At 42.2% G+C, this 143,111-nt stretch overlaps 1 protein-coding gene and 1 pseudogene across 1 annotated transcript; one reads left to right on the top strand and one right to left on the bottom strand.

Moving 5' to 3' along the window:
• Positions 1-17,127: 17,127 nt before the first annotated feature.
• On the bottom strand, positions 17,128-18,615 carry LOC105872632 (dnaJ homolog subfamily A member 1 pseudogene; annotated as a pseudogene).
• A 16,800-nt stretch (positions 18,616-35,415) lies between these two features.
• Positions 35,416-124,675, top strand: SERINC5 (serine incorporator 5). Its single transcript, XM_012766794.3, has 12 exons — positions 35,416-35,582; positions 78,418-78,585; positions 96,944-97,122; positions 97,592-97,674; positions 99,059-99,152; positions 104,598-104,809; positions 106,624-106,719; positions 109,568-109,694; positions 116,923-116,989; positions 121,032-121,071; positions 121,781-121,925; positions 124,207-124,675. The coding sequence occupies exons 1-12, from the start codon at positions 35,556-35,558 to the stop codon at positions 124,352-124,354; spliced, it is 1,386 nt and encodes a 461-aa protein (XP_012622248.1). The 5' UTR covers positions 35,416-35,555; the 3' UTR covers positions 124,355-124,675.
• The last annotated feature ends 18,436 nt before the right edge of the window (positions 124,676-143,111 follow it).

Genomic DNA, 143,111 nt, shown 5'->3' with positions numbered 1-143,111 from the left:
ACAATTGTAATATTGTACATTGTACTATTGTACATAGTACAATTATCAAAACTAACACTGGCACAATACTTCTAACTAAACTACAGATTACTGGGATTTTACCACTTTTCCCACTAATGTCCTTTTTCTGTTTCAGGATCCCACTCTGCATTTAGTTGTCATGTCTATTTTCTTCTGTGACAGAGCTCAATCTTTCCCTGTTTTTTGTGACATTTTTGAAGAGCATTCCTCAGTTATTTTGAAGAATTTCAATTTTTAGGCTATTTCCCCTCTAGATTGACTACCTACAAGTGCACTGCTGTTAATATAGCTAAAAGCCTCATACAGGTATTGATGCTTAAAATCTCACCCGGCATAGAATCTCTTGTGAATATGAAGATTCTAACCCTTGAATAGTCATCACCAATTAGCTGCTATTCTTTGGTTTAAAAAAATCTATTAAACCAGGCATAGTGGCCCATGCTTGTAATCCCAGCTACTCGGAAGGTGGAGCCAGGAGGATAGCTTGAGCCCAGGAGTTCTGGGCTATAGTGTGCCATGCATTAGGTGTCTTCACTAAGTTTGGCATCAATATGGTGACCTCCTGGGAATGGAGGACCACCAGATTACCTGAGGAGGGGTGAACCTGCCCAGGTCAGAAATGGAGTCAAAACCCTCATGCTGATCAGTAGTGGGACCGTGCCTGTGAATAGGCACTGCACTCCGGCCTGGGCAGCATAGCGAGACACTGCCTCTTAAACAAAACAAGAAACAAACAGAAAAACTATTAAACTTTATTTTATTGCATAAAATAACAATATTTTTATTATGTCAAAAACTTTCCATCATATTAAAATTATTCATACATATTTGAGCAAGAAATTAATTATTGTAACCTAGAGAATAAATTATCTATGAATCCATACTTATATAAACACACAGTTGAATGAATAAATAAACAAAGGAAAAGAGACTGTATTCTTTTTGTTCTTTTTTTTTTTTTTTGAGACAGAGTCTCATTCTGTTGCTTTAGCTAGAGTGCTGTGGTATCAGTCTAGCTCACAGCAACCTCAAGCTCCTGGGCTCAAGCAACCCTTCTGCCTCAGCCTCCCGAGTAGCTGGGACTACAGGCATGCACCATCATGCCCGGCTAATTTTTTTTTTTTTTTTTTTTGAGACAGAGTCTTGCTTTGTTGCTCAGGCTAGAGTGAGTGCCTGGCGTCAGCCTAGCTCACAGCAACCTCAAACTCCTGGGCTCAACCAATCCTGCTGCCTCAGCCTCCTGAGTAGCTGGGACTACAGGCATGCGCCACCATGCCTGGCTAATTTTTTCTATATATTTTTAGTTGGCCAATTAATTTCTTTCTATTTATAGTAGAGACGGGGTCTCACTCTTGCTCAGGCTGGGTTCAAACTCCTGACCTCGAGCAATCTGCCCGCCTCGGCTTCCCACTGGCTAATTTTTTCTATATATATTTTTAGTTGTCCAGCTAATTTCTTTCTATTTATAGTAGAGACGGGGTCTTGCTCTTGGTCAGGTTGGTCTCAAACTCCTGACTTTGAGCAGTTCTCTCACCTCAGCCTCCCAGGGTGCTAGATTTACAGGCATGAGCCATCATGCCTGGCCAAGAGACTGTATTCTTTGCCAAATAATTCCAATTAATAAATGTAAAAGGAATAAGGGAAATAGAAAACTACCACTAGAACACCATGTATAATAATAATTGTTGGAGGCAAGATCTACCCATGGGTACTAAAATTAGTAGACAAAAATGTAAGGAGAAACAGGATATTTGCATAGTCTCAAAGTATCTCTCCAAGATATTTGTTAATTACAAAGGGAAAGATAGTAACTTTATAATGGATAAATCCAGCAGATAACCTCTTAAAGGAGTGATCAAGGTTAATATTACCAGAAATAAGACATGCTGACATGTGCTGACATGTGTTGACATGATATGATATGCTAAGAAGGACATATCACTTCTGTAGCATCTTGCCAGAAATGGATAACCTAAATCTAATAATGATTAGAAATTAGATAAACACAAACTAAGACAAATAGTTGTTATTCTGTTTTAGGCACAATGTAGTAAGCATCTATTGGTTTTGCCTGACAGACGCTCATTCTCCATGTGAATAATTTTAATATGATGTAAACTTTTGGTATAATAAAACACATTTTTATTTTATGTAATTATTTAATAGTTTTTTTAAACCAAAGAATAATAGCTAATTGACTACCCAAAGGTTAGAGTCTTCATATTCACAAGGAATTCTATACAGCATGTGACTTTAAACATCATTATCTGTCTGATACTTTTATTAACAGATGTAGTGGTGCACTTATAGGCAGCCAGTCTAGAGGGGAAATTGTCTAAAGATTGTAATTTTTATTCTAAGAACCTAAATACAGAACCCCTTTTTCTCGGATGTCCTTTTCTCCTTGACCACCAGGTGGTGGTATGGGCTTTAAAAATCACCATACAAGCACTACATTTGTGTGTGTGTGTGTGTGTGTGTGTGTGTGTTCACGCGCGCGCAATACTATCTGAACTCTAGATTGAGTGGCACCTTAGAGATATTCTCATCCACAGTCTTACTTTTTCAGAGTTTGGGAGTGTAGATTCTAAGAGACATGCCCAAGATTACATCTATTTATATAATGAGAGCTGGGATTAGAGTCCAAGTCTCCTGCCTTGTTAAAGTTGCAGGAGAGGCAGGTTCTGCAGATCACGAGGCTGTGGAAGAATTTTTAAAACCCATACCTGCTAAGTGTTATACAGGAAAAGGACTAAGTGGAAGAGCAGGTTTTCAATGCTGATGAAATTGGCTTATTTTACAAGCACATTGGCAAACAAGCTTATACAACACAAATGGCATTTCATCTTACAAAAATGTTGAGACCAGAGTCTCACAAGAACCTAGCCCAAGGCCGGGCGCGGTGGCTCACGCCTGTAATCCTAGCTCTCTGGGAGGCCGAGGCGGGCGGATTGCTCGAGGTCAGGAGTTCGAAACCAGCCTGAGCAAGAGTGAGACCCCGTCTCTACTATAAATAGAAAGAAATTAATTGGCCAACTAATATATATACAAAAAATTAGCCGGGCATGGTGGCACATGCCTGTAGTCCCAGCTACTTGGGAGGCTGAGGCAGGAGGATTGCTTGAGCCCAGGAGTTTGAGGTTGCTGTGAGCTAGGCTGACGCCACGGCACTCACTCTAGCCTGGGCAACAAAGTGAGACTCTGTCTCAAAAAAAAAAAAAAAAAAAAGAACCTAGCCCAGTATTGCCCCTAGAAACAATAGCTCAGTATTCACTAATTGGATTTTCAAGGCAACTTTACAGAATATATCTACTGCAAATGATGAAAATCAACTATATGTAGGAATAAGATAAACAAAAGAAGTGCAAAACTTACACTCTGAAAACCACAAAACATTGTTGTAAGAAATTAAAATTTTAAATAAATGGGGAAAAGTCTCATGTTCATGGATTTGAAGACTTAATAATATTGCGAGGGTGGTGATATTCCCACTGATTTATAGATTTAATACAGTCCCTGTCAAACTACCAGCTGCCTCATGCAGAAATTGATAAGCTAATCATAAAATTCATATGAAAATTCAAGGAATCCAGAATAATCAAAACAATCTTGAAAAAGAAGAATAAAGTAGTAAGTCCCACATTACCTGATTTCAAGACTTATTTAGTACAAAGCCACAGTGTGGTATTAATGAAAAGATAGATACATAAATTAATGGAACAAAATAGATAGCTCAGAAATAGACCACACAGTCAACTGATTTTTATCAAAGAAACAAAAGCAAGTCAATGGAAAAAGATAGTCTTTTCGACAAATAGTGCTGAACAAATTAAATATTCACATGGAAAAACTATAAACTTTGACACATATCTCATACCTTAGACAAAAATTAACTCTAAATGAATCATAGACTTAAATGTAAAATACAAAACTATAAAACTTCTAGAAGCGGCCAGGCTTGGTAGATCATGTTTGTAATTTCAGAACTTTGAAAGGCTGAGATGAGAGGATTGCTTGAGGTCAGGAGTTTGAGACCAACCTGGGCAACATAGTGAGATCCTGTATCTATTTTATTTTATTTTATTTTATTTTATGAGACAGTGTCTCCTTCTGTCATCCTAGGGAGAGTGCAGTGTGTCAGCCTACCTCACAGCAACCTCAAACTCCTGGGCTCAAGCAATCCTCTTGACTCAGCCTCCCAAGTAGCAGGGGCTACAGGAATGTGCCACCATTCCTGGCTAATTTTTCTATTTTTAGTAGAGACAGGTCTCACTCTTGCTTAGGCTGGTCTCAAACTCCTGATCTCAAGCAATCCTCCCGCTTCAGCCTCACAAAGTGCTAGGATTACAGGTGAGAGCCACTGTGCCCAGCCTTGCTCCTAGGTATTAACTCCACTGTTTTAAAAACTTTGAAAACTTATGTCCACAAAAAACCTGTATGTGAATGTTTATAGCAACTTTATTCACAATTATCAAAAATTGGAGCCAGGCACAGTGGCATGTGCCTGTCTGTAATCCCAGCTGCTCAGGAGGCTGAGATAGGATGATCACATTTGTGAATAGCCACTGCATTCTAGCCTGGGCAACATAGTGAGATCAGGCTCTAAAAAAAAAAAATTAATTGGAAGCAACAAAATGTCCTTCGATAAGTGAATGGATAAACAAACTGTGGTACATATGATGGAAAAGTATTCAGCAAGAAAACCAGAAAATGCTATTCATTCACACAATAGCATGGATGAATCTTAAATGTATTTTGCTAAGTGAAAAAAATCAGACTGGAAATGCTATATATCGGATAATTCCATTCACAAGACATTTTAGAAATGGTAAAACTATAGGGATGGAAGACAGATCACTGGTTTCCAGGGATCCGGGAATTAGGAAGGACAGAAGTTAACTAGGAAAAGCATGGGCTATTCTAAACTAACCCATATAGTACTGGAGTGACGGATATATGACTCTATGTGTTTAACAAAACCCATGATACTTACAGCACAAAGAGTGAACCTTAAAGTATGAAAATTAGGAAAATAAATCAACCAGGAGGCCAAGGATACAAGGGATGGAATGCTGATACTGAGAAAGCTTAATGATTTATTTCCAAAGAGTAGGCTACAGAAAGGGGGAATCAAAGTAACTTTACAGTGGAGAACCGGGCAGTCACCACCTTAACCAAGTGATCCAAGTTAACATCACCAGTAAAGGGACAAACAAATTTTTCTGTGCCTCCTGCATGATGTACCAAGGATACATCACTGCTATAGCATTCATGGCCAAAATGCTTAATATGAATGTAAGCATGAGAAAACAACAGAAAAAAACAAAATTGAAGGACATCTATAAAATAACGGACTATACTCTTCAAAAAGTCAAGATCATGAAATCAAAGGAAGACTGGGGAACTGTTTAAAGGAGACTAAAGAGCCATGACAACTAGATGAAATATGTGATCCTGGACTGGATCCTGAAAAAAAAGTGATCTATATGTTTTGGACACAAATTAAAATTTGAATACAGTCTGTAGATTGAAGCTCAGGTATCAGTACTTTTTAAAGCTCCCAGGAGATTTCCACATGCAGCCAAGTTTGAGAACCAGTAGAGTTCCTCCCCTGGTTTTCACTTAGACCTCACTGTTGGCCCAATCCGACCAGGCAGTTCCTAACTCTTGCGATAGAGAGCCTCAGGATCTCTAGGAAGCTCTGAAGACAGCGAGATTGTAAAGATGACATGCCATAAGCCTAATATTGGCATGCTTTCATGGTAATTAATGAGACTAATGATAATGTAACTGCATTAAAAGAATTACAGAGGACTTGAATGATGTAACTAATCTTCTTCCCTATCACAATGTTTCTTGGTCATCAATTCTGCCTTGTTTCTTAATTTCTAGAGACAAGCTTCGATTGCTAAAGTAAAAAGGGCACAGGATGAAATCAATGCAAGAATAAGGTTAACCACCAAAGTAGCTTGCCTCCAGGTATCAGATTTCAGTTCTCTTGACTGTCAGGACTAGGAACCCTTCCATCCTTTCTTTATCTCCTCTGGGCCCAGAATGTGGACATTTTCACCTACTCAAAGACTTGTTACTATTTATAAGAGCTGAAATCTATAAGAAATAAAAAAAACACAGCTGGGTGCGGTGGCCCGTGCTTGCAATCCCAGGTACGTGGGAGGCTGAGGCGGGAGGATATCTTGAGCCCAGGGGTTTGGGGCTGCAGGAAGCTATGATCACACCCCTGCACAATAGCGCCGCCGCCTGTCTCACCTCCCAACTATGGCCCCACCTCGCTTTGCTTTCCAGGCAAACTGCTGGACACTATTCCCATTTCCTCACTTCTGCTTACTCTTCAAACGACTAGAATCTGCCTTCTTGCCCAGAACTTTACAAAATTCCTTAAAGATGTTCTTGCTGATAAAGCCAAAGGGCAACTTTCCATCCTTTATTGACTGTCCTCAGCAGCGTTTGACACTCCCAGCCATCCCCAACGTGCACACCCAGAACAAGGTTTTTTTGGTTTTTTTTTTTGATTTCAGGATATTATAGGGGTACAAACATTTCGGTTACATGTTATGACTTTGCCACACCCAAACCATGATTTGAGGCCTGCCCTTTTACCCCTACAACGCTCACCACATCCATTAGTTGTGAGTTTACCCACCCCCAACCCCTAAAGATTATTACTACCGTGTGAGCACCTTAGTGTTGATCCGTTAGTGCCAATTTGCTGGCGAGTACGTGTGGTGCTTATTCTTCCATTCTTGAGATACCTCACTTCGGAGGATGGGTTCAAGGCTATCCAGAACAAGTTTTGAAGTCAGCAGCCTGAGTTCATCCTGGCTTGGTTTCTTACTAGCCCAGCAAATACAGCCAGTTACAATAAAATTTATTTTTAAAAAATCAAACCAAACCAAAAACCCCATCATTGAATTATATAGGAATCAAGTTTCTTTTTTAATATATATAGAAGTGGATTTGCTTGTATTTCATTTAGGACTTTGATACTATGTTTATGAGCAATGTTTTTGGTTTTGCTTTTTAAGCACAAAAGAGAGTTTATTGTCTTATTTAACTGAGGAATCCACTCACATTTATGTTTCTGAATAAGAGAGATTTTAATTTTTTGTGTGTTTGCTGAACCTGTCTGATCTGAGTGTCAGGGTTAAACAAGTCTTGCAAAATGACTTATGCAATTTTCCTTCTTTTCTATTCTCTGAAATAGTTAATGTAGGATGAAGATTAGCTGTCCTTTGACATTTTATTAAACAAACCTCTGAAAATGTCGGGGTGAACTTCTACTTGAGCAGGATGATGTCGAGATACCATGGACAATCTTCCCAGTAAAACTAGTAGGCATGCTGGAGTGAATGTTTTTAAAATTATGTAACTGTATTGTTGAGCTAGCCAAAAATAAAAAATAAAAAAATAATAATAATCAAAACACAAGAAAAAGCAGGAATTTGGAGGAGGCAAGAAACTAGATTCTTCTTTCCCTCAGGGTGTCTCCAAATTCTGGTAAACTTAAATTTTAGTTTTGATGGCTGAGTTGAATACAGGAGGGTAGATGACAAAATCCATCTCAGAGTCTAATTGAAGATTCCCCTGCAAAGCTGGGTCTGCAAAAGGCTAAGCCCTTTGCCTAACGGTAAACTAGAAATAAGTGCACACCAGGGAAGAGGAGAATAAGGAAATTTGCTTATCTCGACCTTGTTGCTGAGTGGAGAGAGGGTGAAATGACTTCCTTGAAAATTTAAAGCCAGTTTTTATTTGGTCACAAGGCTGCCTAAAGTAAATTTTCCAGTTGTCTTTGTGACTAAATATAGTCATGACTACATGTTCTGGCCAATGGGATGTAAGGGGAAGTGATTCGTGATTCTTGTATTCCATTTAGGATTTTTCCATGTATGTTCATAAATAAGATTTTTAATGTTCTTTCCTTGTGATGGTCTTTTCTGGTCTGAGAGTTCTTAGAAAGGGAGAAAGGTATTAGGGTAGATAGCTAGCCGTCTCTGCCACAGGGCTGCAAGAGCCGAACGAAACACAGAAAGGGGTGTCAAAAGAATGTCACAGAAATAGAATTTTTACATGAGCGAGATGGATTCTAATTCTCCCCTCTCCCCCCGCCACCCCCTGCTTTTTTTAGAGAGATGGGGTCTTGCTCTGTCCCCCAGACTACTGGAGAGCAGTTGCTAATCATAGCTCACTGTAGCCTTGAACTCCTGGGCTCAAGTGGGCTCAAGTGATCCTCCCACGTCAGACTCCTGAGTAGGTAGGACTATAGCCATGTGCCACCACGCCCAGCTGTTTTCTTTTTTTTTTTTTTTTTGTAAAGATTGGGAGGGGGGTCTTGCTACGTTGCCCAGGCTGGTCTGAAACTCCTGGGCTCAAGCGATCCTCCTGCCTTGACCTCTCAAAGTCCTGGGATTACAAGGAGGAGCCAACACGCTTGGCCTGATTCTAATTTTTTTTTTTTTTTTTTTGAGACAGAGTCTCACTGTATTGCCTGGGCTATAGTGCCGTGGCGTCAGCCTAGCTCACAGCAACCTCAAACTCCTGGGCTCAAGCGATCCTCCTGCCTCAGCCTCACAAGTAGCTGGGACTACAGGCATGCGCCACCATGCCCGGCTAATTTTTTCTATATATTTTTAGTTGGTCAATTAATTTCTTTCTATTTCTTTAATTTCTTTCTAGTAGAGACGGGGTCTCGCTCTTGCTCAGGCTGGTTTCGAACTCCTGACCTTGAGCAATCCTCCCCCTCAGCCTCCCAGAGTGCTAGGAATACAGGCATGAGCCACCGCGCCCGGCCTTCTAATTTTTTAAAGAAGATCCCAGCCCTAAATGTGAGCCAAGATAGCTGCCTCGCAAAAGAAGCCATAATTAGTGATGGACTGTGGAGGAAGATGAAGTGAATTATTGCTTTTCTTCTTATGCCATTTTTGTGGGGTTCCCACAGAAAGGAGATGGGAATAGGAGTTTTATTTTTTTATAACAGCAATATCACTCAATTCTTTTAACATCTTCCAAGTTATATGCTGAAAAATCAGATAGTGATCTAGCATGAGAAACTATTTTTAAAAAATAATTTGAGGGGCCGGGCGCTGTGGCTCACGCCTGTAATCCTAGCTCTTGGGAGGCCGAGGCGGGCGGATTGCTCAAGGTCAGGAGTTCAAAACCAGCCTGAGCAAGAGCGAGACCCCGTCTCTACTATAAATAGAAAGAAATTAATTGGCCAACTGATATATATATAAAAAAAATTAGCCGGGCATGGTGGCGCATGCCTGTAGTCCCAGCTACTCAGGAGGCTGAGGCAGGAGGATCGCTTGAGCCCCGGAGTTTGAGGTTGCTGTGAGCTAGGCTGACGCCACGGCACTCACTCTAGCCTGGGCAACAAAGTGAGACTCTGTCTCAAAAAAATAAAAAAAATAAAAAAAAAAATAATTTGAGGCCAGGCGCAGTGACTCACGCCTGTAATCCTAGCACTCTGAGAGGCTGAGGCAGGTGGATCCCTCGAGGTCAGGAGTTCTAAACCAGCCTGAGCAAGAGCGAGACCCCATCTATACTAAAAATAGAAAGAAATTAATTGGCCAACTAAAAATATAGAAAAAATTAGCTGGGCATGGTTGCACGTGCCTTTAGTCCCAGCTACTTGGGAGGCTGAGGCAGAAGGATCACTTGAGCTCAGGAGTTTGAGGTTGCTGTGAGCTAGGCTGATGCTATGGCTCTCTAGCCCAGGCAACAGAGTGAGACTCTGTCACAAAAAATAATAATAATAATAATAATTTGAGTGCAAACATGTAGATTAGCTCATCTTCAATTTTGTTGATTGTAAAAAATTAGAAACCACTTGAAACTTGACTTGCAAAAGACTTTGCCATCTATTCATAAAGATTACTCACATTTTCTATTTTTAATAACTTTGCCAAAAAGATTTTAGAAAAAAATTAGCAATTGACTTTATTTTTGTGTGTAGGGGAACCAGTATTTAGAGGTACTTTGTTTATTCCAATATACTCAGAGAGGACTTGGAATAAAAGCAAAATATTAAGGTTGGTGTAAAAGTAATTTCAGTTTTAGCATTGTTGACATTTGCCATTTGATATTGGAATGCATTCTTTATTTTTTTTTTAATTTTAAAGAGATTTATTCTGAGCCAAATTTGAGAACCATGAACCACTGCCAAGAGGCCTTGGGCAAGTGGACTCAATGTGGCTGGGTTACAGTTTGGTTTTTATACATTTTAGAGACAAGGGTTATGGGTAAAGCCATCAATCAATGTGTGGGAGGCATACATTGGTTTGGCCCAAAAAGGAGGGCCATCTCGAAGGGGGGGGGCTTACAGGTTATAGGTGGGTTTAAAGATTCTTTAGATTGTAATTGGCTAAAGACATGAAGCTTTGTCTAAAGACCTGGAATGTTTTAACATAAACTGTTTACCAGAGATAAGCCACCATTTGTTGCATATTGAGGGCCTGCAGGTTTGTCCTGAATACCCTTAGGCCTGTTAATGGGTTACAAAGGAAGTTTCCAAGAAGGGAGGGGGGCATGATAAGGCATGTCTGACCTCCCTCCTCCTGGCAGGCAACTTTGCCCTAGAATATTCCTTTGGCCACGAGGGGGTGGAATGCATTCTTAAATGTGGTTATGTTATACATCATTTTAATGTGCATTTCTCGCTGTATGTATTTTTGCTAATGACTTGTTACTTGCTGTTTACTTTGTATTTATTTTAGACTATGGCAATGATGTTAGACAAAAAGCAAATTCGGCCTGGCAGGGTGGCTCACGCCTATAATCCTAGCTCTCTGGGAGGCCGAGGCGGGCAGATTGCTCGAGGTCAGGAGTTTGAAACCAGCCTGAGCAAGAGTGAGACCCTGACTCTACTATAAATAGAAAGAAATTAATTGGCCAACTAATACATATAGAAAAAATTAGCTGGACATGGTGGCACATGCCTGTAGTCCCAGCTACTCGGGAGGCTGAGGCAGCAGGATGGCTTGAGCCCAGGAGTTTGAGGTTGCTGTGAGCTAGGCTGACACCATGGCTCTCACTCTAGCCTGGGCAACAAAGCGAGACTCTGTCTCAAAAAAAAAAAAAAAAAAGCAAATTCGAGTGATTTTCTTATTTGAGTTTAAAATGAGTCATAAAGCAGGGGAGACAACTTGCAACATCAACAACACATTTGGCCCAGGAACTGCTAATGAACGTACAGGGGTTCAAAAAGCTTAGCAAAGGAGACGAGACCCTGAAGATGGGGAGCGCAGTGGCCAGCCGTCGGAAGTTTAACACGGCCAATTGAGAGCAGTCATCAAAGCTGATCCTCTTACAACTACATGAGAAGCTGCCGAAGAACTCAATGTGTTGACCATTCTACGGTCTGTCATTCGGCATTTGAAGCAAATTGGAAAGGTGAAAACGCTAGATGAGCGGGTGCCTCCTGAGCTGACCGAAAATCAAAAAAATCATTGTTTTGGAAGGTTGTCTTCTTCTTGTACACAACAACAAACCATTTCTCGATCCGATTGTGACGTGCGAGGAAAAGTGGATTATATAGGACAACTGGTGACGACTAGCTCAGTGGTTGAACTTTGGAGAGGAAGCTCCAAAGCACTTCCCAAAGCCAAACTTGAGCCAAAAAAGGTCATGGTCACTGTTTGGTGGTCTGCTGCCGGTCCCATCCACTATGGCTTTCTGAATCGCAGTGAAACCATTACATCCGATAAGTATGCTCAGCAAATCGATGAGATGCACCAAAAACAGCAACGCCTGCAGATGGCATTAGTAAACAGAAAGGACCCAGTTCTTTTCCACAACAATGCCTGACCGCATGTTGCACAACCAACGCTCCCAAAGTTGAATGAATTGAGCTATGAAGTTTGGCCTTGTCTACCATATTCACCTGACCTCTCGCCAACCGACTACCACTTCTTCAAGCATCTCCACAACTTTTTGCAGGGAAAATGCTTCCACAACCAGCAGGATGCAAAAAATGCTTTCCAAGAGTTTGTGGAATCTCAAGTACAGATTTTTATGCTACAGGAATAAACAAACTTATTTCTTGTTGGCAAACACGTGTCGATTGTGATGGTTCCTATTTGATTAATAAAGACATGTTTGAGCCTAGTTACAATGATTTAAAATTCACGGTCTGAAATCGCAAATACTTTGTGTCAACCTAATACTAAATTTTAATTATTTTTTTGAGACAGAGTCTTGCTCTGTTGCCCAGGCTAGAGTGTTGTGGAATCAGCCTAGCTCACAGCAACCTCAAACTCCTGGGCTCAAGCGATCTTCCTGCCTCAGCCTCTGTAGCTGGGACAACAGGCGGGTGCTACCATGCACAGCTAATCTTTTCTATTTTTAGTAGGTCTTGCTTTGCTCAAACTCCTGACCTCAATGATCCTCCTGCCTTGGCCTCCCAGAGTGCCAGGATTACAGGCGTGAGCTATGGTGCCTGGCCTAAATTTTAAAATTTTAATATACTTTGCTAATGCAACATACTTTGATAAAATGCTTTTATGTTCTCTCATACTATTTGTTAAAATCATAAAACTACACATTTACTCATTTAATTTATATAAAATGTCCACCGTATAAGATAGTCCTCCTTGTTAAAGATTAAGCCAGGCTGGGCATAGTGGCTTACACCTGTAAGCCTAGTACTTTGGGAGGCTGAGGTGGGAGGATCACTTGATACCAGGAGTTAGAGACCAGCCTGGGCACCATAGTAAGACCCCATCTCTACATAAAAAAAAAAAAATTAGCCAGGTGTGGTGGTGCAAGCCTATAGTCCCAGTTATGATACTTGGAGGCTGAGGCAGGAGGACCACTTGAGCCCAGGCACTTGAGGTTGCAGGGAGCTCTGATGACACCACTGCCCTTTAGTCCAGGCTTCAGAGAGAGATCCTGTCTCAAGAAAACAAAACAAAACAAAGCAACTCAAAATGCATTTGTAAAGATAGTTTACTAAAAGCAGTCAGAATAATACTATAATAACACAGTACTCATAATTAATCTATTTTTATATAAAACTACAGGAACAACAATAAATCTATATGCCATTTCTTATTATTTTATTTGCAATAATATAGTGTAATACACAGCTAAAATTATCAGTTATTTATGAAAGGACAAAATGATTTTTAAAAGACACAGTATTTGTTCAGTAAATGAGTATGTGCATTGAATTCTGGTGTTAGCTTTTGGAAATAATTAAATAAAAGACATAAAATTTTCAGAAATAGCACCATTAATTCCATTAGCCATTATGATCTGACGCCACGGCACTCTAGCCCAGACAACAGAGCAAGACTCTGTCTCAAAAAAAAAAAAACAGGCCGGGCGCGGTGGCTCACGCCTGTAATCCTAGCACTCTGGGAGGCTGAGGCGGGCGGATTGCTCAAGGTCAGGAGTTCGAAACCAGCCTGAGCGAGACCCCGTCTCTACTAAAAAAATAGAAAGAAATTAATTGACCAACTAAAAGTATATATACAAAAAATTAGCCGGGCATGGTGGTGCATGCCTGTAGTCCCAGCTACTCGGGAGGCTGAGGCAGGAGGATCGCTTGAGCCCAGGAGTTTGAGGTTGCTGTGAGCTAGGCTGACGCCATGGCACTCACTCTAGCCTGGGCAACAAAAAGTGAGACTCTGTCTCAAAAGAAAAAAAAAAAAAAACAAACAAAAAAAACCCATTGTGATCAAAGTTTTTCATATATTTTTAAGGAAAAAAATGACAATAATATATGTATGTGTGTGTAAAATAACTAATAGTTCCCCCAGCTAGCATATAATTTTAATTTGTATTAATAGGAGATAGAAAAATATTAAACATTTTTAGGAAGAAATAAGATGAGGATTGACTATAATTGGAACTAGTGTTTTATGAGATACTTTGATAAAGGGTGTTTTAATTGTTTTATTAAATAATGTCTCCAAATCCAAAAGAAGTCACTTTTGGAAAATTTAGCTGTGGGTTTTATTACATCTATTGAGACTCTAGTAGTCCTGGCAAATATGGCAGCTCCATTGGAAGAAGCAGTGTCACTATGTTGTGCAGATGCAGAGCTCAGGGTGCTTTGCTCTCCCATAAACACAATGTCTTGTGTTTATGTATGTAGGGGGGAAAACCATTCGGCATCCAATATTTTTACCAATGCTTTTTGCTTTCCTCTCACTCAAATCTCCCTGGAGGGTAACCCATGGCTCTCAAGAGTCAGGGGACAGAAAGTAGAAAACTGTCATCGCTCCCAATATCCAAACCACAGCGTATCTGATCCACTACATCCTCCCCCAAAAGCTAAAGACTCCCAATTTTGATGCAACACTTCACTTGTAGAAACACATGTCTGGGAATGACAGAAAGCTTTTATAGGTTTATATACCTGGATTAATCACTAACAGAGACTTCCCTGGAGGCGTTTACAACCCAGGACAGGGCGCTGAACCATAAAGATGCTGAGTGGCTGAGGGGAATGTCTTTCTTGTATAAAGTACAAGAGGCACTACTGTAGTTAATGGAATCCAACCCCGTTAATTACAGATGTACCATCATTTTATGGGCCCATAAGGAAGAAAAACACTGCTAATTAGACTTATGATAATGCTCTCTTATCACTTAGCAATGTTATACTTATTGAAAGATCTTTGTTTATTTATTTTTATTTTTTATTTATTATTTTTTTAGTGTCCTTAGGATTTTTTATTGTGGTAAAAACATGTAACAAAATTTCCTGTTTTAACAATGTGTACACTTTAGTGACATTATTTATAATGTTGTGCAACCATCATGACTATTTCCTAAACTTCATCACCCCAACAGAAACTTTTTTGAAACAGTCTCACTCTGTTGCCCTGGCTAGAGTGCCATGGCATCAGCCTAGCTCACAGCAACCTCAAACTCCTGGGCTCAAGCAATCCTTCTGCCTCAGCCTCCCAAGTAGCTGGGACTATAGGCATGTGCCACCACGCCTAGCTAATTTAGTAGAAACGGGAGTCTCGCTCTTGCTTGGGCTGGTCTCGAACTCCTGACCTTGAGCAATTCTCCCACCTCGGCCTCCCAGAGTGCTAGGATTACAGGCGTGAGACACTGCACCTGGCCCCCAAACAGAAACCTTATAAACATGAATTAACTTCCCTTTCCACCTCCCCCCTGGCTCCACTGCTTTGATATCCTCTACACTTTCTGCCTCAATGAATTTTCCTAGATCCTATATCCATGGTTGGTTCCAGGACCTTCCTTGGATACCAAAATCTGAGGATGCTCAAGCCCTTCATATAGGGGTTATCTGTAAAAATTTTTGAATGTCCTTTAAAAAACATTCTTAGGGGAGGGGGGCGGGTATATACATACATAGTGAGTGAGATGTGCACCATCTGGGGGATGGTCATGATGGAGACAGACTTTTGGGGGGAGGGGGGGAAATGGGCATTTATTGAAACCTTAAAATCTGTACCCCCATAATATACCAAAATAAAAAAAAAAAAGAAAAGAAAAAAAAATAGTCAAAAACTAAAAAAAAAATAAATAAATAAAAAACATTCTTAAATGCATTATAATGTACGTACATTGTAGAAATTTTTAGAATTAGTAAATAAACCCAGTGAAAATTAAAATCTGTCACAAGCATTATCTTGAACACTTTTGATCAATTATACTTTTTGGAACATCTGCTTCACATTCACAAAACATTGGGGTAGCTGTCTGGCACAAACTAAAACAGTCCAGTGATAACAGGAGAGGAAGAAATTGTCAACTATGAATGTCACTGTGACAAGAAATACAAGGCTTGGGAACAATTTCTTACACCAATTTTAGTTTCTCGTTTTTTAAACTCAAGTGTTCTCTCTCTGAGGCAAACTTAAGATACAGCCCACTTGCAAGCTTGGAAATGTTTAAGCTTCTTGACTGCAGCAGAACCAGACAGACTATATAGGTAAAAAGTCCTCTTGTATTATTACTGCAATGTTTGCAAAGTTTTCTAAGCCCCCTTTCCTTGGCTCATTACCCAGTCTTCCACCTTTACTCCTCACCCTGGTTAATATTAAACATTTAACTATAGTTCAATAGTACTTCTTTGTATTACTTGTTTTAACTAGTTAAAATGAGACCCCCATAATACGCTGAAATAAAAAAAAAAACCCAAAAACCAAAACTAGTTAAAATGAGAAGTTATGTATCTTAATTAGGTGAAAGGGCCAATTCTTTGATTGTCTGAGGGGGGTGGGGTGGGGTGAAAAAAAAGCCTGTAGTGACACACATTGGAAATGGTTTGTAACCAGTATATTAAAGAGACATTCATACATTTCAAGAACTGTTTATATTCTGATACCCAGATTTAAGCATGTGAACACATCAATGAGACTTTTAAACATACAATTAAAGCTATTCATTGTTTGCTATACTACCAACATTGAATTACAGTTACTTTGGAGCATAAGTCAAATGGTTTAAAGTAAGCCTGTAACATACCTAAAGAAGACCTTCCTATATTATGCATGCAAATTACCTCTCCATGTAAAGGTCTCTTCTTCAACTTCTAAATTATCCACTTTTGGAAGTTACTACTCAGGGGGGCTTATCATGGTCCAAAGAGAAGAGGGAAAAAATAACCAAGACTGGTCAAGTTACATATATATGGATATATTATATATGGATGGCACAGAGGGAATGCAACTCTAGAAGTGCAAGCCCTCAAGAAGCAGCATATTATGATAAACCCCTTCTTTTGAAAGGCATCTTTTCTATCACTGATACCATGGGCTAGATTATGTAGTATGCCATCTTCAAGTAACAGCTGAGGCAAAATAAATTCAGAGGCATCACAATGAATCCCACCTAATACAAATTAACTATACAGACCAACACGTGTCTACAAATTTAAGTTTTCTTTTTCTGATTGCCAGTTAAATACAGAGTTTTAATTTCATAGCTTAACAATGAAGGGTCACAATGAAGCCAGTACATACACCTAGCATTTCAGTCTAAGCTTGTCCACATACATAGCTGAAATCAATTACAAGGTTTAGCCTAATAAATGCTAGGGGAACTTTTTCTTAAAGTAATTTTTACAGGTATTAAATTTCACCTTGCACACTGAAGTCATCATACATACAGGGCAAAGTCAGCTTTTATATTTGCGTTTATTTGTTTAACTTTTAAAACACTACTATAGTTGAATATTATAAGAAAAACAATAGTAAGTAGTGAGCGTATTATGATTATAGTCCTTCACTCATTTCACTACTGCATATAAAATGTCAGCAGTGAGTCTCATTCACTGGCCTCATTAAGAGGTTTGACACTGAACACCACCTCTGGGATGATGTTCATCATCCTCATATGCTTCTCCATTGTAATGGCGCCGTCTCTCTTGATTTGGATCAAAGTCCACTAGTTCTACTTGATCCATTTCATCAGTCTCTTCTACTTCCTTCCTCTCAGGTAGGAGTTTTTCCAGCAAAGACAGTTTATCAGGAGAAAGAAAGCCATTTTCAGGAAAATTTACCTTAAATTCGATGATTAGGCGACCCTTTTCATATGGTCTACGATAAATTGGCATGCCTTCATTTAGCACACACTTGATATCTCCATGCTTGACAATCTGACCTGGATGAGAGGTGATGACTATGGTTCGGTTGTCAAGAGTAGATATTGGCTTCTGGAAGCCACATAATGCTTCAACCAGCTGTATGTCCATACACATGAAAAGGTCTTCTCCTCGTCGAGTAAAAACAGCATGGTCCTTCTGATCTAACACAATGATAATATCTCCTGGCTCTAGTCCTGGTTCTTGGTCTCCTTCACCATGGAATGTTATCTTCTGGCCATCTTTCATGCCTTTGTCAATATGAACTTCTAGAATCTTATTTTCTCGAACTATCTTCCTTCCATTGCAGCTTTTACATCTGTCTTTAGGACTGATCCGTTCCCCATGGCCCTGGCACTCCATGCACACTAATTGAATTTGCTGGACCATTCCAGGTCCTATCTGATGAATTCTTATTTGCATTCCAGTACCTCAGCAATTGGGACAGCACTCTACTGCTCCTTTCTTACCACCTCGGCCTTCACATTTGTCACAAATCACATTCTTTTGCAGAGCCAGTTTTCTTGTTGCACCATTATATAAATCTTCTAAGGTTACTGAGAGCTGATGTACAACATTTTTACCTCTCCTTTCTCTTTGCATCCTTCCTCCTCCTCCAAAAAACATATCAAAGATGTCCATGGGGGAGCCAAAACCGCCACCTGCTCCACCCTCTTTAATTGCCTGTTCTCCTCCTTTGTCATATAGTTCTCTTTTCTTTGCATCAGAGAGAACTTCGTAAGCTTGAGAAATCTGTTTAAACTTCTCTCCTTCATTTGGCCTCTTATCAGGGTGGTACTTCAAGGCCAGTTTCCTATAAGCCTTTTTCAACTCTTCATGAGTGGCATTGGGTTTGACCCCCAAAACATCATAGTAAGTGGTTTCTTTCACCATTTTCTACAGCCGGTGAGCGGGCTGAGGCCGACGTGGAGGAGCGGGAAGGAGCGCGTAGCCGTGCGCAGCTTGGGCAGCTGCTGCTCCTCCACCTCTCACCGAGCGTTCTGGAAAGTTCTGCCTATTTTTTTTTTTTTTTTTTTTTTTTTGAGACAGAGTCTCGCTTTGTTGCCCAGGCTAGAGTGAGTGCCGTGGCGTCAGCCTAGCTCACAGCAACCTCAATCTCCTGGGTTCAAGCGATCCTGCTGCCTCAGCCTCCCGAGTAGCTGGGACTACAGGCATGTGCCACCATGTCCGGCTAATTTTTTTCTATATATATATTAGTTGGCCAATTAATTTCTTTCTATTTTTATAGTAGAGACGGGGGTCTTGCTCTTGCTCAGGCTGGCTTCGAACTCTGGACCTTGAGCAATCTGCCTGCCTCAGCCTCCCAGAGTGCTAGGATTACAGGCGTGAGCCACCGGGCCCGGCCTTGAAAGATCTTTAAAACACTCAGACACATTTTTTAACCTTGTAAATAAATAGGTTAAAGTATGTTTAAGCTGTCTTTGCAGCCAGAGTGGCTCACACCTCACCTCAGAGTCGATAACCTTTTGTCCCTTACAGCATTGTTTTAGGGGCATCAAGAGCACTGGTGAAGCAGCACTTCCCCAAACACTGCTCCACTCTCCTCTCAGGGGTTTTCTTCTAAGTCACTGACACCAGCTATTTTTCAAGTTTTGATGCTGGAACTTTCTTGCTGTTACCAGAAGGTGTCAGTCAAATACAGCTATGGCAAGACTGCTACTTGGCCAATACAGATGGAAACCTGCATCCGGATTTCAGAAGGATTAGCATGTAGGAAGGGCGTGGTTTATCTCAGAATCAATTAATATAGTAGTGTGAAGGGGGAGGTAAGAAAGGAGACCCCTAGGAAGCTACCACAGGCTGAGTACGGTGGTTCAATCCTGTTATGGTAGCACTCTGGGAGGCTGAGGTGGGCGGATCATTTGAGCTCGGGGGTTCGAGACCAGCCTGAGCAAGAGGGAGAGGCCCTCTCTACTAAAAATAGAAAAATTAACCACATGTGGTAGTGCGAGCCTGAGGCAGGAGGATCGCTTGAGTCCAGGAGTTCGAGGTTGCTGTGAGCTAGCTAGGCTGATACCACAGCATTCTAGTCCAGGCAACAGTGAGACTCTGTCTCAAAAAAAATAAAGAAAGAAAATAAAAGAAAATGATATCTATCAAGCCTTATTCAAAAGTATTCAAAAGCTATAGAATTTAAAATAGTGTATATAGGTGCAGGGATAGACAATATATATGAATAGAATGTAATAAAGGGCCCACTAAATAGGCCTATGCATATATGGAAACTTGATTCATGACCCAGAGAGTATTGCAGATGAATGAGGAAAGAACAGACTGTTTATCACAGAGAAAATGGGCTGGCTATACTGGGGGAAAATTAGATCCCTACCAGGAAGTATACATGGAAATACATTACAGAGGATAGATTAAACACTGCAAGTAACATTATAAAACTTAAAAAATATATGCAAGGAGAATATCTTTATTCTCAGACAGAATATCTTTACAATCTCAAGTAAGGAAAGATTTTTTAAGAGAAAAGGATTGATAGATTCAAATATGTCAAAGTGAAGAACTTTTGTAAATCAAAAAACACTATGGGGGTGGTGGGGAGTTGGTCTGGAGTGCAAGAAAAGACCACCTTAGAGACCAAATTGGGCCAAATTGTAGGTCTTTATTAGCTGGCTAGTGACTACTCCTGTCCCGCAGAGTGGCAGGCATAGAAAGTAGCGATGAGCTAGGAAAAACAGCCCCTTTATAAAGGCAAAAACTATACTCTAAAAATTTAATTAGCAAGCACTTTTATAAAAGCGAGAGAAAGCATTAATCTTATATTTTTATCTTGTTTTAGCACAATGGGGGGGGCATTGGAGCCTTGAGATGGGTTTTGTAGGAGTCACCCACCGGCTGCAGCTAAGATTCAGCTGAGAGGGAGCCTTTGAAGCAGCCTAATTATGGACAATATTAATCTTAGTTGAAACACGTTTTGCATTCTGTGATCTAAGCCAGAGCGCATTTCACTAGGTACATGAAGCAGGTCAGGCGCCTAAGGGGCCCAGGGTGTTTTGACCCTGGCCTAGCGGCTATATCTCGTGGGCCATGTGTGCCATGCACCACCGCCCTTCTCCTTATTTTTTAATCTTAATCAAACTAACAGAGGCGAGATGGCAGGTCGGGAGTCAGATAAGGGTCAACTGAAAATTTTTCACTCTCCTAAGCAAGCAAGCAAGCATAATACAGAAGCTAATGTCGGGTTACTGGCTGCCTATGGTCCCTAGGCCCTAACACGGGTGGGTAAACTCACAACTAATAGGTGTGGAGTGCACTGTATGGGGGAATGTGACACTTGCAGCTCTGGCTTGGGTGAGGCAAAGGCATTGTATGTAACCAAAATGTTTGTACCCCCATAATATTCTGAAACTTAAAAAAATGTGTGATACATTAAAGAAAGTATGTATATTTTATAATGCTATTTTGGAACATACATATATATATGTACATCTGTGTGCATATGTTAATACCAGGATAAACTCTGGATGAATGTTCACTAAAATATTCAGTGATGCTTTCTGCGTGATACAATTGGAGATAATTTTCAATTTTGGGGGGTCATCTTTATACATTTCATATTTTAAAATAATGAATGTGATGCTTTCATAGTCAGAAAAAACAATGGTGTTATTTTTGGCATTTTTATTAATAAAAGATTATTATGTTACAAAAAAAAAAAAAAGAAAACACTGTAAAGACAATGGCCACATACCAGGAAAGATACATATAACTGACAAAAGATTAGCAGTAGTAACAGTGGCAATAATGTAATAATGGCAACAATAATAGCAAATGCTTATGTAAAACTTACTGTACATGAGGAACTATTTCCTAACACTTTCAACACTGATTATTGTATTTTTATTTTATTATTTTATTTTGTTTAGAGACAGAGTCTTGTTCTGTTACCCAGGCTGGAGCGCAGTGGAGGATCATTGTCAGGGTGGAATGCTTAGATTTCTCATACAGAGATTAGGAGAGAAAGAAGAGGCTTATTTACTTTTCCCTGGGGTGGGGGAAAGGACCAGCACAGAGGTGGAAAGGGAAGAATGTGCTGGCCCTGAAAACCAGCTACTGGGGCTTTTTAAAGGAGGCTTGTAAAAATGGCAGGTACAGTCGAGAAACTGCTGCATCCGCTCCTTTCTTTCTTCTTGGCAGGAGGTAGACAAGTAGACAACAAAAACTTTGAAGGTGTCAAAGTCCAAGAGTTGGCTCTCCTGCCTTCCCCTGGAGAAGGGATTATCTCAGGAGATGTGACTCTATCCTGGAGATAGGGCTGTGGCCTGCAGTTCACACCCTGCTGTTCACTCAGGAACTCTTTAGACTGTAAAAAAGCAGATTCTCAAAAAAAACAATTTTGAAAGAGAGACATTTACATCTCTTTTCTGTCTGTTCAGTTCTTTTCAGAAGTTGTGCAGAACAGAACTCCCGTAGAGTGCCCATTATTAGGAGAACTCATAGGGTTGATCTTTAACAGTTACTGGGGAATTATGGGATTAGGTATTTTCCTGTTATTTTTGCAAAGCCGCCCCTTTCAATCATAAGTCACTGTAACCTCCAACTCCTGGGCTCCAGCCATCCTCCTGCCTCAGCCTCCCCAGTAGCTGGGACTACAGGCACGTGCCATCAAGCTGGCTAATTTTTTAAAAAAATTTTTGTAGAGAAAGGGGGGTTTCTTTTACTCTTTTGCCCAGCTGGTTTCAAACTCCTAGGCTCAAGTGATCCTCCTGCCTTGGCTTCCCAAAGTGCTAGGATTATAAGTGTGAGCCACGTCGCCTGGCCTGTTACTGTACTTTTTATTTTTATAATCTAGTGGTTATAAAATGACATATCATTGTGACTTGAATTTATCTAGCTCAGCAATACAGTTAAATAACTTAAAAAATAAGAATTTTTAAAACATTTATTCCATATTATTTACTTGATGTCTCTCATCTACTCCCATTTGACTTAATGTGGGGAACTTGTTCCTTTTATTCCTTTGCCACCATTTTATTTTATTTATTTATTTTTTTGAGACAGAGTCTCACTCTGTTGCCCTGGCTACAGTGGGGTGGTGTCAGCCTCGCTCACAGCAACCTCAAATTCCGGGGCTCAAGCAATCCTACTGCCTCAGCCTCCTGAGTAGCTGGGACTACAGGCATGTGCTACCATGCCCAGCTAATTTTTTCTATATATTTTTAGTTGGCCAATTACTTTCTTTCTATTTTTAGTAGAGATGGGGTCTCACTCTTGCTCAGGCTGGTTTTGAACTCCTGACCTTGAGTGATCCTCTCGCCTCGGCCTCCCAGAGTACTAGGATTACAGGTGTGAGCCACCACACCCGGCCTCCTTTACCACCATTTTATTTTTTTTATTTTTATTTTTTTTTCTTTTTCCTTTTTCAGTAAACCCAAAGCCAGCAGATACCACCATTTTAAAGGAATAAATGTATTATAGGTATTGAAAAAGAGGAGAAATAAATGTTGTCATTCAGCCTGCCATTTTGAGCCCCAAACCTCTCCTCCTTTATCTTAAAATTATTTTACCAGAACAAAAATATATAAGGCAAGACTTACCATGCAAGCTGTCCTTGTCCTCAGGTGCCCTTGAGAACCTGCATTGGTCTAACACCCTTAAAGTTACTCTAACACCAAAAAAATAAAAGAAAGAAAAAATAAGTATAAATAAAATTTTAAAAAGAAAAAAGAAAAAGAGAACCTGCATTGGACATAGAGCAGAGATAAGGCTCCAGATGTTTCCACACATACATGCTGGGAAATCAGTGGGACAAGATGGGATTCCCTGGCCGCAGACTCCTGTCTCACAGGAGGTGGTAGTTCTTGCCTCAGGCTCATCTCTGAAATCTGAGGCCCCCAATATCAACCATGGTACACAGGGGTCACAAGAGTGCATGTCCTAAAATTTCCATCCCATCTGAACTAACAAATGTTCAAAGACCTGTTTGCGCCCAAGCCCTTCCCATTGACTGATTCCCAGAGTTAGAGCACTCCTCAGTGTGGGTTAAAGCCTTATCTCCTCCTGAGAGTCGTGCTTACAGGGAAGTGGAGGCGCACACACCTGTGGGACCACAGACCCAGCCCGGCTGGCCACCCTCATCTGGCTGCAGCGGGCTGATAGCTCAGTAGAGGCTGCAAGCATGTGACACTCTCCAAGACATAAATGCATGGAAGGCTTGACATCTACAGGTATTTCTTCCTCCCAAGAACTGAACCCTACACTTATTCTTAGGGTAGAAACTAAAACATTCTACTCTGTCTGCTATTTTTTCAAAAGCCTTTGTGTGTCCAATTTAAAAATAATAGTACCAGGAAATCCTGTACTTCTAAATGAGAAACCTCCCAAAGTTAACCTCCTCCTCCATGAGGGTATGAAGTTGTCACCAGTAGCCTCTCAGGAGCTGGAGGCAAATCTGGAGGTTGGCAACAGCTCAGGCTTTGCACAAATTGTTTTCTAAAGTTTCCCTGAGGAGAGACTCCAGCTGAGCCTTTTCTCTGTGCTTTCCACTAATCCATCCCATGTCCCAGCAAAAAAACGTCATGCCAGTTCCCTACCTGGGTTCACTGGTTCTAGTCACACATGCCTATTTTGAATTTCATGCTTTGAGTGTTGGATCAGAAACTTATGCACCAAAGGCTCCATTTACTTCCTCAGAATATGTAGTCCTGCGGTGGAGTAGAAGTCTGCTGCTTTCAAATGAAGCAAAGGAATAAGAATGTTTATTCCTGCTTTTAACTTGTATAATTGGCATGGGAAAATGCGACACAAAAAGAAAATATCCAAAATTATTGATTGATTAATGTCAGCTCAATATATGCATATTTTTTCTTTTTTTTTTTTTAAAGCAGTTGTTGCAGCTCAGCATGGTGGCTGATGCTTATAATCCCAACACTTTGGAAGGCCAAGGTGGGAGGATCACTTGAGGCCAGTAGTTTCAGAATAGCCTGGGCAACAGAGGAAGACTTTATCTCAAAACAAAACAAAACAAAACAAAACAAAACAACAAAAAAAAACACAGCTGTTTCTAAACTTCTTATTTGGCTTTCAGAGTCACTAATTTTCTTCACTGGGCGTTTTCCTATCCTTTTGAATTAAAGAGGGAAACAATGAAATGGTCTTTGAACAGTTTCTTATCTTTTCTCAGCCTTTTAAAATTATCCTACTGTTGATTCTAAAACATTCTTCTGTAACCTAAATCCCATTATGAATAAATAGGCTGGATTGTCTTCCTGTGAAACCTCAGGAAGCTCCTTCCGCCTTTCCATCCTTCATAACAATGTAAACATCCCCAAGTGAAACCCTCAATGAAAACCTTTTATTGGTTTTCATCAAACTATATGGTCGCACAGACAGTTAGCTGGTTGTGTGGTTCTTTTAACACCAAGCACTTCCAAAGAGAGCTTGCTTCAAAGTATGCATCATATGAAGTGAATTTAAAAGAAACCGACAGGAGTAGTTTCTTTAATACCTATTAAAAAGGTAAGACAACACAGAATGCTATTATTTGAAGAAATGGACTCACCTCTTGTACTTCCCCCCAGGAAATGAATTAGAATGGATTAACCAGGAAAACTGAAAAGAAAGACTGCTCTTGGCCTTGTCCTTTCCCACCCCCGCCCCAACCTCAAACATATCTGAATATGTTTACTTGAAATCAGGACATGGAAAGTTTTCTGGATTGAGTTTTAAAACCAAAGAAGCCAGAATAATTTTCCGCGGTATGCAGAAGAACAGAAATGAGCTGTCTTCAGAAATGTTTTTTACATTTTATAATAATGTTGAATAGTGACTGTAATGATTATTTGCCTGATTTACCCAAACATTTATTTCCAAGTGAAGAAAATGAAGACTTCCAAAAATCTACCCAAAGATTGTTACATATTTTAATTAAGTGAAAGAGGCAAAGCTTCTCCAATCTTTTGACACAAAGGATTAACTCAAAATCTGAGTGTACCTGAAACAACTTAGAGAAAAAATGTCTATTTTTCTCTCTTTATGGATATGAAGAGTAGGTCCCTAAGTGAACAGGACTTAAAAATTAGTTTGTTCCCAGAAGGGTTGAGCAGGGCTGAAAAACCTGTTGAGCAACTCTCTACTGTCTTCATTAATTTGGAATTTGGGTTCCCTGGGGTGTGTAAAGGAGGATTTTCCTTTGTACTATCAAAGGATTTGTCACGCAAATTAAAAATGTGAAAGCCATTAAAGGGAGAATCTATAAAACACTGAGGCAAAACCTTTCAAGCACCATTCCAGGGCTGAAGAATCATCAGCTTCCCATGATTACAAAATAACTGATGGTGAGTTCAGAAAGGTTTCTCCGATCCTCTTAAGTATCCCCCCTAAAAATCACGACCAGGCAACACCTCATTAGCCTACTTGCAGTCGTTGTGTGATCTTGGAAAATAAAAGTACATTTCTTTAAAGATTCCTCTCAATAGGAATTAGTAGAGTTACATCCAATTTTCTTTCTGCCTTTGGATAAAGGGTTACATAGAAAACCATTTTACACTCTGGGAGGCCAAGGAGGGTGGATCACTCAAGGTCAGGAGTTGGAAATCAGCCAGAGCAAGAATGAGACCCCGTTTCTACTAAAAATAGAAAGAAATTAATTGACCAACTAAAAATACATAGAAAAAAATTAGCAGGGCATGGTGGCACATGCCTGTAATCCCAGCTACTCAGGAGGCTGAGGCAGAAGGATTGCTTGAGCCCAGGAGTTTGAGGTTGCTGTGAGCTAGGCTGACGCCATGGCACTCACTCTAGCCAGGGCAACAGAGTGAGACTCTGTCTCAAAAAAAAAAAAAAAAAAAAGAAAGAAAGAAAGAAAACCATTTTAAGGAGGAGTTATTCCTCCTGTCAAAAGCAAGGGGAGGCTGCAGGGGTCTTCAGTGGCCCTGGGTGGCCTGGAGGAGAAGAGCCAGACCAAAGAGGGTTCCTGATCACTGAGCACTGCCCTTTGTTTTATAGAAGTTTTAGGACAAAGAAAGGGGAAAGGGTGGTAGTTGAGGCAAAGAGAGGTTTTCATTTGTTGTTTAATTTAGGCAAAATGTGGCAGGGCGTTCTGCCTATAATTCTAGCACTCTGGGAGGCCAAGGTCTAAGGATTCCTTGAATCCAGGAGTTTGGGGTTGCAGTGAGCTATGATGATGTCACTATACTTTACCTGGGGTGGCTGAGTGAAACTCTGTCTCAAAAAAAAAAAAAATTTAGGAGAAATTTGACCTTGTTTGTAATTTGAGAATGATTTGATAGAAAAGAAGGAATAAAAATGATTGGAAGGTCTGGCATAGTTGCTCATGCCTGTAGTCTTAGCACTCTGGGAGGCTGAGGCAATGTTATGGTCAGGAGTGCGAGAAAAGACCACCTTAGAAACCGAATTGGGTCAAATTGTGAGTCTTATTAGCTGGCCAGGACTACTACTTTTTACAAAAGCGAGAGAAAGCATTAATCTTACATTTCTATCTTGTTTTAGTACAATGGGGTGGGCGGGGGTTGGAGCCTTGAGATGGGTTTTGTAGGAGTCACAGACTGCAGCTAAGATTCAGCTGAGAGGAAGCCTTTGAAGTATCCTAATTACAGACAACATTAATCTTAGTTGAAATACAGCCTGCATTCTGTGATCTAAGCCTGAGCGCATTTTACTAGGTACGCGAAGCATGTCAGGCACCTTAGGGGTCCAGGGCGTTTTGACCCTGGCCTAGCGGCTATATCTTGTGGGCGGTTGTGCCATGCACCACCACCCTTCTCATTAGTTTCTAAACTTAATCACACTAGCAGAGGAGAGACGGCAGGTGCAGAGACAGGTAAGGGCCAACTGAAAATTTTCCTCTCTCCTAAGCCAGCAACCATAATACAAAAGCTAATGGCGGGTTATTTGCTACCTATGGTCCATAGGCCCTAACAGCAGGAGGATCACTTGAGCCCAGGAGTTTGCGGTTGCAGTGAGCTATGATGACGACACGGCACTCTACTCAGGGCGACAGAACAATAAATAAATAAAAATAAAAAAGTAAAAATGCTTGCAAGAGAGAAAATCGAAAGACAGGAGGTAATGAAATTAAAGATAGACTAAGGGCAAAATGAAGTGATTGGTGTTAAGCAGGAAGATGGACAATATTTATTTTAAATTGGGCAACTCAAGGAAGGTCAATACAGGGTTATAAGCAGGGGTTCTGGAGTCCAGAGGCTGCTGATGTGCTCCCCCAAACAAGGGAGTAAAGCAAGAAAGAGGATGTGAACAAGATACAGTGGCTTGAGTCTGTAGTCCCAGCTACTTGGAGGCTGAGGCAGGAGGATCACTTGAGCTTAGGAGTTTGAGGCTGCTGTGAGCTATGATTGTGCCACGCCACTGTATTCCAGCTTGGGCGACAGAGCAAGGCCCTGTCTCTTAAGAAACTTTTTTTTTTCAATTAAACAAAAAAAGAGGACATGGACTCCAGAAAGCCAAAGCAACAGAAGGGAGTGACAAAGCAGAGTCCCAGGATGGAAGTGCAGTAGCAGCTGGTGTTGCCAACCTCATAGTTCCTAGTTCCCCAGTCAATAGAAACTGGCATGAGACCGAAAAAGAAATGTAAACAGGCAAGGCTTTATTAGGACTTTCACTTGAACAAAAGGGAGACAGTGCTGGTGAAGAAGCAATGAGATTGGCTCTCCAAACAAAGGGCTGGGGAACTTTTAAAGGGTAGAGAGAGGGAAAATTCAGCGCCAGTATTGAAATGATGGCATGTAGAAGCAGAGTTGTGTTGGCAGCTGCCCATCTGGTAATCATGCTTCTTCATGCATCTTATGTTAAATATCTACCCTTGGGTGTGAATTTTAGCATTAAAATGAGGGAAACAGTTAACGTTAGGCTTTTTGTTGTTGTTGTTGTTGTTGAGACAGAGTGCAGCAGCGTCATCATAGCTCACTGCAACCTCCAACTCGCGGCCTCAAACCATCCTCCTACCTCGGCCTCCCAAGTAGCTGGGACTATAGGCGTGCTACCGCTCTGTGGTAGTCACAGTCAACTGCTATGTTGATGTGGTCAGTGGGCTCCTGCTCCAATGGTTGCTATGTTCTGTTAGAGAAAGCAGAACTACTTTCTACCGAAGCTGGATGTTAATCATTTTCAAGGCTTTTATTCAGTATTATAAGCAAACTTAAGCTTTGGCTCAAGGCTCTGGCAGGTGCCAAAGTCTATCTCTTATACTGTCTCACCTGGGAAGATCCAGACTGCAATAATGTGGGGAGCTCTGGGACAAAGAGAGGGCCCTTGGGAAAATGGACCTGAGAGATTATCTGGTTGATTGTATGGGAAAAAAGCATTATGACCGATCAGATGAACAAATGGAGAAGAATCAAGGATAGGTACATAAAAAACCAGGCAAGTAACATATCGCCCAAGTACTTAATGCATGCTAGGTGTTGTTAAGTGCTTTAATCTGTATACATCTGTTAATCTTCCTCATTTTATACGGGGAGGAAACTGAGGTGCAGAGAAATTAAGTCACTTTCTCGAGATCACAGATCTAACAAGTGGCAAAGAAAAGATCTGATCCCAGGGTCCTGCTTCAGGGTTCCTAACCCTAACCACTAGAATATATACTGTGGGGTGGGATTGGAACATAAAAAGTTGACAAGAAAGAAATGCTAGTATTATACTCTATGTGGCTATGCCGTAAATAATCATAATAGATGTTGGCTGATAAATTTTACGAAAACTGTGATATAATTAGATTTGCAAGATGGCAGGTGGAGGTACTCAGTGGGTTAAGAGTTCAGCCCATGTGAAACATAACAGACACTGCACAATAAATACAGTCCACAGATCAGGAAATTACAGCAGGAGAATGTTATTTGAAAATACGGAGGTGAGGGCAGAGGACTGAAAGGCAGGGTGTGGAGAAGGGAGATGCTATTTTTCATTTTATTTTTTGTAATATTACTGACATTTACAAAATTGTGCATAAATCTTCCTGGATAGAGCTGGAACCCACTCTACTAAGTGAAGTATCTCAAGAAGGGAAAAACAAGCACCACATGTACTCACCAGCAAATTGGTATTAACCGATCAATACCTAAGTGAACATATAGGAATAACATTTATCGGTTGTCAGGCAGGTGGGAAGGGGGAGTAGGGGATGGGTATATACAAACATAATGAGTGAGACGTGCAACATTTGGGGGATGGTCACGCTTGAAGCTCTGACTCGGGGAGAGAGGGGCAATATATGTAACCTTAACATTTGTACCCCCATAATATGCTGAAATAAAAAAAAAAGAAAAAACACTGTGCATATATCAATTAATTTCTTTCTTTCTTTTTTTTTTTTTGAGACAGAGTCTCACTCTGTTGGCCTGCCTAGAGTGCCGTGGCATCAGCCTAGCTCACAGCAACCTCAAACTCCTGGGCTCAAGCAATCCTTCTGCCTCAGCCTCCTGAGTAGCTGGGACTACAGGCACGTACCACCATGCCGGGCTAATTTTTTCTATTTTTGGTAGAGATGGGGTCTCGCTCTGGGTCAGGCTGGTCTCAAACTCCTAAGTTCAAAGGATCCACTTGCCTCGGCCTCCCAGAATGCTAGGATTACAGGTGTAAGCCACCACGCCCGGCCAATTTTTTTATTTTTTCATAGAGATAGAGTCTCTCTATGTTGCCCAGGCTGGTCTTGAACTCTTGGCTTCAAGGGATTCTCTCACCATTGGCTTCCCAAAGTGCTATGATTATAGGTGTGGGTCACCTGGCCAACCTGTTGCTTACTTTTTTCTTCTTCTTCTTTTTTAAGCTGCTCATTCTTCTTGCATTTTTTGTTTTTTCTAGCTGCTCACTGTTGTTTACTTTTAATTGAAATTTATTACACTTCAACCACTAGATTGAGGTCCCTAGAGACCTTATAAGTGAAGATTAATTTCTCCTTTTAGATTTAAAAACCAACAGGATTCTTCACTAGGTTTTTCCAGTTGTTAAAGTTTTAGAGAATTAGAATAATTACCTTTATTTGCTTTTAAGTCATTCTTGAACTAGACATTAAATTTTTAATGAAGTTTTCTGAATTCATGAAAGGAAAAAAAGTGTGACTATGGTATTTTTCCTTAATAATATATGTATACCACTGTTTTCAGTTCAGTGTGTAGTGTTTTTAAAACTCAACATTGACCTCTACCAAAAAAATCTTCAAATTCAGGAGGCAAAAAATAAATTAAGCTCGTTTTTTTTATAATATGCTATATATACATATATAATTATATTGTATAAAAGGAGCTAATTCAGTTAATTTAAGAAAATTTTTGTGAGGGAATTATTTCACATGGTCTGCCAAGAGCTACAGTCTTATTAAAACAGGTCTGTTGCTGAAAAATCCACATCAGAAGAGTTTGACTGTAAAACCACCTACATGTTATGAACACCATGTCTTCCTTGGAAAAGTCTGCAGAGTACTTAAAATAAAAATTAAGGTACCACTGTTTGATGTTATTTCTGCTAACATTACCTCTACTCTTCTTAACCAACCGCAGATGCAGAGGCTGCCACTACCCAGATCTTAAATAGTAACTGCGAAGTCCTCAGAGCCAGGGAGGCAGGTAAACCTCCAGACCTGGCCACGTTCCTTGGAGACCTTTGAGTGGGGCTGCATAAATTATGTTTCTTTTTTTGGACTGACAAATTCTGTCTCGGGTCTATTTGTACAAATAGCAAAGAAGGATACCAGCCCCATGCAGACGGCAGCCCTTCCGTCTGCACATTGGTACACAGACACTTCTACTCAAGAGCCGTGTGGGTGCCTGGGCACCTTTGGGAGTTTAGGCTGGAGCCGAAACTGGAACCAGAGCTGGAGCCCCAGCAGCAACCTGTGCCGTGGCCTGTGCCTTGGTTATGGCCTTGGCCTTGGCCTTTGGTCCGCAAAGCCAGCCTTTACCAGGTGGGCATGGGCATGCTTCCTGAGCTTGGAGTAAGTATAGGCAAGTTGATTGAGCTTTCAGCTGATGGCATTTTGGGTTTGGCTGTGCAGGGGCAAAGGGCAAACTTCCCTTTTGCCCTCTAAAAGTTTGCTGAAAATCAACTGATAAGAGGCAGATTATGAGGAGGAAAGGCATATAAATGTTTTTGATCATAGTTTATCTGACATGGGAGCCTTCAGAATGAAGACCCAAAGATACAGGGAAAATTGTTCATTTTTATGCGTAGGTTCAGCACAGTATGGACAGCCTTGCAGACATATAATGGGACAAAAGTGTATGATCTAATGCTAATAGACTGAATGGGGAAACCCAGCAAGGCACATCTGTCTAGATTCTTCTTTGTCTCTCTGTGCAGCATTCCTTCTGGGTATGGGGCAGGACCCTCTCTGGAATGGGGGTCTTTTGACTTATAATAAAACAAGGTAGGTCAAATAATTTTCTGTATGGCCAGTTTTTACACAGAAAGGCCACAGGGATGTTCCAGGTAATATTTTTAGGTTTTAAGTTGGCTTTGGGGGAAAAGTATTTCATTTCTGTGACCCATGTTGGAGAAGAGGGATTCTAGTTTCTTATTTTATTTTATTTTGAGACAGAGTCTCACTTTGTTGCCCAGGCTAGAGTGCCGTGGCGTTAGCCTGGCTCACAGCAACTTTAAACTCCTGGGCTCAAGCAATCCTTCTGCCTCAGCCTCCCAAGTAGCTGGGACTACAGGCATGAACCACCATGCCTGGCTAATTTTTTCTATATATTTTTAGTTGGCCAAGTAACTTCTTTCTATTTTTAGTAGAGATGCAGTCTTGCTGTTGCTCAGGCTGGTTTTGAAGTCCTGACCTTCAGCGATCCACCCGCCTCAGACTCCCAGAGTGCTAGGATTACAGGCGTGAGCCACAGCGCCTGGCCGATTCTAGTTTCTATGGTTAGTCTCTGGGGTGAATGAGGAGCTGAAGCCAGGAAGGCAAGAGAAAGTCAGAGAGAGGCTTTTGCATCTGAGGTCTTCATTTTGGGGGATCATTTTCTGAGCCCTACTAGCCTCCATGAACTTTATGGGATCCCTGATGGCCACAGCAAGCACATCGAAGGCTTAGGCGTCGTTGGTCTACTTCTTCTTCAGGCTCTTCTTTTTGTGCTTCTTGGCAAAGTGCATTTTCTTCAGGAACTTGCGGTCCATCCCCTTAGAGATTCATATCATTGTAAGATATGATATGATATCATTGTAAGATTCATATCATTGTAAGATTCATATCATTGTAAGATTCATATCATTGTAAGATTCATATCATTGAAGAGATTCATATCATTGTAATCAGGTTTTCTTGATGCCATGTCTGTACGAGCCATTTTCTGGTTTTGTGTGGTGTGGTTATTGGACTTGGCCATGTCTGCACCATAGCTTGCAGCTCCCAAAATACCTGGGACCAGAAATGAAAGTCAGAGATAGTTTCTTAGTATCATTTTAACAAGCTTATTAATACCAGTCAGGGCTACCAGTCTGTGCCTTACAAGGAGGCCTGGTCTTGCAGTGAGGGGTCTGTAGGGGTGGTTTTTCTAATCCTTGGAGAATGTACTCTCAGTCTGATTTTGCAGATGAAAAAAACTAAGGCTTCGAGGTCACTGAGCCAGTTCTTGGGAGAGTTAGAATTTGCAACTTTCTGGCTCATTATCCTTTTCTGGTACCTTGAGGTATATTCTGCAAGTCCCCAGGTTATTAACACTTGTGGTTTCTCTCCTGGAGGCTAACACCTACATACTCACAGATTCCTCCCACATTGGCATTGTTTAGCTATGTAGGGGAGGGGAAAATGGCTTCCTTCTACCCTTCTAGGTTCTTGGGCTGGGCTACAAATTAAATTGATATAAGACAGATTAACAGGAGGAAAGCCATTTTAATTGTATGCATATGCACAGGAGCCCCACAAAACTGGAGACTTGAAGAAGGGCCAGATGATTGAATCTTATATAGCATCTTGAGCTACAGAAAGAAGTAAGAGCCTGGGGCTTGAGAGGGAGGAGGGTAACACAGTTTATGGGAGGGGGAGGGGGAATATATGGGTGAGTAAAGTTTGTCCCGCTATACAGATAAAGTCTCTGGCAATGAGAGTTGTCTCTGAGCAGCCCTCTTCCTGATACAAATACTTTTACCGTGTAGACTTCCTTTATAGATGTAAATTTCTTTTACAAAAAGACAGCTTTGCAGAGCTCCTCCTGTGTCTGCAGTTTCTCAGAATAACCCGCTTGAAATATGCCAATGAAGTATATTTTGGGGCAGCGTATTCTGGTCTCCTACAGTTATATTTTGGGGTAGTGTACCCTGAGCCTCCACAGCAAAAAAGAGCACAGGATTCAGGGTTAGGAGGCCTGAATCATAATCCAGCTCTGCCCCTAACCCAGTGGCCTCTGGTCAGAGTCCCCCGCCTTCCTGAAAGGTGCGGAGGCCTCACAGTACCAGCCAAGTCCCAGCCGGCTTAAACATTTGTAGATTTAGGGCCTTCCCTTTCTGTCTCCCACCCTCACCTCTGTCCCCCCAATCAAGCTGCTAGGATCTTCCCAGAGGGGCAGAAGCGTTCTAGGGGCCCAACCGGTTTTCCCAGGCCAGGTGCAACGCCCCAAAGAGAAGTGCAGTGACTGCCTCAATAAACAATGAAGCTCACTAGAAAGTCCCGGTGAGATCCTCAGTTTCTGATGAGTCACAGGCCGCCACAGAGCAGGTTGCCTGATTCGGTTTACATTATTTTTGTTTTGAATTAGAGCCAACTCTCATTACTTCCAGTGGCTCTGAGTAGGGCCTGCTCGATGATTTCTCTTCCTTCAAACGCCTGCATCTGAGATGCTGGAAGACGGGGCGCAGTTTATAACCCAACGACTAGTTTCCACGCAACTGTCCTCTTAAGTCTCCAACTCCTAACCTGCCCCACAAGACGTTCCTTTGCTAAAAAGTCTCCGTCTGGAGATGAGTCTGACTAACAAGTGGATTTCAGCCCTAGTTTTGCTCCAACTTTACAGTGAGGCTTTGGGAAAGTTACTCAACTAGTCTGGACTTCCGTCGCCTCGTTTCTAAAACGGGTACGGTAATGTTTATTTGAAAGAGTGAAGGACATGGCACAAAATTGGCACTAACAGAAATGCCTTCACTGTTCCTGGGGAGGTGGCTGTGAGAGCAGATCTGGGTGGGAGAAAGCCTACGGGCACCCTCCCCGACTTCTGCACGACACAAGCAATTATTTGGCACCCTCTTTTTAGTGAGGTCCGCTGATGCAGAGATGTAAACTGAGTCCCTGGGCCGGAAGCGCTCTCAGGCTGGGGGTGGGGGAGGGGGAGGAGGGCAGGCTGGAAAATGTACTCATATCTAGGGGAGCACGGAAAGGGATCTCAACGGATCCCCTAGAATGCGGTGGGAACATCAGCGCAGGGATTCGAGGAAGCTTGGGCAGGGGGAAAAGCGCAAAAGTTGAACGTTTTCTTGGCAGATGAAGGAGGTAAAGGGATTTCAGGAACTGGGATCTCGCGGGTGGGACGTCCTGGGTGGCGCGAGGCAGAGCGCAGACCTGCACCGGGCGGTCCCCGCCGTGCGGGACCAGTGCGGGACGCTGGGGAATCGCTCACGCAAGGCTCTGAGCTGTGCTCGAGCCAGCACACAGCAGCTCCTCGCGATCCAAAGGCGGAGGGGCGCTGCGCCCTGCTTGCGCCCGCAGACCGGCTTCGGAGCCCGGCGCCCCACCGGGAAGTGGCCGCGGCAGCCCGGCCGGCTGACGCCAGCGGAAGTGCGAGCCCGGGACGAGCCTGCTCCGCAGCCCGGCGCCCGGGAAGGGGCGGGCGCGGGGCGGCGCTGGGGCGGGGCCTGCCGCGGCGGGCGGGGCGGGGGGCGGTTGTTTTCACCCGGGCGGCGGTGCCCAGGCTGTCGGCTGCGGCTGCTCGGCGTGGGGGCGTGAGCCGCGGCGGAGAGGGGCGCCCGGGAGCCGGGGGCCGCAGCGGAGCCAGCGGGCGCACCGTGGGCGTCGGCCGCCGCGATGTCTGCTCGGTGCTGCGCGGGCCAGGTGAGCGAGGCCGGCCGCCGCGCGGGGACTGCGGGATCGCGGGACCGGGCCGGAGTCCTGGCGCTGCCGGCTTGCCCGGGTGCGCTTCCAGCTGCGCGGCCGAAGCCGGGGTCGGGGTGGGTCGCCTGGGCTGACCCCGCGCCGCTTGGGGGAGCGCCTCGGGCCGGGAAATCCTGTGCTCCGGACGCGCGGGAAGCGCAGGGGGAAGCCGGAGAGGCTGCCTGCCCCGAGATCTCCCAGTCCGGCCTCGGGGACTCCGCGTGGGGCGGGGCGTGCAGCGCTCGGGCGGTGCATCCCGACCGCCCCAGGGGTGTGTCGCCTCCCGCCCAGGGCACTGGTGCGTGGCTGTCGCGGCTCTGCCTGTCGGATAAACGCAGGAAAAAAATGTGGATTTGGGCAACGTCTCCTTTCCCATACCCTGAACAAAACTCGGGTCAGACAGCCCAGGCAGGTGGTGCTTGACACGTTCAAGTCCAGCGCGTGGGCGCTGTACCTTTGAGAATGTCTCGAAGCCTGATTTCCAGACTACCGGGCGCAGGTCTGGGCGAAGGGAAAACTCATCCCTGCTTCCTGAGTTTGCCGACCCAACCCTGGCCCGGCACTGGCGCGACTGCCTGGGTAGGGCGCGAGCCTTCCTGTCTCTCTTTGGAACTAAACTTGCTCAAACCTGTTTTGTAACTTTTGCTTGTTAAATCCATTAAAACATATATATCCACTTGGGGTAGGCGCCTCCTACCAGCGAGTGCAGAATTAGTAGGTTTCAGCCCTTTTATGCTACTTCACTCCCTCCTGCGGAGTTTGATAAAAACGAAGTAGGTAAAGTCTTCTGGACGTCAGGCTCCCTCCCCGTCCATGGTGATTATCAGCGTTTCTGTACAGAGCTCTAATGGTGTGTTTTCCCAAATGAATCTGGCTCTGGGGAGCGTTCAGGTTCAGGGGTGTTGTTGATTTCACTCTGCCTTAGGGCGGTCGAGGGGGGCGGTAAGTGGCGCTGGGGTTAAGCTGATGGTTTCTGTAACCAGCGACTGTGCTGGCAGATAATCCATCCTGTTTGGAGTGGCCATGTGGAGATATCTTGATTTTTGAGGTCTAATAGTGTGCTTGGCATGCTTTCAAGCTGGCCTTTTCAGAGATGAGAACATTGAGGCTTTTGACTTGAGGTGAAATGATTTTTCCCTGCGTCAGGTAGAGAGAGAATGGTCACCACTATACCAGCGATTTGAGACCAAGGTGGACCAGAAAAGGCTGTTTTTAGAAAGTTCTGCAAATCTTTTATTCTCCTTGTTTTAAGAATATTGCTGTCCAATATAATGCAACACTTTTCGTTATGTAGTAATTACATGACAGATATTTAGGGGCTTCTGTCCCTCTTGGTCTCTGGAAAGCCTCTTGAGGCTCTTTCTGTGACTCTAATTTAGGGCTTTGTAAATTATCAGCAGTATCCGAGTGGGTTTTGTAAAAGAATTATGTTGATACTGATATTTTGACAGCATTTAATGACTTGTTTCTAAAATCTTCCCTCCCGTGACTTTGGAAAGAACCAAATCCTGGCCATTCATTTACTGAAAAGTTAACTTCTGCTTTCTCAGGACTGCCTGAGGTGGCATCAGTGGTGGGGGGTTTCAACCGCAGTGTGATGGCGATCACACTGTGACTTCACATGGATGGAGCTGTTAAGAAGTTAAAAAATAAACACCACAAAACCAACAACCTTATAGCACCATCAGAAGCTGTGTCTACCACTTCTTTTGTTTGAGCACCCATGTGCCAGGAGCTGGCTATATGGTCTTAAGCCAGACTAACATCTCTACCCTCAGTGGTCTATCTTGGGGAGCAAGAGAGAGGGTGGTTATTCATAAGCATGTAAACAATGAAACAATAAATACTGGTACTGTAACAAGACTGTGTGGTAAGCAGCCTTGACCCAGGCGAGCAGATGAGGTCAGAGAAGTGGGCAGGACTAGGTATGGCCAGAGCCCCATCATCTGCTGATGGCGTTTGGGTTTTATCCTGGTCACAGTGAAACACTGTGATCGTGAGCAGGGTGAGCTTTGCTTTGATTTGCACTTTTCCTTCCGGTCACTTGGGGGTGCTGGACTGTACCAGGGGCTAGAGTGGAGGTGGGCAGAACAGGCAGAGCTGGTCATTCAGCGAATATTTATGAACTGCCTCTTGCGTTCAAGCAGTGGTCTAGGCTTCAGCAGTGAACAAGAATCCCTTCCTGATGGAGCTTAAATCTTGGCAGTCTGCTGTTGCTACTGCAGTCCAGGGAGGAAAGAATGTGGTACCTTAATTTAGGCTGCGGCTGTAGGAGTAGGTACAGTGGGACATTGTTGGCTTCTGGATATATTTCAGAGGTAGAAATGGATTTGAGCATGGATTAGAAGTGGGGTGTGAGAATGAGAGAGATTCTTTTTTTGGCCTGAGCCACTGGGCAAAATGATAATCCCATTTACTGAGGTGAAGAAGGAGGCTGATAGGAAGAGGATATTTGTTGAGGAAAACCCATAGTTTTCTTTTGGCTTTTTTACATTAGAGATATTAGTAACTATTATAAACGAAGTGGAGTTGGGAAGTCACTAGGTGGATATTCAAGTCAGGGGAGAAGTTTGAGGGTGGAGATAGAAATTTTGAGGGCATTCTTTAACTGAGGACCATCAGGAACCAGCACAACCCAGAAAAAGAGCCTGAGCTTTGGTCTCAGTCTCCAGTTTGAATTGAGAAATCTGGACAACAAGGGCTGGTACAACTGTGGACAAGTTATTACCCTCTATTACCTCAGTTTTTCCTCAGCTGTGGAATGGGTGTGATAATACTTCTTAGGGTTATTATGAAGATTACATGTGATAATAACCATAAAGTCTCTAATACAGGATTTGGAGTAAGGAACGTAACCCCGCAGCAGTACAGTCTGCAGGTCATCTTGTTTTATTTTTGTATCTACTCTGTTATTCACTTAGATTTTGTTTAGGTAATTGGCTAATGGATGCTAAGAGGGAAGAGATTACAGGGAGGTGGTCACTCAACAGTACCTTCTGGGAAGTGTGGGGGAAGTTACAGAAAATGACAGTGTATACTGTCAGAGGTGAAGTGAGATGTGTACTTGAAAAATACAGACAACCTTTCTAAGGCAATTTGAGAGTAAGGCTTAGAAGGGTTTACTGCAGGCAAGTATGAGCATCAATGATCATAATAATAATGTGAGGTTTCAGTCTGAAACTTTTGGTTCTTGGTGTGCTCATGGCCGAAGAATGACCATACATGCCAAAGTTAGGTAAGCAGGAAAATGAGGTTTATTGAAGAGAGGAAGATAGGATTATAGGGCAAGAGCAAGATATAAGTTTTTTTTTTTGTTTGTTTGTTTCTTGAGACAGAGTCTCGCTTTTTTGTGCAGGCTAGAGTGAGTGCCGTGGTCACAGCAACCTCAAACTCCTGGGCTCGAGCAATCCTTCTGCCTCAGCCTCCCAAGTAGCTGGGACTACAGGCATGCGCCACGATGCCTGGCTAATTTTTTTTCTATATATATTAGTTGGCCAATTAATTTCTTTCTATTTATAGTAGAGATGGGGTCTTGCTCTTGCTCAGGCTGCTTTTGAACTCTGACCTTGAGCAATCCACCCGCCTCAGCCTCCCAGAGTGCTAGGATTACAGGCGTGAGCAAGATATAAGTTTTCAGAGCATGGTACGTACGCCATGGATGATGACTGGACACATTGTCACAGCAGGGCAAGCAAAAGGAAGGGCAAAGAGAGAGGTTGACTACTGGTCTGCATCATATTTTATAGCACCTGGGTAGGGATAGGGACCTCCGTTGTGGTTCAGAGGTAACCATGGAACCACTTTGGACAGATGGGAGTCATATGACCTTAAGCCTTACCTATGCCTGTGGGTTCTAGGTCACTTTCCGGATTTTATGCTACCCATGTACGTGGCTTGGCCATGAGCTAGAGAATCCTCTGCATTCTTTTGCAGCTGGTGCACCAAGTTCTGATTGGTAGATTCTTGGGTATTCCCTCCTCCCCCAGGTATGGAGAATTAGGGTTGGGCAGGACCAAGATGGGGGCAACATCACCCACTTTCATCCGTAGGCGGCCTGGAATATCCCTCACTATCTTCTTAACAATAATAGCTGAAGTTTGTTTCAGCCCACAATATGCTCTGTTTTTATGTGCATTATATAATTTATTCAACACAAAACTCTGTGAGGTGGTTGATGTTCTCCTTGGCCTCCTTTTACAGGTGATTCAACTAAAGTACAGAGAAATAAATTAAATGATTGATGTTACATGATGGTGGAGCCAGGCCTTGAGTACTAGTCCATCCAACTCAAGTTAGGTGACCTTTGTCTCAGACTTATATTTCTTATTATCCTTATTATTAGAATATGAATAAGTAATAATAACTGTTACAAATGTACCTAAGGCAGTTTTGAATACACAGCCATTAGGCTATTTTGGTGTAGATCCTGTTGGTTGCCAGTAGTTATGGTTGGGTAAGGTTTAACTTCTTCCTCATACCTAGTTCAAGTTATAAAGACCAAATTCTCAGACCACATTTTGCCCCACATACAGACATGTAGTGGCAGGCATGCGCAGAACAGCCAGGCAGCCTTTTCCGAGCTCTTTGCCCTTTTTGCTGCTCTGACATGCTTCTTGCCTGAAAAATTCACCTGAGGCAAGTGGGACAGTATTCTAGTAGACAAGACATGCTAGCTTTTTGGTTGATCCGGTAACTAAGACAACCGCACCAGCTGGACCACTTGGGAGGGTGAAGCCCATGGTTGCAGTTCTCAGAGTAAAGACTATCCTTACAAGCCAGTTCATGTTTCTTGATCACGCAGATTTTACCCTAATGAAAACCCATTTCTAATGCTTGTTATGTTAATAACAAAGCCATGAATGCCACCAGGGACTATCCATTGTCAAAGATCAACAGAGCCGGACATTAGTTAAAGCAGTAAAAACAGATTTGATCCCTTAACTATTGACTATGGGGGAAAGAGCTGAGTGCCATTCTGTTTTGCGCAGAGGTGACTTGGCCCTTTAAAGGGAGACTAAGGGAGTTAGGAGGAGGGTGAGCGGAGCCTCAAGCTGAGTCTGGCAAGTCAGGTTACAAAGGGCTGGTCAGTGTAAATGCAGTGAGGCCCGCTGCCTGCTGGCTGGCTCTGATCAAAGCTAGGATTCTGTTCTCCCTTTACTTCCTGATGATTACATTTTAAAAGAATGGCTTTTAGGTCTTCGAGAAAGACCCTTTTGAGTCTGTGGAGGCACAACATATACATCTCAAAGGGACTCGGGAAGGATTCACCATTGTAAACCTTTATTAGTAAATGCTCTCAGGAAGGGGGCTCTGGGGCCTATCTTCAGGTGTTGGCCAGAACAAACAGTAAATTCTTTTGACAACCCAGAGCTTTTCCAGACTGGAATGCAAAAGGGGGGCCCAATCAGGCTCGGCCTTACACTGCTAGAAACCACGTTAAAGTTTGGTCAGGTCTCTTAGTGCAGGGGATTAGACGGGGTCAGTATGGACCTAGAGAGTTGAGAGTTCTTGGAGTTCTCAAGATTTCTCACCATTATGCTGGTTAACAAACCCTCTGGTGTCATTCGTGTTAGAGGGTAACCAGTGTCCATGCGGGAAACCCCTTTAGAGTTTGGCCTCTGATTAAATGTTGGTTGGAATGCGTCTTCCCTTCAGGGCAACTGACTGCCTAGAGTGTAGCTTGAAACACAACCCACAGCAGAGTCCATGAAGACTTACTTAAAAAGTTGATTACATACCACGTGATAATAATGATTCCCTTGGAAATGTCCTTCCTTCTTTGTAAAGCCCAAGTCTGTACTTTGAAGGCCCAGGTCAAGAAATAGTTCCTCAGTAATGATCTTTCTTTTGTTTTGAGAGTCCCTGCAGAACTTTGTACTTAGACACGTCCAAACCACTTAGTGTTAGAATTGTGTCCTGGTTGCTGTGAGGATGTGTTTCCGCTTTCCTCCTAGGCAGACCACAGGCCACGACCTAGCAGAACCCCCTGTTGAGTGCTTTTGGTTACAAAACTCTTGTTCCCTACTGTTCTTTGTTTACAGTGATTGGAAATGTTAGGTCCTCATTATATTACATGTTGGTTCCACCGTTGGAAGGGATCCAGGCACAAATTCATTCTTTCCATGACTGATGCTTTTTTTTTTTTTTTTTTTTTTTTTTTTTTTAAGAACATGTTCTGTAATAGACTGATGCTTTTTTGAACAATGCAGAGGGTATTTGTGGAACACCCGTATCATTATCCAGAGAGAACCATATTTTGATGTTCTATATTCAATCACTTATATTTAATATTGAGGACTTTACTTTGCAAAATTGGGATTATGTTGGAAGTGCTGCATTTGATCCCACTCTTTTTGCTCAATTGTGGTGACCAAGGAAGTTTTTAACATGTACCAGCCACTAAATTGTAGCCATTAATGGTTTTGGAGCTTACATTCATATGTAGGTGGGCAGTCTTCTACCTTCAAACATGAAGGTTTCTTTCTTTTCCCTCTCTTTCTTTCTTTGTTCCTTTCTTCCTTTCACTAGTCAAGTGAAACAGTAGAGAAGGAACAAAGAAAACTGTAACTGGTTGTGATCAATTAGTTGTAAACACCACTGCACTCAGACCAGCCCATGATATTTCTGTAGAGATGTTAAAATTGAATGTGTGAAAGTCACTTAATACATTTATGTGTTAATAATTTTTTGTGTTAATAGTTTTAGTTTTCACTTATATTCACCTTCCACAGTCTGTGGCTTCAGTTATCTGCTGTCTACTGGAGCATGAAAATATTAAATGGAAAATTCCAGAAATAAACAATTCATAAGTTTTAAATTGCACACTGTTGTGAGTAGTGTGACAAAACCTGACTCCATCTTGCCTGGGACATGAATCATCCACTGTGTAGCACGTCCACTCTGTCACTTAGGAGCCATCTCAGTTGTCAGATTGACTGTTGCGGTATTGCAGTGCTTGTGTTCTTCTAGAAGCTATGTCACCCTTATTTGACTTACTGGCCCCAAAGTGCACTAGTAGTGATGCTGGCATATTATTATAATTGTTCTATTTTATTATTAGTTATTGTAGTTAATCTCTTTATTGTGCCTAATTTATAACTTAAATGTTGTTTGTTAATTTCTTACTGTGCCTTGTTTAGAAATTAAACTTGATCACAGCTATGTATGTATAGGAAAAAACAGTGAATATAGGGTTTGGTACTATCCAAGGTTTCAGGCATCCACTGGGGGTCTTGGAACGTATCCCCGGGGGAAACGACTGTGTGGCTCACTGGTGAGCTGATATAGAAAGGGTGGTTTGGGGATGTCTTTGCATAATGTAGCCAGGTTCAGATAAGTCTCTGTCCCTTACCTTGAACAGTAAGGAGAGTGAAGGGTAGAGTTGGAGAGTTTAGCATGAAGGTTGCTCATTCAGATTTGTTTTCTTGGGCTGCTTTACAGCTGACCTGGCGAGCTGACAAATAGCTCTGGGCTGCAGCAAGACCGAGTGGGTTGATTTTGCTGGGAGGGCTGAGAGGCCAGTCTGTAGGGAGTGGAAGGCAGCCTGTGACTCATCTCTCTGCTCATGAGATAAAAGGTAACACCCCCTTTCCCATAGCTTGCTTCCCACCCCCGTTTTCTGTATAAATATTGCCTGTAGATTTCCCACAGATATTGAGTATCTTGGAGTGAGTCAACTGTGAGATTTGGAAGCTTTACTTTTCAGTTTTCCAGGTGCCATAATGTAATCACCATTTAGAAGCCTCAGAGAGGGTAGAGCAGTAATTATGGCATTGTCTGCTTTTATTTCAGAGCGGTACATGGCCAGATTATCTCTGATAAATTGTTAAAAAGGAAGTACTCATATAAACTGGTATGTCTGCAGAACTAGATATTATGTGCAATTCCTTTTTATTCCTTGATCCAGCTGTTTTCAGATTTTAAAAAGATGGTAATTCCTGCCTAATTATGAAGATCCTGTGTTCTCATAGTGTCCTGAGTCAGGCCGTATTGTTAGTGAATTTTCACTACATATTGCTGTTATCAGTTGAGTTAGGTGTATGATTGGATGCTGAGAGCAGTACAGTCAAGTTACTACTGATTTGTCCCTGAATATTAGGCTTTCCAAGTAGTCCATGGTAAACTTTTGCAGTCCTATTTAAAATGCATTTTAAAACATTAAGTGGGGATGTTTTAGTGGGGATATCCCCATATCTTCTAGCTTGTGTATTAATGATATTTTAAAAGATTGTAGAACCTAATCCAGGAGTCAGTGTAGGTTATATAGGAAATTCAAATAGTGGATCGATTTGATTACATATAAAACATCTGTTTGACTTTTAAAGGAAACAGGATTTTACTTTTGGCTTTTCTTCTAGAGTTTGTCTTGTGAAATTAAAGTTGCTGATGTTTAAGGAAAGCAGCTGTTATGGAAAAACTTAGAGTGGGTTTTTATCACAGAATAAATTTTGAAACAATCTGTGGGTTTGAAGTAAGGTTACAGCATATAATGATTAGACAGCATTTTTTCCCCCCTCATGAAAACCGTCTAGTCAAAACAAAAGTAGGAAAAACACATACACAACCCCTTAAATCTTATTTATGAAAAGATAACTAGGGGAAATGGAAAATCAGACTTCTGTTTAAGTATCATTTTTTTATAAACTGGCTAACCAACTGCATTTTGAAACAAAGCTCATGAGGTCTTTGTGGAATTCATTTTCCATTTTTTTGTTCTCCCATTATATCTCAGTAATTTAGTGGAGGGCTGATTCTCCTAATGCTTTGATCCTTGGCTAGTGTGGTTTGCCAAAACTGGGGAGGAATTCAGTCTTTTGTTCTTAATCCCATGCTGGTGGATCTCCCCCCAGTGGAAACAATTGCAGTTATTTTGTTTCCATAGTAATCAAACTGCTCTCTGTAATAGGATTCTATAGCAATAAATTTTCTTCAGTTTTGCTAGCATTATCCCTAAAGGATTCTAGGACATTGTTGACTTATTTCATTTGCTGCTGCTATTGTTGTTGTTTTTAAAAGAGCTAACAAATTCCCCAAAGCAATATGTCAGCAGCTAGAGCCATTTTTGTGCTTGGGAGCAACTTGGGAGTGGAGGCTGGATGTCCTAGCAGTGTAAGGTTGTCCCTGGGGCAATACTTCTTGGGACTGAAGGCTTGTGGACCTCAGCTGTGGACCTTTCATCTTTGGGAAGGAAGGGGTGGGGAGGGGATGGTGAGTGGGGAATACTTACTTCCTCCTGGGAGTAGAGGAGCCCCCCAGGGGAGCACATGGAGAGTGGGTCCCCATGAATGAGCACTAGAGGTTCCATACAACCCTGCAGATGCACACACATGGATTCCTTTTTCCATAGAAAAACACAGCTGTAGAAGGAGCAGGAAAGACCAACCCTGGAACCTTGACAGACATCTCCTTTTCCTTTCCTTTCCTTTCCTTTCCTTTCCTTTCCTTTCCTTTCCTTTCCTTTCCTTTCCTTTCCTTTCCTTTCCTTTCCTTTCCTTTCCTGTCCTGTCCTGTCCTGTCCTGTCCTGTCCTGTCCTGTCCTTTCCTGTCCTTTCCTTGTGTTGCTTTGTTGCCCAGGCTAGAGTGCCCTGGCATCAGCCTAGCACACAGCAACCTCAAACTCCTGGGCTCAAGCAATCCTACTGCCTCAGCCTCCCGAGTAGCTGGGACTACAGGCATGTGCCACCATGCCCAGCTAATTTTTTCTATATATATTAGTTGGCCAATTAATTTCTTTCTATTTATAGTAGAGACGGGGTCTTGCTCTTGCTTAGGCTGGTTTCGAACTCCTGACCTTGAGCGATCCTCGGCCTCCCAGAGTGCTAGGATTACTATTGTGAGCCATCACTGTGGGGCCTGAGAGACATCTCCATTTAAAAGGCAGACATTCTCTTTATCCAAAAGGGAAAGAAAGACAACCACAACGTGAACTTTAATGAGCCTGGCTGGAGAGGAAGGAGCCAGGAGCCAGAGCCCTAGCCAGAGAGCTGTTGGCCTGGTCAGATGATACCCTGGTCAGATGATACCCAGAATCCAGTGAGAGGGAGATCAGTGCCTGGGGGCTTTAAGAGTGCTTGGGGATTTTGGCATCCTCAGCTTCTAGGCAGCAGAAGGTAGAGTGACCTGGGTTATGGAGTACTGGGAGCTGAGCAACTGAAGCCAGGGAGGGGAGGTTATTATCTTTTAGGATAAAAGGAGAAGCCTGATGTGGTGGATCATGCCTATAATCCTAGCACTTTGGGAGGCCAAGGCAGGAGGATGGGAGGATTGCTTGAGGCTAGGAGTTTGACACCAGCCTGGGCCACATAGTGAGACCCATCTCTTTAAAAAAAAAGAAAGAAAGAAAGATAAAATGAGGAGCAGGCTGAGCCTGAGGAAGTTTAGGCTGGCCTTTAATTTAAAGGATGGTAGGCTTGGATACTTCTGCCCCATAATTGCAGGATGCTGAAGTTTAATTACTTTTTAAGTTCTCCTGTAACCTGTACTGTATCAAAATTTAGTCCAGAGGTGGCCTCATCCCCTAGATTTCTCTTTGTTTTGAAAAAAATCCCCTACCTTTAACATCCCCTGGCCCCCACTTTTTTCTAAAAATTTGTTGAGTCTTGTCAACTGAGATCCTATTCTTCTTTGGAAAATTCCAGAGAGGCAACTCTACTTCTGGAGAGATCCAGGTTTTGCTGCTTGCTTGGTGATTTTTGAAGGAGATCATGGCATCAGAAACTCTTGGAAGAGACCTTAAAAGGAATCCCTTTTTAATTTCCCACCTGAAGCTTAGATGTCCTTTTCAATGCTCCTCAGTGTGCATCTGTGTCTGAACCTCTCCAGCGCTGGGGAGCTTACTATTTTTTTTTTTTTTTTGAGACAGAGTCTCGCTCTGTTGCCCAGGCTAGAGTGAGTGCCGTGGTGTCAGCCTAGCTCACAGCAACCTCAAACTCCTGGGCTCAAGCGATCCTCCTGCCTCAGCCTCCCGAGTAGCTGGGATTACAGGCATACGTCACCATGCCTGGCTAATTTTTTCTATATATATTAGTTGGCCAATTAATTTCTTTCTATTTTTAGTAGAGATGAGGTCTTGCTCTTGCTCAGGCTGGTTTTGAACTCCTGACTTCAAGCAATCCTCCTGCCTCGGCCTCCCAGAGTGCTAGGATTACAGGCGTGAGCCCCCGTGCCCAGCCCTGGGGAACTTACTATATTGTTCCCAATTCTTAAGTTTTCTGTGCTTTCGTTTCCTTTTTGTCAATGGAGGAAATTCCTGTCTCGCCTGCCTCATGATTGTTGTAGGGATAAAAATCAGATATATATGTGGGAGTCCTTTGTTATCTGTAAAGTGACCATGCGGCTGTGTCAGGGTTCACTGCAGGAAGCCAAGACCACTTGAGATATTTTAAACAGAAGAGAATTTAATGGAGGGAAATAGGTGTGTTTAAAAAATAATTGGAATAACCAAAGGAGCACTCTTGAACTTAAGAACATAGTGATCCGGAGGTTGGGAGCCAAAGCTGCTGCCACCACCATGACTGTGTCCTGCCAGCTGCCAGCTGGTGGCTTAACATAGGAGCCATTGCTCGGTAGCAGATACCACAGCAGGAGGGTGGCTTCTGCCTTGTTTTTACTTTCCAAATATTGTGAGTGCAGCTGATTGTCAGGACCCTAACAGCAAAGGAGTGTGGGAAATGTGGTTTAACGTTGCAGGTTATGCGATACTGGAGGACATGTAGAAGCAGGCGGGAATGGAGGCAGAGTGAGACAATTGACCATACTGAGCGAGGGCTATGAGTAATTGGTATGATGAACTCTACCCTAATTAGCACTGTCTTCCTGCTCACCTGCGCGTGGAGGCCGTTAGGATTGGAGTCAGGACGTTGGGGTGTATATAAATACATTCTCACTTGGACTAAGGGAGAGGCTCTTTACTGGTTTTCTTCCTCTACATCTTTTATTGCATGATTATTTTTCCCACACTGTCAGCAAATTGATCTTTCTTTCTTTTTTTTCTTTTTGGTACAGAGTCTCACTCTGTTGCCCTGAGTACAGTGCCATGGCGTCAGCCTAGATCACAGCAACCTCAAACTCCTGGGCTTAAGCCATCCTTCTGCCTCAGCCTCCCAAGTAGCTGGATCTACATACAGGCATGCACCACCATGCCCGGCTAATTTTTTCTATATATATTTTTAGCTGTCCAGCTAGTTTCTTTCTATTTTTTTTTAGTAGGGACAGGGTCTCCCTCTTGCCCAGGCTGGTCTCGAACTCCTGAGCTCAAACGATCTGCCTGCCTCAGCCTCCCGGAGTGCTAGGATCACAGGCGTGAGCCACTGTGCCCTGGCCTGCTCTTTCTACTAAAGCAAATGTCCTCATCCTACCTCAAACTACGGCCCACGGGCCACATGCGGCCCTCGGAGGACATTTATCTGGCCCACAGGGTATTTTTGCCGGCTCTGCCTGTCCTGCTTAGCAGCCGACTGGTCCCGGGCCCACAGTGCACACGTGTGGAATGTGCCCCACACTCTCCAGGCCCTCCAATGGTCTGAGGGACAGTGAACTGGCCCCCCGTTTAAAAAGTTTAAGGATCCCTGTACTAAAGTATAGATTTTTCTGATACTGTCATCCCTCTGCCTGATTTTTCCACTGTAATGGGGGTTAATTAATGGATTTTCTAAATGCTAGTCCTTGGTAAAAATCTGTTAAGAGTTAGAGAGAGTCCCTTCCTCTCTCCCTCTCTTTCTTTTATCTTTTCTTCCTCCTTACTTGATGACCCTAGCTAGGGGCTTTATTAGCCCCCCCACCCCAGGGTCTCACCATGTCACCAAGGCTATAGAGTGCAGTGTTGTGATGTAGCTTACTGCAGCCGCGAACTCCTGAGATCTTTTTTTTTTTGAGACAGAGTCTCACTCTGTCACTCAGGCTAGAGTGCTGTGGCATCAGCCTAGCTCACAGCAACCCCAAACTCCTGGGCTCAAGTGATCTTCCTGCCTCAGCCTCCCTAGTAGCTGGGACTACAGGCATGCGCCACCACGCCCGGCTAATTTTTTCTATATATGTTTTTAGTTGTCCAGCTAATTTCTTTCTATTTTTTAGCAGAGATGGGGGGCTCATTCTTGCTCAGGCTGGTCTCAAACTCCTGAGCTCAAACGATTCTCCCGCCTCAGACTCCCAGAGTGTTGCCATTATAGGCATGAGCCACCGCTCCCGGCCCTGAGATCTTTTTTCTAAAGCATTTAAAACCATAAATTTACATCCCATACATTTTGATATATTGTATTTTCATTATTATTCAGTTCAAAGTATTTTCTAAATTCTCTGTGATTTCTTCTTTGAGCTATGGGTTATTTAGAAGTATGTTGTTGATTTCCAAATATTTGGGGATTTTCCAGGAGTGTTTTTGCTATTGATTTGTAGTTTAATTTCATGGAAGTCAGAGAATATATTCTGTCTGTATATATTCGTTCCTGTTTTTTTCTTTGAAAGTAGCTAAATAACTTGTCTGAGATATATTCGTTCCTTTAAAATCTATTGTTCTATGGCCTAGAATATGACATACCTTGGTGACTGTTTCATGTGCCTTGAATTGTATTCTACAATTATTGAGTAGTGTTCAAGTTGATTCATAGTGTTGCAAAATCTCCATTTTGACAGATTTTTTTTTTTTTGGTCTAATTCTATCAATTACTGGAAGGAAGGATGTTAAATTTTTCAAGTGTGATTGTGTTTTTGTCTCTTTCTCCCATTAATTCTGTTAGTTTTTGCTTAATGTATTTTGAATCTCTATTAGATGTACACATTTAGGATTATGTCTCCTTAATGAATCAATCCTTTTATTTTTATAAAATGATCTTTTTAATCTCTGGTAATCTATCTTTAAGTACTTATCAGATATTAAAATGCTTGTAACCACCTTTTTGACTTTCAGCTCATCTGTATCTTTATATTTAAAAGTATGTCTCTTACAAACATGACATAGGTCTTGCTTCTTGATCCAATCTAACAGTCTTTGCCTTTTAGTTGAATGCTTAGATCCCTTACATTTAATGTAATTATTCATATGTTTGAGTCCAAGGCTATAAATTGATCAGTTTCCATTTCATTTTCCCTTCTATTCTTTGTCGTTTCTTATCTTTTTTTGAGGAGAAGATTAATCGAATATTTTCCACTATCTTTTATTTTTTTTCTTAGAGATAGGGTCTCCTGTTGCCCAGTCTGGAGTGCAATGGTACAATCACTGCAAGTCTTGAACTCCTGGGCTCAGGAGTAATCCTCCTGCCTCAGCCTCCCGAGTAGCTGAGACTACAGGCACATGCCACCACGCCTGGCTAATTTAAAAAAATCTTTTGTAGAGGTGGAGGTCTCACTATGTTGCCCAGGCTGGTCTCGAACTCCTGGCCTCAAGTGATCCTCCCATGTTGGCCTCCAAAAGTGCTGGGATTACAGGCATGAGCCACCACACCTAGCCTCCACTATCTTATCTTTTCTTTTCTTTTCTTTTCTTTTCTTTTCTTTTCTTTTCTTTTCTTTTCTTTTCTTTTCTTTTCTTTTCTTTTCTTTTCTTTCTATCTTATCTTTTCCAGCATATTGTGGGGGTACAAATGTTAAGGTTACGTGTATTGCCCGTATCCCCCCTCCCCCTTCAAGTCAGAACCTCAAATGTGTCCATCCCCCAGTTGGTGCACATTGCATTCATTATGTATATGCCCATCCCCCCCACCTGCCCGACACCCGATAAATGTTATTCCTATATGTCCACTTAGGTGGCCTTTTTATTTCTTAAGATGTTCCAAAGATTACAGTATGTAGCACCTTGAAAAAGAGGTAAGAGTCAGAGTTTTCACGCTAGTAAGGGAAACCCATCACCAGGCAGGCAGATCAATTTACCTGATACTGATTGAATCTTGAAACGTGAATTAAGTGACATTACATGACAACTAATTGTAAAACGGTATTTTGTGCTTTATAAGAATAATGTATAATTTTCATAAAAAATTTGGGAAATAAAAGTTTAAATAAGAAAATAAATATCACTTGTGACAACACAAAATAAGTGACTGTTGCAAGAATCTCAATCAGTGGAGGTTTCTTAAGCCAAAGTTTGAGGATGTGCCTGGGAAAAATAAGGAACAGATGCGTGACTTTTGAGAGACAGATTTTGGAACTTCAGTGTTTAAGGGGATAAGCATACAGAAAGAAAAAATTAGGAGTGGGCAGTGTGGCAAGTGGATATATTACATTCTTGTGGGGCCCAGGAAATCTGCATTTTACCTAATATAAAGTGAATGTTAGAAGAGAAAAAAGGAGTGAAGGAAAAACCAGTTAAGTAAAAAACTGTATGTACTGTTTTATATCCTAACTTAATTTCACATTACATTGTGGATATTTTCACATATTGTAAGAATTCATCTCATGCTTGTAATCCTAGCACTTTGGGAGGCTAAGGTGGGAGGATGGCTTGAGATTAGGAGTTCAAGACTAGCCTTAGCAAGAGGGAGACCCCAAGTCTACTAAAAATTTTTTAAAAAATTAGCTGAATGTGGTGGTGTGCACCTGTAGTCTCAGTTACTCGGGAGGCTGAGGCAGGAGGATCACTTTAGCCCAGGAGTTCGAGGTTGCAGTGAGATATGATGACCCCGTTGCACTCTAGCCTGGGTTACAGAGTGAGACCCTATCTCAAAAAAAAAAAAAAAATCTTAAAAGCAAACATTTTAATGGCTATATCAAATTTACTTTGTTATTTTCCTTTTAGATATTTAGTAGAATTTTAAAAAATTACTGTAAGTAGTGCCTCATATTCTAAGCTAGAGCTCTGGAAATAGTTCTGCTATAACACAACATGACATATGCGTTCTAAAAATTACTGCACTATGCAAAATTTCACAATAAAAGCCATAGATCTTATGGGAAAAATTTGTTTAGGGGCATGGCATTCTAAAACTTTGTCAGTGACACATTAAAAAAGAACCTAATGAAAACAATATTACAGTTTTATAAATGTTAAATGGTTAAGAGAGACATAAATGCTACAATAAATTTGGCACTTTGTTTGAAAAAGACTTGAAATTTGCTTGTGAAAATCAGTGTTGGAAGAGTTATAGCTTTCAAGTTGTGAATTGGTAAGGGGAGGGTTATCTGAAATTGGATGGAAAGTTGAAACACCAGATGTATTTTGGTGTGACTCAAAACGCACTCCTTGAACTGCATTTGTGTGTGTTTTGTGTATTACTATGCAGCTCAGTTCAGCTGGGTGCAGTTTTCTGCCTCTACCTAATGTTTCTCAACAGACAGAATTGCACATCCTGTTATGCTCGGATTGTTCCCTAACATATCATTCCTGTTGGAACAAATCTGTGTTTTCAAGGCAAGTATAGGATGAATAGCTCAGAAGCCCTGGATTTGCAGACCTTCTTCAGGAAGGCTGACCAGTCATAGTCCTGTTAGCTGTGTGAGGGAGGGAGGTGGCCCCTGGCTCCCGTTGGACCAACTCTCAGCAAGTCGTTGCTGGACTGGTCTTCTGCTCTTCTGACCCAGTTGTGCTCCATTTCTTGTACTGTAATAAGGAAACAACTCCAGAGGTAGGCACTTCTTACCTTCCAGAGGCAGCTCTACTTCATTTCTCAGAGAGCGTGGATTTAATTCTTCTTCCTGCTGGCCTCCCAAGGCTGAATTAATTGACTTGCCTGTATTCTGGGGAGGGTTATAGTAGTTTTTGTATAGTAGAGTTAAAAGTGGCACAGTGGAAGGTGGGCATGGTCTATGGCTCTTGGGTCATAGAGGACTATAATTGGGTTGATGGTACTGGTCCTGGTTATAAGAATCCCCTGTGTCCACCCAACCCACAAACTGGAAATTGGGACATGCTGATACAGGGGAATTGTGCCACTGGATGTGAGTAATTTCACCCGGATGCCAATGTATTAGAACTCTTAGGACACTCAAATAGTTTTTAAGGATAATCGTCACGCAGTTTGAAATTAGAACCATCTTGGGGAAGTCTTTGGTTGGAAGCAAGACAGAGAAAGTCTCACTCTGCTGATGAGGTTTCTGCTGGGAGTGATGCTCATCATGCCAGGTTCTGGGTGCCACTCTCAGATGGCTTACGGGCCGTCCATGGGATATTGAGAATCTGGGATGTTGCAACCTTCTGCAGCTAGAAGGGTCCTTAAGGGAGTGGAGGAAATGGGTCTCAGCACTTCTTCCAAGGCCACACAGTTAATCAGTTCACAGCTGGGACTGCCACCCTGCTCTCCTGGCCTTTGCCATTCCCCAGTGGTAAATGATGAGAGAGTGAATGGGTGGATGTTGGGCTTTTCCCCCGGAGACATCTGCTGTCTTTGCAGAGCAATTCAACAGAGAGAGCTCATGGCTACAGATTTTAAACAGAAATCTTGTGGTTTAAATCTCAGATTGGTTTTTTATACTGTATTTTGTTGTAAGAAAATCAGTTTAAAGTTTTTGTCTCCTCCTTTCTCTTAAACTCCCAAGCAGTCTGTCTGTGGATCGCAGGATTGAACAGAAAGCAGTTTTTAAGACCGAGCTATCTCACCCAGGGATGTAGTTTGTGAAAGTTGCAGGTTGCTGAGTAAGGGGTATTAGGCTATTTATTCAGAGCTGGTTAACCAATGAGGTGCGTTATGCAAATCGTTTTGCCCAGCAGCGGCTTATGGCTGGAGGCTTTGAAAAGCATGAAGCAGTAAATTATTTCCTTATGATGGGGGGCAGGGCGGGATGAGGATTGCCACGGATTGCATTTTCTTGGAATCAAGAGGTTCAGCAGGGCTGATTCTCTGATTTTTTTTCCCCCTGCAGTGGTGTGGCAGAAAGAGCAGTGCTCAGTGCTTGAGTAGGACACCAGTGCTCATTCCATTTGCCCTGGTTATTGATGGTTTGAGGGTATTCCCAGATTATTGCAGAGAACTCTTTCCTTTCTCCTTTCCTGATTTTTGTAAGACTTTGGGAGTAATGAAAATTAGCTACTGTAAACCAAGTCCAGAGCTCCTGATCAAAAAAAAAAAAGTATCTATTAGGTAATTATTAATACTAGAAGGGAGTCACCAGGGAGGTGTCAGCTAGTGTTCCCTGTGGGCATGCTGTTGGTGTTGTGGTTGGTGCAGTTCTTTCTGTATTAGGGAGCCCTGTGCATAGCTGATATTTAACATCTTGGCTTACCCCCAGATGCCAGTAGCACTCACCAGTGTTTGTGAAAACGGGAACTGCCCATCTTTATAAAGCACAAGGCCCCTGGGGGATGCCCATGTAAGAACCACTGACTGGCTTAGTGATTTTCATAATATAGCTTAGAACTCCTGCAAAACGGACTGAATCCTGTTTTCAGTAGTATACAGTCATAGAGATACATTAACAAGGACAAAAATAGACCAGGAGGATGATCCCATGTTAACATACATATGTATCTTTTTTTTCCTGAGACAGAGTCTCTGTTGCTCAGGCTGGAGTGCATTGGTGTCATCATAGCTCACTGCAACCTCAAACTCTTGGGCTCAAGTGATCCTCCTGCCTCATCCTCCTGAGTAGCTGGGACTATAAGCTGGTGCCACCACACCCAACTAATTTTTTATTTTTTGTAAAGACAGGGCTTCATTTATTGCCCAGGCTGGTCTCAAACTGGCCTCAAGTGATCCTCCTGCCTTGGCCTCCCACAATGCTAGGATTACAGGTGTGAGACACCATGCCCAGCCAGCCTGCATATGTATCTTGACATAGAGATGTCAGGTTGTACTTTAGAGGTAGTTTACTTTAAACATTGCCCAGAAGTATCATATTAAGAGTTAGTGCTTTTGCAATGAAATTGGTCCCAGAAGAAAGAAAGAAAGAAAAAAAAAAGATTTAGTGCTTAAGCTAAATTCGTTAAAGTTATGTGTTTGATAGGAATAGGAAAAGCAAGCTTTATAGCAAGATAATTAAACAGATTTCTAGTGTTTTTTTCAGCTTTGTTTTGTTCAGATAGTCCAGAGGCAGTTTAGATGAGTAGTTAGCCAATTTTGGTGACAGGTGGCCTGAATTTGTATGTATTCTCTGCCACTTACTAGTGGTGTGCCCTTGATCGTTTACTTAATCTCTTTGTCTTTTAGTTTCCGCATCTGTAGAATGGGATAATTCCTGGGATCTTCTTTTTTATTTTGAGACAGAGTCTTGCTGTGTCTCTCAGGCTAGAGTGCTGTGGCGTCAACCTAGCTCATGGCAACCTCAAACTCTTGAGCTCAAGCAATCCTTCTGCCTCAGCCTTCCAAGTAGCTGGGACTACAGGCAATCACCACCATGCCTAGCTAATTTTTCCTATATATATTTTTAGTTGTTCAGCTAATTTCTTTCTATTTTCAGTAGAGACGGGATCTCACTCTTCCTCAGGCTGGTTTCGAACTCCTGAGCTCAAGCGATCCTCCTGCCTCAGCCTCCCAGAGTGCTAGGATTACAGACAGGAGCCATCGCCTGGCCTGTGTGTTTTTGGATCTAGCAATTTCACTTCTATTTCCTGTCTTAGATGTAAACTTAGGATATCTTAATTGATCATCAGTAGTGAAGACTAATTTTAAAATAAAAAGTTACTAGCCTTCCATACAATGAAATGCCATCTTGCTATTAAAAAGAATAAAGTTATAATGGAATATTATAATGCCTTAATAAAGAAGGAAAATCTATCACATGATATAACATGGATGAACCTTGAGGACATTATGCTAAGTGAAATAAGCCAGTGACAAAAGGACAAATAATATATGATTCCACTCGTAAGAAGTATCCAAAGTAGTCAAAATCATAGAAGCAAAAAGTATAAAAATTCCAAGATCTAGGGGAAGGTGACCTGGAGGAAGAACTAACTCGTGTTTGGTGGGTATAAAATTTCAGTGTTGCATGATGACAAAGTTGTAGAGATCTGCTGAACAACAGTGTGCATATATTAACACTACTATACTGTACACTTAAAAATGGTTAAGATTGTACTTTTATGTGTTTTACTACAGTAAAAAAAAAATAAAAGAATGAGGTAAATTTGTGCAGAGAGAAAGAGGTGGCCAAAATACAATGTTAAGTATGGGTTTTAAAAAAAGGAAGTTAAAGAACAGTATGTGTATAATGAAGTCACATATATGGTTTTCAAAAAGGAAAGGCACGTAGATATTTATGTATGTAGATATTTGTATATGCATTAAGATTTCTGAGAGTTTTTGAGATGCATTAGAAACTGGCACTAGTGGTTACTGCAGTAGAGCAAAATCTAGAGGTTGCTGGGTAAGGAAGTAGTGTTGGGGGCATTTGATTTTCATTTGACACCTTGCTGGGCTGTTTGAATTTATCCATAAGTATGTGTAGGTTACTTCTTTAAATTTTTAAAGCTTATTTTAGCAAATGTTTAATGGATGAGATTCAACATGCTGTATAATTGCATTTTCTAGCAGTGTTTTCCTTTTGCTATCACCCTGGCCCCTAGAACAGGAGAAGGAAGAAAGGGAAGGAGGAGGGAACGGGGGAGGAGGGTGTGATGTTTTTAGGGAGTGGATTTGGCAGTAACAGAATTAACCCTTTTGCATTAGAAGGGAAACATTATCAATGTGGTTGTACAACTGGTATGAACTTATGGTTTAATTTATTTTTATCTGCATGGTTCACAATTTACATAAATGTAGATTTTTCTTAACTACAGTGTATTGAGGTGAATAGAACTAGAAGAAAAAGGATATGCCACCCCTAAAAAGTGGTGCTAAGGTTATAGTTAAGCTGTCAAATCAGTCTTTGTCGAGAGTGCTCCAGCTGGCTGTGGATTATTAGGAAGTATTATTCAAAGGGCTGCTTAGATACAAGACAGGAAAATTGTTAGAGAAATGAGAGCTCTGGTGCTAAGATTCAGCCATTTCAAGTGTGCAGTCTCTTAAGGAAAGTAAAAGTGGAAAAATCCATAAAATATTTTATGTAAACTTTACAAAGCATTTTACACTAGACTAATAATTTAAGAAACACATGAAGCAATTTCAGCTCCTAAAGTGCTGGGAATTTCCATCTAGGGACACTTTATTCCTGTTTAGATTAACAGGTAGGTATTTTTAAAAAGTCGTAGTTTTATTTTATTCTTAAAGTGGAATTGGAGAGATTCCCAAGCTTTTACTTCTCCATTGAGCAGAAATGTTCAAACAAATAATTTTGGAATTACTGAGTTTTTTTTAAGCACTTGCTATTTAACCTAGAAGGGCTATATTAGGTTATTTTTTAATAAGGAAATTCTTTAGAAGATTTTTTTTTTTTTTTTTTTTTTTTTTTTTTTTTTTTTTGAGACAGAGTCTCACTTTGTTGCCCGGGCTAGAGTGAGTGCCATGGCGTCAGCCTAGCTCACAGCAACCTCAAACTCCTGGGCTCCAGTGATCCTTCTGCCTCAGCCTCCCGGGTAGCTGGGACTACAGGCATGCGCCACCATGCCCGGCTAATTTTTTTATATATATATCAGTTGGCCAATTAATTTCTTTCTATTTATAGTAGAGACGGGGTCTCGCTCAGGCTGGTTTTGAACTCCTGACCTTGAGCAATCCGCCCGCCTCGGCCTCCCAAGAGCTAGGATTACAGGCGTGAGCCACAGCGCCCGGCTCTTTAGAAGATTTTAAAAAATAGTTTCATGAGATATAGTTCACATACCATACAGACCACCTATTTAAAACATGCAGTTCAATGGTTTTTAGTATATTTACAGAGTTGTGGAACCATCCTGATAATTTAATTTTTATCACCTTCATGCCCACCTGCAGTCACTCCCAATTTCCTCCCAAAGTCCCTCAGAGCCCTGGCAATTATTAATCTACTTTCTGTCTCTAAAGATTTGCCTATTCTGGACATTTCATGTGAATGGAATTGTACAATATGAGGTTTTTTAAAGACTGGCTTCTTTGACTTAGCATGTTTTAAAAGTTCATCCATGTTGTATGTGTCAGTATGTCATTCCTTTTTATGGAATATATCATATTGACTTATCAATTTATCAGTTGACTATTTGGGTTGTTACTGAATTTTGACTATTTTAAATAATGCTGCTATCGCCATTTATGTACAAGTTTTTGTGTGAATGTATGTTTTCATTTCTCTTGGGTATATAAATACCTAGGAGTAGGATTGCTGAGTCATTTGTTAACTATATTTAACCTTTTGAGGAACTGCCAAACTGTTTCTCAAAGAGGCATTTTACATTCCCACCAGCAGTGTATGACGGTTCTGATTTCTTTAAATCTTTGCCAACAGTTATTGTCTTTTTTATTGTAGCCATCTTAGTGGGTGTGAGTAGTTATCTCATTTTGGTTTTGATTTGCATATTTCTAATGATGCATACTGTTGAGCATCTTTATGTGTTCATTGACCATTTGTACATCATCTTTGGAGAAATATCTATTAATGTATTTTGCCCGTTTCTAAATTGGGTTATTTGTCTTTTTGTTACTGAGTTTTAAGGGTTCTTTATATTTTCTGTATTTCAAATCCTTATAAGATTGTGTGATTTGCAAATATTTTCTCTCATTCTGAGTTTTTTTTTTGCTTTCCTCGTGGTATCATTTGTAGCACAAAATTTTTAAATTTTGGTGAAGTCTAATTTATTTTTTCTTTTGTTGCTTGTGCTTTTGGTCATAGCTAAGAAACTTTTTGCCTATCAACTAAAGAAAAAAAATCAGGCTTTTAAAGAATTAAAATTAATTTTATTCAGAAGTCTTACTGAGGATTGCAAGCTGGGAGAGTCTTCCAGAGAGTTTCTGTTAGACTGCTCCCAAGCAGTGTCCCAGCCCTCAGTTTATATACAGGTGGTGGTTCTGCATGTGCTCCGAAGGTACATCACATGTGCTCAGAAGTTAGATTAGAGCAAAATCTCATCAATGTTGGGTGCCAGGGTACATCTGGTTCTAAATTACAGAGGCGTAATTATTAATCTTGTCAGATGTTATTTTAGGTACAGGAAGAATAAGGGCTAGGATCTTTGAATTTATCTTTTCTGAAAATGCAGTGAATTCAGGCAAGAGACTTGGGAACCTGTGCTCTGTCCTGCTTATCGGCTACGGAGCATTCTTCTGGAGGGCTGCGCTCCTTCACTGAGTCAGGGGCTTTGTGAAATTATGCTGATAAGCAGAATGAGCAAATATAACTTCTTACGTGTGCTACTTTGTCTCCCATAACCAAAGGTCATGAAGATTAAGTCCTATTTTCTTCTAAGAACTCCATAGTTTTAGCTTTTACAATTAGGCCTTTGATCCATTTTGAGTTAATTTTTGTATGCTGTATAAGGAAAAGGTCCAACTTCATTCTTTTGCATTTGAATGTCCAGTTCCATTACCATTTGTTGAAAAGACTATTCTTTCCCCTGTTGAATTATCTTGGCAAAATTAAATGACTGTAAATGTTAAGATTTATTTCTGGGTTCTCAATTCCATTGAGTTTTTTTTTTAAATTGACTATACATTGGAGGACTTATTCATCTGGAATTTATTCATTAGTCCGGATGTTGTGTTTTGGGGACTGGTGACCAGTCATTCTTAGATGGTTGACTCATCTTTTTCTGTGATCATAAGATTCAGTATTTACAGAGATTTAATTATAAGTTCCAAAGGGCTACAAGATGCTGTTAGAGGCGATTTTGTTTATGTAAATTACAAAATATAAACACCATGGCAGTAGTCACTGGAGACATCCATACGTCACAACAGTGCTCCTGAGTAATGGAGTTGTCAGGACTCAAGTTCACTTCCTTGCCATGTGGAGAGTAGTAGTTGGTTCTAAAAGGTACTATTCTCTTTTCTCTTTTTCGCATTCAGTTAAGAATACTGGCTTTGAAATTTATACCTGGGTTCGGGCCCTGTCTTCAGCCCTGAGGATCTGTGACCTTGGGCAGTTTATCTCCTAGAGTTTGATGTTCCCATTGTTATAGTGGAGACAGTAATAATGTTAACCACCTCACAGGTTGGGAGAAATTGTCCCTGTGTCCTGGAGTCTGTGACAGCATTTGGAAGTGAGTGTTGCATAAATGAGAGTGGTTACCATTGTTGTCATTATTGTTTGTTTTAAATGGTTACAAAATTCCCCCCAAGTCCCCTTTGGGAAAGATAAACTAGTAACTGGTGAACAGGAACACAGAGGAATAGATTTGTGGGTGAGGTTTGGTTGATGGGGCTGAGGATGCTGAAGCTGCAAGTTCCTGGAGCAGGTCGAGCTGCCAAGAGGTGGCGTTGGGTTGTTCCTTGTCCCCTGGGCATTTCCTTGAGCACCAGGTAAATCTCCCTGACTGAGCATCAGCTACAGGTTGAGTTTGTGGACACGTGATGCTAGTGTTTGGAGCAACTAGGTTCAGATCCCAGCCCTGCAAACTTCTGAGCTTCCTCTTTGAGGGAACTAAGAATAATATTGACAGCTAACTTTGTTGTTCTAAGCTGTTGTTCTGAGCACCTTGAAAACATTCTCAATCCTAATAATCCCACTGTTAGAGTAGGAGCCTAGGAGACAGAGCTGATACCTGATGGAAGGGCTTGTGGAGTGGGTACAGCTGTCAGACAACCCTCGGGCAGAAGCTAACTAGGCTGTGAGGCTAGGAGCAGCAGGGTGCAGGGGCTTGCAGAGTGGGTGCAGGTTTGAAGGTCTAAATAAGGGGGGCTTGATAACCACAGACAAGGACTGGCTTCCACCAGCTCATCAACAATTTATTAGTAGGCCACCTTACGTAAACTCTGGCTAATTACAGTATCATTTACATTGTAGTTTAACATTTTCTCCACCCTTAAAATCACATGACAGTTCTGAAACAACCATATAAAGTTTGAATATGGGAGAAAACCCAATTCTAGAAATTACTATCTAAAACCAGATCCCTTAGCTTTGAATATTCCTCCCCTCAATTACTAAGACTTCCTAAGACCAAAACCCCCCTTCCTTTTGGGGCAGCTGCTCTTTTCCAGCCTGCTTGATCTCTCTCTTAAGAGCATAGTCTTGCTGTCTGTCTTTCAATGTAAAGCTGTTTCCTTTTCTTAGGTGGTGTGTCCTGAAATCCTTTTTTCCTACAATCACCAAAAACCTGAAAAGGCCTCCACTCCAGGTGAAGGCTGGTAACACTATGACGTAGGAACTGCTATTGCTGTCGTCTCTGTTTTGTACAAGAGGTGGCAGAGGCCCGGAGGCAATGAAGTGACCTTGTATTGAATGAAGTGACAGTGTAATAAAAGCTAATGTAGAACACTTATTATGTGCCTGGCACATGTGCTAAGCAATTTTCGTGGCTGATTTCATGTAATCCTCACAGATGTTCATCTATAACTTGGTACAGGTGAGCAATTCTGTTTTTGTATTGCTTCACTGGCCAAGAGATTCCTTCCTATGTTAGAGAGCAAGTTTCTGTTATTTGTTTACTTTTACTTTCATATTGTTGACTTAAACAATGAATGTTTAATGTAGGTGAGTTCAAATTCTTCTTTATGTTGGTCATTTTTAGTTGTTTGATAACTTTAAGGGTTGGTTCCAAAACTATTTTGTTTTATGCAGTCTTTGAAAAGAGAGGATCCCGAGATGTTAAATTAGGAGAATATTCCCTTGTAAGTATTCAAAGTATTGGTGATAGTTGGAGGAAAAGGAAATTTTCTGAATTTGTCACTAAATTTGCTTTAAGCCTATATATAAGTTTTATTTTCTGTCTTTTTGTTCTTGTATCTTGTTATAGTTCATGTGGAAGGGTTTGGAATCATCTTTTTATGAGTGGGATGTATTCTAATACTGTCAATGGGAAAAAGGTGAATTGTGTGGGACATTTTAGAAATAGACATTTTGTGCACATCAGTGAATGAGAGTGTAGGCAACTTTAATTTTTTTTCTTATAATAGTTGAAAGAGGAACACAATGATAAAAGATTTGGATTGTGATTCAAATTTTATGCATGCTACAAGTGCCAAACTCAGTTTTGATTCTGTTTTATGCTGAATGTCCATATTTTTAACTAAAGTTCAACATAATTGCTAGAAACTTTTAAACATCATTACCCTATGTAGAACATAATTTAATCATGAGTGTATATTAGTGACTTTTGGTGGCTGCTTCATTCTAGAGATGGTACATAGCGGTAAGGGAAAGAATTTTAGAACCTGGCTGCCTGAGTTCGTATCTCAGGACCTTAGGATAGACCTTAGTTTTCTCATTTGTGAAAAAAATGGAGTTCTTTTTTCATTTTTCTCTTTTCTTTTTGTATCTTTACTTCATATTTTGTCTTTTCCTAATTTTTTCAAAGTCAGTATAGCTTATAAAATTTTTTCAAAGTCAGTATAGCTTATAAAATTTTTTCTTATTATAAAAAGTAGTACATATTCATGCCAAAAAATTTACATAATACTTTCTTATTTGTCAAAAAATGGCAATAAGCATATTTACTTCGTGAGGTTGTTGTGAGGATGAAATGAATCCATGCCAGGAATTGAGGACCCTACCTGGCACCTAGAAAATACACAATGCAAATTTCTGTTAAGAAATTATTAGTGCCACTGCCACAAGTTATAAGAATGAAGAATGCCTTTTGGAATAATAATGGGATGCCTAAGGCTGTGGCTGTGTTCTTCTAGAAGGCATCTGGACAGGCGCATCTCAGGAGTCAGCACTGGTGCTCAGCAAGGGCAGGCGAGGGAGGTGAGGTGCTCTTCTGACTGCGCTGTACGCACATATGTCTACTTTAGGGTCTCTTTTGATTTTATGTTTCTGCATGGAAGTAGGTGGAAAAGGGTCAAAACAGTATACTTCAGATATCCTGGAGACCTGGTGAAGTAAAACTGTTTTGGTATCCTGGTGAGCTTTGGACTCAGAGATACAGATTTTGGGTTTTCCCAAAGTGGCTTCTGAAAAGTCACTTAATCCTCTCTGAGACTCAGGTTTCCTTATCTGTAAAATGGGGATTATGATGCACCATAGAGTTCTGTTGAAGATTAAGTGAAAGAAGGTCTTAAAAGCAATTTAGTGGCTCACGCCTGTAATCCTAGCTCTCTGGGAGGCCGAGGCGGGCGGATTGCTCGAGGTCAGGAGTTCGAAACCAGCCTGAGCAAGAGCGAGACCCCGTCTCTACTATAAATAGAAAGAAATTAATTGGCCAACTAATATATATAGAAAAAATTAGCCGGGCATGGTGGCGAATGCCTGTAGTCCCAGCTACTTGGGAGGCTGAGGCAGGAGGATTGCTTGAGCCCAGGAGTTTGAGGTTGCTGTGAGCTAGGCTGACCCCATGGCACTCACTCTAGCCTGGGCAACAAAGTGAGACTCTGTCTCAAAAAAAAAAAAAAAAAAAAAAAAAGCAATTTAGGGTAGTGCTTTGATACAGAGGAAGTATTTATGAAATGATAGGTAACTGGTTTTTTTTTTTGAGACAAAGTCTTATTCTGTTGCTGGAGCTAGAGTGCAGCGGTATCATCATAACTCACTGCAACCTCCCAACTCCTGGTCTCAAGTGATCTTCCCCCGTTGGCCTCCCAAAGTGCTGGGACTACAGGTGTGAGCTACTGCACTCGGCCAGTAACTATTACTTATAAAGAGTGCTGGGAGGAAGGATCTTCCTGATTGCCTAAGACACTCTCATCTTTAATTTTGGTGTTTTGATGGAAGCACAGCATATAATTCTCTGCCTTCTTAAATTGTTGATTTTACTGCAAAGCTTGACACTGTGAATTAGGGCTGGGGCTCTGGGGCTTTGATCTGTCTTTAGGGCTTTGTTCACTGCCCTTGGTGCACACACACGTGTACAGAGTAGTCCTGTGATTTCAAGGCAGCGTGGAGGTAGCAAAGCTGCGTTCTGTCCTTTCTAGCGTCGCTGGTCTCCTCCGTCAGCTCCATCAAGGTTTGCTTCTCACTGTGTGCATCCAGCAGGGTGTTACTTTGGAAAGGAGAATGAGTTCCCAAAATAGGTAGCTTTTCCAGACCTCACGCTCATCTATGCAATGGAAATGATATTACTGTCTCTCCTATCATGTGGAGTGGTTTTAAGGATAGAATGAGAGGGAGTTTGTGGAGGTGTGATCGAAATCTAATACCAATTATTCAACTTTATAAAGTAGTAGGAAAAAAATGGATTTAGGGAGTCACCTGACTGAGGCAGACATTCCAGTTCTTCCACTTGTTAGGTGTGTCTTTGTTTTTTGATCAGCCTTTTCATCTATAGTGGAGATTGATGATAACAACATAGGGCTGTGATAAACATTAAATTCTAAGCATCTGGTAAATTCTATGTTGTACATAATAGGTACTCAAAAAATTGTGTTTGTACATACTTGTCAATAGTTGTTGTTTCTGTGACTATTGTTTCTGCTGCCTATTTTATCTTGTTTTCTCTGCTTGTCCCCAAATTCTCCCTTGCTTCTTTGGAAAGACTGGACATTGGCTAAAATGCTTGCCCATCAAGCACTTCTGACTTGCTAGTTGTTGGTGAGTAGGGAATTATATCATCAAAGATCATCTTTGTGTTTTCTTCTAGTGGTGGCCATGGTGACAGCTTCTTTCCCACTCCCTGCCCAGTTTAGGAATGCTTCCTTTCAAGTCATTCTGGTTGCCTAAGGGTAACAGGAAAATTTACTCTGTATAATTGCATTTTATTTTAATTTAATGAGAACTTTGACTCTTGAACTTGTTCCCAGGGTGGGATACTCTTTGCAAAGCATGAGTACCCCATCCTTACTGTATATATGAGAAAGTTAGGATATGAACCAGATACAATTTTATAACAGAATATGATTATAAACACAGCCATCCCTCTGTATCCATGGCTTCTACACCCTTGGATTCAGCCAACCAAGGATTGAAAATATTTTTCAAATATTTTTCAAATATTTGGAAAAAAAAATCAAAACCATAAAAATTATTAACAATACAACCATGAAAGATAATACAAATATTATACAGTATAAACACTATACTATATACAGTATAACCACTATTTACATAGCATTTACATTGTATTTGGTAGAATGAGTAATCTAAGAGATGATTTGAAGTACACAGGAGGATGTGTGTAGATTAAATTTTATACAGCCTATTTTTTTTATATCAGTGACTTGAACATCCTACCCCACCTCGAATACCAAGGGACAGCTAGCTGTATGTCCTATAAAATCCCAAGGATATTTGTTCATGAAAAAGCAAGCTAAATATCATCTTCGAATTTTCCATTAATATTTGCGACATATTCTTTCTGTTTGCCATATGCTCATATATAATTGGGAGCAGGTGGTGAGGGCTTAAGGAAAATTTGTGGGATTAAAATATGAAAATTGAGAAAATAAAGCCATTTTTTTGTGTGTGTGTGTTTTAAAATGTAGATTTTATTATTATTCAGGTATAGTGAGGCCAACAAATCAGGAGACAACTGCATTGGAAAGATATTCATTAAATTACCAAGAGGAAGGGCCACACTGCACCACACAGGGCCACCTGGGGAAGCGCCAGCGTAAACTGGAGGTAGAAGGAACCGGGAAAAGCACAGGCATGTACCCTTAGCGTGGTTTCCCTGGGAAAGCCAAGCAAGGCAGGGTAAGCAGACTATGGCTGACTAGTTTGAATAGTTTCTGTGGACTCTGGGGTGCAGGGGCTGTCTCTAGTTGTCAGGTACCTGGCCCTGGGATGATTAGGGCAGAGGAATATTGCCTTCTGGACTGTTAAGAGCCAGTAGAGGAGGTAGTTGGCAGGTATGGGCTCTGACTTGGTTGATTTGCATATGAAAGCTGTGCTCATAGGGCAGTAGATGCTATCTCTAGGAATTAACTGTCCCTGGGAGGATCAGTCCTTCCTGGGACAGCAAGGCCCCAGATTCCAGAGCATGAAGAATAAAGATAATAAGAAAATAGCAAATTACATTTTGTTCCTTTAAAATTAGGAGAAAACTCCCATGATTTGATTTCAGTGGTGGACTGCTTGGTCCAGCGTGTGACATGTGAGTGATACAGGGTGCAGGGTGTAAGAAGCTGGTGGAGCTGGTGAGGCCACAGTTTTGGATTTGGTCTCCATGTGGTCCAGCTTTGTTCTTACAAAGGAACAAAAATTTCTTCTCTCTCTGTTTAGGGGCCACCATATCACAAATTCTTAAGTCTCCTTGTAGACACTGAACTTGTCTGTGATGATGGGAGGTAATCACTGGAGACAGTGGGTAAGCAAAACTTTGTCCCGCCACTGAGAAATCACCTCGAAACAGTGGCCCATCCACAGTTGCATGATGGGGTGATTCTTCTTCAGGGAGGACAGTGTAGTAGATGTTCCTCCATGTCAAAGCAATGCCTTAAAGTAGCTTACCCCAGAGACTCAGGTTGGGATCCTTTCTATTAGAGCTATTGAAACTCATTTTATAGCATATCTTTTCTTCTGATATTTGTTGATTTTTTTTTTCTTTTTTTGGAGACAGGGTCTTGCTCTCTTGCCTGGGCTAGAGTACAGTGGTGTCATCATAGCTCACAGGAACCTCAAACTCCCGGGCTCAAGCAATCCTTCCACCTCAGCCTCTCGAAGTGCTAGGATTAGAGGCATGAGCCACCATACCCGGCCCTGATATTTGTTGATTTTTGTCAAAGTTGTCTTACTCTTTGATGTAGATGAATAGAATACATTTTATAAATAGACAGCAAATCATAGCCTATGTGGAGGATAGCAAATTAAATAGGCTTTTTACTTTGCTCTGGACCAGAAGATTTCTACTCTGTGGTTCTCCGTCTATTATAATTTTGCGCAATTTTCTCTTAATTTAAAAAACTTGATGAAATTCATGCTTAATGTTGAAAGCCTGAGAAACCACGACAGGATAAAAGAAAACCTGGTTAATATTTTAGTGTATTTACTCTGTCTTTCCCAAGGATGTGTCCATTAGCATCTATTCCATGTCAAATTACAGACATCTTTTTCAGGGACTGCATGCTAGTCTGTCATAATTCCCTTATCTTGTTATATTGAAGTAGTATTTAATCTTACTGGAAACTTGGTTTCATTATTTCCCATCACTGAAGGGCTGTTCTGAAGGAGGGGTGAGGGAAACTTGCTGTTAGGTGTGTGGCATGTCATCATTTAAACACAGGAGTATTCAAGAGCACGGTTTGAACACAGACTTGCACCTGCTCTTGGGCTGGTCTCAGGCCATCCCCTGGGGAGCTTGTTACAATGCAGATTCTAGTTCTGTTTCAGTAGGGCTAGGCTGGAAGCTGACAGGCTCCCAGCGATGCTCAAACTGCTGGCCCATGGGCCACATTTGGAGTGCCATTAAGCTAAGATACTTCAGCAGTTGCCTGGTGATCCCTGCTTTTGCTGTGAGGTAGTCTGTGCTTCTGTTCTGCTCTGGCCTGTCCTGTTTGGGGGCTTTCCTCCACTCCCGGACTCTATCCCCTCATCCCGGCTGCTCCAGACTCCACTTCTTCCCTGCTGTCCCAGGCACACATCCATGAGACCACCAGACCTCTATTCCTCTCCCTCCAGCAAGCTCCTCAGCCTCCCCAGGATGCCCCCTCCTACCACCATGACATCAGGGTCCTGATTTTTTTAGTTACTTACTTCCTTGTTGCCCTCCTCCCCACTTCACCCCCTGTTTCCTGCCTGGGAGCTATCTGATCCCTTTCTTTCCCGGGAGGTCTGTGGTGCTCGCCTCAGAGGTGCCATCTGTCAGCCTCATCCTGGCCCGACCTGGCTCCCCCTTCCTTGGTGGGGAGAAAGGAGGGTGAGACAGATCTAGAATCTTCAAAGGAGCCCTCTGCCCAGGCCGGCATCCACTCCACCCAGCTGCCTGGAGAAATGCTAGTTTTGACTGAACAAATAACTGTAATTAAGGTCTATTTCCTGCACTGCCCACCCCTCGGGCCTGTTTACTTTGCAGCCCAATAACAGTTCTTTTCAGTCAGCCTAGCTTTGAGGTCTGTTGTATTTGGTTTTGATGCTGGGGTGCTGGTCTTCACAAGCTAGGGCTGATAGAAGACTTCTAACTTTGTAATTTTAAAAAGTAGAGGGAACATGGCTCCCAACATGAGCAAGTGACTTGTTTCATTAAAAATTACCCCAGAGGAAACCTATCTTTAGACTCCCACCCACACTTGCATGTGTAGCCAATGACCCGATGAAGGTGAACGTTGGGAGTGAGGGACACATGTAAGGATATTTTCATTTCTGTTGATTTTTTTTTTGAGACAGAGTCTCGCTCTGTTGCCCAGGCTAGAGTGAGTGCTGTGGCGTCAGCCTAGCTCACAGCAACCTCAAACTCCTGGGCTCAAGCAATCCTACTGCTTCAGCCTCCCGAGTAGCTGGGACTACAGGCATGTGCCACCATGCCTGGCTAATTTTTTCTATATATTTTTAGTTGTCCAGCTAATTTCTTTCTATTTTTTTTAGTAGAGATGGGGTCTCGCTCTTGCTCAGGCTGGTCCCGAACTCCTGACCTTGAGTGATCTACCCACCTTGGCCTCCCAGAGTGCTAGGATTACAGGCATGAGCCACCGTGTCTGTTGATGTTTTGATAGAAGAAATTGTTAGGGTGTGAATTCATATGCAGGTGGAGAAAGATTTCTCAACAAAAAGATTAGAGTAGTTTTAAAGAAAGAAAGTTTATTTTACTTCAAAGGGTGAGAAGGGCACACAACACGAAGATAAAGAAGGAAAAGTGTTGGGGCTGAGCAGAAGCAGATCAGGATTTCTATGTGGACAAAAAGAAAAAAAATATTTATGGCTACCAGCTGATAACAAGAACGGCTGTGTTTACTTTTCCATTTTTTTTTTTTTTTTTTTTGCTTTTCTCTGTGAGGCTGGCGTTATCAGAGAGCTGGTACCCCTCCTGCCTGATTAGGGTTCTTCAAGGCTGTGAAAATGAACTCTTAGAGATAATGAGTTAATCTTAGAGAAGAGCTGAGTCCCAGGTGTTTAATCAAACAAAACAAAGGGCAGTTGTGTCATGAGTTTTCAAAGGGGCAAGTATGTTGCTGTGAATTTATTTCTCTCATTTTCTGTTAATCTCTTCTCTGTTAGCTTATTTATTAATACGGCTGTCCTTTCAGAAATATGATTTATGAGCTCCTGCATTTTACCCTGGCTCCTTTTGCAAATGTATCTTAAGAACATTCACAGGAAGCTTCTCGAGCTGAGAGGTGCAGGGGGTAATTACGTGATATTCTCTGCCGGTTGGTACCATTGAGGCCTGAATGCAAGCATCTCGGGTTTTGTGCCAGCTTGCCTTGGAATGAGGACCTGGTTCAGAAATGGACAGAGGGGTGCTGATCAAATCCCCCGGATGTCTGGGCAGCACTTAAGTTGAACAGGCAGTGAGCTGGGGATATTTGCTTGGGCAGAGGTACACACATATTCATTCGCTTCCACTTCAAGCTAGAAGTGGGAGAAGGAGATGAATTTCAGAGATGAAAGGAGAGCTGGAAAGAAGGCTTCCTGAAGTTTGAGGGACTGATGAAAGGTAAAGTTAACTGGGGGAAAGTGTTTTCTCAGCTGTAGTAAAACAGTGCAGCTGTTACTCCAGCTCCAATAAAAAGCTGTTAAACGGGAACCTTTCATGTGGCCGCAGGCTTTCACCCAGAACAAGGGGTGAGCTAGAGGGGCGAGGGTGTCTCTGTAGGAGGCACTGGAGACCTGAGAAGCTGGAGTGACCTTTCCCTCCCTGTCCCCTTCCCTGTTCCCACCTCTGAGCGCGGCTACCATCTGGGTACAGCCGTGGTTTTTCCAAGCCAAAGACCTATTATTGTCTGACATTTATCTTCCAGTTTGTGTGTTTATTTATGTGAAAAATATCAGAAAGGTTTGAAATGTCATCTTTTATTGGGCATTTTGTGAATCCTAAAGATTAGAAGTATGTGGACAATCTAAGGTAGACGAGGTGTGTGCAAGCTTTTCCTCACACAGAGCCGTTGTTTGTAGACTGACCTCCTTGAAAGGGAAACATCTAGTCACTGGGCGGTGGGTCAGAGGTGCTCCTTTGAGGAGTGACCCCTTTCTGTGGCGTGTGGGGGAGGGGCCAGTAGCTGACCCTGCTTGTGGGTCGGGGGTGGGGGATGGGGAGACCCTCTGCTGTCTGCTCTCAGAGGGGAGGGGAGGTACATGGGGTGGGCACTCACCACAGCCCGGCCTGTGGCTGTTCAGGAGCGCTCAGTTTTGTGGCCACCCTGAGGTTAACTTAACCAACTGCCAGCTTTTCATTTGAACTGTATTGTGATGGAAACCTTTCAAAATGATTAGACACTTGCTGCCGTTTCCTAGAGTCAGCAGAGCATCGTTTAAACCTGCTCGCGATGACTTCATTTAGTTACTGTGTCTTTCAGCGTGTGGCACTGAAGCTGCAGAAGCGTGGGACCCAGAGGCTGAGTTAGGTCATCCCCCCTTCCGGACTGCCTGAGTTGTTGGCACCAGTGTGTTTTTTGCTGGTCCGCTGATGCCTCCTCACTGGATTTGTCCTCGAGCCAAGTCACCTAACCTTTTCAGCGCCTCAGTTTTCATATTTGGAACATGAGAGGACTGGGCTAGATCACGGGCTTTCAACACAGGTTCCGGGACGAAGTCCAGTTCAGGTTGAATTTTGTAGATGCTGGGTTTGATAAAAATTCAGCAGAAAGTGAGCTTCCTGAGAGCAGGGACTGTACCACTGGCTCCCAGAACGCTGCCTGGTCACTAGTAAGCATTTGGTAAATATTGTTGTGTGAGTGTCTAACTCCATTTGTAGTACTATAGTGCATCCACGTGTGTCATGCACTGGAGTGATGCATAGAGTTTCATCTGATGGGGAGAGGAGTGCAGTTGCTGCTAACCCCTTGGAGCCTGCTTGAGTCCTGAGGTCCCCACTCTGCATCTGTCAGAGCAGTGAAACGGGCTCCTCTCTGTTCCCATCCCAGAGCATACTTGCAGCTAGTTGTCTCTGTGGCCCGTCACCAGCCTGGACAGCACTCTGTGGCTTGGCAGGGTTTAGGGACTGGGCTGGCACACAGCACCTCTTGGAAAGGGCTTGGCAGATTTCTCATTGTGACATAATCTCCATGACACAATGAGGCAAATTTTGGGTTTCATGTTTCATTAACTGCCCGTGGCTAACCTGTTATTTATAAAGTAGAACAAGTAGGATTCCTCCCTCTTCTCTTCCTTTTTTGATGAGAATATTTAAAACTAATTTTCAAAAATATTTTAAGCCCAACGAATACCTTTCTTTTCTCCCATTCTCCTCTACTTTCCAGTTTGAATTTCGAAGTTTCATTTTCTTACACCTTTTTCTTCTAGAACTTGCCTACTTTGCTTCTTTCAGCCCTGTTGCCTCAGTGGGTGCAAATGAATGTTCTCACAGCCTTGTTTTTGTTTGTTTGCTTTAGTGGAAATAAGGATACAAATAAAGTTATAAATAAAGGCTTTAGCTTTTGAGCCTGTGGGAAGTGTTCTTACAGACATAAAACAGCTTTTCCCCAAGCTGCTAGGATGCTCCTTTGCATTCAGACCTGGTTTGGGACTGTGGGGTGTGAACCCAGACAGTCTTGACTCTATACCTCTTGCTCTTAACCCTTAATCCAAGCCGGACATGGTGGCTCACGCCTGTAATCCTAGCACTATGGGAGGCTGAGGTAGGCTGATTGCTCAAGGTCAGGAGTTCAAAACCAGCCTGAGCAAGAGCGAGACCCCGTCTCTACTATAAATAGAAAGAAATTAATTGGTCAACTAATATATATAGAAAAATTAGCTGGGCATGGTGGCGCATGCCTGTAGTCCCAGCTACTCGGGAGGCTGAGGGAGCAGGATTGCTTGAGCCCAGGAGTTTGAGGTTGCTGTGAGCTAGGCTGATGCCACGGCACTCACTCTAGCCTTGGCAACACAGTGAGACTCTGTCTCAAAAAAAACCCCAAAAAACCCTTAATCCAGGCGTCCTCAAACTATGGCCTGTGGGTCACATGCAGGTGTTTTTGCCCATTTGCTTTTTTACTTTAAAATAAGATATGTGCAGTGTGCACAGGAATTTGTTCATAGTTTTTTTTAAACTCTAGTCTGGCCCTCCGACAGTCTGAGGGACAGTGAACTGGCCCCCCCTGTTTAAGAAGTTTGAGGACCCCTGCCTTAATCAGTGGCTGTCAACTGGGAAGCAGTTGTCTGGAGACATTTCTGATCATCATGACTTGCAGGGGAGAGGGAGGGTTGCTACTGGCATCCAGTGGGTAGAGCCAGGGATGCTGCTATACATCTCACAATGTACAGGGCAGCCCCCCACAGCAAAGAATTTTCCAGTGAACGTGTCAGTAGAGCTGTTTGAGAAACTATGCTCCGAGTGATCTGCCACTCAGGAATGTTTTCCGTTGAATTGTCAGAATGGGTGGAGTTTGTTTACCCCTTCTCCTTAAACCTTATAGATTTCCATTGAGCTACTAAAATGTATCAAGTGTGACATTTTTTTAAATAAGATAACTAAGTAGAGAGGGGGGTGTATTGGAATGATTCAAAGAATCCACCCACTGTCTGAGAAGAGAGGATTTCTTTTGGCGCTGAAAGTAACCCTAACCTCCTGAGAAAGAGACTAAACACGAAAAGTTTGTCCCAGGCCCTATTGCAACCCTACAGCTGGTTGCTGGCTTCGTGTGTGTTCACAGCTTGTCCTTGCCCTGTCTGTGACTTGATTCTACTGGTCAGGGGTACTAAGTAGACCCTAAGTAGAAAATGACATGTTCTAGTATATTCTAGTATGTCGAAGCTGATGTAAGAAATCACCTGTCAGAAATTTCTCTCTGCTGACTACCAGAATCCTACTGCCACAGTTATGGGAACGATCACGAAGGCCTTAGAGTTTTAGGGGATTCTTTAAACTCAAAAGAAGAAAATTTGAGAAACCTAGATAAAGGAAATATATAAGAGCTCATTCCTGGGATGGGCGGATATATAGCTTCTTGTTCAACTTCTTGAACTTCTAGCTAGCTGTTTAATTTTTTTCATTTCATTTTTAATTGCTTCAGTTTCTACCAAGTATAGGTTTATTTACATTGTTTAAACTCTAAAAAATTCTAAAAGGGTTAAGAAATTATGGGTTTTTTTGCAGGGTAAAAAAAAAACTTAAAAAAACTTACTATCTTATCTATTTTTATGTGTATAGTACAGTAGGAATTTTGTTTTTTTAATGCCTCAATTACTGAGATAGTTCTCTCTGGCTTTTCTACTAGTCAAATAACCAAAGTAAGTTTCATTTACTCATTGGCTGATTCATTTAACAAATATTTGAGTGTTTACCACCTATAAGGTGGAAGAAATTTTTTTTGTTTTCTTCCAACATAGAAACTTATGGTAATGTTTTTCTAATAATTATAAGATATGTGCTTATTACAAAGTTCAGAAAATACAGAAAAGCACAGTCACTCATAATCCTATAACTCTGTTACCTACTGATGATGTATTAGTATATCCTTCTAGTTTGTTTTTGTTGTTGTTATTGCTGATCTACGTCTTGTTATATTTTTGCCCCAAATGCTATCATTCTCTGTGCTACTCTGTTATTGACTATTTTCAGTTAATACAATGTGGACATCTTTCCATGGCAGTAAGTTTTTTTGTTTAAACTGTATAATTTCAGTGGATGCAATATATTCTATAATATGAATCTTCCATAATTTAATTGATCTTAAATCTCAATCTTTTTATTGAACGTCTAGGTTTCCTTTCTCTTCTTTTTTTTTTTTTTTTTCTTATTTCTGATACATCATCAAGAGGAAGCTTTCTCTTCTTAAACAGCATGTAGATGGTCATTCTTCTGTATGTCTTTGTTTATTTGCTTAGTGAGGGCAGAAACAAGGTCTCTTGTCTATTGCTGCACTCCCAGAAATTAACAAAGCACGTAATAGTCATACAAATACTAGCTGAGTGAGTGAATGGCCTGGTTATTTCCATAGTTAGGAAGAGGGCTTTTGCTATGGGGCAGCACTTGGAGGTGAGGGTGAGAGCTTGGGGACTGGGCAGTCAAGCTGCTTGGGGCAGGGCACTAACAGAAGCCATTTAGGTTCACTGAGGCCAGAGGTTGCATGAGAGAGAGGAAGGGGCTCAGAAAAGGGATGTGACTTTGTTTATTGAATGCTTACTATACACACAAGGGCAGGAAAGAAAAATTGCTTCCTCTGTTGCCTCCTTTTTCCCCTGCAGCCAGTCTCCCTTCTGTAGGAAACCAAGGCTTGAGGCCCGTTTCAGGCCAGTGTTTCTGTCCTGGGGATCCTCTTATGCCAGCAGTAAGGAGAGAAGGATGGCAAAGAGCCCACTGGCGTTAAATCGTGGCTTGACCACCTCCGTGGGCCCTGGTCTCATCTCTGTAAAATAGGGGTGATGATAATAGCTAATAATAATGGTAGTTGTACCTCACAGAGAGTAAAAGATTAATAAGTGTTAACTTTATTTATTTATTTATTTTTTTGAGACAGAGTCTTACTCTGTTGCCCAGGCTAGAGTGCCGTGGCGTCTGCCTAACTCACAGCAACCTCAAACTCCTGGGCTCAAGCAATCCTACTGCCTCAGCCTTCTGAGTAGCTGGGACTACAGGCATGCACCACCATGCCCGGCTAATTTTTTTTTTTTTTTTTTTGAGACAGAGTCTCACTTTGTTGCCCAGGCTAGAGTGAGTGCCGTGGCGTCAGCCTAGCTCACAGCAACCTCAAACTCCTGGGCTCAAGCAATCCTACTGCCTCAGCCTTCTGAGTAGCTGGGACTACAGGCATGCACCACCATGCCCGGCTAATTTTTTTTTTTTTTTTTTGAGACAGAGTCTCACTTTGTTGCCCAGGCTAGAGTGAGTGCCGTGGCGTCAGCCTAGCTCACAGCAACCTCAAACTCCTGGGCTCAAGCGATCCTTCTGCCTCAGCCTCCCGAGTAGCTGGGACTACAGGCATGTGCCACCATGCCCGGCTAATTTTTTTTTTTTGTATATATATTAGTTGGCCAATTAATTTATTTCTATTTTTTATAGTAGAGACGGGGTCTCGCTCTTGCTCAGGTTGGTTTCGAACTCCTGAACTCAAACGATCTGCCCGCCTCAGCCTCCCAGAGAGCTAGGATTACAGGCGTGAGCCACCAAGTCCGGCCTAATTTTTTATATATATATCAGTTGGCCAATTAATTTCTTTCTATTTATAGTAGAGACGGGGTCTCACTCTTGCTCAGGCTGGTTTTGAACTCCTGACCTCGAGCAATCCTCCCGCCTCGGCCTCCCAGAGTGCTAGGATTACAGGCGTGAGCCACCGCGCCCGGCCCAAAATTCGGTGTTCGACACTGACTTATTCTTTTAAAAAATATTCCTTTGTGTAGATAATTAATGATTTATTTAGCCTGTCCCCATTGTTTGTAATGAATGACCTGGATTCTAAATCTCTGTGTCCTTGTGGAAATGTGCCTGCAAGAGGAACTTCTGGAAGGATTGCAAGCATTGCCCTCCAAAGAGATTGTCTGATTTGTTTTGAGTGATAACCATTTCCTGTGGAAAAGCAGAATGTGCAGTATCTACAAATTAAAGCCCTTCATACTCTTTGTGATATAATGCGGGTGTGAGAAGTCCAGAGTGCAGCAGGAAACTTGTGAGCTTGGTCTCATGGAGTAGGGTTGCCAGCTGCTTTAAGATGACATATACACTACTTCTCCCCCATCATACATCACCCCCCCCCCCCCCGCCATTATCAACATCTCCCACTGGAGTGGTACGTTTGTTACAATCGATAAGTCTGCATTGACACATCGCAGTCACCAAAATCCATAGTTTACATTAGGTTCACTCTTGGTGTTGTACAGTCTACATTTATTTGGTGTTTAGACCTTGACTTGTTAAAGTAAAAGGTTTATACCCTCGGGAGCCAGGGGTAATGAGACCACAGTATTTTTCTCCAAGCCCTGAGAGTTAGGCTGGCCAGGAATTGATTTTTCCAGTTTTGAAGGTGAGGATCATGTTTGAGGTGATAAAGCTGCAGGTGGCAGGGGATGGACATGAACTCATTTTACGTATGCTCTTCCAGAAGCAAGTGGTCAGTCAGCAGGGCAGTGAGATTTTCCTAGATGCTCATGTAAACATTTCTTTTATGGATGCTGTTTTGAATTTCCACCTGGTGTATATATCAGTGTTTAGCTTAAGATAGTGTGCTTGTACTAACATGTGTAGTTTGCTTTGAAAATAGCATTTGGGCTAGTAGAGAAAGGCTATTGAATTCTAATATTTGGAATGTGTGTATATATATATACACACACATATATAGACACATACACATAAACATATATATAATGTTTGATTTTGTTTTGTTCACATATATTTTTTAATACTGTAGCATTATATATAGACTAAGAGTGAAAGTAAGGAAAGTTTGAAAAATCAGATCCATACAATGATATATGACTTTAATGATGGAATAGGATTAAACCATATACCTTTCTTTTCATATTTTTCACAGTCACATCTTTTCTGTCACTAAATGATCCTAATGATCCTAAATGGGCCTTTAAATGATCAGTTCCATTTAGGCTCACGTTTTGTATGTATCTGTTCATTTTGCCCTCCGTGGAGAGAGAGTTTAAATGTTGATTCTGCTGTGGGAAAGTTCTATTGTGAGAGGCATTAACTGCTTCTAAAAGATTTCTTTTCCCAAACAAGATTGAGTGTTTTGTTTATTGCATTTGGCTTTGAAATACAGTAAGACTGGTTATCTTAAACCACGTGGCTTAAAGAGTTAGTAACCAATGAAGGAGGCAGTTGGGAAAGGATTTGGGAGGCAGGGCTCAGAGAAAAACCAGCTAAGCCAGTGGGAGGGCATCATTTGTGTGTGTGTGTGTGTGTATGAAATTTGGGCATTTGAGTAGGAAGAAATAGGAGATTGAAAATGTGAATGAATGAAGTGTAAAGAAAGGTGGCCCATGAAAACACAGTGCAATAGTGTTAGGATACTACTTATGTTACCTGTTAGCTCAGCTCAGCCGAGTAGAATAACTTCTTTTACAAAGCAGTGTCCTAGTCTTAGGAGGCAAGAAAAGTCTTTTGAGGAAGCAGACTTGGAAAATTGGATGTGGGATGGACAGAGTATACTAGGAAAAATTCGAGGTGATGAAATAGTACAGAATGACAAAGGGCTCACACAATGGCAGTTTCATGAAGTAGATGAGATAACTTGGGAAATGAATATGATTCCAAGATCTGTCATGACATCATTGTGATTTGTCTTAACTATATTCCTATGATTTCATCTCATTGTAAGTGATGTTTATAGTGTAGCATTCTAATTGATGCTTGCTTGGAAGCCTTGCAAAGTCTGAAACTTCTTTCCAAATCATTATCAAGGATTGAATTGTTGGGTTTTAGGTTTTACGTGGAGTGTAAACATGTAACACTGTTATGTATTTAGTGTTAATACATAACAGATTGGATTGTAATTTGCAGTTTATGGTAATCTCTTTTGTAGAAGTCCCTGTTTGCTTAACAGAGATCCCTTCCTAATACCAGGTATATCTGATGAGGTCATCTAGGAGACCATACATAAGTACTGTTACCACCCCCACTTTATAAATGAGAAGACTGAATCTTAAAAGGGTAAATAACTTGCTTAAAGTCCATAGCTAGTAGGTGGCAAAGCCAGGCCTCAACCTCAGGTAGGCTGACTTTGAGCCTGAGCTTTTAACCACTGTGCTCTATTGCCATGTGCTTTATTGAAGATCTAGTTTCCCCAAATAAAAGGTGTGTATGCTGTTACCGGCAGGAGCTCTGTGCCCCTCTGGGACCATGCCCCACTCAGCCTCAAAAGTTTACCATTTGGGGCATGGAGTTCTGGGAAACAATGCAGTGAAAGGCGCACCTGTTTCTGTTGAGATTCAAGTTACATGCTCCCATCATTTCCTGCAAAGGTGCTCGTACAGTTCACTCTTGGGCTCGTGGATTATAAGTCCCTTTCTTGAGTCCATTTTCTTGTTTCTCGTTTATGTTCTTCCCACCTCACTGTGTCCCTTTTCTAGTTCTTGGCTTCTCTTTCCTGCATGCCCCATGTTCAGGGTGCCTCAGAAGAATGATCATCCTGTAGCTTGGGAGGTCAGCCTCCGGGAGGCTGTGGTGAATGGCACCAACTGGGTGTCCTACAGTTGGATTCAGTTCTGACACTACCTACCTAGAGTCAGTGCGGGCCCCATGGGTTAAGGGCGCAGTTCCACAAGATTGCCTCCACTTTGATGGAGTCCCAAGTCCAGGCCTCCCGTACTTTTGTCTGACCAAGTATAAATCAGGTTTCCACCACCCTCCCCGCGTGTTTGATCATTTGCTGGAGTGGCTTACAGAACTCAGGGAAGCTCTTTACTTCTCTTTCCGGTTTATTACAAAGGATACAAATGAGCAGCAGGATGAAGAGGTACTCAGGGCAAGGCCCAGCAGAGGCCCAGGCCCAGGAGCACGTGTTCCTGTGGAGTTGGGTTTACTGTCTCCTGGCACGGGGGTACACTCACCAACATGAATGCTCTGAATCCCGTTGATTGGGGCTTTTATGGGGGGTGCTATCGTGTGGGCATGATCAGTTAAATCAGTGGCTATCGGTAATTAACACAATCTCTAGTCCCGTCCCCCGTTGCCCCCAGATCTAGGGGTGGGAGGGTTGCTCTGAAGCTTCCGCCCCTCCAAACCTCTGGCAACCAGCCCCCATCCTGAAGCCATCTAGGGGCTCAGAAAGAGTTGCCTCATTACCATAAATTTGGTATGGTTGAAAGGGGCTTATCATTAGTAACAAAATCTTACCCTCATCGCTCATGAAATTGCAGAGCTTTTTAGAAGCTCCTGTGCCAGACCAAACATGTCTTTCTTACTCTGTCACGATGCCACGCTCTGAGAGCATTCTCTGTGTTCCTTTCCTGTGAACAGCTGGCCTGCTGCTGTGGGTCTGCAGGCTGCTCCCTCTGCTGCGACTGCTGCCCCAAGATCCGCCAGTCCCGCAGCACCCGCTTCATGTACGCGCTCTACTTCATCCTGGTCGTCATCCTCTGCTGCATCATGATGTCAAAAACCGTGGCCAACGAGATGAAAGAGCACGTAAGTTTGTCTCTTTCCAACTCTTCCTTTTTCTGATGTTTGACGAGGGCAGGTGGGAAACACGTGATTTTTGAGGACAGACCCACCCATCCCGGTGTGGTTTGGGGCATGCTTGCTCTCTAGGAACCTTCCCAAAGCCTGTGCCGTGCCTTCTGGCCAAGCAGGCAAACCATTCCATGGTTGGATCTTAAGTAGGCGTATAGACGCACTGTGACGCTTTTGGCGGGGGATGTTTGTATTGTCGTAGCCTTGTTTATAGCTGTTCCTGATGAAATGTGCACAATCTTTTCTTATACACGTCTGTCCTTTTCCCTGGTCATAAGGATGGCTGCTGGTATTTCAAGTAGCAGCTGTTATAAACACTTAATTTGGCCGCTATGGGAAGTAGGATAAAGGCTAGAATATTCCCACAGCTGATGGGGAGTGGGCTCTGGGACATTTTTACCTTTCTGGACAGATTACTTGCAGGGTGGGTGGTGTCTCCAGGGGTGAGGGATGGATTTCCAGCTATTTCTTAGGCAGTGTATGCAGAAGAGGGCCTGGCATATGAAGTTGATGGAGACATATATGTGACCTTTTCTGGAATTTTCCTTTTCCCCCTGCATAGCAGGCCTCTAAATCAGCCAGATTACAGGGGGATGTGGTGGGGTTTTTGAGGGAATCCAATAAAATAACACCATTCTTCCCCTCCCAGGTTCTGAACTAATTAACGAAAAAGATTAAAGTGTCAACAGATAGTTGTCAAACATCACCTGTATTCCTGGTAAAACTAATGTGTGACTATGTGGCTCTTATCTGCACGTAGATGGGCTTCCTTCTACCAAACCCCCAAATGAGTCAGACTGGCCCAGCAGGGTGCCGTCAGCACTGGGGGCGGCAGACTTGCTTAGCAAGGGCATGGTTTGCCGGTTTGCTGTGGAGAGAGCACAGGTGCTGTCATCCTGGGGAAGGAAGGAGAGGAAGGGCTAGCGGTCCACATTTCCTTTACAGACTTACCACTCAGCCCTGCATCTTCGTGGCCAAACAAGTGAGGTGGAGGGAAGCCAGGAGCAGGCTCTAATGGAGTCCCCTCCGGCAAGGAGATGGCATTACCGGGAGCAACTCTTCAGGAAGTGTTCTTCCCAACCTAGGCTGAAGCTAAGACTATTTTCAATGCACTCCACTGCTTCAAAACAACCATTTTCTTAAAAGCACTTTGTATATTCTTATTCATTAGTAAAGCAGGCCCTTTGAAGCTTTCTGTTGGGCAATGCATTTATAATCATGATTGTATGGTCTTAGGCATAGAGGAAACTACTCTTAAAACTTACGAAATTCAGGCGAGGTGCAGTGGCCTATAATCCTAGTGCTTTGGGAGGCCAAGAGAAGAAGATCATTTGAACCCAGGAGTTTGAGACCAGCCTGAGCACTGTAGTGAGACCCCACCTGTACAAAAAATATAAAAATTAGCCAGGTGTGGTGGTATGCATGTGTAGTCCCAGCTACTCGGGAGGCTGAGGCAGGAGGATCGCTTTAGCCCAGGAGTTTGAGGTTATAGTAAGCTATGATGGCATCACTATACTCTAGCCCAGGCAACAGGGCAAGACCCTGTCTCAATCCCCTCTTCCCACAAAAAAAACCCCCAAAACCAAAAACCAAGCCTTGTGAAATTTAGATTCTCTTCTGATACTTTAAACATTGGATCTCTACTTAGTAAGGCACTGTATAGAGAGCTATAGGGCATTTAGACTTGTGAGAAATGGGGCTTATATTTCAGAACAGAAGGTATGAAGTCTTTTAAGGCCTAAAATAAGGCGGAAATTAGTAACTGCAATGTGAGAGGATGGATGAAGTACTGTGGGAGTTTGGAGGCAGGAAGGCCAAGAACTGAGGCTGTCTCGTTGGCCTAAACAGTGTTTCACTGCATCTTGGCGTGTTTGCCACCTACTTCCTTCTTCCATGGGTTGATCTGTGTTTGTGGCAAGAAGTTTGGGAGTAGGAATACCAAAAGTGTAGGTTTTGGCTCTTATTCTGAGGGTTGGCTTAATCTCCCCTATACTACTTTTGTTTTTCAAGTAACATAATGTTCTCTTTTTAAATTCAGCAAGCATTGGCGGTGCTGCGGTGGGAACTCTTGAGTGTGTACCAGACGTCTATGGTATGATCCCCGCTCTGGAGAAGTTTTTAGTCTTGGCAGAATTAAGCCTTGGCTCCAAGAGACAAAATCTGTAACCATACAAATATATAGTATCTCATAGTGGTGGACTAGGCAGAAATATTGTCATTGGAGGTGGAGATAATTTGGGAGCCACAGGTATGTGTTTTAGGACATGAATTTCGTTTTTTTCCTTTTTTTTTTGGAGGCAGAGTCTCGCTCTGTTGCCCGGGCTAGAGTGAGTGCCGTGGCGTCAGCCTAGCTCACAACAACCTCAAACTCCTGGGCTCAAGCGATCCTCCTGCCTCAGCCTCCCGAGTAGCTGGGACTACAGGCATGCGCCACCATGCCTGGCTAATTTTTTCTATTTTTAGTTGTTTGGCTAATTTCTTTCTGTTTTTTAGTAGAGACAGGGTCTCACTCTTGCTCAAGCTGGTCTCAAACTTCTGAGCTCCAGCAATCCTCCCTCCTCGGCCTCCCAGAGTGCTAGGATTACAGGCGTGAGCCACTGCACCCGGCCTGAATTTCTTAATGGTAATATTAACACCGGCCTACCATCCAAGTAACCTGCCCCATGAAACAGTCCCTCACAAATCCTGGCAGTGTCTGTGCTCTCTGACTATTCATAGGACATTTGGGAAACAGAAGACGTTGACTAATATTGCCAGGGAAGGCTTCATGGAAGGGACTTGTATGAATAATAATAAGTATTACTGGGTGATACTGTGTGTCAGGTTCTGTTCTGACTGTTTTACCTAGATCTTCTCCTTCACCACCACTGTACTCACCTGAGCAGCAGGTAATGTCATTATCCCTGCTCTCAACACATGGGAAAACTGAAGCAGTGAGTTATTTAAGTGTGTTGGGCAAGGCCTCCAGCTATTTAATGGTGGTGTTAGGATTTGAACTCAGGCTGAATGTGTTTTTAGCTTTTAGGCTGTGTAACTGGAGAGGAGGAGAAAAAGTAAGGACAAGACACATGTGGAAGGGCGGAGGGCGGGGTGGGTGGGTGACCAAATCTTGCAGGGATTTTAGTGCTAAGGTGAGGTGTTGGAGCATGGTCTTATGGTGAATGGGGAACCATGCTAGATTCTTGACCCGGAGGCTGTTGTTATGGATACAGAGGAAGGGACTTAGAGGGGGTGAGCCCAGCAGTGTAGGACAACTTAGGTCAGAGAGCATGGGCCACCCTGATTACTCACAGAGGCTCTTGTAAATGTTTCTATGCCTGTCCCCTGAATGTACCTATTTAAAAATGGCTTGGCTGGGCTTCCTGCATAGGGAATGAGGTCCCTGTGGGGAAAACCAATCCTTTCCCATCTTTAGGGCCTCACAGGGGCCGGCCATCTGGCCACAAAGTCAGCTTGTTCCGTGGCCTATAGAATAGAGGCTGACCTCATCCTCAGGCGGTGCTTGTGGCTGGCGTTGAAAGGTCCCCTTGTGGGGACACACATTGGGCTCATGCTGGAGTCCTCGCCCCCCCTTTGTTGGCCAGTGGAAGTGCTCGAGAATGTGATTGGAAGAGGAGAAAGAGCTGAGTGCTTACAACCGCCCTGCCCCTGCCGGGAGTGTGACCGCCTCCCACCCGGCATTCTGTCAGAGTCACCCGGCCTTTGGAATGTGGGTTGCGAGCAGGAGGCCAGCTCCCTTTTCAGTTATTTTCCGTTTTTGCCTTGGTTTCAGAACGTGGCCCGTGTTAGAGTGAGAGGGACCTGCAAGGGGACGCTGGGCCAGTCTTCCTCCTGCTTCTTTCCCTAGGCAACTCCTCTTTCCAAGAACTTTGGCTCAGAGAGAGCTCACCTGTGTTGGCTGAATAGGGCATGATTTCTGTCTTCTCGGAGGATTTTTCCCATGTCAAAACATAGGAGCCATTTTCTTTGCATGTCATTCTTGTCATTAACCATGTAATTTAAGCAGGTACAGATTTAAGAGAGTCCACGCCTGGGGGATTAAAAACCCATTTTATTTATGACTGAATATGACTGAATGAATGAGATGCAGAGGGGGTATCTTCCTATGTTGCCCAGGCTGGTCTTGAACTCCTGGGCTCAAAGGATCCTCCCGTCTCAACCTCCCAGGTAGCTGGTACTACAGACATGCACCACTGTGCTAGAAATCACTTTTAGAACATAGAATGCAAAGGGGAAAACAGTGGGTGAGCGTAAAGCCTCCTGACCTGCACTCCTAAGTTAAAGTGTTACTTCTATGTTTGAGGCAGATTCAGGTTTGGCCACCCTGGGAAGCCACATGGGCATTTGGGGAAGAAGGAAAAAGGAAGGACAGGTGATCTATGCAGCCCCAGGCTTTCTTCTCTGAGAGCTCAATGTGCCAGGTTAGGGTAGAACGAGCCTTAAATGTTCTCAACCAGGAACATCTTAGATCTGTCTTCTTCATTCCATGTTTCACTCCCTGTTTCTGTCTCAAGTCCCCTAGCCCTAGGCAACCACTATGTGTCTCTCTGGATTTGCCTATTTTAGACATTGCATATAAAGGGAATTGTATAATATATAGCCTTTTGTGCCCGGCTTCTTTCACTTAGCATGTTTTCAAAGTTCACGCATGTTGTAGCATATGTACTTCATTTCTTTATATGGCTGAATAACATTTCATTGTATGAATATATCATATTTTATCCATTCATCAGTTGATGGACATTTGGGTTGTTTGTACCTTTGGAATATTATTAATATAAATAATGCTGCTATGGACATTCATGTACTAGTTTTTATATGGACATATGTTTCCATTTCTTTTGGGTCTATACCTAGGAGTGAAATTGCTGGATTCTATGGTAACTCTTTAACCTTTTTGGGAAGTGCTATACTGTTTTCCAAAGTGGCTACACCATTCCCACCAGTAATGTGGGACATGTGGGACATGTGGGACATGTGGGACATTAAGGATAAAGTCATGTATTAAGGTTCAAATTTCTCCATACCTTTGCTAACACTTATTGTGTATCTTTTTTATTTTAGCTACTCCAGTGTGGGTGGGGTGATCCTCTCTTCTTTGCTTGTGCTTTAAACACTGCCCTCTGCTCTCCCCATAGCAGCTCATTCCTTTCTGGCTTTGATTACTCCTCTGTATTCCTGCCCTAGTAAGGGCAGTCTGCACTCAGGACGGTGCTGGCAACACTGATAGATTCTTTCTCCCTCCATGCCGCGGTTCTAGCTCCAGTGCTGACCACATGCTTTTCCCCAGACGGGTCGTCAAAGCCTTAGGTTCCTACTCTGCATTGTAGGCAGTCACGATTCAGCTATACCAGGTTCTTTGATGTTAGGTATTCCATTCACCTTATTTGAATTTGGATAGTTCCTGAACGTCCCAGGCTTCCCTCTGACTACTTTCTTGAGAGAGCTATTCCTATGGCTGAGCTGAGGATGCTGTTTGCTCCCAGATGGTAGTCTATTTCCAAATTCTGGGGTCACCACAGTTAGTGATTATAGATGCATAAAGTAGCTACTCTCCTTAAAAACAACTTGGATTTCAGAAGGCTGTGCACAAGTACATCTTTTAGTCAGTTCATAGCGATGTGTTACAGAGTACTTCAATGGATCCGAGGGTTGACAGAGCTCTTTGATCCAATATGTTTGAGACTTTGAAATTTGCTAGATGAGCTACTTTATTTCCTATTTTTAACCTGAAGAATGAAGAGTCCTAAATGGTAATCTTAACCAACCTGACATTTGACAGGCAAGACAAAGTGGCCCAGGAGGTGAAGTGACCTGTCCAGGGCTGAGACATTAGGTATATCTGGGGTTTAGAGTCCAGGACTGTGGGTCACCTAGCCGGTGCTTTCCCTGCTTGTGCGACTAGGTTTGCTTTTTGGTCAGATACTCGCAGTGAAAGCCTTTTAACAAGCGTATCCTTCCTCCTGACTCCTAGCTGCGCAGGGGTGAGGGAGAAGAATTTCTTCTGGAAATAGCACCACGTGGGGCCCCCCTCAACAGTGATTTTAGCTTATCTCCCCTACCTGCTTCCTGCCTGTTGTAAAGGCCAAAGACTGAGCTCCAGGGAGGACTCTTAGTCTGAAATAGAAAATAGGGGTAGCCACAAACCTAGTATTTATGTATTCGGTGGCTTTACGTGTAAAATAGAACCTGCCTTCAGGTTCTGTTTGGTATAACCATCTTTTTAAACCAAACAAACATCATCGGTGAAAAATATTCCACTTTGATTCAAAAGGCTGTGTAGTTTGTCCAAGCATGGAATGACAGGTATTCGTGCTGAAGCTGGGAAGTTTGGCTCAGGCTCTTGGAATTTACGGTTGAATGTTGAGACGGTGGTGGGCCTGAGGCCTAGCACCAGGGTTGTGACAGGCACACTGAAGCCCAAGTAGAACTGTGTGTGCTTAGCTGTTTCTTTATGTTTATATGTTAGAACAAGTGTCAGATTAACAATAAAATATTGCTGACCCAGTTCTTTGATTCTGGAGTGTTTTGTTGTTGTTTTTTTAATCCAGCTGAGATGGAATGCTGTTCCAAAGTTCTCTTTCTGCATAGCAGCTGAGTTCGTGGTGCTGTTGTTGTACCTTATGTGTGTCAAGGAGTAAGTGTTTGGGGTTAAAATGGGTTGGGGCTGTCAAACCTTTAGCCCATTATAGAACACGGAGGGAAAATTCTCACCATGGCCCACCAGAATTTGCTTTTGGGGAGCAGGTGATGTGGTTTTGCCTCTTAGATCCTCTCTGGGTTCCCTCCGCTTTAAGTTAGGGTGACTCTGCAGACACATGTCCCCAAACAATTTTATCTTTGGTCTAAATGCCATTGCAGACATAACAACATGTGGGGGAAAGCCTGAGTCCCTGCATCCTCCCACCCCTCGCCTCTCTCCTTGTTGGGGCCTCATCCTCCCCCCAACAAGTGAATGCGGGATGGGGGTGGGAAACCCTTTGTACTAGAGGCAGCAGTTTGAACTAATGGATATCCTGCTGAGAGTCTTTTTTTGAGCCTGAACCAAGGACAAAGAGGTTTGATCCTTGTCTAGTAATAATGAGCTTGCCAGGAGCCACAAAACAAGAAACAATACTTACTGTCCTTGGTCTGCAGGGATCCCTTACCCAGAAGCTTTTGGGGGGCACCAGATGTTAGCCGGATCTCTTTCACCATTGGTCTGACCGTGGGAGGGAGATGGGAGAACGAGAGTTTTCCTAACGTTTTTTTCTGTAGTCATCAAAAGCATCTGTTAAGCAACTATCCACAGACGGGATCCTGTAGATAAATAGAAGCCACAAGAGCTTACAGTAGGAACAAACATTGTCAGTCATTATAGAAATGGGACCAGAGGAAACAGACAAATGGTACAACGCGGAATGAACCAAGATAAAGTAGCCTCCAGACGATGGGAATAGGAAACAATGCACAAATACCGTGAATAGTTGAATCTTGATACTCATCACAGAGTTTAACACAGGGTGATCCTGTTACTTGATTAAACTGTAATCTGAGTTAATTCTTTAAAAAGTTTTTAAAATCACATAACTCACTCATTCAAATGTAGGTGCTGGGCACTCTTGGAGGTGCCAGGGATCTGAATGAATGTCATACAGTTGTTTCAACAGAACTTTGTCTCCTTAGGTAGGGGACAAAGAGGGACAGTTTGGCGAGTGTGTGTAGAAGGAGCCTCCAATGCTAGACTGAGTGTGCTTGAAAACTAAAAATATGTGAACTCCATTAGCAAATATGGGGCAGTGGCGGCAGCTCAGCTGTTCCTCTGGTGGCCTTTGGGGTCACATGGTAACTCAGGAATGCTTTCTCCCCCCTCCTCCTCTGGCAGCTGAGAGCTGAGGTGAGTGGGAGGTTCGTGAGAGGGATAGAGTGTGTCTCCCTGTTTGGCAGTGTCAGCATAATCACAAGGGGTTGGGTATTTTGGGGAGCGTGGTTTTAAAATGCCAGTGAGACCGTCTCTACCGTCTTCAAATAAGTCTAAAATTATCCTTCAGTATGCTGGCTTTCATCAGTGCGGGTTTTATCTGTGACTCCACAGGCTGTGTCTGTGTGACAGATGTGAGTACTTTATGTTGGAGCTATTGAGGGCTTCTGAGCCACACATTTGAGCCCTGCAAGCTCATAGACACGTGCTCCTGCATCCCTGTCCTCTCCCACTCCCTAGGAAACACTTTCTGCGGGCGGATAAATTAAGGTACTTAATATGATGCTCGAAAAATGACATACAGGAGATGTACAGCTTGATTCACTTAAGGCCCAAGTTCCATTTGAGGACAGCTCCGGAGACGGGGAGGAGTCTAAGGGAGAAGGCAGGGGTGGAGGGTGTCAGGGTTTGGGGATTCCTAGAATGTGGCCCAAATGAGCTGCTCCTTTGACTTTTTTTTTTTGAGACAGAGTCTCACTCTGTTGCCCAGGCTAGAGTGCTGTGGCGTCAGCCTAGCTGACAGCAACCTCAAATTCCTGGGCTCAAGCGATCCTCCTGCCTCAGCCTCTCCAGTACCTGGGACTACAGGCATGCGCCACCATGCCCGGCTAATTTTTTTCTATATATTTTTAGTTGGCCAATTAATTTCTTTGTATTTTTAGTAGAGATGGGGTCTCGCTCTTGCTCAGGCTGGTTTTGAACTCCTGACCTTGAGAGAGCCACCTGCCTGGGCCTCCCAGAGTGCTAGGATTACAGGCATGAGCCACTGCGCCTGGCCTGTTCCTTTGACTTTTGATCTGAGAGTAAGTTATCACAGGTTGTCACTTGCCTTTGAAATGTTAATTTTCGCTTCACAGTTAACAGTTCAGCTGCCCTCCTAAGCTATTCTTCTAGTGGTGCAGGGGTAGCTGCAAAGAGCCAACTGTATGTCCTGTAGGCCCTGTGGTCCCTGTAGCAACTCTCAACTCTGCCACCATCCTGCAAAAGCAGCCAAGACAACTTGCCAACAAATGAGTGTGGCTGCGTTCCAGTAAAACTTTACTTACAAAACAGGAGGTGAGCCGGGCCTGACCCTCCGCCTGTCGTTAGCTTACTCCTGTGTTAGACTCTCAGTGGTTTTATATGTGTTATATGCAGTTAGTCTCTCTTCTCTCTAATAAGGAAACTTAAGTGGCCTAAACTTTGTGCTGAGAGTACCAGAGTTCTTGCTTAAGTTGCAGATAACTGACTGGGCTGTGCAGACCACATACTGGCTAAGCTAGGGAAGAATAATATGGCAATAAATTTAGTATGACATGTTTAATAGTATGTATGTGTGTTATTCAGTGCGGAATTTTGGAATAAACAGTAAATCTTTTATAGGTAAAAAAATTAGTCCTTTTATGCATCCTGTCAAAAGACAAAATTACATGAAATATAGTTGATCTATATTGGATTTGTGTGTGTGTGTGTGTGTGTGTGTGTGTGTGTGTAGACAGGGACTGGCTCTGTTTCCCTGGCTAGTGTGCAGTGGCATCATCATAGTTCACTGCAACCTCAAGCTCCTGGGCTTAAGCCATCCTCCTGCCTCAGCCTCCTGAGTAGCTGAGACTAGAGGCATGTGCCACTATGCCTGGCTAACTTTTTTTTTTGTAGAGATGGGGTCTCACTCTTACTCAGGCTGGTCTCAAAGTCTTGGCCTCCCAAAGGGCTTGAATGACAGGCGTGAGCCACCACAGCGGGCCCTAATTGGATTCTATTTCTTTCTTTCTTTCTTTCTTTTTTTTTTTTTTGAGACAGAATCTCACTTTGTTGCCCAGGCTAGAGTGAGTGCCATGGCGTCAGCCTAGCTCACAGCAACCTCAAACTCCTGGACTCAGGCGATCCTACTGCCTCAGCCTCCTGAGTAGCTGGGACTACATGCATGCGCCACCATGCCTGGCTAATTTTTTGTATATATATTTTTAGTTGTCCAATTAATTTCTTTCTATTTTTAGTAGAGACGGGGTCTTGCTCAGGCTGGTTTTGAACTCCTGACCTCGAGCAATCCACCCGCCTCAGCCTCTCAAAGTGCTAGGATTACAGGCGTGAGCCACCACTCCCGGCCCTGGATTCTATTTCTGATTCTAGAATATAAAATGGAATGAGTGTTCCAGTTAGCTCAGTAGAAGAGGTTGGCTTTATAGGCAGAAAAAAGCTGAGGAAAGAGAGAGCAAAAGGTTAAAACAGAGGGGACTTTATTATGCAGACTCATTGATTGGAATCTCCTGTTTTTCTTTTGAAAACTGCCCTATTTCAAAGTTCAGTGGCACTTAGCACAAGTGACTCTATTCTGGTTTAGTCTGGTCTGCTGTGGCCCTGGTACGAGAGGCTAGTCCCAATGGCTCCCATTAAACTTTGTTTAACAATTCAAACCAAATGTTTTGGTGATCAGGAAGAAGTGGAGATGGAGAAAATGAATGTCTGGGCATCCTAGTTCCCCGGTTGCTGGGGACCCTCAATTCCAGGCCTAAGCTGAGATAGGAAAGAAGCTGGGGCTGGAAACCTTAACATCTGCTGTCTGCCTTGTACTGGTTCCTGTGCTAGGATTGGGGAACGGTGACTAGGGGCTCTCAAATCTTGAGGTTAAGGTATGGTGGTTAAGGTTAAGTCCTATCTTTTGGGGGATATTAGGTTCTAATGTCCTGTCTAAGGCAAAAATCATGAATAGTCCAAATTAATGATGAAAGTACTTGATATATCCATGAAGTAGAGCACATGGTTGTGTGCACACAGCATTTCACTGGAAAGCTAGCTCCTTGTTAGGAGGGACGTTTAACCTATTCTAGTCACTGCTTGTATCCCCCAACCTAGAATGATACCCACAAATAGTAGATAGGAATGACAGAGTGGACGATTAAAGCCTGTGCTGTAATATATGTGTGTCAGTGTATCATGTAGTATGTTGTGTGGAATGAAGAATCATATGCAAACTCTAATTTCACTGAGTTTTTAAAAAATTATATACAGAAGGCAATTTTGTAAGTGTCACCACCGCACTTCAAGCTCACGCATTTAAGAAGAAAGCTAGTTGATTTGTGACTCACTTGGGCTTATAAGCATTTTCTGTAAGTGGTGAGAATAGATCTGCCTGTTTCAGCATTTAGTCCTCTCCTTATAGAGATTTCACGTCTCTATACAGTCAGCTTTGTTCATCTCGGGCGGCACACTGTCCTCTGTTAGACCCTGTGTTCTGTGTAGGGCCATAACCGTATTTTCCAGTCCAAACAAAAGTCTAGTAAGTCTTGATTTGAGAGGTAGAAGGGTCACAGAGAACCAGACCCTGTAGAATTTTACTTCTTCTTTTGGATTTTAATGGCATGATGTAGACTTTTCTCTTAAAAATGTTCAGGTACCCAAGCAAGAGAGAAGGGAGTATTGGTTGTTGTTACTGTTTTTTTAATAGCCCCAGATCCCCAAAAGGGCCTCAGAGATAATCACCTCGTCCCGGGGCTGCCGAGAGGCTGTCTAAGGGAGGGTGGAAGCTGATTTTAGTATTTCCCACTTCGTGACTGGTGTCTCCTAGTCAGTAACAGGCAGACATCACTGTCATGGACCCTGGAATTACTACATAAAGAAAACCAAACTCTCCTGGGAAGTTTGGAGATAAATGGAATATTGGAGAAGGGAGAGGCAGACTGAGAGTTTCTTGTCCGAAATTAATTTTCAAGTGAGGGATATTAAACAGAACTTGTAGATCTAGTTCTTCTAGTTTTCATGAGCTTAATATATCCCTCATGCCAAGCTGCCGAAAGCTTTCTTTGAAGCTTGGTTTCATTCAATGCTCTAGAAATTCGACAGGATGAAATGTAAGAATAATTAACTTTGCTAATGTTGGATTTTCTCATCTTTCTCAAGGAATACTATATTGTAGAACCACAAGTCTCATCTTCTTGTTCTCCATTTCGTGATAACCATCCCCCAAAGCCTATATATTTTTCCTCCGTTTACAGCATCTGGGCCCCTGGCCAACTAGACCTGGAGGACTTTTTATAGCTCTTTTGTTAATTTTTCATATTTATTTGAGGTTGAAGTTGTCAGAAGGACACACTAGCATCTCTCCTATGTGGACAGAATTATATGAATTTTCATCTAGCTCCCATCTTTTTGAGCCTAATACTTGTGTTCATGTTTTGGAAATAGTTTTCCTAATTTGTGAGTTCAGATATATTTTCATTTGGGTGGGGACTAGGTCTCTGAAAGACAGGTGAGTGCTGTGTTTTAGAACTTAGTTCTTATATAAATGTACTAGGTGTAGGGGCCCAGGGGCAAGTTGTCCTTGGCCCTCTGCAGATTCACTGAAAAATTGACTCACAAGGCAGATTACTTGGAGAAAAGGCAAACAAATTTATTAAATGTGTATACACAGGAGCCTTCAGAAGGAAGACCCGAAGATGCAGGGGAAATTGCCCATTTTTATGGTTAGGTTTCACAATGTATTTACAGCTGTGTAGAAGTACAATTGGACAAAAAGAGTATGATCTGATGCTAATAAGACTGAGTGGGGAAACCCAGCAAGGCCTGTCTAGGTTCTTCTTGGCCTCTGAGCAGCATTCCTTCCTCCCAGGTGTGGGGATAGACCCCTTCTGCAATAGGGGTCTTAAGACCTACAGTCAAACAAGGTAGGTCAGATAATTTCTTTATGGCCAGTTTTCACACAGAAAGCCAGGGGGAAAGTTAGAATGATATTTTTAGGTTCTAAGGCTGGCTTTGGGGAAAAGGGATTCTAGTTGCTATGGCCAGCCTGGAGCAGAATGGGACCGGGAGACAGGAGGGCAGGAGGAGGTCAGAGAAAAACCTTTGCTTATGAGGCCTTCATTTTGGGGTGTTGTTTGCTGAGCCCAACACAGGGAAGGATTCACCTTATTGAAAGTTAATCTGTAGTGTATCCTCTAGGAAAGTGAACAGAAGATCTACCGAGTTCTAAGGTGCTCAGTTTCCCATCATGTTTACATTGGAAAATATCAGCCAGTGGATCATGTAATGTGCCTGGTCCTCCCCTGGAACTATCTTTTGTATTGTGGCTAGCTCTTTAGAATTAAAGAAGTTAACCTAGTGACTGCTATGGGTAAACAGTGGCAAGTGGGTAACTGTGGCAGGTGTTACAGCAAGTGTTATAGCGGGTGGTCCGAGGACAAACTGAGTGGCATGCGGAGAGTCGGAGAATCAAAGTTTATTTGCCGACCGGCTCAGAGGAGCCTCACCACCAAATTCTGAGCCCTGTCTACCCAATTTTTCCCACTTTTATTAAGTTGGGGTGGCCCAAGGGGTGGGGTATCAGGTGACTAATGCCCACCAGGTAATAGGTTAGTATTATGCTGATGCAGGCCTTCCGTGAGGGTTGGGGGTCTCAGGTGGCTAATGTGCGCCAAGTAATAGATGGGGGTTTTCCTCATCACAAGCATTTCGCAGGATTAGCTGATGTAATTCTCAGGGCAGCCGCTTGAGATGAGTGGCGGTACTATTTCATTTTACAGGTGGGGCCGTTGAGGCTCACGGTGTGTGTGTGTGTGTGTGTGTGTGTGTGTGTGTGTGTGTGTGTGTGCGTGTGTGTGTGTCTGTGTGTGTCTGTGTCTGTGTGTGTGTGTGTGTGTGTGTGTGTGTGTGTGTGTAACTTGCCCAGGTTAGCCAGCAGTCGAGTTAGGATTGGAAGTCTGCATGAACTATTTATTCTTGCTCGGTAATTTGTGGCTTGGAGGACTAGAAGGAAAGCCCTTGCTTTCAGGTCTGTACAGAAATAACACAGCCGCAGTGTGTGAGCCCGGCTCACGGGCTGTGTCCTTGGATGCCCAGAGCCGGACTTAAGAGGTAACACCCTTAACGGGCACAGCCTCTTCGCCCTGTGCTGCGGACTCTGTATGCGATGTGTGTTTTCTTTTTCCAAAACTGGGATGGAGTTTGGAACAGCAAATATTTAATCAGAGCAAATTTCCCTTGCTAAAATACTGCCAGCTTGTAACGTGGAGGTTCTTTGCCCAAAATACTCACCACTTACTATGGAAGGCTAAAAGTGCTAAGTCACCCACAGAGCACAAAGGAGGTCTTGGTTAGTGTTTGGAGCTGGGGGGTTGTTTGCCTACTTTTATTTTGATGAAACCTTTGGTGCCACATACTCACCCTTTGAAGAGCTGAGGGCCCAGGGCTGGCACATTCCAGGTGGCCTGGAGTAAACAAGGGAGGGGATTTGTTGGAGATGATGGCTTAGAAGCTCAGGCCTGCTGCTATCAGCATCCTCCTTGAAATGGGTTTTAGAGGGAGAAGAAAAGGAGTGAAGTGGGTTTGGGGCAGGGAGTAGAGAAGAGTCTAAAGATGAAAAGGGACTGGTGTAGATGAAAGAGGTGACAGTGTGTGGAGTTATGTTGAGGGGCAGGTTCAGGAGTGGGTGTTGTTGAGAGTAGAAGATAGAAGAGAAGAAGAAAAGAATTTAATGGTTATTATAGAGCCATAAATCCCATAGAAATAAAGCAGCCTAATGAATGAGGTTGTGTGGGTTCTCCTTCATGAATATTGCTTTTACAGATTTAAAGCAATATCACCTCCTTGTCACCATTGCTACTCACACAGGTTAACTTTTGTTTCGGGCTAGAGTATCTGAGATGTTCATTTTGTATGTGTCTCCTCTATTTAATACCTGAAGATTTTAACTATGCTGGTTGCTCACTCACATTAAACACAGCTAAAAATTCAGATTCCTTCCAAAAGTACTTGTGCAACTTCTCACTACCTGCCTGTGGGTGTCAACTATCTCCCTGTGTTCAGCCCTGATTGCTGTCCGAAGCAGTTGCCAAGACCCGAGGATCTCACTGGATTGCCCCACAGTGGGTGGGGGTTGCCCACAGGGTGCCTCAAACTCTGTGTGTTAAAAAATAAACTCCTGCTCTTTGTCCCATGGACCCTCCCCCAATCCTTCACTTCATTCTTGCATCCATCCAGTCCTGCCAACTGTGAGTTCTACCTAAAGAATTTCTGTTTCCCTGCACTGGTTTACCTTTTTAAATTGACGAGAGACTGATGAATAAGAGGAAAACCATTTTTAACTTTGTATGAATCATGAGAGTCCCACAAAATGTGAGATGATTGAAGCTTCTATGGCATCCTGAACTCCCCAAAGGAAGACAGGCTTGGGGCCTCTGGGGAGGGGCCTAGATTGAGTGTTGACCTAAGTTGTGGGAGAGTGACAGGAGAAAATGTATGGGAAATAAGGTTGTCTTATTGTGCAGATAAAGTCTCAGTCTAATAACAGTTATCTCCTGGGGAGCAACCCTCTTCCTGGTACAGAAATTTTACTAATGTAGAATTCTTCTATAAATGTAAATTCCTTTTATATAAAAGGGGAGCTTTTCAGAGCTACTCAGAATATACCAAAATATACTTTATTCTGGTCTCCTGCAGTTGTATTTTGGGGTGGTGTGTCCAGAACCCCAATACCTTCTCTTGAGTTTCACTTCTTGCCAAAGAATAATTTTTTTAGTATAAGTATGTCCTACATGATATTCAGTCTAAGTATGCCCCTTATATTGTATGGGAAACACTTATACTAAAAAATTACATGTTGTTTATGTAACATTTGAATTTAACTAGACATTCCGTGTTTTGTCTGGCAACCGTGTACCATGTGTTAGTTTGATAGCCCAGTCACATAAGTGCAGTAACATCTCTCTATACAGCATTAGATCTTGCTCTGATATAAAATTTTTTTTGCAATTTTAGGAAGTTGTTGAAAACAAAATGTTGGACATTTCTTCACAAGGTTTTCACATCTGTTCTTGAAAATGGAGCGACAGTAATAGGGGCTCAGAAATGATGCATTTTTGCCTGAGTCGCTTATTTGGGAATGTTTGGAAAAACATGTTTCACATTCAGATGTAGTAATGACTAGAGGAAGTGGGATTTTAATTATATTTAGTCTTCCTTTTGTTTATGGCAATCTTTTTTTCTTACATGAAGGAAAATAAAAAATCTCAGGACCATTCAAACTCATTGTGCCAAAGGGAAAATTAAGCCTGGAGATTGAGCCAGGCACTCAATCTGACACTGCTGTCCTTTTAACCAAGAAATAGCTGTTACTTCCCAACCTGGCGTCAAAGTGTACATTGGCCAGAGCCCTACAAAAGGCAGCAGAAGGCCTCATGCATGACTGCCCTCACAAATTGCTCATAAGTAAATCCTTGCTGGCCCCTGTCCCTGTCAAGAAGTATATCCTCCCATAAACAGGGACTTATCAACTGCATCTTTAGGTCTGCAGCCTAAGCCTAACTCCTTGTCCAGGAACTCAAATTTGTTAAATTTTACACTGACAATGTCAATGACAAGCTTATCTTCCTAGGTGCAGAACAAAGACAAGATGAGATCAATCATTCCTCTACCTACCCTGAGATGTCTACATAATGACCTCTTCCTTTACTTCCTTTTGGAATGTTTGCCTTATCTTATGTATAACTAGGTTCACTTGGCTCTTATTAAAGTCAGGAGGATGTAACCTTTTGCCTCACTGCCTACCCCCCTTTTCCTGCATGCCTTCTCTTTAAAGCATGTGTAAATACTGAGCCTCCTGAAACATCTCAGAGGACAGGCCACAGATAAGTCTGTTACTTATATGTTTTTCTGAGTGTGACCTCAACCTCTGGCTCAATAAACCTCAATTGATTGAGATTCTTGCCCCAGTCTCTTATTTCGGTTAACATTTGGTTATGGAAATCCTGATAACCTCAGTTATCATTGTTTCTTTAAGATCTTTTCTAGAGAAGAAACAATAGTCTCTTCTTTATCACACTTCAGTTTTACCATTAGTTTTGTGTCATTTTTTGGTCTGTGATATCTTTTTCTTGTGAATAACAGCAATTCATATTTGGAATTTAACTTATTTTCTGTTCTGAAAAGTATTCAACTTTGATGTTGATAAGAAACAAGTTTTTTTTTTTTTTTTTACCACTGACTAAATCCTTATTTTATGACATTATTATCAACATTCATTAGAAGATTAAGACCAATAAATAAAAAGCTCCAGTGGATCAAGGAAAAACCCAATTGGCAGTGAATTTAGAGAAAAATACAGATGTCCATAAACTTGAGAAAAGATATTGAGCCTCACTAGTAATTAGAAAGGTGTACATTAAAACAGGATATTGGGTTTTTGCCTTTAAATTGGATGCCCAGGTTGGGAAAATGACTAATGTCAGATATTATTGGTGGGATATAAATTGGTGTAGCCTTTGAAAATGTGATTTGACTTTACCTGTTGAAATTTAAAAATGTAGATACAGGTTGAGTAACCCTAATCTGAAATCCAGAAAGTTCCAAGATTCGGAAATTTTTTAGTGTCAACATGATGCTCAAAGGAAATGCTCATTGGAGCATTTCGGATTTTGGATGTTCTGATTAGGGATGCCCAACCAGTAATACAATGCAAATATTCCAAAATCTGAAAAAAATGCCAAGTCTGAAACACTTCTGGCCCTAAGCATTTCAGATCAGGGATACTCAACCTGTACTACTTGAGCCACTAATTCCATTTCTAGCTCAGGAGTCTGTCCCATGTGAGTAGTGGCACATGTACAATGAGGTTACACAGCATGTTTATTGAATCAGTGTTTGTGATATCAAAAACCAAATTTACAAAGTAAAATAAAACAAAAACCCCACCTGAACAAAATATAAGATCAGTGTGGGAAAGGTTATCAATTTTGAGCCTTACTACAAAATATTGTATAGTGATTAAAAATAATGAAGTGGGGTATTTTGTATTAATAGGGAAAGATCTCCATGGCTTATTAATTGGTAAAAAACATTGTAGAACATTACATACAATCTTATTTTAAAAAGCTGTTTGAATATACCTACTACATATATAGTACGATATGAATATGTATGTGTGTGTGTTGTGTATATGTATACACACATTTATATATGTGAATTAATAAAAATACCCTACCCACCAAATTGTTAACTATTCAGAGGAGGGGAATGACATTTTGGGGTGATAGTGAAGCAAGTCTCTCATTTTTTATTCTACATATTTACACACTTCAAGAAAAATATACCCACATATTACAAGTGTAATTTTTGAAAATCCTGCTGCTGGATTTCCGAAATCATTTGGAGCAAGTAAAGGCTGACCAGTACTTCGTGAGCACTGTATCTTTACAAAAGATTCAGAGAAAATTAAGAAAAAGTCTTTAGAGGGTAGATTTTCCTCCTCAGTCTTTTTCTTTGTGAAAGTGATCCATTTCCACGGTGGACTGTGAGTTAGTTGCAGGCTGAGTGAACGAGCACTCCGTGGCAGCCTCCCTTTCACCAAATTTTAACACGTGACTTTGTGAAACTCTTTCTCCTCAGATTCCTTTTTTTGAAGATATGTGTAAAGGCATTAAAGCTGGAGACACCTGCGAGAAGCTGGTGGGGTATTCTGCGGTGTACAGGGTCTGTTTTGGAATGGCCTGCTTCTTCTTCATCTTCTGTCTGCTGACCTTGAAAATCCACAACAGCAAAAGTTGTAGAGCTTATATTCACAACGGGTAAGTCTCGCGGTGATCGTGGGGATAGCTTTCTCCTTCTGTTATCTCCAGTCCAGTATTCCGGGATCCCTTCTTCTCGGCAGATCCTCTAACTGCTGTTCCTCTAGTTGAAATGGCTGATTTTGGAGAAGGTGGAACTCGTCACCACGCAGTTGCCAAAGAGCTAGATTCCTGTTTGCAACACCTGGTACCTGAGGAGAAATTTAACCTGAGACAGGTATCAAGACCGCTTCTCAGGTTATTTCCTCGCCTGCAGCGAGATGGTATTTTGCACCATCAGAGGCTGTACCGAGTCTGTTGAATTATAGGAAAGACGTTCTTCAGTCACCTAATTCCTCCCTTTCCGTTTGGAGAGAATATTGCCTATGGCAGAATCAGAGATTGACTTGCTTACCTTCTAAGAAGTCTTATGTCCTTCCTTAAATATCATTTAAATACATTTCCTCTTTTTTTTTTTTCCTCTTCTCAGCTTCTGGTTCTTTAAACTTCTGCTGTTGGGGGCCCTGTGCTCTGGAGCCTTCTTCATTCCAGATCAGGAGACCTTTCTGAACGGTACTAATGGGGTATTTTGGGTACATATTTATTTTGTTCACCCATTTGGTGAAATTGTTCAAAGGCATAGTCCGGGATACCTTTGGTATTTTGAATTACTGATTTTTTTGTGGCTTACAAAAAAAATTCTTGCCTTACTTGCCCACCCTTCATCCTCTTCACTCCCTGTGCTCTGCCTCTTTTCCTGGCCCCATTCTTGGGACCTTCCAGGCAGATGTAAGAGGACCTTTGTTATTCTGCTGGCTGAAGAATTAGAATTTTAAGGTTATTAGTCTGAAGGGAAAATGAAGCACTTAAAATGTGTTTGAAAAAACCAGTTTGGCATATTGGCATGACCCTACCAGCCCAGGAGACTTTGTTCGTTCTGAGCACTGTACAGAAAATCTAGCAACCCAGGCAGCATAGGGCTTTTTAGCAACTAAAATTCTATTGCAACTATAATGGGATAAGAAAAGCATGAAGCTATGAAGCATTGAATTATATTCCTTATTCATAGAGCCTACCAAAGTTCGTAAATATGAAGCCTTTGATCATAGCTGAAACAGGGTAGCCTTCTTCATATTAGCTGGGGTCAAAAGCCTGACTTTCAGTGGTCTAAAACACTCTTGAATGAGTTCATTTTCCTAATTAGGGTATTAAAAACATTTAGATTGTTTTAGTCCCTCAAATAGTTACATATCAGGGTCTAGCTAGTTTTTCCATATACTCCTTAATGATGTTGTATCCAAGTCTTGCTTTCACCTAAAATACTGTTAACTAGTTTCTTAATTCTCCATAGAGATACTTTTATGTATTAGAATAGTATATTTAGACTAAGTAGAGACTTAGAAGTACTCTAGTCTGGCTCAGTCATTTTCATAGACAAGCTGTCACCCATGTGACATGGTTCATCCAAGGTTATAGCTCCTTTGTGGCACAGCCAGTAGACCTGAGCTCTTGTCCCCCTAGTCTGAGCCTCATTTCCTCCCTGGACATTGATGATTTTTTAACCCCATAAAATTAGAACCTTTGATTTTTCTGGCAATATGTGTTTTTGCCTTTAAGTTGTGGATCATCATGGATTTTATTAATTACTGCATCTGTTAGGATATCTGGCAGTTGTAGCATGGAGGTTAAGCTTGGATACTCTGGAACCAGACAGCCTGTGTTCAAATCCCAACTATGCCTTTTCCTGGCTGTGAGATTTTTTAAAATTTACATAGACTCTCACTTTTCTCATCTGTGAAGTGAGTATAACAGTAATATTCACCTTATTTGGCTGTGTGGGAATGAAATGCGTTAACAGGTGCAATGAACATTCAGTAAAAAATTAGCTGTGGTTATTCTATTCTGCGCCAGTCACATGGGAAGTTCACCTCTTTGCCGTTTCAATGGTCTTTTGCAGCCTGGCGTTACGTGGGAGCCGTTGGAGGCTTCCTCTTCATAGGCATCCAGCTCTTCCTGATCGTGGAGTTTGCACATAAGTGGAACAAGAACTGGTATGTGCCCGTACTGAAAGCTTCCTAGTGAACTCACTCACTGACTCAGAGAAACTGCCCACAGTGCTGATAAAGGCTCTCTGAATTACTCTGCCAGGAATTAGCAGCCTGTTTATACCAAATACGATTTTTGCTGGCATTTTCTCTTTATGCCTGGTTTTTGGGCCTCTTCATTTACTCTTCTCCAGTACTTTCTTCTCTCCTTTTTAACCCTTCCTTCTTGCACCTATTTTCTTCTCACTTTTTGACCCCAATCCACCCTCTTGTCTGGGCTTTGAGTCAACTGGGTGGTGTAAGTTAGCCACATGCAGCCCCATTGCCTGTACCTTCCGTCCTGGGTCTGTGGGTTTTGTGGTGACCGAAAAGTTGTGTAGACTTCTTCTTAGGCTCCTACCCTTGTGAGATTAAAAACAAACAAAAAACAAAAACAAGACCCGTACTTTGGAGCTGAACGTTCATCTTCTGCAAAGTATGAGATAGAATAGTTCTTTCCTTTTTAAAATTTTTTGTTTCTTCTCAACTTCCCAAAGGGAAAGAAGGACCCCTTCCTCAGGAAGATCTGTTGTGCTATCTTATGAAACCATCTTGCCTTTTAAAAAGATATACTTTTTCTAAGTGCCTTGAAACTAGAATTCATATCCTAAGCTAAATGGGAAGTACTAGTAGCTAGTTTTATTTCTTGCTAAGCCACATTGAAGAAATGACAACTACACAAGAATCTAACCCTTAAGTTCTAAGGCCAGATTGACTCTGTGTGATTCTGGACAAAGGATTTAACTGTTCTCTGCTTTACTTTCTTTACTTATAAAAACAAAAATAACTGCTTGTTGTACTCAGTAAAGCTTTTATTGTTTTGTATATTTTATAGGCATTTTACTGTATACTGAATTTTGAAAAAAAATCAATGTGCCATGTGAATGTGGATTTTATTTTTATCCTGGACAAAACAAAACACACTGTCTAAATTCTCTAAGTACTTTTTATTGTGAATCTGTACGTCAGCTTGGTAGTTTTCTTTTGGTTTTAAAGAGCAAATCATGAGATCTAGTTGTAGTTGCTGGGATGAATGAACAAAAGGACAGTGTTAATCATTTTATTATTTGGTAAATACTGGATTAAGCACAGCCAAATGTGCCCAGTTTTTAAAAGATTTATAAAACATTGAATAGTCATACAAGTAGCACTCCAGATATGTTTTAGTATTTTTTTATCTTAATCTCTACATTTATCAGATTTCCAGGTTTGAGTTGTGCTCTCATATAAATTATTGTACAATTTCTGCTTTTTGAGTCTTCCTTGAAAGCTAGTAATATATGTCTCTACTAAATCTTATTTTGAGGCAGCAGAGTTTTCCTAAAGATAAGCCAAATGGGTGACTATGGTTTTAAGTTACCCTATTTTCTCAGTTGTATACAAGAAATACCAACAATAAGTTGGAAATGAATTTTAATTGATTAATTTTCATTCTTTCCATGATTTATTTTATTTGTTTATTTATTTATTTTTGAGATAATGTTTTGCTTTGTTGCCCAGGCTGGGGACCAGAGCTCACTGCAGCCTCAAACTCCTGAGCTCACCTTCTGCCTCAGCCTCTCAAGCAGCTGGGACTACAGGTGTGCACCACTATGCCTGACAATTCTTTTTTTATTTTTTTTATAGAAACTGGATCCCACTATGTTGCCCAGTCTGGTCTTGAACTCTTGGCCTCAAGCAGTCCTCCTGCCTTGGCCTCTCAAAGTGCTGAGATTTTAGGCGTGAGCCACTGTGCCTGGCCTCCATGATAATTCTTGAAGTACTTTCACTCTGAATTTTTTTATTAGAGAAGAAATACATCATCCTTATATTTTCACAAATATACTTCAAATAGGAAACTTCATGGTAAAATATTAACATCTTGGATGCTGAGTGCCGGATTTGCCCATTAAATAGTATGTTCCCTTGAGAATACTTGTGCTACTTCACTTTGACTTTAATGTTTTGATTCTGAAGCCATTTGCTGGGACTAATTGATGATGCCAAGTTTTAACAGGAATTTTAGAAGAGTTTTGGTTGCTTTAAAAACTTCCTAGAAACCACTCAATATGAATGGCTTAAGAGCTTTGCAACAAATAATATTGCTATTACCCAGACTTTGAGGCCTATATCCCAACAAAAATCCCCTTTGTCAAAATATTTATGTTTGGTTTGTCTGTGTATAATTAGGAATAAGCTAGGAAGCTCACTAATATTATTTTTCTTTCAATTTATCTAATTTGGTGGGTTTTTTTTTTTTTTTACTGTGTTTTTTATCAGAGACTCTTGTTTACAAGTCTAGAAAATATGCTTGCTGGAACTATTAATACTAAAGTACTTTTTCTTTCTTTTCTTTCTTTGTAAACTTCTTGAGAAGGAGAAGATCCCCAAAAGAGTAGGATAGAAAGGCCATGGGCCTGGAAACTGGGAAAATTCAGATTTTAGTGTCCCTCATTCTCTAGCTTGCTGTTTCACAGTGGGGTACATCCATTGGCCCCTTTGACTTCGGTTCTCACACTGTAAAAGGATGTGGTTGGACGAAATGTTTGATGTGTTTTTTCCTTTCTAGCCCAAATTTTGTGGTTTGAAGTGTTGGTGCTGTATCAAAATTGAAATCACAATACAAAGGGTTCAGGGGCCAGTGTAAAGGCTTAGGTTTTCAAGTGATCTGGGACGCCACCAGAGGGTTTGGAAAGGGAGAAATACAATCTGTGTTTTAGATGGAAGAAAGATTAGCGGGGGTCAGCGGTACAAGGGGCCAGTGGGAGATAATCCAGGTGAGGGAGGGTAGTTTGGAACTAGGTGGTAGCAGTAGTTAGTAGTTCTGGTATGTTCTGAAGATGGCTCTGGGTGGAAGTGGGTGGGAGAAGGGAGAGCAGCAGAGAGTGGACGGTGACTACAGTTTTGTTTTTTTTTAAAAAAAAAAACCTTTTCTTCCCAACAATTGGAAGAATAGACTTGCTGTTGTCTGAGGTTGGGAAGATTTCAGAAGAACAGGTTTGAGGATGGAGGGAAGGAGGTATGAACATTGGGAAGTTACTGAGCCTGCCTGTGCTGAGTTTGAGATGCTGATTAGACCTCCAAGTGGAGACATTAAGCAGTTAGGTAATACAAGCCTCTGAGGCGATAAATATAAATTGACTATAAGAAAGTCCTTTGCATACTAATAACATAACTGAAAAGACTAGTAAAGAACAAATTGGTCCCCCCCCACGCAACAGCCAGCAGTGTTTACCTTTTTATATATAATTCATGCTGTCTCCTGTCATCAATTATTATTTGGCTCTTAGGTTTCCACCCCCAACCGCCTTTAAAATCTCATTTTCTCTCATTTCCTTAGCTTGCCTTTTATGTTAGAATAATTCCGAGGTCACTGAAGTGCCTGGCTCGGTTTCAGGAATATGATGGTCATTATCATTTTGGCCTTTCCTCCTTATTTTCTCGGTCTCTGGCTGCAGTGACTTTTTCATCATTAAAACATTTTAGCTGGGTTGCTTGAACCCTTTCCAGTTTTGTGAAGACATTAAGCAAGTTGCTTTCTCTGAAAGGAAGGTTTGGGAGAATGTGGCTACAAAGAGCAATTTAATCATAAGGCAGAGGACAGTGATTCTTTCAATCCATTCTCCCTAGTGCGGTTCTGTCCTCTTCATTTAGCATTTATGAACACTCTTTTCTTTGTTCGGGACAATTTCTGTAGATTTAAACCACTTATTTGTCCTATCCCTTTATTAATATTAATGGAAACTAGAAAGCACTTTAATCCTTTGCTTTAGTTTCATTATTATACATCCCATTACCCTTTTTCTGACTGATTTTATTCTCCATTTTTTGGGTTCTTTTTATTTTTTAATTGACACATCATAATTGTGCATATTTATAGGGTACAGTTTGACGTTTTGGTACATGCATGTCGTATAACATTCACATCGGGGTAGTTAGCGTATTCATCACCTCATGCTTTTGTCATTTCTCTGTGATGAGAACATTCAAAAGCCCCTCTTCTAGCTATTTTTAAATATACAAGACCTGCTGTTAACCATCATCGCCGTACTGTACAGCAGATCACCAGAACTTATTCCTCTTGATCGTTTAACTTTTTTTTTTCAATTTCAAATTTTCCTTTAATATTTCCTGATGTTATTTTGGAGAAGTAGCACTGTTACGGGTCATCCTTTTCAGTCCAGGGATCTGGTTCTGAGTGAAGTTAATTTCCTTCTCCCTAACGACAAGGTGGGTACCAGCAAGAGCCACTTACAGCACTTGGGGTCAAGACTGTGGCCCTCCTGGGCTCTGCGTTTGTAGAGAACACTCGAAGAGAACCCCAGTGAGGAGCTTCTTAATACTACCCGAAACTGTCCCAGGGTAGTTCACATTCAGAATGGAGAAGCTAGAATAAAGTCTGTAGGTGTTGGAAAGGAAAGTAAAAGGCCTCAGGACCACCGAAACTCATCATGCACCAAAGGGAAAGTGAAGCCTGGAGACTTGAGTCAGGCAGCAGTGCTGTCCTTTTACCGAATAGACAGCTGTCTAGGTGCTATACAGCAGCCAGACCCCTACGAGAGGAGAGGCCTCCTGTGCCTCCCTGCGGCTGCCCTCACCAATTGCTCATAAATTAACTCTTTGCTGGCCCCTAACCTTTTCAAGATGTATATCCGCCCATAAACAAGGACACGTCAACTGTATCTTTAGGTCTGCAGCCTAAACCTAACTCCTTGTCCAGGATCCGAGATTTGTTAAATTTTACACTGATAATGTCAATGACAAGCTGCTTTTCCCAGGTGCAAAGCAAAGATAGGATGAGATCTATCATTCCTCTCCTCTCCCTATGCTGAGAATTTACATAATTAACTCTTCCTTTGCTCCCTTTTTGAATGTTTACCTTATCTTATGTATAACTTAGGTTTACTTGGCATTAATTCAAATCTAGGGAATGCTCACCACCTACCCTCCTTTTCCTGCCTTCCTTCTCCTCTTTAAAGAAATGTATAAATACTGAGCCTCCTGAAATCTTTCTTGGAGCACAGGCCACAGACGATTCTGTGACTTATGTTTTCTTGGGCATGACCTCAAACTCTGGCTCAGTAAACCTCGATTGATGGGGACTCTTGCCTCAGTCACTTATGTGGGTTGACAGTATTCATTTTAGTTCATGAATACGTTTGAGTCGGAAAATGGAGCTCTCTCCATGTTTAGAGAAAATTCTAAGCCTGGACCAAGAAGTTTGCATATTTACCAGACCCCTTCTAGCTTTGTCGGAGCATATAAACATTGGTAAAACGAGGTGTCTTCCGGGCAGCTGGGTGACGCCGGCCTGAGTCCTGGGGCCTGACAGCATCAGTCACGACCTGAGGGATGGTTAATGTTGTCCCAAATGGTAGGCTTCACTGACCTGTCTTCCCTCCTGTCCCTCTTTCCCGCTTCCTGGAGAAACAGGACTGCAGGCACAGCCAGTAACAAGCTGTGGTACGCCTCTCTGGCCCTGGCGACACTCGTGATGTATTCCGTCGCCACTGGAGGATTGATTTTGATGGCAGTTTTCTATACACAAAAAGACGGCTGCACGGAAAACAAAATTTTCCTGGGAGTCAATGGAGGCCTGTGTCTGCTTATCTCAGCAGTAGCCATCTCACCCTGGGTCCAAGAGCGTAAGCATGTTTTTTTCCCCATTCTTTCTTATTTATATTTTTTGTAAGTGTCTTTGAGCGAACCCAATGGATATTTTGGAAACTGGGGTCATTTCTTAATTTACTGTGGATAGGTCTACAGTCGGAAAAGGGGGCTTCAATGCCATCATAGTCCATGCTTGGGCTGGGTGCAATTGCCAAAGCACACCTCAAAAGACTTGAACTTAGGAAGACGGTGAATAGGGAGATAGTGCATTTATTAAATAGTGTACCACATAGAGCCTTTAAATGCGAAATGCCCTTAGTGTATGTCAAGCTCAGTGTTTATGAGCTTACCTGTAATCTTTGTATAAAACTTGAATGAGAGGGCTTCAAAGGAGTTGTTTCCGGGGTCATCTTTCACTCAAGGCTGTGGACATTGTGGTTTATTTAGCAGGGAATCTGATCCTGGTTCAGAGAGTAGCTGGCCCAATGAACCAGCCTTCCTTACACCCAAGTTCTTCCTTAGTGAAGTCAACAGCAACACAGGAGCCTGGCCTTGCTCATGGTTGGTTTCAAAGGCAAAAGAAAGACAATGGGATATAAAAAGTGCTTTAGAAAGTAGATTAGTGAACAGTCATTTATCAGCTACTCTTGATCTCTTAAGGCAGTATACTGTCCTTGGGATGAGAGAGAGAGATATCCTTTGTCTGATGTTTCTTGTAGATATCTTATTCTATAGGTGATGAAAATGCATGATATACAGGTTTCTAGGTAGGAAAAGGCAAATATAGCCAATAAATTCATAGCCCTCTTGAATCCTTTCTAAAATAGTGGTTTTAAAAGATAACTAACAGCAAATAATTTAAAAAGTTTTTCTGCACTAAAAATTTCAAGTCCACTATTGAAATTGGGAGTATTATTTTCCCAATCCCTTTAATTGATCAGTTAAGAATTCTTAAAGCGAACTATTGGTTTTTAGATTAAAATCTTTGGGTTAAATCTAATCTTTTCAAATAGCCATAATATTTTTAAATATTTGGTTTAATGCCGTTAGTTGCTAAGGTAAGTCTTAGTCTCATGCCAAAGGGCAACATTAAAAGGGTCTATTCATATACCCTTAGTGGTAATTAGAATTTAATAATGACGATTCTGGAAACAAATTTGACCAGAGGGAAAACTGGGTAAAACTAAATCCTTTGATGTTTATAGGTGGTTGAAAATTTCACCAAAGAAAGAGACATCCCCTGTCATCCTGGTTACTCTGAACAATCTAAACTCTTAGTTTAATTTATACATTATAACTTGTAAGCTTTTCTCCCAATGAATGCTGAGCCCCATGGCCTTCCTAATAACCCGGATCAGCTCTTGTATTTAATCAGTGTTCCCAAAGGTTTTTTTTTTGTCCATTGACAGATAAGAGCTTTTTGCCTTGTTATAGACTGTGTCTGATGACCTTGTAGAATCTAGAACAAATGCTCTAGGGAATCTGTCTTACCATTTAACCCACTAAACTAAGTGATCTTATAAATCATGATAGTAAATTTTTTCTGATCTTGTGATTTAAGAACTAATGTTATGAACCACAGAAACACTAGCTGATATGTTTAAGTATAGCTGTAGGTTTGTTAAGGTGTTGGCATCTCTGAAAATAGCCATGTTAGGCCCAGTGTATGACTCCCTCCCTTTAATATCTGTTTAATGTTATCTGACAGGAACCTCTTTTTTTTCCTTTAATGGTAGACACTCAAATTTGAGGACTGTTGTGGGAGGAGGGATCTATTTTTTTGAGACATATGCTTTCTTATCGCTCACATTTAAAAGCTGCCTTCAGTCTTCCTCTCCTTGTTTTCCAGGGCAGCCGCACTCAGGGCTCCTGCAGTCAGGGCTCATAAGCTGCTATGTCACCTACCTCACTTTCTCAGCCCTGTCCAGCAAACCTGTAGATGTAGGTAAGCCAGCCTTGTTTGGGGGGGCGTATGTGTGATGTGAATATTTTCATGTGTGGAGGAATGAGCTGCTCTTTAAATATTAGAGACACAGTAAATCACAGTAGAGGTGATCTAGACTTTTTCATGATATGAAGTCTTTAAATTGGGCTATAAAAATAGAAATTCCTTCTTTTGAGTCTTTCTGATGTGTAGGAAAGACGTGAGTAAAGGTGGGCCGTTGAGTTTGTTTTTAGGCCCCGTCTGCATTTTGCTGTTCTGTGTTTTCAAGGAACATTTTTGTTTCGCTTTGTTTATTTTGTTTTTATTATTTTGTTATTATTTGTTTTGGTTATTGATTTCCTTTTCTTCAGGTGGTCATTTTTCTGACTGTAATAAAGTAACAGAGAGAGTGGAAAGCACATGGGGGAGTGGGAAGCAGGGGACAGGATCTGAGCCCAGACCCACCGTTTACTGCCTGTATGGCCTCGAATTGCTCAACTTAAATGACATTTATATACACTGACAACAGAACATAGTAATTAGAACATGGGCTTTGAAGTTGGACTGCCTAGGTTTATAGCCTGATTCTGCCACTTTAGTAACCTACACAAAGCTACTTTTTCTCTCTTTATCACTTTTGTGATATTTACATGTAAATAAATAGATGTACATGCATATACACACATACACATAAGTGTATATAAATGTGTGTATGCTTGGGTATATTTGAGCTTGTAGAAATCAAATCAAATAAATTTAGGCTCTAAGAAAATTAAAGCTTTTTTCCTCTTAATTTGGAAACCTAATGCAATGATGATTTTTTCTTTTTTTTCCCCTGTGACACAGAGTGTCACTCTGTTGCCCGGGCTAGAGTGCTGTGGCATCAGCCTAGCTGATAGTAACTTCAAACTCCTGAGCTCAAGCGATCCTTCTGCCTCAGCTTCCCAGAGTGCTAGGATCATAGGTGTGAGCCACCGTACCCAGCCACAATGATGATTTTGAAAGTTTTGGTATATAAGTGTGTTATTTATGGTCTTGTCCTTATACCTAGTAATAGTGGAAAGTGATATAATTGTAGATCTTACAGTAAGTATAGTCTATCCTGGATTTAATTTTTTTTTAAGCCCCGTCTTAACTCTTTAAGATTTTCCTTTATGATTGCTTATATGTGAATTTCCGGTTTTAATTGAGTGAAATTTTTGTTACAGTATTTTTTTAAAGGTATCAATTAGAAACATAAAACACTTTATTTTTAATTTCAGGTGGTACTACATTTTTTAAAAAAACATTTTTCATTAATCTAAGAATAAAGACTACTTAAGTCACAGTAGAAACAGGGAAGTTTATAGTATTCAATACTTACAGCAATAAAAGTAGAAAGATCACAAATTAACAATGTAGCATCATACCTTAAGGAACTAGAAAAACAAGAACAAACCAAACCCAAAGCTAGGAGAAGAATAGAAATAACAAAGATCAGAGCAGAACTAAATAAAATACAGACTTAAAAAAATACAAAGAAACAACAAAATGAAAAGTTGGTTCTTTGAAAAGATAAACAATTGATAAACTGCTAGCTAGACTCATCAAGAAGAGAGAAGATCCAAATAAACAAAATCAGAATGAAAAAAAAGACATCACAACAGTGATACTACAGAAATACAAAAGATCGTCAGAGACTGGTGTAAACATCTATACACTCACAAACTGGAAAGCCTAGAGGAAATGGATAAATTCCTGGAAATTTATCAGGAAGCCTCCCAAGATTGAACCAGGAAGAAATAGAAATCTTGAACAGACCAATAATGAGTAGCAAGATTGAATCAGTAATAAAAATTTCCCAAGAACAAAAGCCCAGGACCAGATGGAGTCACAGTCAAATTCTACCGAATATACAAAAAAGAACTACTACCAATCCTCCTGAAACTTCCAAAATTCAAGGAGGGGGGCACTCCCCTAACTCATTCTATGAAGCCAGTATCACCTTGATAGACAAAACCTGACAAGGACACAACAGAAAAAGAAAACTATACCAATATCCCTGATGAACATAAATGCAAAAATTTTCAACAAAATCTTAGCTAACAGCACATCAAAAAGCTAATATACCATAATCAAGTAGGTTTTATCCCAGAGATGGTAGGATGGTTCAACATATGCAAATCAACATGATTCATCATATAAATAGAATGAAGACCAAAAACCATATGTTCATCTCAATAAGTGTAGAAAAAGCATCTGATAAAACCTAGCATCCTTTCATGATAAAAACCCTTAACAAACTAAGCACAGAAGGAACATGCCTCAAAGTAATAAAGGCCATATACGACAAACCTACAACCAACATCACACTGAATGGGGAAAAGTTGAAAGCATTCTCTCTAAAAATGAACTAGACAAGGATGTCCACCATCACCTCTCCTATTGAAGACAGAAGTCCTAGCCAGAGCAATTGGGCAAAAGAAAGAAATAAAAGGCATCCACATTGGAAAGGAGGAAGTCAAATTATCTCTGCTCACTGATAATTTGATCTTATATCTAGAAAACCCTAAAGACTCCACCAAAAAACTCTTGGACTTGATAAATGAATTAAGTATAGTGTCAGGATACAAAAATCAATGCACTGAGCTAGAATCTGAGGGTCTTGTTTCAAGTGTGTGGTGGTGACATGGGAGAGTGGTTCTTTGAAATAGCAAAAGTCCAGTCTGCATGGAAGCAGACTATAGAGTAGAAGTTTCCAGTGATAAATGTTCATTGTTCTAAAGGGGGACACCAAAGCTACCTGGCATTTTCCCAAAAGTAATGCTTCTGTGAGTTACAATAGACTTTTCTAATTTGACTGTGATTAGTTTGTTTTTTTCTTTACAAGTTCTAGATGAACATGGGAAGAATGTTACCATCTGTGTACCCAACCTTGGTCAAGACCTGTACAGAGATGAAAACTTGGTTACTTGGCTGGGTACTGGCCTTTTGATTGCATGCATCTCATATTCATGGTAAGTCTGGAGAGTTACTTACGGTCATTTTTGCAGACTTTAAAATTACAGGAAAAGAATTAAAATAAGTTTCAGCAGTTGCGAGGCAGCAAAACAAATACCACCTGAGGAAGCAGGAAAATAGCTAAAAGTAAAAAGGTAGTGTTAAAGCATGAACTCTTGATGTTTGAACTTCATATTAATAACATAAAAATATGGTATGCTGCAGCTCTATTGCCTAATGATTACCTTTAAAAGGTGGCTGAATAGTAGTAGTTGCTACAGTATTATAGAGGTAATGGGAGCCCAAAGTGAGGAAGAGATAGTATGTGCCAAAATGTCCTGGTAGTTTTCTGATCAAAATGAAATAGTATTAGTTTTGTTGTTGACGGAAAGAATGCAAAGTGCTGCATATGTGGTCATTCTGTGCATGGTACAGGAAAGACAGGAAATGTCCTTTTTCTGCTAAAACTCATGATGCTGTTGTTAAGTAGTCATGGTATCTCCTTCAAAAGTAGGTGTGACATATAAATGGGCTGTATTTCAGATGCTCATGGTGGGGGTCATACCACCTTTAAAAAGTTTAAAAGATTGCTAGAAGGAGAAAAGTCAAGGATAGAAATGGTTAGTTACCTATTCTGGGCATATTTTTCACAGATAATTAAGCTTCCCTTTGACAGTAAGTAACCTTTTCATATTTAGCCTTTACTTCTTTGTTTATGTTTTTTTTTGTTATATTTTAGTATAAAAAATTCAACTTATCATAGGCACTTTATAATCTTCCTTTTAAAAGATGAAACTAAACAATCCTGTCGGTGATAGCTTATATAAATACAATGTCTTTCCCAGTATGTTGGTGTTTTCTCTTCAGTTTTTAATAATTCCTACTGTTAGAAAGGGACCAACACAAGGACACGGGACTTTTAGAGTCTATTTGCTGAGAGTTATGCATCAAAACGTGAAATGCGGCCGGGCGCTGTGGCTCACGCCTGTAATCCTAGCTCTTGGGAGGCCGAGGCGGGCGGATTGCTCAAGGTCAGGAGTTCAAAACCAGCCTGAGCAAGAGCGAGACCCCGTCTCTACTATAAATAGAAAGAAATTAATTGGCCAACTGATATATATATAAAAAATTAGCCGGGCATGGTGGCGCATGCCTGTAGTCCCAGCTACTCGGGAGGCTGAGGCAGAAGGATCACTCAAGCCCAGGAGTTTGAGGTTGCTGTGAGCTAGGCTGACGCCACGGCACTCACTCTAGCCTGGACAACAAAGTGAGACTCTGTCTCAAAAAAAAAAAAAAAAAAAAAACGTGAAATGCTTGCTTGTGTTTTAGGTGGTTGTTAAGGTGATGGTTGCATACATTGATTCTCAATCCGTCTATGACATAGTGACAGTCTTCTTGTTGTAGCAGAAGGGACCATGGTGACCACTTTCTGGCCTTTCATTTGTATTAATTCCATAAACTGTTCACTGAGTACTTGTAACACAGGAAGCAGCGGATGGGATTCAGGCCCAGGTCAATGAACATTTTCAGTAAAACTATAAAGCCAAGGTTTTGAATCCTGATTCTTAGTCCTTCCTTTCTTGAATGTTTTCTTTCCTGTGTCTGTTAATGTTGGGCTTTGGGAGAGTAAATGGCAGCAACATCAGCTAATTTCGTGACTTGTTGTTTAGTTAGGTTCTGCATTGGCATGTGTTTTTAAATCAAGTGAGGAGAAAAGAGGTAACTAAATTGTATATATAGAATTATTACATTTTAAAAATAAAATATAAGTGTGTTTACACATAGAAAAAATCCTGAAAGGAAAGAAACCAAACTTATAATAGCAGTGGTATTAGGGATAACTTTTTTCTTCTTTTTATTATTAAACAAATTTTTTTTTACAGTGAGCTAGTATTTCTTTTCTTCACTTTTCTATTATTAGAAAAAAAAACTATGAAGATATTTGACAGACTAAAACCATATGTTTTTGTGGGTTGCTGGGTACCTAACAACATATGAAAAAAATAAGTTTGCCCTTCTGATAAAATAAGAGTTTGGATTTGCCATAAACACGTCAATAGAAAAGACGGCAAAAATTCTACTTAGTGTGTTGTATAAATTTACCACACGTGGAGTTATTTTGCAATATGGACTTTATACCCTCTCAGATTTTCAGCTTCTAGTAGGTGTGAAGATTCACTTTTCAGCCACCCTGAAGTCTGCCCTTGAGTGAGAGAAGATAAATAAAATGTCTCTCTCAGAATCTAGACGCCATAGCGGAGGTTGGCAAGGGCTAGTCTCATATTCCCCAAAAATGTCAATTTTCAAAGCTGACAGCTGCTACCTAAAATCTGTCTTAATGCCAGCAACAAATGTTGTTATTGAACGCTATTAATTAAACTACAAAACCGTGGTGCCGGATGGGATGAGGAGACATAAAACAGCAGCTCGCGCAAAGTGGACATGACGAATGGCAGCTTGTTCCATGGGATGTGTCTGTCATCCGTGAGCAGGAACTCACTCCGTGGGGATGAGCAGTTTATGCCTCCTCCGAGTTAGCGTGTCAGGGGTCTTAGGTGTGATTGATGTTTTCTGTAATGACCCACCGCAGCTCCAGGAGAACATGAATTCAGGCTTAGTAGGGATGGGAGGAAAGGAATGCTGCCAGGGGTGGGAGCCTGCCCAATTAGGGGTTTTTCAAGTCTTGACTTCTTAGAATTTATGTTTTCCTTCCCAACTCAGAGGCATAGAAGGTTGAAGGATGTTATAAAAAGAGGCCACGTTGTCTGGGTAGGAACTAACATTTGAACATGATTGCAGGAATTTCTAGAATTCTTGGTAGAAATTGTAGGAAGCCAGAGACTATATAGGCAGGATGTGGATTAGAGGGAGGAGAAACCAGCAACTTTCCCTTTCTGTAAGGTTATGGAAAGCTGGAAGGCTTGCTCTGCTTTCCTCCCTACTCACCAAACACTTATTCTTCTGGGGCCATCTGTGTCCTGAGTCCTGCTGTGGGGGCACTCACTAGGAATGTAGTCTACTCCTTGCTGTTGTCAACGGAAAAAAGCCAAGTCTGCAAAATAATTTTAAAGAGATTTATTCTGAGCCAAATTTGAGGACCATGACCCGGACCCACTGCCAAGAGGCCTTGGGCAAGTGGACTCGCTGTGGCTGGGTCACAGTTTGTTTTTTATACAGTTTAGAGACAAGGGTTATGGGTAAAGCCATCAATCAATGTGTGGGAGGCATACATTTGTTTGGCCCAAAAAGGAGGGCCATCTCCAAGGGGGGGGGGCTTACAGGTTATAGGTGGGTTTAAAGATTCTTTAGATTGTAATTGGCTAAAGACATGAAGCTTTGTCTAAAGACCTGAAATGTTTTAACATAAACTGTTTACCAGAGATAAGCCACCATTTGTTGCAAACTGAGGGCCTGCAGGTTTGTCTTGCATACCCTTAGGCCTGTTAATGGGTTACAAAGGAAGTCTCCAAGAAGGGAGGGGGGCATGATAAGGCCTGTCTGACCTCCCTCCTCCTGGCAGGCAACTTTGCCCTTGAATATTCCTCTGGCCATGAGGGGGTCCATTCAGTCAGCTGGTAGGGGCTGAGCATTTTAGTTCACACTGTCTTGTCTCAGCCAAAACCTGGGCCCTGGCTTTTAGACTGGGGCTACCTTTTCTCCAGAGATCTGTTCTGTTGCACCTAGGAATGATTGCTGTGAAGGAGTGTCACAGCTCGGACCCCATGTGGGCCCTCACCTTGGCCACTGCGGGACTTCCCTGGTGGCTCTTTCTATAGGCCCATCCGTCCACACCCCTTTAGTACTGGACCCTTGCCATAGCGAGCCCTGGCTTCCACCAGCTGTTTCTTAATTCCCTCCTTGGTCTGTAGATTTTGATTGAAATTGTTATTCTGCTGCCTTCAAGCTCACAGTGTCAGGCTGGGCAGGATCCTGTAGTTGATCAGGTTCAGTCTCGTCATTGTATTAATGCAGATGAGAAAACAGAGACTTGGAACCTATTCCTGTCACTTGCTACTCCCTTCCAGGAAACATTTCCTTGAGTCTCCTTTGCTGGAGTATATAGGGAGACAGGTGGATAATCAATCTCTCTCTCTCTCTCTCTCTCTCTCTCTCTCTCTCTCTCTCTCTCTCTCTCTCTCTGTCTCCCCCCCCCCTTCTGAAATGGCTTGGAGTAATGTCTTTCCTTTTCTTGGGCAAAAGATAAGCTGGATGACTGCATAATTATATTATTAGGAGGCATTTGTGCTATAAAATGTTTCCTGGCTATTTCACTTTTAGCTATGTTTAAGAAAAACAAATCTTAATGTGTAAGCTATCTTTGAAAATATCTTTTTTTTTTTTTTCTGAGACAAAGTCTCACTCTGTTGCCTGAGCTAGAGTAGAGTGTCGTGGTGTCAGCCTAGCTCACAGTGACCTCAAACTCCTGGGCTCAAGTGATCCTCCTGCCTCAGCCTCCTGAGTAGCTGGGACTAGAGGCATGTGCCACCATACCCAGCTAATTTTTTCTATATATTTTTAGTTGTCCAGCTAATTTCTTTCCCTTTTTTTGTAGAGACGGGGTCTCGCTCTTGCTCAGGCTGGTCTCGAACTCCTGAGCTCAGGATCTGCTCACCTCAGCCTCCCAGAGTGCTAGGATTACAGGCGTGAGCCACCGCGCCCAGCCATCTTTTTGAATATAAAATTAGAATAACTACCAATCTTTACTAAATGCCAGACAGCTCCCTAGTTCAAAATGGGATATTTGCAGCTGCACAGCAGGCCATGTAGAATTAGGTACAAGGTTGTTATGATGATGTTGCAGAGAAGATTGGCTTAAACTGAGAAAAATTGGAAAATCAAGGAGAGATGTTCATTCTTTTGGTATGTTCTGGGCCTGCTGCTTTAAGAGAAAAAATGTAACGGAGAGGTTTGTTTCCTCACTTTGGCAATCCTGCCCCTGCCTGACCTGCCAGCTAGAAATCTCCATGGCTCCGCATCAGTAGCGTGGTGTGCCTTCCCCACCCCCACCCCCATTCACACAGAACTTGGGTCCTCTTTGGGGGCTGTGAGTCACTGATTGTATAGCGCAGTGGGAACATGATTGAGCTTCATCACAGTAAGGCTGGGAATAGTCATGAGATCTATCAAGTGCTTGCCCTGTAAGCTTGTCAGGGAGGCAGAATCTTTTATGTCTAACAGGAAGGTTTGTAGATGTTCTTTAGAGATTTTCTGTGATTCAACCAAGCTCCAAAAGCAGCTGCAGCGCAGGTGCTGAGTGGCACCTGACTTGTGCCCCATTCTGCCAATACAGAAGGGGCTCGGGGTCCACAGTGTTTCAGGTGGGGAAAGGGAGATGCTTTTTTTTTTCCCCATTGTCACAGTGACAGCAAGACATAGCTGGCATTTTGTGGGAGGGGCCCAGAGACAGTAAACACACTGCAGTGTGTTAGATGTTGTCCCCATGATAAAGTATCGTCCCAACCCAATGCTGTTAGTCTCCCCCTGCCCCCATGGGAAGTTCTGAGTTAAAGTCACACATACCTTAGCCCCGGAAGAGAAGTTATGGATGACCCAGGAATTGTTTTATAGCAATTTGTTCTATGTCAAACAGCACACAGATAGTCTTTGTAATAATAGCTGGATTGCAGACAATGAGAATTTCCTAGCCTTAAAGAGCTTATAAAACAAATCTTTTCTTGATAATTCCAAGAAGAGTGTTTCATGGGGAAAGGCTATGATTGAATAAAGACCTTAAATTTAGGGTAACATCTATTTGTAGAAGTCACATGGCACTAGTGATAAACTGAATATAGATAGTTTTAGAAATAAAAACAAAATGTTCCCCATTTTAGTGCCCTTTGATAGTGAAGTAAAGTAGAAAAGGAGCCAGAATAAAAAACTTTGTTTTTTGGAAACCATTTTAATCCAAAGAATTTATAAAATGGAATATTTATTCTAACTCTACTTTAAAGAATGAATGCCATCTTTCAGATGAAACTTTCAGATACCGATCTCTTCTTAAAACTAAAAGTTAACAGTTTTCCTTATGGAAAAATGTTTTCCCCGGGCATATATTCTACTGAATGATAACTTGTATTCACAAAACATGGGCTGCTCTTAAATGCAGCAGCACATATCTGTTCCTTGGGGGCACAGCCACTGGGAAATGTTGCTGTCATTTCTCTGACCAGGCTCGCAGTTGGAAAGGTCCTAGATTAGCATCCATCAGTTCAAAGCCGAAATGAAAGGAATCTGTTGTACTTGAGCGGACCATAAGAGAACAGATGTGCTTGGATCCCAGTGGACCTCTTTGTAAGGAAGGCTTCTTATCATTTTTGTACATCTCACCGATCTCTTCCCTTCCTGGGAAAGTAGACGAGAACACACAGAGAAGGCTGTGTTGCCCCTCAAGGTTCATTTGGTTGAGATGAATGTCCACCAGCAGACCAGCTTCCAGAGCACCAACACTGCCTGGCCTGTCCAGGAAGCTCAGAGGCTGCATGAGGGTGGGGTTGCTACCCCTCTCACCAGTGAATCCCCAGTGCTTAGAACAGGCCTGACACATAGTAGCCTTCCAGCAAACATTTGCTAAATGCATCTATAAAGGTGGCTGGAACCCTAAGATTTGTATATATTTCTACTTGCTTAAAATGTTGCCATGTTTTTATTTTTAGGAAAAATAAATTATTTTACCCCCTTAAGCCAAATTTTCTAACATTTTACCTCTCTAGGTATGGGAATAATGACAGGAAGAATTTCTTTTTATCACACTGACAGCTACTCTATGTTAAATTTCTAAACAGAAAGCCTTGTGGTGCCATAGGCGGTCACAATAAATAACCATGACCTTTGCTTTCGTGCTCCTGCTTTCTCTTGCCATCTCTGGCCTCTCTCATTGCTTTTGATTCCCTCAAAGGGAGGGAAAGATAAAGTGAAATTAGAAAACTATTACTGCATTTGAGGGAGGAGAGGCAACAACCAATACTGAAAACCAAGATATGGGACCAAAACCCATCTTACTTTGCTACCTACAAACTTCTCTTTGCGTAAAATGATCTGATGCAATCCATGTAAAAAGACATCAACTGTAGAATCAGCCAGCTGGTTGGGAATAAAGTGGGATATTGGAATAGACTGCTTTTATTCAGTCAGCCTGAACTGTAGGTTACAGTGAGCCTCTCATTGGAGCACTGGCCACCCAGCTGTACCCTTAGTCCATGTGATACAACAACATTAATAAACCCTGCTGACTTTTTGTTTGTTTCTTAGTTTGACATCCACAACGAGATCAAGTTCTGATGCCCTGCAGGGGCGCTACGCAGCTCCTGAACTGGAAGTAAGTTCATTTCCTTTTCCTGTCCTGCTTCATTTCAAGAGACCCATTTCGCAGGAGGACCTTTTGTGTTTATTTGTGTCTTAACCGTCTGCACACCATGATCCTGTTTTTCTGCTCAAGAAAGAAAGTTTTGGTATTGAAAAAGAAATGTTTTCCTATGTATACTGTGGGATTAAAATGAATCAGTTGATTCTTGATTTTCCTCCGGCAAAGCTGGCCTATTGTGTGGCATCCTGCTGCCCACTCCCTTCCAGAGGCTTGGGTGACCTTGTCAGGCTGCCACCGTGTTCTCTTCCTCTGTCATAATGGAGTGTGTGTGGGTTTATTTCTAGTCTGTTCATCTGTTTATACCTGTCCGTGCTCTCCATACATAGCATGGCTGTGAGATTATGTAACAGCTGTTCAGAAGGTAGAGGGAAAGGCAGGAAGGGTGGGAACTGGATCTGCTCTGTGCCAGATCCTGAGCTGAACACTGTAGGTACATTAATTCCTTTAACTGTCTGTCAGTTTCATCAGGTGGGCGTTTCACAGGGTAAAGATGGTTTCAGGCCCCACCTGTACATCCAAAGAATCAGGATGTTCAGCTGATGCCTGTTGGTCAATGAAATGTCTGGCTTTTTTTGTGTGGTTTTTTTTTTTTTTTTGAGACAGAGTCTCACTCTGTTGCCTGGGCTACAGTGCCGTGGCGTCAGCCTAACTCACAGCAACCTCAAACTCCTGGGCTCAAGCGATCCTTCTGCCTCAGCCTCCCGAGTAGCTGGGACTACAGGCATGTACCACCATGCCCGGCTAATTTTTTATGTATATATATATATTTTTTTTAGTTGGCCAATTAATTTATTTCTATTTTTGGTAGAGATGGGGTCTCGCTCTTGCACAGAGCTGGTTTCAAACTCCTGACCTTGAGCGATCCACCTGCTTCAGCCTCTCAGAGCGCTAGGATTACAGGCGTGAGCCACCACGCCCGGCCAATGAAATGTTTGTTATTTTGTTAATTGTGCAAAAGTCTCCCTGGGGCTCTCAATGGACCATCCTCCAAGGTGAGAAAGGTCTAATTCAATGGAGGAAGCCAGGAAAAGCCTCAGCCCGGACCCAAGAATGGAAAGAACCAGGGGTTCCAGCAATGGCTAAGAGTTATAGCACTTGCCATGTGCTGGCATGCTTCTAGGCTCTTCATACGTGACTTCATTTAATCCTCATCAAAACCCAGGGAGGTGCTAGCGTGTTTCCCCGAAAGTAAGACCTACCCATAAAATAAGCACTAGCATGATTTCTAATCATTTGTGCAATATAAGCCCTACCCTGAAAATAAGACCTAGTGATGAGCGTGGCTACGCAGCGTATCTGCACAACCCATGCATTTCGTCATGTAGCGGTAAAGAAGACCAGCAGCCCTTCTCGTCTACCCCATCGTGACAGCTACTGTCCCAGAGGTGACCGGAAAGGTGCGGGCAGCCCCACCAACAAGGTCAGCTTGCCCTGTCAGGTCCCGGCCATCCTGTGCGTGCTGCAAGCTGAGGCTTTGAGGGGAAAGTCTCCTGAGTGAAGTGAGGACTGGGACGTTCCACTTTAGGTATTATGTGTCCCCAGGGGGAAGAAGGAAAGCTGTGGCTGCCATTGTACTCATCACTGTGGGACTGTCTCACCCCCCACAAACACCAGGGCATAGAGGAAAAGCTTCAGCAAGCAGCCTCCTGCTGAGCCTAGAGAGAGCATTTCTGCTCCACTGTGCTGACTGGACCCAGTGCTCACCAGATCTCTGATAAATAAGGCAGCCCTGCTCATTTACTGAGAGCTCTGTTCCTCGACATGAGCGATTGGGGCCAATGGTTCTAAAGGAAATAGAGTCGCAAGAAATTCAGGATGGAATTCGGGGTTTGGAGAGTTATGATGATGTTCCAGAAGAAGATGACTTAACTATATTTGAATAAATGTAGATTGTTGTACCGTACTTAAAAAAAATAACACATCCCCTGAAAATAAGCCCTAGGGTGTCTTCCTGAGGAAAAATAAATATAAGACCCTGTCTTATTTTCGGGGAAACATGGTATTATCTCTGTTTTAAAGAGGAGAAAAACAGAAAAGTTAAGTCATTTAAACTTTGCAGGTTCCAATTTGCCAGGGTAGAGACCGTACACTTCAGCCCCAGAGTCTGTGTTCTTGACCACAGCTGCCCAGGGGCTTGGGGGCTGTGCCCTGACCTTCGCTGCTGACCTGGCGTGGCGTCTGGCCGCCGGCTGCATCCTAACAGCTTTCTCTGGATGGAAGAACCCTGGTATCAGTCCAGGCATGGGCAGTTTACTCCGCAGCTGGGTGTGGGGGATGGTCTTCCGCACCTGACCTGGAGATAGGGAGCCATTATCTAAGTTTGTCAGTCTGCCAGCGTCATTCACCAGCCCTTTCTGTCCCCTCAAGGAGAAAACTGTGCTGAGTTTGAATTCGTTACTGCCTGTTATGCAGAAGGGAATGGTCTCTAGAAGGCAGGCGTTTGTTCTCACCACTCGCTGGGTGACCACCTGCTGAGGTTGGACGGTTACGGTTTCAATGTCCCTATTGTGTACAGAGTTCAAGCTCAAAGCACAGCAAGTTGCTAAGTTAGATTTAAGAGAGGATGTTTTTCTTCTCAGTCCAGGGAAAAACGTCCCAGTGTTTCCTTCTGAACCGGAGAGTATGGAGGGAGGAAGTCGCTGTGCTCTCCTGCGTCACGTTCCACAGGGTACACCTTTGAAAGGGAGAGTTATTAGTTTCTTGTGGCAGCCTAAGCTTCAAAGGAACTGGGACCCCAGCATACCATGTCTTGGTCCCACTGAATGAATCTGTGATTTTTCGACTGTGCCACTTGACCCAAGGCCCTGTCAAGGCTAAAACCTCTAGTATAAGTTTCCTCTAGTATAAGCAGGGAAACGGGGGCTTGGCCTTGAGGTGCAAATCGGATGAGGGCTCAGCTGCCATATCCCCGTCCCAGGCTCTCTGCTCTGCAGTTCAAATGTCTTCAGCCAGAAAGTGCCAAGGACCCAGTACTTCCCAGACTGTCTTGGTACGTGGTACTTTTCTTACTCTGTTTGCCAGAGTCCCTCTGGAATCGTGAACTAATTTTTCATAACCTGATTTTTAAAAATTAAGTTCACTGTTTTGAGTAGGTAAGAAATAAGGAAATGAAATTCGAAAGGTACCAAAGGTGCTTCAAAGGCATCCTGTCCATCCCTGTGCCCGGCCAGCGCAGCAGTGGGTTTTCATGGGAAATGTGGGCAGGCGTCCTGCTTCCACATTCCTTGGCTTCACCGTGCCGGGCTCTGTCGGCTTCACCATTTCCTGGTTACCATGTGTCACCAGTTGCGAATCATGGACCTCAAGAGTCCCCATCCTGCATTGATGTGTCCCACCTCTGTCACTAAGCTACTCTGGTGACTTTGGCCAATTATTTAGCCTACCTGACCTCTGTTTCCTCAACTGTAGACAGGATAGTAATCCCAGCCTGAGAGGTTGAAGAGGATTTCATGAAGCAGCATGGAAAGCAATGCCTGGGGGGGCAGCGAGTGCCAGGAGAGCAGCCCTTGTGCTCGTTGTGTGTTCCACGTTCAGTTCTGCAGAAGCAGGCGCCCAGGCAGAGCTAGTTGGGCAGGATATTTATTAGGAATCAGTGCATGGTGCAGGCCAGACAAAGCTTTGCTCCCCCCAGGGGGTCAGAGTGGTTGGGCCTTTATCTCAGTGTCATCAGCCAGTCTATGGGGGTTACCCAGGAAGGGTGAAGGCGCTGATGTCTGGAGGCTCTGTTCCCAGCAGGAGCGAGCTCCACGTCCTTTGAAGGGGACCCAGTGGCACATCTCCATTCATGGTATTTCCTGTCACCAGCACCTAGCACGTCTGAGAAAGAACAGATGCTTAGTCATAACCTCTTGAAGGAATAAAGTGTGCAGTTCAGGGCGTGGGATGTGGCTAGAATAGGGAAGGTGTGGCAGGCAGGTGGCCCCTTGTACCTTACTGATGTGCGGGGAGGGAACTTAAAACAAGCTGCCTGACTCTGTCTCTTTTGCTTTTGCAGATAGCTCGGTGCTGTTTTTGCTTCGATCCCAGTGGAGAAGGTAAGCAGAGCGCTTTTATTCTCTGCATCTGTGTGGTCCTGCAGACCTGCAGCTCCAGTCTGTAGGCAGTTGGGAGTCAGACACAAATAAGTTGAATAGTAAGGAAAAATTTTTATTCCCAAACTGGTTTACTGTGTATATGCCTTTCACATTCTTCCTCAGGGGTAGTAGGGTTTTGTTTGTTTGTTTTGGTATTCTGGCAAGGAAAGTGAGTCTATATTTTGGCTCATATTTAAGTTAAATTATACATTGAGACCTAGAAGAAGCAAACGTACTCTTTTATTTAAAGGGATAATTTGGAAAATACCACAGTGTCCTCAGAATAATATTTTGGGGCCATTTCTTTCCTTCAACTTACTTTTCTTCTTGGATTAGAGGATTCCACGGATTCTAAGAGCTTGAAAATTCTTGGTCTACGCTCACTTTCTGCTAGGTTTATAATAAGTTTTATGTCTTTTAAGGCTCTCTTCCTTCTGCTGTGTTAAAATAAATGTGACATTAGGTAACTTACCCTGTTACAGAAGTTACTGGAGTAGGGTGGAGTTTTGTGCTCATGGGACAGATATAAGTTGCCTAAGTGTACAAGTAGCTTTTTGACATCTTTTCTACTCAACAGCACCTGAGATTGAATTGGTGAGTGTGGCTTTGCTAAGCGGTTCAGTTCACGTGTGTTCTCTTGTTGAACTTGGGCTTCCTCTGTGATTCACAGACACTGAAGAGCAGCAGCAGGTAAAGGAGGGACCACGAGTCATTTACGACGAGAAGAGAGGCACCGTCTATAACTATTCCTACTTCCACTTCGTGTTCTTCTTGGCTTCTCTCTATGTGATGATGACCATCACCAGCTGGTTCAAGTGAGTGGCCTTTTGCTTAGACATTTTTGATGGGACAGCCTTAAGAGTACTGTTCTTTTGTTACAGCAAAGCTGACCGAAAACAAACCGAATGGCACGAAAAGGGTGGAGAGAACCAGGTTTATTTATGCCAGCAGGCTCAGAGGGGGCTTGCCACCAAATTCTGAGCCCCGAACAGAGAGTGTAGCAGTCTTTCATACATTTTGTTTTGGGAGAGTGCAGGGCACAGTTACAATGTGGTTATCTTTAGTGGGATAGGGTCTTGAGCGAGCCCAGTTCCTGGCATGGCATTTCTATGGAATTTCTTCCTGTCTTATCTTACCATGACAGAAGTTGCTGCAAGCAGTTTACAGAAGCAAAGCGGAGGCAGTTTAGCAGTTATATAGCGGGTTGTTCTTGGGGAGGGGTTTAGCTTAGTGGAGTTTTCCTTTTCTCTATCACTTTAAAGTGCTAAAACAGGCTGGGTGTGGTGGCTTACACCTGTATTCCCAAAGACTTGGGAGGCTGAGGTGAGAGGATCGCTTGAGGCCAGGAGTTTGAGACCAGCCTGGGCAACATAGTGAGATCCCATCTCTAAAAGGAATAAAGTGCTGTGACATTTAGCATATTTCCTGGAATCAACTGAATCTTATCTCAGTTCTGTTGCACTCACAACCTTTCCAGGAAACAGTTCTGAGTTCTTAACAGTTGATTGGCATGTTTTTAACTCTGGACATTGGTGATGCTTACTTCAACTTCAAGAAAATGGAAGGTGAGCTCTATATGGACACTCTGGAAAACATAGTAATAGTGATGGAGCAAAAATGTGGCATTCCTAAGCAATCATGTGCTTCTAAGAAAGAGAAAATATCCCTTTTTTTCCCTACTTTAAATTTTGTGTGTCTCTTTTTTCCTACATTTTCATTACAAAGTTGAAACATCTTTTTTAATAAAATGAACCAATGTGGAATTATGGAAAGTGACAAACTGACACCCCCACACATATTCAGATAACCACTGCTATGGTGTGTATCCTTCCATTCCTTTTCTATGCATTTACAAGCCTGTGGAATTTTCTTTACACAAACGACATTACACATGTTTTCCCTCTTGAAGTTTTGTTGTTGTTTTTTTTAACTTGGCAGTGCCTGATGGGCCTGGCTTTCCCTGTCACTACACAGAGATTTATACTTTTTCTACACATCTAGAGTTTGAGTTATATGATAATTTGTTTGACTGATAAGTTAGGTGTAGCCATTTAGACCCATTGTGCTTTCCTTTATTCATTCATTCATCACGTGTGCAGTGGCTCCTTACATGCCTCACTGTTCTAGGTGGCAGGGCTTATAGTCCAGTGGGAGAGACAGACTGACTCAAATCAAGTACAGTGTGTCAGATGGTGGTGAGTACTGGGGAGAAAAATAAAATGAGGAAGGGGAAGGAGGAATTCACAGCAGGGTGGGATGGTGGGGGTGGCAGTTTCAACACAGTGACTGGGGAAGACTTCATTGGCTGGAGGGAGCTATAATTAAAAAGGCAGATGATGACAAACGTCAAAGGAGTTGAGAAATTCAAACCCTCTTACATTGTTGGTAGGAATGTAAAATGAAGCTGCTTTGGAAAATAGTTTGGCAGTTCCTTAAACAGTTAAACAGAGTTGCAGTATGATTCAGCGATCCAACTCCTAAGTATATATACCCAGGACAAAAAGAAAAATACGTCTGCACAAAAACTTATACATTAATGCTCCTAGCGGCATTATTCATAATGACCAAAAAGTAGAGACAACTCAAATGTCCATCCTCTGGTGAATGGATAAACAAAACGTGCTATATCCATGCAATGGAGCAGTAAAAGAGAATGAGGTACTGATGCGTGCTACTACATGGGTGAGCCTTGAAAACAGTTTGCTAAGTAGAAAAAGCCAGGTATAAGAGGTCACATGATTCCTTTTATATCAACTGTACAAAATAGGCAAGTCCATAGAGACAGAAAGTAGATTAGGTTGGTGAATGCAGGGGGATGGGGGAGTGGGAAGAGGAGGGCAGCTAAGGGGTGCAGGATTTCTCCCTGCGGTGACGAGAACGTTCTAAGATGGATTGTGGTGACAGCTGCACACGTCTACCCAGGCACATATTAAAAGCCATTGAGTTGTGTACTGCAATGGGTGTGAATTATGTCACGATTGAGTTGTTAAGGAAAAAGAAAGGCTGGGGGGATGGGACAGGAAGCAGGGAGACAATGAACTAGACCTCCCCCTGCTGTTCCTGCTCCAACCACAGCTGGGTCTCTTGTCTCCACAGCTACGAAAGCGCCCACATCGAAGCCTTCTTCAGCGGGAGCTGGTCCATCTTCTGGGTCAAGATGGCCTCCTGCTGGATCTGCGTGCTGCTGTACCTGGGGACGCTGGTCGCTCCTCTGTGCCGTCCTGCCCCGCACTTCTCCGTGTGAGCACGTCCGCGGAGCCCTTGGCTCGGCAGGCCTGCAGCCGTGTGACGACATCCTTTGCACAGCGTCCCGGGGGGTGTGAGCAGCGACTGGTGCCCTGTGCTTGAGTGGGTCTGAAAAGGCTTTCAGAAAAAAAAAAAATTTCCCGATCAGCTTTTTAATTGTTAATTCAAAAAGAAACTACCAGTTTGTCCCAAAGGACTTGAAATTTTCAGCCAAACTGATCATGGGTGATAATATATGTTTTTATTTGTCTTACTGCTAGAAACTGAATAGTAGTTATGTTGGTATTTTCCTTCTACACTTTTTTTTTTTTTTTTTTTTTTACTAAAACAGAACAGAGTTCGGGGCACAACGTCTCTTCACAGAGATAAAAACCTACCTTGTGTGACCCGTCACTCTCATCCTTGGAATAGCAAAACATGCCAAAATTTCCCCCGCCCCTGATAGAATCCAGACCCCTCTCACTTCTTCCTGGAGCCTCGTCCCCAGTGGGCTTTGAGCCCGGGACGCAGCCTGCAGGGCCCCTGATATTTATAGGGTACAAGCTGCTTCCCTGTGAGGGCGTGATGCTGGGAATCACAGCCTTGACTCTCTTCCCAGGGGTCCCCTCATCCTTTCCGGGCCCAGCATCTTCGTATTCAATAATAATGTGAAAAAGCACAATTCGCCTGATCTCCACCGTGTGTTTCCCCACTGTGTCGTCACTACCTGGTCCGAGTTACTGCAATAAGTGTGGCGCTGGTTTGTGGTGGTGTTCACACGACTATAGAACAAGGTTCATGTTGTCTCCTTTGCCTGTGCGATGGAGGGCTGTCACTTGTGTGTGCCGTAAACAATAATAATGCTCTAAGGACCTGACCTGAAAAGATGCTTCTTGAGGAAGCCTGCTGCACCCCTCTTTCAGTCATTAAGGTCGGCCCCTCCTTTCCTCCTCCACCTTTTGAGGCCTTTGAAATTGTCAGAGCAAAAGAGCTTTTTTTTTTTCCAGATCCCTAATGGGACCATTATGGTTTCCTTGGCGTAGGTTTGGTGAGGGGAGAATTTCCTGAGGTGAGGATCCCAGGCACCACCTCACACAGCCCGCAGGCAGATCCGGCCTGTTGGACTAGTTGTAGAAGTGACCAGATATACTTTCAGAAAAGGTAGATGGTTGGGGGTATTTAATTAAGCCATAGACAACCTCCACAGAAACTTCCAGAACACATACTTGTAAAGTAATACCCACAGGGACTTGACTTTCGGCAGCTACCCAAGATGTCCATTTTCAGTGTTGCTGTTCTTGGTCAGGGAAGAGGTGTACTCAGTGCAAGGTCCATTAACACATTGACTGCCATGTCACTTGTTTTGAGCCTGGGCCTCGTGAAGCAAAACCCTGCAGCTGGTTCATGAAACTCTTACTCGTTGATGTTCTTATTGTTATTAACACTGACAGTTTAATTCTAAACATGTAGATTGCGTTGCATATAACTCACGTACAGAAAACAATAAAAAACAACAAATTAGAAAGGATTGTTTTGTTTTAATAAAACACTGAGGCCCCAAGAAAAAATTTTCTTTTTCTAGTGTGGCAGTCAATGTGTTAAAGACACACAGTGGGGATGCCTTGGGGGCTCTCCTGTTAGTATTTCGTGCAGGGTAGAAAGAGTGTTCTCGAGCTCCCTGGAAGCCAGGGTCTGAGAGCATAAAAGGACAGCCTAGATGTTTTCTCTGAGGCCTGTTGTACAAGTTGGGTGGAATTGGAACCCTCCTGAGCTGGGCTCCCTTGTGCCAAAATGCTGGTGGGAGAAATTGTCAGACTCTTCATTTCTATTCAATTCTTTGCCCTCCTCCCAAGAAAACCAAGGGAGAACCAAACACAGGGGATGAATTCCTTTAGAACGTTGCTATTTACAGTGTTTGAGATTCAGTTTTAAAAGGCGCTCTGTGTGTGTAAGAGAGCCTTGTTTGGTAAACTTCATCAGATTTCTTTTTAAAGGGCAAAAGCTCTTTGTACTTAGAATTCGAAGATCCATCCAGAATCTCAAAATGAATAGCCCTGTACTAACCCGGGATACCCTAGTTAGGCCAGTGGCGGTGGACGCTCTGTGGGCCAGGACCAGGCTTGGGGGGCGGGGCTATATGTCACACACATTGGGTAGTGCAGTGACCTGGGGCTCTGGGTGAGCCAAGACTGTCTTCAGGGAACACCGTGAGACAAGCAGATCAAGAGCCAGGGTAGTGTCCTAACTGGTGTCATCGTGTTTCCCTTCTGCTGGAGTCTAATAGAGTCCTCGATCTGTCTTCTCAGCTGGGTCTGTCAGCCAGCTGCTACAGCTTTGGAACTGGCCCTTCCACCAGGTCAAGGTTGAGTTGACAAGGCCACGTGTTCCTTGGCTGGCCTTTGTTAGCCCCCTTTCCTCTGCAGAAAGAAGCTCAGGGAAACACAAACCGGAGACATTGCCAGTGGAAGGCCCTTTGTAGCTTCCTTCTGGGGCCAGCCCAGCCAGCCCACATTTTCTAGCCACGCAAGCCTCGTGGCATACAGTTCCCTTCTGAAGGCTGGTCTGATGCCAGAGGAAGAGTTCCAATTGCTTTGATTTGTGAAAATGCTAGCAGGTTTATCTGGATGACCGAAAAAGAAGTGGATGTACTACTCTGAGGACGGAGGGCATATAAATAAGTTGACATGAATGATTATTAATTGTGACAAACAATACTCAGGTGAAGAGTCAACACGCATGGGTTTAAAGAGTCTACATTTTTGTGCTATTATGATTTAAGAAACTGGAAAAATTGTGCCAATTGCTTTGAGTTGCTATAATAGTGATGTTAAGTTGATTAACTCACTGGTAACTTTTTCAAATAATAGACCTTTGGTTCCTACAACTTTCTGTACGGGATTTAGAAAGTGTATTCCCAGAAGCTGCTGGTCAGACGCCTTTAGCAATGAAAGTTGAAGAAGATTTTTGAGAATTGCATGTGTACGTTTCTCTGTGTCATTCATCTGGTGTAGAAAGTTTTTTCCTTCTTACTTTCATGAGTACAAACACTGAGTGGGAGGAGCTGTTCTTACGGGAGTGTTCTACCTAGATGCGTTACCTGACTGAAGATTAGCGACTGTATTTCTGTTATAAGACTTGGGAAACCTTACCACTCTCCTGCCCAGTTGAGCTTTTTTAAAAAAATACTGTTTAATTGGTTTTGATTTTGTCCTCACAGTTTCCTAGGAAATTGTCTGAAGTAACTGTTTGCCAGAGGTATTTGAGGCTGCTCTGTGGAGGAGACAGAGGTGCATGTGGGGCTGTATGGAGGGTGGGGTTATTGGGACTTTGGGATTCTCTTTGCCATACGACATTGCTTATTTCCATTTCCTCTAGAGGGTCCTGCGTCATGAACGACCTCAGTGTGGTGTTAATTCCCCAAGCTTACCCCAGCATTGTCACCCTCTGCCTTTTTAAGATGATGTATTTATTTAATTTTTGCCAGAAATTTTTACCACCATTGGTGCTTCCTGTTACCCTGTGAAGGGAATTCCAGAGCCTGTGTCTAAACTGCCTGGGCTTTTCCCCTCCCTTTGTTGCCTTTCTAAATAGCGTCTCATTTTGGTGTGCGCGCATGTCCTGTTCCTCTTCAAAATGAAAGAGGGCTTAACCTATAAGGAGGAAGGGACTGGCCTTGAGCTAAGTAAGACCATGCACACCCAGAAAGGACACTGGGGCCTCCTTCATCAAGGACAATGCAGCACCCACTTGGCTCACAGGATTCTCTGTAGGATTTGCTCCGTAACTTGCTAATAAACTTAGTTTCGCGTTTCAGGCAGAGATGGGTTCTCTAATGTTGGACCTTTGGCTTCACAAGACTGGAGAGCTGTTCCCACAGATCTTTAGATCTCTCTCTCTTTTTTTCTTCCTCATTCACAAAAGTGGTCATTTTGAAAGGTTGAAATATTTGGCTTTACCAAAGAGTGTTTTTTTTAAAAACAATTCTTTCAGAGAGACACTTAAATGGGGAAAGGGTAGATTAAGAATGCATATGTCCCAGTCTTTTTCTGTAGAAGGGTTTCATCATATTCATGTGAGTGACATGATGGAAGAACTCTTGAAGGTAATCCTTTGGGCATAAAGGATCCTGGGATGTTCTCTCAGGTAAAGAAAGCTTACGACAGATGTGTAATATATGTCTTGAGGGCTATTTATAAGAAATTTAAGAGAATTGTTTTGTTTTACTTTATGAAAGATTTAAGCTTTTTTACTTTGCAAAAAAAAAAAACTCTACAAAAGTTTTATAAATATAACTTTGTTAATTTTTTAAACTTTTCTGAAACAATAAGCTATAGCCAAATTATGTGGTTATGTTTTGCTATATTAGAATTCGAAAATGCAATATGTGTGGTAAATCTACTGTTTGAAATTTATAATGGTCTCTGATATGGTTAGGATTTTGCTAACTTCTAAAATAGTTATTTTTCCCCTTTAGTCACAAAACCAATTATGGATTTATATATGTTTTTTTGAATGTTAATTTTTGTATAAGGCATCTGAAGGTGACCAGTCTTTTCCTATGTAAAAAACTCAAAACTTGTTAACTCTGTACTTTAATAAAATTTAAAATTGAAAACCATGGTGGCTTTTGTCCCCCTTTATTAGATACATATGTAATTAAGGTCTCCCAACCCATGGGTGTTTGCCAAAGACGTTGTCTTCAAATGGTAATCAGATCTTTCTGAAGCATCGTAGAGTTTATGCTGATTCCTTAATTGACAAATAAAAATTTTATGTATTTATGGTATATAACATGTTTTGAAATAGATATACATTCTGGAATGGCTTAAATCAAGCTAACTAACATATGTATTACCTCACTTTTTTGTGGTGAGAACACTTAACTTTCAGTAATTTTTGAGTATATAATACAATGTTATTAATTCTAGTTACCATGTTATACCGTAGACCTCTTGAACTCCTATCTAACTGAAATTTTGTGTTCTTTGACCCACATCACCCCCATGTGTAGGAACCACCTTTATTCTCTGCTTCTATGAGTTGGACTCTTTTAGATTCCACGTATAAGTGAGATCATTTGGTATTTTTGTGTCTGGCTTATTTCACTTAACAATGTCCTCCAGGTTTACCCAAGTTGTTGGATATTGCAGGAGTTCCTTCTTTCTTAAGGCTGAATATATATATTTTATTATATATATGTACAACCTTTTTTTTTTATATTCGTGTGACCATGGACACCTGGGTTGATTCCATATCTTAGCTATCGTGAATAATACTGCAGTGAACGTGGGAGTGCAGACATCTTTTTGACATACTGATTTCATTTCTTTTGGATATGTACCAGTAGTGGGATTGCTGGATCATATGGTAGTTTGTGAAAAACCTCCGTACTATTTTCCATAAAGGCTGTACCAATTTGCATTACCACCAACAGTGTACAAGGATTCCCTTTTGTCCACATACTTCCCAACACTTACTTAACTTTCACCTTTTTAATAATAGCCATTCTCGGCCGGGCGTGGTGGCTCACGCCTGTAATCCTAGCACTCTGGGAGGCCGAGGCTGGCGGATTGCTCGAGGTCCGGAGTTCGAAACCAGCCTGAGCAAGAGCGAGACCCCGTCTCTACTATAAATAGAAAGAAATTAATTGGCCAACTAATATATATAGAAAAAATTAGCCATGGGGCATATTGCCACATGCCTGTAGTCCCAGCTACTCGGGAGGCTGAGGCAGCAGGATTGCTTGAACCCAGGAGATTGAGGTTGCTGTGAGCTAGGCTGACGCCATGGCACTCACTCTAGCCTGGGCAACAAAGCGAGACTCTGTCTCAAAATAAATAAATAAATAAATAAATAATAGCCATTCCCATAGATGAGGTGATATCTCATTGTAGTTTTAATTTGTATTTCCCTGATAATTAGTGATGTTGGGCATTTTTTCATATACCTATTGGCCATTTGTATGTCTTTGGAGAAATATCTATTCATGTCCTTTGCCCACATTTTAATTGGGTTGTTTTCTTTCTTGCTATTGAGTTTTGAGTTCTTTAGATATTTTGGATATAACCCCTTATCAGATGTATGATTTGCAAAGTATTTTCTCCCATTCTGTAGGTTTTCTCTTCACTCTATTGTTTCCTTTGCTGTGCAGAAGCTTTTTAGTTTGATGTAATCTCATTTGTCTATTTTTGTTTTTGTTGCCTGGTAGTTTTACAGTTTTAGGTCTTACATGTAAGTTTTAATCCATTTTGAGCTGATTTTTGTATATAATAGGAAACAAGGGTCTAATTTCATTATTCTTTCTGCGTGTGGATATGCAGTTTTCCCAACACCATTTATGAAAGAGTCTTTCCCCAATGTTGTGCCCATTGTCAAGAATGAAAATACAAACATGAAAACCCAAGCTTGTTGTCTTCCTCCTCTGAAAGCTCCTGTGGATTGCACTTTCCTTTTCCTACCCTTATGCTAGTGACACACTGTCTTGCATACAATAACTAGAGTAAGGTTTTTAAAAAGGTAGTATAAGTTCTCCAGTGTGGTACTTCTTTTTCAAAATTTGGCTATTCTAGGTCTTGTGTGTCTCCATTTAAAATTTAGAATTATATTAGTCCACCCTTATTTAGAATTATATTAGTCCAACCCTTATCCACAGGAGGTACATTCAGTGGATGCCTGAAACTACAGATAGCACCAAGTACCATATATGCTGTGTTTTTTCAGTCTGATCACCAAGGTGGCTACTAAGTGACCAATGGGTCGGTAGTGTAGGCAGTGTGGACATGCTGGACAAAGGGATGATTCACGTCCCAGGTGGGATGGAACAGGGTGCCAGATTTCATCATACCACTCAAATGGTGTACAATTAAAAACTTATGAATTATTTCTTTCAGAAATTTTCCATTTACTACTTTTGGAACATAGTTGCACAAATTTGGAACATAGTTGCACAAATTGGAACATTCCTGCACAAATTCAAGGAAAGGGCAAAGAGACTCCATTTCTTCCTAGGAGAGTGGCAAGGTCACATTGCAAAACACCATATGAGGTATGAGATAATTTTTGCAGCCATCTTTGGAAACACAATTGACCTCACTTTCCAAATGGCTCCCCATCCCTGCCGCAGCCACTTCTCTGACTGCATCTCCTGTCCCTCTCCGTGTTGTCCACCCTGTCCCTTATTGGCTTCCTTGCTGACCTCCGGATTCACAAGGTGTGCTCCTGCCTCAGGCTCTTTGCATATACTTCTTTCCTTCCTGGAATGTTTTTTCCTTGGATAGCCACTTTGCTCATTCCCTCACCATCCTCACTCTGGCTCAAATAATACCTTTTTCTGTGAAGTTCTCCCTGACTGTTTTATTTAAGATTTCACTCTTTCCCTGAATTTCCTACCCAACTTCCCTACTTTATTGTTTTTTGTACTACTCATCACCCTGCAACCTACCATGTTTTCTTATTTGGTCCCTTTGTCTTACATGACACTAGAAGAACATAAGCTCCCTGGGGGCAGGGATTTTTATCTGTTGTGTTCACTTCTATATCCCTAGTGTCTAGAATGGTGCCTGGCACACAATAGGTGCTCAATAAATAAGTGACGAATGAAAAGAAGTATTTATGAATCACAGTAGTGGAGGACAAAGCTAGAGAGATTTTGGTGCCTTGTGGTGGACTTTAAATGGCAATTGAAGCCAGGTGTGGTGGTGCATGCCTTAGTCCCACCCAGCTACTTGGGAAGTTGAGGCATGAGAGTAGCTTGAGCCCAGAGGTTACCATGAGCTATGATTATGTTAATACATTCCAGCCTGAGTGACAGAGTGAGACCCCATCTTTTTAAAAAAAAAAGCCAATTGAAATGTCTACACTGTTTTAGGCAGTGAGCTATGGGACAGAGTGATAGGTAGGTGTAGGTGGTAGATAGATGATACTCTTCCAGGCATATGTAAAGATAGATGCTGGAAAGAAGAGGTTTGAGTATCAGACTTAAAAAAAATTATATCAAGGTTATGACAAACCAGGAAAATGTAAGCAATATAAGCAATTTGATAGAGTGTTAATATCTTTAATAATTAAACTGTCCTTAAAAACCAATAAGAAAAATATACTCTAATAGAAAAAAGTAAAAAAAAACATAAAAATAATGTTCAATGTTCCTAGTAATCAAGAAAATTTTGTTTCACCTGTCAAATGGGCAAATAATTTTCAGCTAAGTGCTGAAGATGATGTTGAGGAAAATGGCATTTTTGCATGTTGTGCTGTGAATGTGGCTCAAATTGCCCAATACATTTGGCAGTCTGTGTCAAAACCCTTAAAAATGGCACAATTTTTGACCTGGCAATCCCAAGGTAAAGAATTTCCTTAAGGAATTAACAATAGATAGTTCCAACTATTTAGTTACAAGAATATCCTACGAACGGTGTTTATAAAAGCAAAATAATAGAAATAATTTAAACTCATTTAGAGGCTTTATGCATGGAAATGATATGTAGCTGATAAAATCGTGTTGTAGCGGCACCCCACCCTGCTTGCCCATCCATATTTTGGGAACTGTTCTAGCAGGAGCAGCCATGTTTTCCCCACACGAGTCTCCAGTCATAGCTGCAGTCTGCTGATCCAGGAATGGGCTTTCCATCTAAGCTGGGCAACCAGTATCTCTGGGATTTTGGACTTGGGGCTGAAAGAGTGCAGTTTTGTCTGCTGCCTTGAACCGAGGGGTTGAAAAACTTAAAAGATGTTGTTAGTGACTGTTTTAAGCATCGTGGACAGAGAAAGCAAGCCAATTTGCAGGCAGGTAGAGGATTAAAACAGATGTGCAACTGTGAAAGAGAGAAGAGGGAGGGAGACAGTAAGAGAATGAACTTCCTGGATTTCCTTAGAGTGTTCCAGTCTATACAGCTCTAATCCATTCTGGAGGCCCACTTGATGAAATAATGGTAGCCGATGTTTACTGAGCACTTAACGTGTGCCTGGCAGAATTCTCACAGTGATCCTATGGACATTACTGTTCTAATCCTCATTTTACACAGGAGGAAGAAAGGCAAATTTTTCTTTAAATCCATACTAAGTACATAAACTGCCAAATCTCTCCTCCCTCCCAGCCCCCTTCCCAGCTCCCGTTCTCTTCTTCCTCCTGCAAGATTTTCCCATTTAGGCCAATCTTTCCATAAATAGCGCTTTCTCCGGCTTCTCTGTGTAACCACTGTGACTAACAGGTGGACCACAGGGGTTTAATCACCTGGGATGTTGGTTCAGCACCTGAAGGGTGTCAGGACAAAGATTACTGAATTTCTGGTTTCCCCTGTGGTCCCCAGGGGCTGCTTTGCAGATTGTCTCATCTGTAGTCCAGCCCCAAGGCCAAGCAAGGGCGCTGGGCTCTCTGAACAAAAGCATATTGCATATTTTAGGGCAGGAAATATCAAGATGAATCTAGCATATCTTGTTATTGCCAGAAAACAAAAATACAGTACTTTCAAAAACCTTTTGATGACAAGCTAAATTATGTCTAGCCATAAATTTTATCTAGAGATAACATTTTGTAATCATAGTATTTTGTATATATGTTCCTGCTTTTTATGGTGAGTAAGAGACTCTGATGTATTAGACTCAAAATATTAGTAAACATGTATAAGAAGATACAGGTAATTAAGTTGGGAATCAATGTTCAAATGTTTAAGTTATTAAAATTTATTAAATTTATAAGGTTATACTTTTTAGGTTTAGTATGTTTTCAGTGTTTAGTAAGATTTTGTGTATAGACATGTAAGTCTGCTCTGTTGTTTTTTTCCTTTGATAAAGTCAATTAAAATTAGATGTAAAATTCTGAAACTGAATTTTAAAAGTTTGATAAATATTTGGTTGTACTTTATCAAACCTACAAGCCAATTAGGCATTAATCAAAGCCAAATAAAAGAAGCTAAAATATTAACAAAATTAATTGATATGTAAATAAAATAACACAAGTTTAAAGGCTTCATAATTAAGTTTTAAAATACATAATTTAAATATGTAAAATATAAATTGAAACTCAAGCAAATGTTTATTTCAATGCATAAAAGCTCTCTTTAAGTGTAAGAAAAACTCAGTTGACGCTTTGGAGGTAGGTGTATCAGTCAGTTTAGGCTACATTGTACTGTAGTAACATGCAATCAAAAGTCTCAGTGGGCCGGGCGCGGTGGCTCACGCCTGTAATCCTAGCTCTCTGGGAGGCCGAGACGCGCGGATTGCTCAAGGTCAGGAGTTCGAAACCAGCCTGAGCAAGAGCGAGACCTCGTCTCTACTATAAATAGAAATAAATTAATTGGCCAACTAATATATATAGAAAAAATTAGCCGGGCATGGTGGCGCATGCCTGTAGTCCCAGCTACTCGGGAGGCTGAGGCAGGAGGATTGCTTGAGCCCAGGAGTTTGAGGTTGCTGTGAGCTAGGCTGACGCCACGGCACTCACTCTAGCCTGGGCAACAAGTGAGACTCTGTCTCAAAAAAAAAAAAAAAAAAAAAAAAGTCTCAGTGGTTTACAATGACTGAATTTCAGTTCTTGTTCACGTATCAATTGTGGGCTGTCTGTAGCTCTGCTCTGAGTTCTCCACTCTTGAGACAGAGGCTAATAATACAGCAGTCTCTACTTGGGATATTACTGGTTTCGTGCAAGAGAGAATGAACACAGCAGAACTACATGATGACTCAAAACTTCTGCTGAGAAGTGGCACACATCACTTTTTTAATCATTGCATTGATGGAGGCAAGTCTCATAACCACTCTTGAGGTCAACGGAGTGACCTCAAGATATATGTGGGAAGATACAATCTTCCCACAAGGAGGCCATCTCAAATCACACACCTAAGGCTGATGCAATGATGCAGGGAAGTACTATCCTCCTGTAGGTTCAAATATTTTGAATAATACAATCTACCATAATGGGGATTAGGAGATTTTTAAAAATTCTTACAACTTAATTTTTCTCCCTGTCACATAGGATATCAATATGTCCTAACTTACAAAAGTAATTGTGTCTGGGTGTTGGAATTATGGGTGATTTTAATTTTCTTCTTTGAAAGTTTTCAGCAATGAGTATTTATTTTTTTGTAACCAAGTTTAAATTTAAATTTAAAACTTTTTTGTAGCCAGATTAAAATTTATAAATTTTGTTTGGACAAAGAAAGGCAGGGGATTGCTAATTTGTTTTTAATGTAGGAAGAGTGGTGTGTGTAGGACAGTGTTTTAGAAAAATACATCTCACAACATTGAAGGGAAAAATGTATGTTGGTGAGCTTGTGTTTTAGGTATATCTATTCAACCTGTCAGCACTGAAAGAATGTAGCTTTGAAATAGAGTGTGTATGTTAAACAAATAAGTACATCAGTAAATGGTGAATGTTGGTTAGTTGGGTGGGGAAGGGTTAGAAGCATCTTGCACCACAAAATACATTCTTTTGTGGTTATCTGGCTGACATCATGGAATTCTGACTTACGCCACCAGGGAAGATTACATTTCTCTTTGGCAGGAAATTTCATATTTAGTACACTTTGGACCTCACTGCATATTGTCATAAAAAAACTTTTGTGCTTAATTTACTTTGCTTCTGATTTTATAATGATCACCTATCTTACTGATTGAACTAGCTTTTTATAATCCAAATTGGATCTCTGCCTAGTTGAGTGTTTCTTTCCCAATTCACCTTGGTGGTCGAGACTCAAATCAGATTTTTGGTTTTCTTCCTTTTCCTCCTTTCATTTTGACTTTTCAGTGTATTCAACTGAATTTTCATAACGATGACTCTAAAGTACTCTTCCTTTGTCCCATGGACACAAGAAAAATCACAAGACCACATTGACCAGTGACTCATACGCTCTTCCCCCTTCATATAGAGTCTCTGAAAGGAACAAACTAGACTAGGTTTATAGAAAGGCTCTTGATTCGGCCCTGTGGTTCTGCCACATAAATGGTGATAGAATTCATCTCTCTCAGGCAGGGCATGGTGGCTCACGCCTGTGATCCTAGCACTCTGGGAGGCCGAGGAGGGAGAATCATTTGAGCTCAGGAGTTCAAGACCAGCCTAAGCAAGAGTGAGACCCTGTCTCTACTAAAAATGGAAAGAAATTAGCTGGACAACTAAAAACATAGAAAAAATTAGCTGAGCATGGTGGTGCATGCCTGTAGTCCCAGCTACTCGGGAGGCTGAGGCAGGAGGCTCGCTTGAGCCCAAGAGTTTGAGGTTGCTGTGAGCTAGGCTGACGCCACGGCACTCTAGCCTGGGCAACAGAGCGAGACTCTGTCTCAAAAAAAAAAAAAAAAAAAAAAAAAGTCTGATAAAAGTATAAATATAGCCAGAAGCTAACCATCCATTGTTCTCTAACTTCCTTACTGCTATAACTGCTTACTGCTTAATGGCACATGTCCTCCCTGACAGGTGCAAGATTTGTGACTTGCCAACTCCTTCTATAGATGGCATTGCTATTACAAAGCCTGAGACTGGTCTTGGAGATCTTTCTTGGACTCTGCATTCAGGAAGAACCCACTGACATCAACCGGACCTGTGGACAGGCATGAAAACAATCTAACAAGCCTTGAGACCCCCTACCCAGGAAATCTCCCAACTGAGAGAATGATTTTTGCTTCCCAACCCTATGAGTTCATCCCCAGCCAATCACCAGACCCAATTCCTTGGCCCTTTGTTCTCTAAACCACCTTTAAAAACCTTAGCCCTTAGGCTGGGCGCGGTGGCTCACGCCTGTAATCCTAGCTCTCTGGGAGGCCGAGGCGGGCGGATTGCTCAAGGTCAGGAGTTCGAAACCAGCCTGAGCAAGAGCGAGACCCCCGTCTCTACTATAAATAGAAAGAAATTAATTGGCCTATATATATATATAAAATTAGCCGGGCATGGTGGCGCATGCCTGTAGTCCCAGCTACTTGGGAGGCTGAGGCAGAAGGATTGCTTGAGCCCAGGAGATTGAGGTTGCTGTGAGCTAGGCTGACGTCACGGCACTCACTCTAGCCTGGGCAACAAGTGAGACTCTGTCTCAAAAAAAAAAAAAAAACAAAAAAAAAACCTTAGCCCTACAATTCTCGGAGAGATGGATTTGAGAAATTACTCTTATCTCTTTGCCTGGTGCCTTGTGAAATAAAACTCTTTCTCCGTGACAACACCTGTTGTCTCAGTGTATTGGCCTTTACTGGGCAGTGGTCAAGGGACCCAGCTGGGCTCTAACAGCCTCTGTCCCTTTTTATAGCCTACCTCCCAGTACTCTCACCCCAGTATACCTAACGTCAAGCATACACTCCTTTTTGTTCTCCCAAATGCCCTCCTTGACAGTGAGCCTTGCTTCTGCCTGGAACATTCTTTCTTCCCCTATTTCTACCAACCTCCCTAACTTTCAAGACTTTTTTCAGGCATCATGTTTTCTAGGAAGCATTAATTGGCAGCCTCATCCTGAGCCCAAAGCAAGGTGGAAGCAAAATGGCTTTGCTGTGAATGGCCCTTGGGGTGCATTTACAATCCTACTGGAAGGCACAGAGTCCAGTGTGTGAGACATGATAGAACTGTCTCACTGTGCCATCAGGAATGGAGTGGACCCCTTTGGGTTGTCTGCCCCCTACATTTTTGGGGAGAAATGTCCCTCTTCTCTCCCTCCCCTCCACATGGGTACAGGGATGGGCTCCTGATTGCCACGTTCTTAAACAAGACTTCCTGCAACTGCTCCCTCCCAGGGCTGGGGTTAGGGACTCAGTGAATCAGTCTTGGATGGTACTGGACCCGAGTTGGTTCAGTCTGCATCTCTTTCCGAGTAACTTGCATTCAGGACACAGAGAGAGTTGTCTCTGCAGGTGACTAGATAAACACAGGCCCTGTCCATGGTCATGTTTTCAGCCATTTGAACCAGAGAAGACTGTTTGCAAGAAGACAAGATAAAGACTTCTGAGAGAAGAGGCAAGAGAGACAAAGAGCTCTGATGGCTTTTCCAGATTCTGATTCTAGGATCTTCCCATGGTCCATCTATCTGATTTCCTGACCTTGAGGTCCCATGAAACACTTTTGCAGCCTTTTATGAAATTTTCTTATATCTGAGCCCTAAATCTGCCTGAAAAATAAGGACTGTGGAAATAAATGAAGGCCACCCGAATGAGAACAAACAAAGGCTATTTATTCAGAGCTTGCTACAGTAAGGGAGTCAGCTCCCATCACTTGCATTGGCAGAGACTTAAAGGCAGGCAGAGGAGTGGAAAAGCCTTAAAAGGAACAAACGGAAGGTTCTGGGCACGCCCAGATTGGAGGCTGTTGGCCTGGGAAAGCTGCACGTCCGCCAGGAAGAAGTGAGGCGGTCTGTGTGATTGGTTAGTCCAAAGTTGGAAGTGGGAGCAAAAATTAGGGAAGTAGTTGGTTGTTAATCGAGTCCTGGCCGTTTGGGGCCCATTGCTACAGGGGTTATAGTTTGGTTTCCTGGACTGGTTACTGCAGATACTAGGTTGGCTTCCTAGGCTAATGGCAACCGGTTGTGGATCAGAGTTCTATTTTTATACATAGTCTGGCAATTTGTATATTATCTCATGACAAAACCCCTTTCTACTTCCTTCACCGGGAAGCTTTCTAAAAACTTCTGAAATTTACCTTATTTAAATTTAAGTGCAGGCTGGGCATGGTGGCTCACGCCTGTAATCCTAGCACTCTGGGAGGCTGAGGCGGGCGGATTGCTCAAGGTTGGAAGTTCAAAAAACCAGGCTGAGCGAGACCCCGTCTCTACTAAAAATAGAAAGAAATTAATTGATCAACTAAACATATATATATATATACAAAATAAATAAATAAATAAATAAATTAGCCGCGCATGGTGGTGGATGCCTGTAGTACCTGCTACTCGGGAGGCTGAGGCAGTAGGATCGCTTGAGCCCAGGAGATTGAGGTTGCTGTGAGCTAGGATGCCACGGCGGCACTCACTCTAGCCTGAGCAACAAAGTGAGACTCTGTCTCCAAAAAAAAAAAAAAAAAAAAAAAAAAAAAAAAAAAATTTAAGTGCATAATGTGTGCAGGGATGGTTTCAGCTTCTGGAGGGAGGTGTTTTAGGACAAGAGGCACAGAAATAAGGGTATATGTGCCAGGCCAGGAGACATTATTCCAGGACATGCAATCAGAACGAGCCACCTTCCCTTCCCGTGACATGTGGGGCAGTGGAAAGGGGGGGTGTCTGTACTGATGGGTCCTTAACATTCTCAGGCTTGGGAATCTGCTGGGAGAGTGAAGGTCAACACGTTGTGGGCTTTGAAATTATTTCACCTAACTTTGTTTTCCTAGACAGCTGCTCTGCTTCTAAGTTCTGGATGTGGAGGCTGGTGACATGGGGAGTTGGATCATGTCTGTTCCTAGAGCTGCAACTGGTACCCAGACTGTGTCGTGTCTGCACCAGACTATGAGCATCATAAGGGCACAGGGCTCGATAATAGACAGGAACTGAGCAGACATAAAGCTGAAAGGGTACTTGGATGTCATCTAACTTCCACCACCTCCCTGCTTTTAAAAAAATGGGTGGGGAAACAGAGTTAGATTTAGATTAGTTTTTTATTGCTGCTGTAAAAAATGACTACAAGTTTAATGGCTTAAAACTATAAAAATGTGTTAGTTCACAGTTCTGTAGGTCAGAAGTTCGGGTGGGCCTGCCTGGGTTCCAGGCTCAGGGTGTCATGGGGCTGGAGATCAAGGCGTTACTTGGGCAGTGCTCTTACCTGGAGGCACAGAGAGGAATCTGCTTCCAAGCTCATTCAAGTTACTGGTTGAATCCAGTTCTTTGTGGCTATAGGTCTGAAGTCCCTGTTTCCTTCTTTCCCTTGAGTATTCCTTCTCACACAGTCCTGCCATCTTCCAGCTGCATGGCACATGAGTCCATCTCACACTTCAAATCTCTCTGAACTCCCCTTCTGCCGTGAGGCTCTTGTGATTAGATCAGGTCTACCCAGATAACCTGCACACTTTAAGGTTGACTTATTTGGAACTTTCATTACATCTGCAGAATCCCTTCATGCAAGTACCTAGATTTGTGTTTAATTGAATACCCAGGGGACAGGAATCTCAGGGAGGTCATCGTTAGAATTTGTTCTACTGCAGAGGGATCATCATTTATACTATGAAGGAATTTTGACTAGAATAAAACTCTTGCACCAATGCTGGGTAATGTGTAATTATTATTTGGCAGTGGAGAAAGGGGGTGAACATTCCCTGAATAGTTGTAAAAAAAAAAAATAAATCCAAAAAAATGTATGAGCTTATTTCTCATTTGTAGAAAAGTCCATGGCAGATATTCTGGTTGATGGATGGCTCTCCTTGACCTAGCAGTTCAGGTACCGAGGCTCCTTCCATATTGTAACCCCCATTTCCCTAAGAAGGAGGTATATCTATTCCTTAAGCCTTTGCCCAGAATAGCACCATAACTTGCAACTCTATCCCTTTGGTGAGAACTAGTTACGTGGTCATGTCTAGCTGCAAAGGGTGCTGGGAAATAGAGTCTAGCTGTGTATCAGTGAAGAAGAGGAAATGCATTGGGAATAGTAGTAGTCTCTGCTTCCGTCTACTATGTGCTGGCACTACACAAAATTCTTATTTAATTAACATCACAACCCTGAGATGTATATTCCCACTTTATAGGACAGGAAGCTGAGATCCAGGGAAATCAAGTAACTTGCCCAAGGTCCCATAGCTATTCTGTGGAGAACCCAGATTTGGACCTTAATCCCGTTTGACTTCCAAACTCTTACTCTTTCCAGTATGACATAGTGGCTCCTGGGTAGAATGTTTGGACATCAAGCCCAAGCCTAGCAATGGATTGGTTTATAATTTGATTATTGTGGCTGGTTTTCTCCAAGGGAATTGGAATTACCTAAGAAGCTTGTTTAAAATGGTTAGTTCCTATCCCCACCCCATGAACGCTTTGGTTAGCCAGTCTGGTTGAGACCCAGGAATGTGTTTAAACGCGCTTCCCAGGTTATTCAGATGTGCTGTAATATTTGTAATACGCTAGTGCAGCTAGCCCTCCTGGGACAGCAGAAATGATTAGGTGGATTCCCAGTTGTGGTCTGAAAAGTGCCCTTCTCTGGGGTTGGTTTGGGTTCACAATCTGATTATGAATTTCTGGAGCTTCTCCAACACAGCTGCGTTCCCATTTCTAGGAATGTGGTCATGGGGAGAGATTTCAAAGAACGATAACAAATATGCAGAGTGAGTGCAATGGGCTCTATACCTGCCCTTCTGGCCCTATTCTGCCCCAAACCGAGCCAACCTTGCAGTCCCTGCAAGTCTCAGGTCGGGGGATAACTCTCACCCCCTCCTTTAGATCCCTGGAAAACTTGAACCCAATTTTGTGGTGTTAATTAAGTGAGAATCTTATGTAATTGGTGACATTGGCTGTCTGGGCCACATGCTCAGCCAATTTGTCGCCGCTGTCTTCCCTGAGGATAGACTGTTGACAGTCTGGGGCTAGACCTGCAAAGGAAGCAGAGGCGGTGCCTGCTCTTAGGAGCTTGCACCCTGGCAGGGTAAACCTACCATTAGTAATGCGAGCTACACTTATTGAGCACTTTTTACGTATTAGTTTATTTCATTCCTACAAACAACCCTGAGGAATAGGCGTTCTTGGCCCTTTTCCAGGAGCTGAGATTCAAAGATGTTGAGTGATCTCATCAAGATGACCCAACTAGTGAGGAGGGGTGTGTGTGATTCAGTATTTGAATTCAGGTCAGTCTGATTCTAAAGGCCATGTTCTCGTACCCTGAGTAGTAGACTGAGTGGTGCAATGAACTGAATTTTTATGTCTCCCCCAAATTCATATGTTGAAATTCTACCCCCGAAGGTGATGATATTTGGGAGGTGATTAGGTCATGAGGGTGGAACCCTCATGAATGAGATTACTGCCCTTATAAAAGAGGCAGTAGAACCCTGGCCACTTCACAAAGAGGACTCAGTGAAAAGACAGCCCTCTTTGAACCAGGAAGCAGGCCCTTACCAGACACCAAATCTGCTGCTGCCAAGAAATGAATGTTTGTTGTCTATAAGGCACTCAGTCTCTGGTATTTTGTTAGAGCTGCCTGAACAGACTGAGACAGGTGGCTCCCGAAAAGATGTCCACATCCTAATCCCCAGAACTGTAAATGTTAACTTTGCAGATGTAATGAAGTTAAGGATCTTGAGATGAGGAGACAGTCCTGGATTATCCATTGGGTGACAAGTATTTTTATAAGCGACACACAGAGGAGAACACAGACACATAGGAGGCAGCGATAGGAAGACTCGGCAGAAGTTGGAGTGATGCAGCTATAAGCCAAGGAAAGCTGCCAGCCATCAGAAGCTGGAAAGGGCAACAAATAGAGCCTTTGGAGGGAGCGCAGCCCTGACAGCACCTTGATTTCAGACTTCTGGCCTCCAGAACTGAGAGAGGATAAATTTCTGTGCTGTAGGCTACAGGCTTGCGGTAATTTTTAATCTCAGGAAAACAAATACATTCTGTTTGCTTTATAAAAGCAAAACCACCAGGGAGGATATAGGTCAAGACTGAAGGAGCAAGGTGTGCTGACACATTGTAAGAAAAACTGAAATTGGTGAGTCAGTTGGCCTTATGTAATGAACCAGTATCTGTCCCTTTTTCTTCTTTGTGTGAGACTTACATCACCATCACCTATTATTGAGCACTTAATATGCACTAGGTACCAGCCTAATTGTTTACCTGATTTACCTGAATCACCTCAGCTAAACCTCCCACCAGTTCTATGAGGTAGGTACTAGTATTAGCCTACTTTACAAGTGAGGA

This window comes from Microcebus murinus, chromosome 11, assembly GCF_040939455.1.
Source record: "Microcebus murinus isolate Inina chromosome 11, M.murinus_Inina_mat1.0, whole genome shotgun sequence".
Classification (NCBI taxonomy): domain Eukaryota; kingdom Metazoa; phylum Chordata; class Mammalia; order Primates; family Cheirogaleidae; genus Microcebus; species Microcebus murinus.
This window is presented reverse-complemented; position numbering and strand designations above follow the sequence as displayed.

What these genes read in the sequence shown, in the direction of transcription:
- SERINC5 (XM_012766794.3), top strand. Translation starts at nt 35,556, where the DNA reads ATGTCTGCTCGGTGCTGCGCGGGCCAG. An exon ending in CCAACGAGATGAAAGAGCAC is followed by an intron (nt 78,586 to 96,943) that starts GTAAGTTTGTCT and finishes CTTTCTCCTCAG; the next exon opens with ATTCCTTTTTTTGAAGATAT. An exon ending in CTTCGATCCCAGTGGAGAAG is followed by an intron (nt 121,072 to 121,780) that starts GTAAGCAGAGCG and finishes TGTGATTCACAG; the next exon opens with ACACTGAAGAGCAGCAGCAG.